General features: G+C 46.4%; 1 protein-coding gene across 1 annotated transcript; it reads right to left on the reverse strand.

Annotated features, from left to right (window-relative positions):
• Positions 1 to 1626: 1626 nt before the first annotated feature.
• NAA25 (N-alpha-acetyltransferase 25, NatB auxiliary subunit) lies at positions 1627 to 73563 on the reverse strand. Its single transcript, XM_073676349.1, has 24 exons — positions 73452 to 73563; positions 55449 to 55534; positions 54778 to 54916; positions 42620 to 42738; positions 40705 to 40779; positions 39769 to 39876; positions 36596 to 36674; positions 36277 to 36388; positions 35483 to 35572; positions 34506 to 34675; positions 32941 to 33053; positions 32558 to 32765; positions 32312 to 32398; positions 31993 to 32173; positions 27117 to 27216; positions 26496 to 26647; positions 25757 to 25882; positions 24211 to 24454; positions 23987 to 24110; positions 13902 to 13967; positions 13723 to 13820; positions 13227 to 13334; positions 10141 to 10287; positions 1627 to 3315 (listed from the first exon to the last, which is right to left on the reverse strand). The coding sequence occupies exons 1-24, from the start codon at positions 73507 to 73509 to the stop codon at positions 3193 to 3195; spliced, it is 2913 nt and encodes a 970-aa protein (XP_073532450.1). The 5' UTR covers positions 73510 to 73563; the 3' UTR covers positions 1627 to 3192.
• Between the last annotated feature and the right edge of the window lie 70616 nt (positions 73564 to 144179).

The following is a 144179-nucleotide window of genomic DNA, read 5'->3' on the forward strand; positions in this document are numbered from 1 at the left end:
ACCTCAGTCAGTGGCTCCCGCTGCCGGGAGCGGACGTGTTCCCGGCAGCGTGAGCTTACAGCAGCCATGCACAGCTGTTACCATCTCCAGATGTGACAGCTGTGCATGGGAGATCAGCGCAGGAACGTGGACAGGTAACTATTTTTTTTTTTAGTAAACTAAGAATTAAATAAAATGGTGTGGTTTATTTCAAATAAATTATTTTTTTCTGGGTGTAGTGTGTGTTTTTTCTTTTTAACACTTTGTAGGTTAGTAATGGGGGTGTCTTATAGACGCCCATCATTACTAACCTGGGCTTCATGGCAGCTGGCGCTGACATGAACCCCAGCCCTATTACCCCCTGCCACCGCACCAGGGCAGCGTGGAAGAGCGAGGCTAAGTGCCAGAATTGGCGCATCCTATGGATGCGCCATTTCTGGGGCGGCTGACGGCTGGTGTTTCTAGCCTGGGAGGGGGCCAATATTCATGGCACCCTTCCTGGGCTATTAATATCAGCCCCCAGCTGTCTGCCTAGCCTTTGCTAGCTATTAAAATAGGGGGGACCCCACGTCATTTTTTTGGGGGGTCCCACATTTTAATAGCTAGTAAAGGCTAGGTATTCAGCTGGGGCTGATATTAGTAGTCTGGGAAGCTCCGTGGGTATTACCCCCTTCCCAGGCTTCAAACATCTGCCCCAGCCGTCTGCTTAACCTCCGCTAAAGACTAAAATTAAGGGGAACCCCACGCCAATTTTTTTTTAAATAAATCCTTTATTTTAACACTAAATGACAAGTACAGTAATCAACACTGTCACTGTACTTCATATATATGTGACTGACATGTTTCTATCTATCTAATCTATGTATGATTCTCTATTCCTTCTATTCTAAATTGTCGGGTACAGATGCTGAATTGCCGCCCGGCTTTTTTAAAGAGACGGTGCATGAAAACACTATTATTTTTTTAAATAAATCCTTTACACTAAATGACAAGTACAGTAAGCAACACTGTCACTGTACTTCATATATATGTGACCGACATGTTTCTATCTATCTAATCTATGTGTGAAGCTCTATTCTTTCTGTTGTAAATTGTCGGGTACCGGTGTATGCCGCTGATGAAAATGGATGATAGTAATGTTGTTGTTGTATGCCTTATGTTTATGAGTGACAGTTTTCCTGCTATATACCTGCATGTCATAAGAATTTAAATTAAAAAAGGACCATGTTAAATTCAAATCTGTTTTTTTTAAATTTTTACCGGTGTTTGGTATGCGTTGGAAAAGGGGTAGTCTTATACGGTGAATATATCCTAAACTCTATATTTTAACAGGAAAGTAGGGGGGTCGTCTTATACGCCGGAATATACGGTACATGGAAGGTTTTATCGTTGTACATTTTTTTTCTTCCTCGATCACAAGCTAAAGAGACATGCTGCAAACAATCAAATGCAAAGGAAGGACGAAAAATAACGCAAATTAATTTAACAAGTCGTAACTCCATTTCTCACATCACAAAAGCTTCCACTTTAATTTCTTACAATCTGTATTTTGAAGACTCCCCACCCCCTCCCCCATCGTTGGCGATTTTCAAACCCATAAAATTATACATTTTAAAAGTAAAAATTCAGCCAGTCATACACAGTGCGTATTACATAGGGATTTATTTAAAAAATACTCTTGTCAACCACCTAGCATCACTAACAAAATGTGTTTGTAATATAGGGCAAAATCCCGATGGCCAGGCTCCCTGAACCCTTACATACAGTTTGTGAAAACAGTCAGGTAAAAGATTAGCGAAAGTCTGTAACTCACCCGGCAACCCAAATCAAAACCTATTCCTTTCATGCTGGTTGTTTCATCTGCACGTAGGGCTGAGATTAGCATTTTATTACATACATGTTTGTCTGTATGCATATGTGTATGTACATAATTATATACTATACAAATATACATACCCACATATAGATTTATATAAATATACACCAGCACTCAGATAGTGACAGGGTTGCATAAATAAGCATACAAAATGTTGTAATATCTTTAGCAAAATGGAGCTAGCCACTTCAGATCCTGAAGAATGGTGAAAAGGTCTTCTGCCATAGAAAGCAAAGGAACACAGGTTTGACATTTCAAAGCACCTGAACGACTCAGAAAAATAGCTTGTTTTGTTGAGACGACTCAAACTAGACCAGGCTTAAAGCTTTTAATAATTTATGCCTTACTACTTAGATGTAGTATTGTAACAGGATAGAGGGCTCCTCTGGTCTTTAAAAGAATAACAAAATGTTTAAAGTTCCCCATACACATTAGATTGTTGTCGGATGAACAATCATTCTGATGACAGCCATCTCCTTAGAGTCCCCCATATACAGGGGAGCTTGGTAGAGCTCTACTGAGCGATCCTGTGCGCTTTATTGAGAAAGTCGCTGCCAGTCTCCTTTGGCAGTGACTTATCACCCAAAGAACAAAAGGATCAGCCAATGGGAATTCGGACGACCACACCAATAATTGTCAGGATCACCTGACTTTAGTCTAATGTTTATGGGGGTCTTTAGATTACCAAATATGTGGCTTATAGAGAAGTCACTTGTCTCATTCTCATACTTGGTAGCAGATTTTCAAGCCCATGTTCCAGATGCTGTGTATATCAGCTTTTCAATGGTCTGGGCATGGACTTAAAAAGAAAAAAATAATTTTTAAACTCTTGAAACACATTCCATATAATTTAAAAAACAGGAAGGGGAAAATAGGGCCATTTGCAAACCATAAAGTTCATGTTTAGGTGAAGAAATTGATGTCATAAAAGCTAAATAGAAAAAAGGAATTTCATAAAGCACCCCAAAAAAAAATATATAAATAAAATTTATCTAGTGATTGGGGGGGGGGGGGGGATAACGATTGGGATTCAGCCAATTACTATTGCTGCATGTACAGTTTCCATGATCGCATGAAGGGGAAAAAAAGGCATGAAAAATGCATTGCTGAAAGATCATGAGCATGTATAAAAAGTGGTCAGGTGCAGGCCACGGCTGCTGCTTTATGTACAATAATTTAAACCAAATTGTATAAATTTCATTCACTATTAAAAAAAAAAAAAAAAAAAAAAAAGAATCAGATTGTTCAAGTCCTTCATGCATGTTCTCGGGAAGTTCTGGATTAGGATGACCGCCAGAAGCTCAACAATGTATTGAAAGACAGTTCTTATTCACATTCTAGAGTTTTAGTTTTTTAATGGTTTCGAGTCTCTTCCGCAAGAGATCGCCCATCTCTTGCAATGAGTGCACATAGCTGTTCTGAACCTTGTCTGATGACAGCTTTGTAAACTTCTTTTCTTCCTGAAAAAAACATGAAAAATAAATAATTAAATGGTAATTTACACAAGCAGAGATTATATATACATATACACATATATATATATATATATATATATATATATATATATATATATATATATATATATATATAAAAGAAAGAGGTAAAAGAGGATTATAGATTTTCTCTTTTTCCTAAAATGCAAAGGAAATGTGTCATCTTTAATATACACTGCTCAAAAAAAATAAAGGGAACACTCAAATAACACATCCTAGATCTGAATGATGAAATATTCTAATTGAATACTTTGTTCTGTACAAAGCTGAATGTGCCGACAACAAAATCACAAAAATCATCAATGGAAGTCAAATTTATTAACCAATGGAGGCCTGGATTTGGAGTCACCCCCAAAATCAAAGTGGAAAAACACACTACAGGCTGATCCAACTTTGACGTAATGTCCTTAAAACAAGTCAAAATGAGGCTCAGTATTGTGTGTGGCCTCCACGTGCCTGTATGACCTCCCTACAACGCCTGGGCATGCTCCGGATGAGGTTGCGGATGGTCCCCTGTGGGATCTCCTCCCAGACCTGGACTAAAGCATCCACCAACTCCTGGACAGTCTGTGGTGCAACGTGACGTTGGTGGATGGAGCGAGACATGATGTCCCAGATGTGCTCAATCGGATTCAGGTCTGGGGAAAGGCCGGGCCAGTCCATAGCTTCAATGCCTTAATCTTGCAGGAACTGCTGACACACTCCAGCCACATGAGGTCGGGCATTGTCCTGCATTAGGACGAACCCAGGGCCAACCGCACCAGCATATGATCTCACAAGGGGTCTGAGGATCTCATCTCGGTACCTAATGGCAGTCAGACTACCCCTCTGGTGAGCACATGGAGGGATGTGCGGCCCTCCAAAGAAATGCCACCCCACACCATTACTGACCCACTGCCAAACCGGTCATGCTGAAAGATGTTGCAGGCAGCAGATCGCTCTCCACGGCATCTTCAGACTCTGTCACATCTGTCACATGTGCTCAGTGTGAACCTGCTTTCATCTGTGAAGAGCACAGGGCGCCCGTGGTGACTTTGCCAATCCTGGTGTTCTGTGGCAAATGCCAAGCGTCCTGCACGGTGTTGGGCTGTGAGCACAACCCCCATCTGTGGACGTCGGGCCCTCATACCACCCTCATGGAGTCTGTTTCTAAGGCTATGTGCCCACGATGCAGAATTGAAGCAGAAAATTTCCGCAGCGTTTCTGCATGTCCTTGGCAGTAAAAACGCTTGCAGATTTTACACGTGTTTTTACATGCGGATTTGACTTGCGTTTTTCAAATGCATTGAGTAGTCAAATAAGCATGCGGAAACGCACAAATAATGGACATGCTGTGGATTTTTCCGCACAGAAAATCCGCTGCAGAAAATTCCGTAGCATGTGCACAGAGCATGCGGCTTTTCATTGGGGACAATGGGGCACGGATTACCAAGCCTTTTTTAAAGCGTTTCCGCTGCGGAAATTCCACTTGAAAAACGCATAGTGGGCACACAGCCTAACAGTTTGTGCAGACACATGCACATTTGTGGCCTGCTGGAGGTCATTTTGCAGGGCACTGGTAGTACTCCTCCTGTTCCCCCTTGCACAAAGGCAGAGGTAGCAGTCCTGCTGCTGGGTTGTTGCCCTCCTACGGCCCCCTCCACGTCTCCTGGTGTACTGGCCTGTCTCCTGGTAGAACCTCCAGCCTCTGGACACTACACTGACAGACACAGCAAACCTTCTTGCCACAGCTCGCATTGATGTGCCATCCTGGATGAGCTGCACTACCTGAGCAACTTCTGTGGGTTGTAGAGTCCGTCTCATGCTACCATGAGTGTGAAAGCACAACCAACATTCAAAAGTGACCAAAACATCAGCCAGAAAGCATTGGTACTGAGATGTGGTCTGTGGTCCCCACCTGCAGAACCACTCCTTTATTGTGGGTGTCTTGATAATTGCCAATAATTTCCATCTATTGTCTATTCCATTTGCACAACAGCATGTGAAATTGATTGTTAATCAGTGTTGCTTCCTAAGTGGACAGTTTGATTACACAGAAGTTTGATTGACTTGGAGTTATATTCTGTTTAAGTGTTCCCTTTATATTTTTGAGCAGTGTATACATTAGATAGATAGATAGATAGATAGATAGTGGTCCCTACATAGTCCTCCATTCAGTATAATGGACCCCACATAGTCCTCCATACAGTATAATGGACCTCACAGTCCTCCATACATTATATATATGCCATTGTGCAGCTTAGGCTACAAATGTACAGTAGTTGAGTACTTACTAGTTTATAGCGGGAGACATTTGGGGGCATTTCACCTTGAACAACCCCAGTGTCTGATCTCTTGGTAGCTGAACAGTGCATCTTGTGGCTCTGTCACTGTACAGATAAAAGCAGTTGAAGGGTCCTGTGCTTAACGCCTATGAGACAACTACTGGCCAAGATCAACTGTGGCCATAGTCTAAATATGCCAAAATAACTGCAGAACCAGTGTACAGATGAAAAGGTGCTTTTTTTTAATTAGATAACTGATCATAAGTAACATCCAATGAAAACAGAAGACAAATGCTTCTAAAGCTATCAGATGCTTATAATTTATGCCAAACATAAAATTATACTAACAGGAGAGTTATACATCAACACACAAATCTATTACATATCCTTAAATTACACTTTCATAGATTACTTTTCAGATGATCACTAATCCTTCAAAGCTACAGTAAACCATATTAAAAAAATCACGCCTAAGCGCATATTCGCATGACAGCAATTCTTGTCTGTGTGATATTCATTTTAAAAATGGACAGGACCCTGACCCATATAATTTAAACTATTTTACATGTTATTTTTTTTAAAAACAGATCCGTGTGTCAGTAACAAAGGTAACTCATCTGACTTCTGGAATTAGAACAGTTATCAATTATTAGATCTATTCCTGGGAAAGAAAAGAAAAAAAGAGGAAAAAGAAAAAGAGTGAAAGAAGAATGGGGGCAGGATGTGTGTCCCCTAATGTATTCAACAAGATAGAGTTTTAAGGCAAGCGCAAAAATTTGGGGGGACATAGCACCATGGGATGATCTAAAGACCTTCCAGAAGAGAGAGTCCAACATGAGGAGTAGATGGCAGTCTTGCAAACTGGGAAAGAGGCACTTGATACCTGACTGCCCAAAAGGGAGCAAATACTCAAGTGGAACGAGCAGTTACCTGAAAGGGAGAGGTGTTCCCCTTGGATCTTGGCCACCATCATGAAAGGCTACAGATCCATCAACTTGAACAATGCAAGACCCTTGTGCAGCATGCCAAGGAGCATAAACAACAAATCAGAAAACCTAAAGGTTTTCATAACAGACAGACACAAACTGACCTAAACAGATCCAGTCAGTCAATGTAACCCTGGTATGGAAAGGGCAAAAGGTAAGCTGCACAACAGCTTCATGATATAGAAGGTCAACAGGACCTTCCGTAGGATGACGGCAGCCAACCCAAGATAACCTTATGCTGGTGAAGCTCTAGAAAGGAAGATGAGAAAGCAGCAAGCTCCGAAACCCTGCAAATTGGCATGATTGCCACCAAGCAGGTCAGCTTCCAGGAAAAAAAAAAAAAGTTTCAAAGAGGTAAGATTGGGTGCTGAGTCTTGCACTTTCTAAAGAAAGTCAGGATGTGTTAGAATATAACAAGGGGCCCCTTAAAGAAGCAAGACTGAATAATGACCTTTGGCGTACTGGACCTTGGGAAAAGAGGTTAGAATGAAGAAGAAGGGGGAGTAAATGGGTTCTCAGACCAGATTGACTAGGCCTTTTGTGGCTGGAATACCATCCACATTTAAGAATACATGATGGCAAAGGAAGAGCAAGAAAGGGGAGAATTCTTCCCAAGCAGTGAATCCTCCAGAAGTTTGTATTAAGATTGTGACTCCTAATTGGGACAGTGATAATGTTTCTAAGGCGCTGTGGAATATAACAGAGCTACCGTATTTTTGGGACTATAAGACACTTTTTTCCTCCAAAATTTTGGAGTAAAGTGTGGGGAGTGCGTCTTATAGTCCCAGATATACCTGCTGTGGTTGGGGAAGGGGGGGGCAGCAGCGGAGGAGCGAGTCACAGAGGCAGTAGCCGGCTGCTGCAGCTAACATTGTGCCTGTTAAAGAAAATGAATATTTACTGCTCCCCACGCCCATGGGAGTGGACAGTAGTTACTATTCCTTTTCCTTAATAGCGGGCACGGTGCTATCTGCAGCCACCGACTCCTGCAGCTGCTGTGTGAGCGCGTGTGCCTGCTATTAAAGAGAATGAATATTCACTACTCCCCATTCCCATGGGTGTGGGGAGCAGTGAATATCCATTATATTTAACAGCGGGCACACATGAACGCCGAGTAGCTGCAGGAGCCGGCAGCTGCGGCTAACACCATGCCCGCTATTAAAGAAAAGGAATAGTCATTGGTCTCCACGCCCATGTGGAGAGCAGTGAATATTCCAGCAGCTGATCTCGGTGTGTTGGGGTGCATAGCAGTAATGTCATGCGCTGCTCACACGGTGAGATCAGCTGCTGGCAGCAGAACGGGACAGCACTGGAGCAGAGGGAAGGAAGGTGAGTAGAATCATTTATTTTTAGGTGTATAGCGTGTTGGGGGCCATGCATACCATGAAGGAAATGAGGGGGCCCATGCATACCTGGATGGGGGGGGGGGGCATATTTGTATACATACCAGGATGGGGAATATTCGTATAGAATTGAGGGACCCCTTTAACAGTGTCAGCAGCAGACCTCCCACCCAAAACAGTGCATAATGACCACATTTTTTGCTTCAATTTTTTTTTCTTTTATTTTCCTCCTCTAAAACCTAAGTGCGTCTTATGGTCCGGAGCGTCTTATAGTCCGAAGAATACGGTATATATGTCAAGTAAATATATAAAATAATTCCGAGGCAACAGAGGTGTTGATGAAAAAAAGCAAAAACAAAAACAGAGCTTTTATCTGTTTAATCCAGCCATAAAAACAAACATTTCAGCTAAAATGTATTTTTATACCCATCTGGTGTTTGCGTAACAGAGTGGTACACAGGTGGTGTATGGGTGATCCTATACAGCAGGAGTGGGGAACCTTTTTTCTGCCGGGAGCCATTTGGACCATCATTCGCAGGTAATAAAAGATTATCTATTTAAAATTTATTCTGCTATATTTGGTCAAACATTTAATTTACTAACCTCTAATGTGATTGCTAGAGCAGCTTCTCTTTGGTGAGACATGTGAGGTTAAGTGGTATTGATGAGGTTACTACTCGTGACCACTTTTCCAGATTTGCATTGGCCTGGAGTCAACTCTTTGTGATAAATTTTGATAAGAAATCGCAGCAGTAAGTTCTAAACAGGAGACTCTGGGGGGCATATGCACATCACAGGACGGGTTGGTGGTGGGACTGGAGCGCGCTGACTTTCAAGATGCGTCTGTAGTAAACTATGCATGCGCGTGCTCATCATCTCAGGAGCAATTAAAGGGCCCACAGCCGGCAAAATGCGGTCGCTGGGCCTAGCACTGCGGTTCCAGGGAATCTGCCCAGGAGCTGCAGAAAAGGACATCTGCATACGTGCTGGAGGTTTCCCACCCCTTCTATACAGCTTCTTAAAGAGTGACCAGAGTATCCTACACTAATGCTGAAGAACTCTTGATTTAAACAGTATGTGAAAAGATCCACGTCAGGAATGCCATAGCAATGGCAGAACTGCCAGAACACCTATAGAAGGAGGGACCATTCTCCTGGGTCGAGAGTTTCTTGGCTGAGAAAGTCTGCGGCCAAGTTGTCTTTCCCCCGGATGTAAAATGCACATACAGTTTTGATTAGTTGAGCATTATGGATGTTTCCTGGTTAGCCAAAAGTGGTTCCTAGTGCTTCCTGGATGGTTCACGTAGGCCATGTCTGACAAGATGTCAGTCTGGACTAATGTCCTTGGAGAAGGGGAGACCAATGAAATAAAAAAAAAAAAAAATTCAGACTGTTCTGAGTTCCAGGAGGTTGAATGAAGACTCTTCTTGTGACCAGAGGCTTTGTGAGTTGTGTGGGAATAGAACACGACTCCCTAGATTAAGAAACTGTTGTACGTCGTCTCTACCAGCAAATGAAGGAATGCAGCTTGTTTCACTTACACTTTCCCGGTGAGGCGCCCCCTCACCTCGTCACTGCAGTCCTCAGGAGCGAGATCAGAGAGGCAGAGAAGGCGGTACCGGTAATAGCATACAAGGGCAGGCCAGAGGGATGGGCTACCGCTCTGATAGTCTTGGAGGGCTTATAAATTACCATAAAATATACGCCCTATAAGATGACACCCGGCGTATAAGACGACTCCTGACTTTTGAGAAGATTTTCAGGGGTTAAAAAGTAGTCTTATACGACGGAAAATACGGTAATCGTATAAATGTGCCCCTGCTGTGTGCGGTGTAATGGCTGTGTCTGACCATACAGGAACATGGTCTGATCATACCACATCTCCTGGACAAGGGAGGAAACAACAGATTATACAGCATGGGATCTGTTCTGTGTTCTCCCCTGCCCAGGAGCTGTGGTATGATCAGACCATGTCCTGTACGGTCAGACACAGCCATTACACAGTACACAGCAGGTGCACATGATAAGATTTTTTAAAAAACACATCTAATTGTGAAACTTCGTATTATTCAAAGATCTATCGATTAAAATTAACTTCGTTCGTGGGAAAACCCCTATAATAGGTGTACATGGTATGAATATTTAGTTTCTTTACTTTTTGTTTGATTCACTTTCTAAACAATGAAAATGTAGAACCCACCTCTGTAAAATTGACATTATTCAGGGAGAGATCTTCAACTTTCAGTGCTACCAAAGAGGTCTCCACCTCCCTTATATAGTCCGTCACATTTGTTAGCAAAGTTTGCAGTCCGGTAACATAATCCTGGAAGCTAATGAATACTGGAGGCTGTAAAGACAAAAATTCACAAAAAGCTTTCAGAAGTTGAAGTGTATTGATTCTTAAATAAACAGCTTATAGGATGCTGATATCAATGTACTGAAGACGCCAGTTTAGTAACTGCGGAATTGTTTTCTGAATGGGAATTTGGAGCAGCATTAAAAAGCGTGTAGTTCAGCACCACCTGAATTACTGTGGCCCCTGGGCACCACAAGATCTGCCCAGGATACACCCTAACAAGTATATGGTGGTAGCTTTCACTTGATCACGTTGCTTTGCACATTTTAAAGATACTCATTTAAAGGGGTTGTTAGGTCTAAAACTAAAAGTTTACAGTGACTGTATATGATTGCAGATTTGTGAATAATCACATTGCGCACTGTGGGGATTCTCCAGTGTCGGCGGTCATGTGACTGCAAGTATGCAAGTATGCAATATGCACATTCCAACTAGACTGTTTCCAGCCTTGCTCAATGCAAGGGTATTGAGTGAGGCCGGAAACAGTCTAGTTGTAATGTGGCCGGGAGTATGCATATTGTATACTTTCGGACACAACTGCTGTTACCAGAGCAGACACTGGAGAACCCTCACAGAGCGCAGCAGTGCGTGTGATGTGAGGGTTCACAAGTTAGGAGTGACTGCAGGCTTTTAGTTTTGAGACTGGACAATTCTAAGGCTATGAGCGCATGTTGAGTATTTGATTGCAGAAATTTCTGCAAGGTTTCTGCATCTCTTGGCAGCAAAAACACGCGTTTTTACTTTTTTTTTTTAAAGCGTTTTTGTACAGAAATTAATGCTTTTTGGAGCTAAATAACAATATTTGAAAAAAAGAAACGTGGGACATCACTTTAACCCTTGGATTACTGTCAGAACTGGGATGAATACATTGGTTAATTTAAATGATTAAAAAATGTGTTTTATTTCAAAGTGTTTTCTTCTCAGTGTTTGTTTATTTAACTCTTTACTTACAGGTTTAGTAAAGAGGGTGTCTGGCTGTTACACTGACACCTAATCCTGTTACCCCTAATGCCGTATTTGTTTTGTTAGTACATGCAGATCCACCACATGTAATGACATTTTAATCTGTCAAAATTTGCAGCTGAGAATAAAGTCTCCACTACAGAAATGGACATGCTGCAGGTGAATTTATGAAATAAAATGAAGAATTAAAAAAAATAAAATAAAATGGCGTAGGCTCTCGCATCATTTTCATAACCAGCAGAAGGAAAGTCAACCACTGGGGGAAGATATTACTAGTCGGGGAAGGGGTCATTAGCCATGTTCCCTGGCTATTAATAACAGCCCACAGCTGTTTGCTTTGCGTTTACTGGCTAGATTACAGGGCACCTCTGAAAAAAATTGACGTGGGGTCCCCCTATAAAATCTAACCAGCAAATGCTAAACAGACAGCTGTGAGCGGATATTAATAGCCGGGGAAGTGCCTATGGATACTGGCCCCCTTCAAGGCTAATAATATCAGCCCTCAGTGGCCCCAAAAATGTTGCATCCATAAGATGAATATGACACTTAGCCTTGCTCTTACCACTTGCCTTGGTACAGTGGCAGGTGGGGTAATAGGGTTGGGGTTCATGTCAGCCTTATATTGGCAGCTGACATGAAGCCCAGGTTAGTAATTGAGAGGCGTCTATAAGACTCCCCCATTAAGTACCCCATAGTAAAGGTTTTTAAATAAACACACGGCGTGAAAAAAATCCTTTATATGAAATAAAAGTCCACAGTTTTAATAATTTATTTAAAAATAAAAAAAATCAGTATACTCAACTAACGCCCAATCCGCTGAAGCCATTTTCCCATGTAAATTTTTTTTTTTTTTTAAAACAACCACATCCCTCACCTGTTCGCCGTGATGACATAATCCAGAGTGTCCCATGAAGATCTGGGTCAGTTCTAGAGCAGTCACATCACCGATGTGACTGTTCTAGAGGACAACAGGCTATACACTAACACAGAAGTGTAATCACTCCAGTGTCAGGGTATAGCGCTGAGCTGTCGGGAGAGAAGTCACCTGAGTTTATCAGCTGATGAGCTCCAGTGACCTCACTTACTGCATAACCGCTGCATGAGAAAATTCTCACGCAGCGGTTTGGTAAGTGAGGTCACTGGAGCTCATCAGCTGATAAACTCAGGTGACTTCTCTCCCAGCAGCTCAGCGCTATACACAGCCAGGAGCAATCATGCTCCTGTCAGTGTATAGAGTGCCGCCAGGTTATCCGATCGCCGTGGGACAATCGCGGTTATGGCGGATAGGTGGGTATAATGTGTTTATTTTAATATCAATTTTATTTTTTTACACTGTGAGCACAGGAGCCAGCTGATTAGACTACTTCTCCCATCACATCAGCGACGCCTGCTCTCGTTGTTATCAGCAGCCATAGGCTGATGAGAGGAGTAGACTCATCAGCCGACGCCTCTGACCCGCGGTCAATTTTTTGTGCATTTTTTGACCCATTGACTTCAATTGAATCAGTCAAATCTGCAGCAAATCTGCAAATATTTTTATACCTGCATTTTTACTGCGGATTTGACTGACTCAATTAAAGTCAATGGGTGAAAAATGGGGCAAAACGCACAAAGAATAGACCTGCTGCAGATTTAAACAGAATGCAAATCCTGACAGGAGTGTCATTGCATTAGCTGGCACAAGGATTCCCTAGCGTTTTTGGCCCATCTCCGGGCAGCGAAAACGCACCGTGTGCACATGGTCTAACAGATTTCCTTTAAGCAGAAAATATAGTCAAAATTTTTTACGACTGTTACTTAACGAAAAATAAAGAACCATGGCTGCAAAATGAAGATCCAAAAATCAAATCCTTTTTTAATTCAGAACATTACTATAGATAAAATAGTAAAGACACGTGTCTGATTCTATTACTATGTATTTGCACAGTAATCACTAGCAAGGTCACAGAGAAGTCATGCACACTTACGGTGGCACAGCTGTCCTTTTTCTTCTTTTTCTTTTTTTGAAGATTTGATTTAAATGGCCTGAGGACACCAGCAAAATATCCGGATACCCATAGAACAACTGAAATAGCCTAATAGAAGAAAAAAGAAAAAAAAAAAAAAGACCTTTAAGTGCAATAAGCCTATGTAGATCAAGAAGGTCAACGGCAATAGTAAACCAGGAATCTGTATTTACTTAGCCTCAAGCTAATCAAAAAGGACAATTTCAACCAAAACAATAAGCGAGTGAAATTTAAAGGATAACAATCATTTTATATAATTTTTAAATATTTGGGGGCTGAGGGTCCCGGGATCTCCAAAGAGCCATTAGTATAGAAGGGTCTAAGAGCCCAATAGTAAATGTATGGCCAATGTGTTTAATTATTGGATTAACTGATAAAATAAGTAAATACTAAGAAAATTTTCCATAACTTCACATAAATCATGAATAATGTTTAACCCAAACATTAAGCAACTAACCTCAACAAAGAAGACCAAGTTCTCGATGATATGGGGCGAGACCTTACAGTGACCCTCTTGCATGCTTAATAGGTCTCCTTTACATTGGTGAAAAACTTCTAAAAATGAAAGTACAATGTAGTATTTAAAAGTTACAAGCTTCTACTCCGAGCAACAATACTGAATGTACTTGTAAATACCTTGCAAATGGCCAAGAGCAAATTTTAATCTGTTCCCAATTTTTTCTTGGACTTCACAGCTATCATCTGTAAATGGAAAAAATAGCTTCAGAGGACCACACATAGAAACAACAACATTTTCCAGAGTAATAAAGGTCAGATGAGAAGGATCCGCCTGCAGCCTCAAAAAACATAAATGGGTTACTGGAGATGAATTCGGATGGGCCAGAATTTTGGTAAGTAAAGGGAATTTGTCATAAGGTTTCTGCTACCCCATCTGAAAGCATCAGGTGGAGCCAGAGACTCAGATTTCAGTGATGTATCACACACTGGGCTGCTTGCTGTACTTTTGATAAATTACTGTTTTTTCTGCTGCAAATCAACCAGTTCTCTGAATGTTGAGCTCTGTATAACCCTGACCACACCACTGATTAGAAACTTTGTGTGTACACTGTGCATAGGCAGAAAGCTGCCAGAGGTGGGGGAAGGGTTTTACAGAGCTCAGGGATATGGAGGACTACATGGCAGGTTTACTAGTCCTGCAGTGATAATCTCCTGCTGATAAACACCAAGGTTACTTACCGGTAGCCGGTTTTTCCTGAACCCATGACAGCACACCTTGAGAGAGGGCTCCGCCCCACCAAGGACAGGAAACAGTCTGAAATAAAAGGGCGGTACCTCTCCCTCGCTTCAGAGAGAGAGATATAGATATATATAGATATATATATATACATACATACACATACATACAGACATACACACATACATACACACATACATACACACATACATACATACACAGTGGTGGCCAAAAGTATTGGCACCCCTGCAATCCTGTCAGATAATACTCAGTTTCTTCCTGAAAATGACTGCAATCACAAATTCTTTGGTCTTATTATCTTCATTTAATTTGCTTGCAAGGAAAAAACACAAAAGAGAATGAAGCAAAAATCAAATCATTGATCATTTCACACAAAGCTACAAAAAAGGGCCGGACAAAAGTATTGGCACCCTCAGCCTAATACTTGGTTGCACAACCTTTAGCCAAAATAACTGCGAACAACCGCTTCCGGTAACCATCAATGAGTTTCTTGCAATGCTCCGCTGGAATTGTAGACCATTCTTCTTTGGCAAACTGCTCCAGGTCCCTGATATTTGAAGGGTGCCTTCTCCAAACTGCCATTTTGAGATCTCTCCACAGGTGTTCTATGGGATTCAGGTCTGGACTCATAGCTGGCCACCTTAGAAGTCTCCAGTGCTTTCTCTCAAACCGTCTTCAGACTTCATAATGCCATGCACACGGTCAAGCAGTCCAGTGCCAGAGGCAGCACAGCAACCCCAAAACATCAGGGAACCTCCGCCATGTTTGACTGTAGGGACCGTGTTCTTTTCCTTGAATGCCTCTCTTTTTTTTCCTGTACACTCTATGTTGATGCTTTTTCCCAAAAAGCTCTACTTTTGTCTCATCTGACCAGAGAACATTCTTCAAAAACGTTTTAGGCTTTCTCAGGTAAGTTTTGGCAAACTCCAGCCTGGCTTTTTTATGTCTCGGGGTAAGAAGTGGGGTCTTCCTGGGTATCCTACCATACAGTCCCTTTTCATTCACACGCCGACGGATAGTATGGGTTGACACTGTTGTACCCACGGACTGCAGGCAGCTTGAACTTGTTTGGATGTTAGTCGAGGTTCTTTATCCACCATCCGCACGATCTTGCGTTGAAATCTCTCGTCAATTTTTCTTTTCCGTCCACATCTAGGGAGGTTAGCCACAGTGCCATGGGCTTTAAACTTCTTGATGACACTAAGCACGGAAGACACAGGAACATTCAGGTCTTTGGAGATGGACTTGTAGCCTTGAGATTGCTCATGCTTCCTCACAATTTGGTTTCTCAAGTCCTCAGACAGTTCTTTAGTCTTCTTTCTTTTCTCCATGCTCAATGTGGTACACACAAGGACGCAGGACAGAGGTTGAGTCAACTTTAATCCATGTTAACTGGCTGCAAGTGTGATTTAGTTATTGCCAACACCTGTTAGGTGCCACAGGTAAGTTACAGGTGCTGTTAATTACACGAATTAGAGAAGCATCACATGATTTTTCAAAGGGTGCCAATACTTTTGTCCACCCCCCTTTTTTAGGTTTGGTGTGGAATTATATCCAATTTGGCTTTAGGACAATTCTTTTTGTGTTTTTTTTCATTGAAGACAAATTAAATGAAGAGAATAATACCAAAGAATTTGTGATTGCAATCATTTTCAGGAACAAACTGAGTATTATCTGACAGAATTGCAGGGGTGCCAATACTTTTGGCCAGCACTGTATATATCTATCTATATCACCCAAAATGTAAAGTGCTTCACCGGGGCCTGAGGAAGACAGGGGGGGGGGGGGGGGAACTACGGGTACTGTCATGGGTTCAGGAAAAAAACGGCTACCGGTAAGTAACCTTGGTGCTTTCCCGTCACCCATGACAGCACACCTTGAGAGAATTTTGGAGAATATGAGCACCCTAGGGAGGGAGCACCGCCTGAAGTACCCTTCTCCCAAAGGTAAGGTCAGAGGAGGATAGATCCAACCGATAGTGCTTGTAGAAGGTGGATGGTGCAGACCAAGTAGCAGCTTTACATATCTGGTCAATCGAGACGTCTGCTCTCTGCCCAGGAGGTTGCTACAGCTCTGGTGGAATGAGCTTTAATACCATCCGGTGCCGGAACCCCTGTAGATGTATAAGCTAGACAAATGGCCTCCCTAAGCCACCTAGAAATAGTTCCCTTTGATACCCCGTGACCTTTCCTACTCCCCTGAAAGGCCAGAAACAAGGACTTGTCCTTCCTCCACTGACTAGTCATGTCTATGTACTGTAGTAATGCCCTTCTAACATCTAGATTGTGGAACCTAACCTCCCCGGGGTTTTTAGGGTTACTGCAGAAAGAGGGAAGCACAATCTCCTGATTACAGTAGAATCTGGATACTACTTTTGGAAGGTATGCCAGATCTGTACGCAGGACGACCGGGTCCTCATGAATTTGGGTGTATGGGGGATCAACAGAAAGGGCCTGCAGGTCACTCACCCTACAGGCTGACGTTAGGGCCACTAAGAGGATGGTTTTGAGGGTGAGGAACTTTGGAGAGATAACCTGCAGGGGTTCAAATGGGTCGCCAGAGTGCGTTTAAAACCAAATTCAGGTCCCAGGGAGGAATTCTGAGAACCCGAACTGGCTTAGCTCTGGAACAGGATTTAATGAATCTAAAGACCCATCTGTTCCCCGCCAGGTTACAATTATAGAGCGCCCCTAGGGCGGACACCTGAACTTTAAGTGTTCACTTAACTAACCCCAGGTCACGTCCCTTTTGTAAAAAGGACATCTTTAATTGGAGGTTTATCCGACAATGGGGAGTCTATAAAATCCAGGAATTTTCCCCAGATTCTGGAATAAGTCTTAGTTGTTATGGGCTTCCTACTACCCAATAGGGTGGAAACTAGGCCTGGTGAAAACCCTCTATTGCTCAGTAACAACATCTCAAATTCCAAGCCGCCAGATTGAAACCTTTGGCTTGTGCATGGAATATCGGCCCCTGGATAAGAAGGTCTGGCCTGTCTGGCAGGACCCAGGGATCAGAGATCGACATTAGGCGAAGCAGGGAGAACCAGGGTCTCTTTGGCCAAAAGGGGGCTATCAGAATTATCCTCGCCCCCTCCTCCCGAATTTTCCTCACAACTGCCGGGATCATTACTATCGGTGGAAACGCGTAGGCCTTCCCGAACTTCCAGGGCATCTGGAGAGCATCCACAACATACGGATTCTCTGTTGGATTTAGTGAACAGAATCTTTCCACCTTCCTGTTCGCCCTGGTGGCGAACAAATCTATGTCCGGTGACCTCCATAGCTGGATAATCTGTTGGAAGACTATCGGGTTTAAAGCCCACTCTCCTTGTCTTAAAGTGTGGCGACTGAGGAAATCTGCCCTTGAATTTTCTACCCCCCGGATGTAAAGAGCACTGAGGGATGGGAGATGCTGTTCTGCTAGATGCAGTATTCTGTTTGCCACTACCATAAGGGAGCGAGATCTTGTTCCTCCCTGGTGATTTATATAAGCTACTGTCGTCCGATTGTCGGACCTGATCTGGACATGGCGACCCTGTATGTGGGGAAGGAAGCCTATCAGGGATTTCTCCACTGCCAAAAGCTCTTTTAGGTTCGATGATGCCTCTATTTTGTGACGTAGCCAGAGCTCCTGAACTGAGAGATCTGCTAGCTGACCCCCCCCAGCCAGAGCCACTTGCATCTGTTGTAATTGTATGGTCGACTGGTCTGGACCATTGTAAGCCTGAAGTCAGATTCTCGTTGTGTGTCCACCAGGAGATGGAGTTTACTGTCTCCAAAGAAAGAGATAGTCTTTTTTCTAAATGTCCGTTGAAGGATTTTTGTGCTGACAGGACTTCACACTGAAGAAGCCTCATATGACTCTGGGCCAATTTGACTGCCGGGAGACCGGAAGTCATGGAGCCTAGTAGGGACATTGCCCCTCTAAGGGACATCACGGGAGACTTTATGGCCCTTGAGACCAGGCTGATTATTTTGCAAACCTTGTCTTCCGGGAGGAAGCAGGATTGGAGTTGGGAATTTAGGGTCAAGCCCAGAAAGATCTGAGTCGTTGAGGGGGATAGTTTTGATTTTTGAAAATTTATCAACCACCCTAGCTGATGTAAAGCTGTCCTGACCTCTAAAAGTTGAGAGGAACAGTGGTCCTCCGATTTCCCCATTATCAGAAAGTCGTCCAAGTAGTGAACAATCACCATGTTTTTGATTCGGAGAAAAGCTGTCACCTCCGCTATAACCTTTGTAAACAAAAGGTAGGCCAGGAAATTGGAAATGTCTCAATTCCCCTTGGATGAACAGGGCTACACTTGGGTACTTCTGGTAGTCTGGATGGATTGGGACGTGATAGTAGGCATCTTTTAGGTTGATAACTGCCATGAAACAATTGTGGTGTAGGAGTTTTACTGCAGAGTTCACTGATTCCATCTTGAAAGTCTGGTTCTCTATCAGCTGATTTAGACTTTTGAGGTTGATAATGGTCCTTAAGGACCCATTTGTTTTTTTTTTATCACGAACAGGGGGGAATAAAATCCCCATCCCCATATTGAATCTGGAACTTCTTGAAGGACGTGCTTGTTGACTAAATCTAACACTTCCGATTCTAGGGCTATCTGCTCCTCCCTGGACTTCCTCCTGGAGGTGATCATGAAGGTTCGGTGAGGGACCTGACTGAAGAGTATCTTTAGGCCGTTCTTTATGATACTCAACACCCAGGGATTTGAAGTGATGGCTTCCCAAGCTGGGATAAAATGGGAAAGCCTTCCCCCGACCTCTAGCCTCGCGTCATTTGGGAAGATTTTTTGGTACTGAAGGATGGCCCCCCAAACATGTAACCAGAGTCCTTTTTAGATCTGGGCTCCCATCTTTTCCTTTCTCCCGGAGGGCACCCCCGGTTAAATCTCTTCCTCCGAAAATAGGACCTTTTTGTGTCCCCCATGAACCCTGGGAAACCTCTCTTCCTGTCGCCAGCCTTCTCCAAAAGCTCGTCCAGTTTTTGGCCAAACAAGAGTTTACCATCACAAGGAAGGGAACATAGTTTATGTTTAGATTGTAGGTCTCCTGGGCAACCCTTAAGCCACAGGGCTCGTCTGGCAGCATTAGACAAATTTGCAGACCTGGCAGCGAGTTTAACCGAATCCGCTGAGGAGTCGGCCAGAAAAGCGGATCCAGCTTGTAGCAAAGGCAGATTGGAGAGGATTTTATCTCTGGATATCTTTTTATCCTTTAGCTGGTCTCCTAATTGCTGAAGCCACACCATGAGTGACCTAGCGACACAAGTGCCTGCTACCGCTGGCTTCAGGCCCCCTGCCGCTGCTTCCCAGCTGTGACGCAGGAAGGAATCTGCCTTCTTATCAAGAGCATCCTTTAGACTGCCCGAATCTTCCAGGGGTAGGGACGATCTTTAGGATGATCGGGCGACAGACCCGTCAACTTTAGGAATTTTATCCCAGGACCGAGAGACACTATCCTCAAAGGGGCACCTCCTTTTAGAGGATGAGGGCAACACTCCTGATTTCTCCGGCTTCCTCCATTCCCGGTCTATAAGGGTCTGAATTTTAGGATTCACTGGAAAGGAGCGTCTCTTTTTTTCCTTCAGGCCTGCAAACATAATGTCTTCCAGGGACCTGGCTGCCTTTTCCAACCTCAACCCCATGGTAGATCTGACCACTCTGACCAACTTGTCAGTATCCTCAATAGGGAAACAGGGCCTACCACCGTCTGATGAAGAGGAGGATGCTGAATCACTGAGGCAAAGATCCTCTGACTGGGAGGATAAATCATAGTCGGAGGAGATATCCTTATGGCTTCTCTTTATCCCCTTTAGTAAGTCTTTCAGGGAATCCTGAACCTCTGAAAGGATTACGGACCTCAAATTAGAAGCAAAATCCAGGGTGCTCTCTGCTATGGTTTGGTTAATACAGCTAGCACAAAGCTGTTTCTGCCAATCTATGGAAAGGGGGGCCTGGCATAAGGCGCAAACCCTGTGCTTCTGTTTGGCGCTACTCTTCTTAGGTTCCTAAGGAATGAAGCACATAACTTTCCATTACTATTAAGTGACATTCACGAAGATCACTCACCCCTAAAGTCACAAAAGGGTACCGGATTCGGAGGATGTGGTGGGACATAAGATGAATCCCTTCTGGATGGCCCTGAAGCGTCCGACACCTTACTTCTCCTGCTGCCGCTGCGGTTGCTGGAGCGGCCGTCCGTGTGAGAGGCGTCCGACTGCTTCTTCTGCTGGCGTTGATGAGATGGAGGGGTCAGCTGCTGCTGCTCCTGGCTGTCCTGGTCTGCCATAGCTGCTACACCACAGGAGTATAGGCAGCACTTGACCAGGACAACCCCTCCACCTTAAATAGGGCACATACGGAACCTCCTCCGGTTCTTGTGTCCTCCCCCCCTCCTGGCACCCACCGGCCGATGTTTGAAAAAAGGCGGCCGGCAAGCGCTTACAGGGCGCCGCCATGTTGGATCCGGGTGCCGCCCTCCGACGTCATCGGGCACGCCTCTCCCAGCATGCACCGCGCCGTGATGTCAGGCGCGTCACACCCGAAAGACGCCGCTACCGGCGTGCGGCCAGCCAGAAGCATGCGGCAGGGAGAGGACAGCGCAGCGGTCTGCGGGGAGTCGGAGCCCTCCTCAACGCCTGCGCACGCTCGGACACGGCTCCAGGGAACCGCGGACGGCGCTTCTGGAACCTGGAACCCGGTGCACAGGCTGGTGCCCGCTCTTCCACACAGGAACAGGCCCAGGTAAGTATGGACACCTTTCTTCAGACAGGTCCCATCAAGGACAGGAAACCAACAGAAGCGAGGGAGAGGTACCGCCCTTTTATTTCAGACGGTTTCCTGTCCTTGGTGGGGCGGATCCCTCTCTCAAGGTGTGCTGTCATGGGTGAGGGGAAAACAGTGATTTTATTAAAACAACAGTAAGTAGCCCAGTAGTAAGTGACATCACTGGAATCAGGGTCTTTGCCTCTACATTATGCTGCTCGCAGATTAGGTGGCAAAAACCTGGATAGTTTTGTCTGATGCCGCAAATATGCTACAATCAACTGTATCCTGGTCCTTTTCAGATTCCAAGTGAAATTAGAAAACCATGCATCATTTCCTTTTCTCTTCACAAATACTTGCTACTTTGTGTTGGTATATCACATAAAATCCCAATAAAATACATTTAAAAAGAGGTTGTCCACTACTTTTACATTGATAGTCTATCCTTAGGATAGGTCATCAATGTCTGATCGGTTGAGGTCCGACACTCCTGCTATCAGCTGTTATCGGTGTCTGGAACTATTTACTTGCTGAGCTGCTCCGTCTACTTGTAGTGGCCAGGGCTTGGTACTGCACATCCACCCCCTATTCAGATCAATAGGACGCGGATGTGTAGTACTCTGTGGCAGCCACAACAAGTAGACTGAGCAGCTCCACAAGTAAGTACTTCCGGCCAGCGGCCGCCGACACTGATAGCAGATTGGCGTGGGTGCCAGACCCCGGCCTATCAGACGTTGACTACCTATCCTAAGACTAGGCCATCAATGTAAAAGTAGTGGGCAACCTCTAAGTTTGTGGGTGTAATGTGAAAAAGTTCACGGGGTATGAATACTTTTTAAAGGCACTTTAAAGTCAAATGAACACGTGGGTGAATTTCTCTTTCAGAAGATTTTATTACGTTACCTTCTCATCCTGCACTATAATGCCAAGTTTTTGATCATCATTTCATTGGAAGGGGGTTATCCCTGTCTTATACATTTATATAAAATCCACAGGAATGTGGAGGTGGCCATGCATGTGTACGGCAGCCTCTCCAGCGACAGTGGTGTGCGGTGGGCCTATTCTCAACAGTGGGCGTCTCATCTATCATAGATTTATGTGCTGTATAGCAGCTAATATAATTATATAATTATTAATTCATAAAATATAAAATCAAAGATTCTTAAAGTCTCCAGGAAGTGATGGAATACAGCACAAGAGTGCGGCAGTGGAAATGTATACGGAGCCTTATCTGTGTGTAGTGCATAGTGTAAAGGTAGCCATACACCGTACATAACTGACAGTCAAAATTTATGGAGATAAGTATTCCACCCTATACACATTACATACAGCTCAGTCAGTCAAAAGTGTAATTATTAAAGGAAGGTAGGAACAAGATGCTGCCAGACATCTCGGGGAATGTAGAAATCCAAAATGCTGGATCACCCTAGCAACTATTAGAAAAAAATATGTGACACTATAAATAAGAGAAAATTGGCAGATTTTGATAGCATTTCTCTAGTGTGTGTGGTTATCTTTACTATCCTTGCCCTTCCTAAGCCTCCAGCAGAACAGTCATTATCCTCTAATAATGAGATCACTCAGCTTGTCAGTTTAGACAGCAAAGTGGCCAGTGAGCTGCAGAAAACGGGAGGCATCATCCTATTGTGACTACTATAGTGGCCAGTTTGAAAACAGCAACATTTAAGTATTAAAAAAAAAAATTCTAGTAAAAATATTATATCATAACGTCATTTTCTGGTCCCTTTAAATTATGCACATAGTGCAAACATCACCTGATCTTTGAGGAATGAGTAACGTGAAATTTTTAAAGTGAAGTTTTTATCACAAGTAAAAAGAATGATCCTAAAGTATGTGAGTAATTCCAGAGTGAACCTGGAGGCCTGGGGATAATTAACCTTAAGTGGCTTTGAGAGGAAAAGGAGGGACGCATTATAAAGCAAACAGAAACTGGCCGTTAGAGGAACGCAGCTTGTTTACAATACTACAGACTGCCATGTGACTGTAAAACAGAACACACCCGAGGGTGAGACCTACACGAAAAGACAGGGAAATTAAAGGGGTTTCCAGACAATATCATTAACACTGAATAAGTGTAAAAGTATCAGTGGTGAGTGCCACAATTTCTCTCTCATATGGTATGTGAATATGGCAGGAAAAGATAGCGAAAAATAAGTAGCATATGTCACCCACAGATAACTAAGAGATCCGTTTAACCCTTCAAAGAAAATCAGCAGGATTTCACACCCCCTAAACTATATGCACATGTAGTTCTTTCAAAGACAAGTCCAGCAATACTTCTACATGGCCAGTAAATTCCTCCATTCCTGAGAAATCAGCATTCGAATTGATATGAAAATGAGCCATTTGTAGATCTGAAGCCTCTGTCACTCCAGCTCTATTCCCCGCCCAGTAAGCATCTTTTTTTCTGCATTATAACCAACTGGTGGTAGTCTCAGGCCCCATTCTCATGGCGTATTAGTTAAACCAATGCCATATAGTGGCATCCAACACCTATAGACTTCAAATTATTTTTTATATCTGTACCATGACGAAGGCAATGTTAAATTAATTTGTGGCTATTTAAAAGTCAGCTTGTGAAGTATATTTGTGCAATTATTTTGTCTGGCCCCATCTTTCATATGCATTTATCACAAAAAAAGCTTATAAAATGGGGCGGTTCCACTTTAAGTAAAATAAATACAAGCATAAAGGCATCCGAAGAATTCTTACCTATCCCACATGTGTCCAGCTCATAAATATCATTCACTAGCTGAAATGCCCCTCTCTGACACTGACAGCTGCCACTGCCCAAGAACCCTGCAAGCCGAGATGATGGAGGTCCAAGAAAAGGATACTATATAAAAATATACATATATATATATGTGTTAGTCTTTCACCATGACAGAAGGAATTTGATGTTTTGTATTCTAATTTCAGATCAACAAAATCTATACCTTAATCATCTTCTCATTAAATTGTTTTGCGGAGTCCAATGCCTCTTCATACTGTCTTAACAAAGCTCGGACAGTGTCAATCTTGGATGAGACTCCATTTTCCGTAGCCTTCTCCGAATTCTTTGGTTCATTTGTATGGTTTAGAGTAGTCAGTCCACTAACCAATCTTAATGTTAGTGATCGGATGAGTAGCCAAATCCGCTCTTCTTCCAGTGACAGCTGCCTATGTTCTTCCGACACATCTCTATAAAAAAAGAAGGTGTGTAAAAGGGATTAAAGGAGGAGTTGTCCAAGTTATGTAACTTACTCTGCAGATGACACAGCCTGAATACTCCAAGTGACCTCTGCAGGCAATCACTAGCCTTAGCGACATATGACCCCTAGATCATTGAGGTCAGTGACTGGATGCAGGCATCTCGTGGCATATGAGCTGTGATGTAAACAGTCCAATCATGGGGAGCAGCGGAGGCAGAAAGGACTATACATATGTATATGTTTTAGCAGTGCAGCTGCCTAGCTGCAGGGTTTCACATAACCTGGAAATCCACTCATTTTGATGACAAAAAAAAAAACTAACACGGCAAATAACATATTACCAACATTTCTTTAAGTTTAAGGGAATGTTCACAGGCAGTTTCTTTGCAGAAATTTCTACAATTCCAAGATCATTTTAGACTACAAATGGATTATATAGAATATGTCTGGATAAATGAAACAATTGTAGAAATTTCTGCGATGAGTCCATCATGTGTGAATATACCCAAAATATTTTAACTAGGGTGCCAAAGTGTAGTGCCAATATCAAACATTATAGCACCACTCCGCATTTCTCTGTATTGCAGCGCTGGAGTTGTGCCACTTATTGCAGGGCCCCGGCTTCCAATCTTATACTTCCTTGTCGCCGTCTGTCTGGTCAGAACTCAGTGTAAGCCTATGAAATCCAGAAGACGACTCTTAGACTTCTATGGAGAGCTTGTGACTGTTACCTCTGACTTCTGGTCAGTCAGAAGTTGCAGTCACAAGATGTCGGCTGGTAAGTAAATTACTAGAGGGACCGCACCACTCCAACCCTGAAAAAAAACAAAAAGCTGGAGTGGTGCCTTAAATTTACTTTATGTGCACCTTATATTTTTTATAGTTACATTTTTTGGTCATTGGATATTCTAATATTCTTCAAGTATGCACACTTGATATATTCACATATTTGGAGACCACTACAATGGATAGGGAAAAAGGTTATGAATAGTGTTGAGCGAGTATGTTCTGTCCGAGTATGCTCAGGCCGAGCTCCGAGTATTTACAGCTGCTCGGTGATATGGTTGAATCCCGTGTGCATGATTTGCAACTGTTTGACAGTTTTATTACATGCGAGGAATGTGTAATAAATAGACATTCCTCACATGTATTAAAACTGTCAAACATATCACCGAGCAGCTATAAATACTCGGCGCTCGGCCCGAGCATACTCGGCAAAAGGGTTAATAGAACATACTCGCTCAACACTAGTTATGAACTTTGTATGCATAATCAGTGGAATCTTATGTACCTGTCCTTTGAATCCCAGTTGAAAAGAACAGTCAGGTCCCTGTTGTCTCGGAGTTCTTTCCATGGAATGTCATCTTCCTCTGGGTTCAGACACATGGACTTTATATTTTCTTCTAGGCTAGTGGATCTGAAGAATGTACAGTAAGTAAAGCTTTTTTTGCAGATACGCTAATGCAAAGCACACCATAACTAAGGGATGCAGAGAAACAGAATTGTAGATCAAAATTGTTCATTTTAATGTGGTTGTTTCTGCAGCATGTGCAGAAAAAAAAAATCTGACTCGAGCTAAAATTTCGGCCCGTGTGAATGTACCAGCTACGCAACAGTTCAAAATCAACAAAGACACCTACATTTCACATATCTAACACGTGTAGAAAGACTTCTCTAAACCAGCAACTTGGAGATGGACATAAAATATGTAGGCAAAGGTTGTCGCTGTGGGCCAGAGTGGGGACACTGCTCTTCTCTAGCATGGCACATACTTTGCATTGGCAGCCCTGATCAGAACGGTGATTATTGCATACAGCAGGTTGATGCTGCTACCAGTGGCTTACACAAAAAACCAAAAGCTTATATTTAAAGAGTTTTGTCATTGAAGGAAAACCTCTGGTTAACAGCACATGACATAGCTAAAGGGATGTCCAGGGTCTTGTCGTAAATCTTTTTTTTTTTTTTTTTTTTTTTATCTTTTAGTTTGTGGCCATAAAACTTTCTAGGAGCACAAAGAAAACAACCCTTACATATTAGCATCAAGTAAGAGATCCAGTAACATTCGTTCCGTGCGAACTTGTGCAAAATGAAGAGAGTTGTTCAACCGGTTTCTGAACGCAATGAATTCTGGGATTTTTTCAAAAGCTCCATATTTGTAGGCTTGTATTATATATTCTGAGGTCTGAAGTAAAAGCAAAAGAAATACATCAGACATGCAAGGCTGAAAAATGTATCCATGTACATTTCAGAAAGGACTACAGACAAAAGGTATGGTCTATCAGATGCATGTGTCAAGTATGTGCCCATGACAACACTTCCCATCATGTGCTCTAAGCATGTAAACAGCAACATTAACTGGAAGCACCAAATCACTGTCCCCATCCTAACTACAAGTGAATGTTGACCAATATGAGAATTGTGATTTGGATCTCAGGATCACATTCACTTGTGGTTAGGATCCCTAACATCCCTACCAAAAAGCAGAACGGACAGATCCTAGGACAGAAAGTGTTGTCATGAGGTTAAAAGCAGAGTTAATTCATGCTCCAGGCCTCTTACTACAGTCCATATCTTAGAGGAGGATAATGAAGACATTTATCGGATCTTTTCTAACATCACATTAGAAGATACGGCAGACAAAACATACTTACATCTTTCTGGTTAGAATGGAAAAATCTAAGAGCGGCATTGCAAGATTGTGATGCAGCAGTGTAGTGACCCAAGGGTGCTGCAAAACGAGTCAGCAAATAGCTGGAAAGCAAGAGCACCTGTTAACTTTCCATTAATGAGGGCACACCATAACTTTCAATCACAGTAGAACATTGCTAAACTAATTGTAACTACTGCATAAAACACAAGGTTGATAGCAAAAGGAGTCACAGAGTATGTCTGGGCCCAAAAGAAAGTTTCACTTGAAGAAGTCTCCATGGAAAGAGCCATGATGGCATTACCAGTCCACTTTCCAGACAACTATTGCATTAAAGTACCACTCTAGCAATTTTTGTTTATTTCAGTGCTGGAGTGGTGCCATTACTGGAAGTTCCTTGTCCCTACTTACTAGCTGCTTTCTTCAGCTATTTAGTGACCGCAACTTAGGACTGACCGAAAGTCAAACTCGTAAACCGCACCTGTCAGCAGCATTGTACTCAGTAAACTACATACACTGTCAGGTGGGCGACATTACACTGATTAATATGATACCTTGGTTGATGAAATCGGTCCAGTGGTTCTTGTGTAATCTTTACTTTCAGTTTGGAGATAATGATATGCTCGTGCTTCAAGGCGGCCTGTGGGGGGCGCTCTATCTGGTGCTCTGCTTACATATTCAACTGTATGCTCTTATGACAGCTCACTGTGCCTTCACTGACCTGCCTCCTATTTTACCTAGCCCCGCACTACTAGGTACATTATGTATACAGTACAGACCAAAAGTTTGGACACACCTCATTTAAAGATTTTTCTGTATTTTCATGACTTTGAAAATTGTACATTCACACTGAAGGCATCAAAACTATGAATTAACACATGTGGAATTATATACTTAACAAAAAAAAGTGTGAAACAACTGAAAATGTCTTATATTCTAGGTTCTTCAAAGTAGCCACCTTTTGCTTTAATGACTGCTTTGCACACTCTTGGCATTTTCTTGATGAGCTTCAAGAGGTAGTCACCGGAAATGGTCTTCCAACAATCTTGAAGGAGTTCCCAGAGATGCTTAGCACTTGTTGGCCCTTTTGCCTTCACTCTGCGGTCCAGCTCACCCCAAACCATCTCGATTGGGTTCAGGTCTGGTGACTGCGGAGGCCAGGTCATCTGGCGTAGCACCCCATCACTCCCCCTCTTGGTCAAATAGCCCTTACACAGCCTGGAGGTGTGTTTGGGGTCATTGTCCTATTGAAAAATAAATGAGGGTCCAACTAAACGCAAACCGGATGGAATAGCATGCCGCTGCAAGATGCTGTGGTAGCCATGCTGGTTCAGTATGCCTTCAATTTTGAATAAATCCCCAACAGTGTCACCAGCAAAGCCCCCCCACACCATCACACCTCCTCCTCCATGCTTCACGGTGGGAACCAGGCATGTAGAGTCCATCCGTTCACCTTTTCTGCGTCGCACAAAGACACGGTGGTTGGAACCAAAGATCTCAAATTTGGCCTCATCAGACCAAAGCACAGATTTCCACTGGTCTAATGTCCATTCCTTGTGTTCTTTAGCCCAAACAAGTCTCTTCTGCTTGTTGCCTGTCCTTAGCAGTGGTTTCCCAGCAGCTATTTTACAATGAAGGCCTGCTGCACAAAGTCTCCTCTTAACAGTTGTTGTAGAGATGTGTCTGCTGCTAGAACTCTGTGTGGCATTGACCTGGTCTCTAATCTGAGCTGCTGTTAACCTGCGATTTCTGAGGCTGGTGACTCGGATTAACTTATCCTCAGAAGCAGAGGTGACTCTTGGTCTTCTTTTCCTGGGGCGGTCCTCATGACAGCCAGTTTCTTTGTAGTGCTTGATGGTTTTTGCAACTGCACTTGGGGACACTTTCAAAGTTTGCCCAATTTTTCGGACTGACTAACCTTCATTTCTTAAAGTAATGATGGCCACTCGTTTTTCTTTACTTAGAATTTGTATTATGGCAAGAAAAAAGCAGCTAACAGTCTATTCAGTAGGACTATCAGCTGTGTATCCACCAGACTTCTGCACAACACAACTGATGGTCCCAACCCATTTATAAGGCAAGAAATCCCACTTATTAAACCTGACAGGGCACACCTGTGAAGAGAAAACCATTTCCGGTGACTACCTCTTGAAGCTCATCAAGAGAATGCCAAGAGTGTGCAAAGCAGTCATCAAAGCAAAAGGTGGCTATTTTGAAGAACCTAGAATATAAGACATATTTTCAGTTGTTTCACACTTTTTTGTTAAGTATGTAATTCCACATGTGTTAATTCATAGTTTTGATGCCTTCAGTGTGAATGTACAATTTTCAAAGTCATTAAAATACAGAAAAATCTTTAATTGAGAAGGTGTGTGCAAACTTTTGGTCTGTACTGTATATACACTACCGTTCAAAAGTTTGGGGTCATTTAGAAATTTCATTATTTTTGAAAGAAAAGCACATTTTTTTTCAATGAAGCCAACATTAAATGAATCAGAAATACACTCTATACATTGTTAATGTGGTAAATGACTATTCTAGCTGCAAACGTCTTTTTTTATTGCAATATCTACATAGGTGTATAGAGGCCCATTTCCAACAACCACCACTCCAGTGTTTTAATGGTACATTGTGTTTGCTAACTGTGTAAAGGCCCCATCTCACATAGCGAGATCGCTGCTGAGTCACGGTTTTGGTGACGCAACAGCGACCTCACCAGCGATGTCGATATGTGTGACACTTTGCAGCGATCAGGCCCCTGCTGTGAGGTCGCTGATCGCTGCAAAATGTCCTGGACCATTTTTTGGTCTTTGCCCTCCCGCTGGTCAGCACACATCGCTGTGTGTGACCAGCGATCAGGCTGGTAACCATGATAGACAGCGGGTTACTAGGGACACACGCGCACTTAGTAACCCGCTGTTTATCATGGTTACCACTCTGCTACAGTGAGAGGTAACCTCCCGCTCACCATAGCAGAGTGGTAACCATGATAAACAGCGGGTTACTAAGTGCGCGTGTGTCCCTAGTAACCCGCTGTTTATCATGGTTACCAGCCTGCTCCCGCTTCAGCAGGCTGGTAACCAGGACATCGTGGAAAGATTCTTTCCACGATGTCGCTGCTCCTCTGATCGCTGGTGAGCCTGCCTGTTTGACAGCTCACTAGCGATCACATAGCGACGCAGCAACGATCCCTGACAGGTCGCATCGTTGTCGGGATCGCTGTAGCGTCGCTAAGTGTGACGGGGCCTTAAGAAGGCTAATGGATGTTTACAAAACCCTAGAAAACCCTTGCACAAGTATGTTAGCCCAGCTGAAAACGGTTTGGCTGATTTGAGAAGCTATAAAATTGACCTTCCTTTGAGCTAGTTGAGAATCTGGAGCATTACATTTGTTTGTTCCATGAAACTCTCAAAATGTCCAGAGAAAGAGAACTTTCATGTGAAACTCGACAGTTTATTCTTGTTCTTAGAAATTAAGGCTATCCCAGGAGAAATTGCCAAGAAACTGGAGATTTCCTTTAACGGTGTGTACTACTCCCTTCAGAGGAGAGCACAAACAGGCTCAAACCAGAGTAGAAAGAGAAGTGGGAGGCCCCGCTGCACAACTGAGCAACAAGACAGGTACATTAGAGTCTCTAGTTTGAGAAATCGATGCATCACAGCTACTCAACTGGCAGCTTCATTAAACAGTACACGGAAAACGCCAGTGTCAACGTCTACAGTGAAGAGGCGACTCCGGGATGCTGGCCTTCAGGGCAAAGTGGCAAAGAAAAAGCCATATCTGAGACTGGCTGATAAAAGGACAAGATTAATATGGGCAAAAGAACAAAGACATTGGACAGAGGAAGAATGGAAAAATGTTTTATGGACAGACAAATCAAAGTTTGAGGTGTTTGGATAACACAGAAGAACATTTGTGAGACGCAGAACAACTGAAAAGATGCTGGAAGACTGCCTGATGCCATCTGTCAAGCATGGTGGAGGTAATGTGATGGTCTGGGGTTGCTTTGGTGCTGGTAAAGTGGGAGATTTGCACAAGGTAAATGGGATTTTGAATAAGGAAGGCTATCACTCCATTTTGCAACGCCATGCCATACCCTGTGGACAGCGTTTGATTGGAGCCAATTTCATCCTACAACAGGACAATGACCCAAAGCACACCTCCAAATTATGCATGAACTATTTAGGGAAGAAGCAGGCAGCTGGTATTCTATGTGTAATGGAGTGGCCAGCGCAGTCACCAGATCTCAACCCCATTGAGCTGTTGTGGGAGCAGCTTGACCGTATGGTACGCAAAAAGTGCCCATCAAGCCAATCCAACTTGTGGAGGGGCTTCAGGAAGCATGGGGGGGAAATTTCTGAAGATTACCTCAGCAAATTAACAGCTAGAATGCCAAAGATCTGCAATGCTGGAATTGCTGCAAAGGGAGCATTCTGTGCCGAAAGCAAAGTTTGAAGGAGAAAATTATTCTTTCTAATAAAAATCATTATTTCTAACCTTGTCAATGTCTGGACTATATTATCTATTCATTTTGCAACTCATTTGATAAATAAAAGTATGAGTGTTCATGGAAAACACAACTGTCTGGGTGACCCCAAACTTTCGAATGGTAGTGTATTATTGCTATAATCCATGTCCGGTAAAACCCTATATAAACACTGACCGATGATGTAATAAACAGAGTTCTGCTTAGATTAATAAGAGTGTCTGCGTGACTCTCTCCTGAACGTACTTGGATTTTATAGTTTAATTTGGAACAGGCACATCGTCTCAGAACGTCCCACATTACGTGGCAACAACATATATATCACAGAAAACAACGATGGAGTGGTACTGTAATATAAGAGAAGAAATGAGAACGGCCACATTGTAAAGCTCACCCAATGGTGTCGTGCTGTATGTGTTTAGCATCGAGGCTGCCGTACAGCTCTACTGATGGCTCGAATGCCCCCAGTGTGCAGTAAACTCGAAGCAGCAGCAGTTTAAACTGAGCATTTGAAGGGCTGTTACTCAAACCTTCTTCCAAGAGGGCAAGACATTGCCATACAGCCCAGTCCTCTCCTGGGGAAGAAACACAAAATGTCTTTACTGGTTCGGTTTAAGGAAACGTACACTTAGTATCTCATCTGATCACCAATCGGAAATAGTCAATCACCTTAGTGAAATAGAGATGTTACATGACATTAATAATATACTTGCCATCATTCCACAGGTCCAGCAGCATATGTGCACCGATCAAACAATAGTAGTCAGAAAACTGCAGCTCTGTCTTCAGGCACGAATCTCCTGTGGAGAAAATTGTACAGCAATAACATGTCAGCAGGGCTGGGAGACTAACCCTCCACAAGTTACAAGCTTTTATTTATGTCCTATGGGTTTAAGTAGCAAGTAGAGTACACAGAAGAAAATATAGTGTAAAAATTAACACCGATGACCAATACTTACCAAACTGTAGACCGTGTCTGTATCTTCCAATCACCTCTCTGATGGCAGCCTGCTTCTGTGTCTTTTCCATCTTGTAACTGAGGCCCAGCAGCCGGGAGAGCTGAACCACACACAGCTGTCTCTGCATAGCCTTGATGTCTGCCGGCAGAGCGACATCGCCTTCTGCTGGAGGAGTCAGAGGCAGTGATCCAAGCAACCTGTTTATAAACTACATTATATGGATGTTGTTAGCGAGGTTAGGTGCCTTATTTAGTGCGTGTACTTCCCCATTACCCTATGAAGTATTTGGGAGGCTACTAGGCCACAGACCATTACTTGGATGGAGTCTGGAGAATGTACTGTGTGAGATAATCCAAGGGAACCTGTCAGCAAGAACTACTTACAATTGAATGCTGACTGGCAGAAAGGAGATCCACAAACACCTTAATATCAGTGAAACAACAAGGCTTGTCCCCGAACTTCAGGAAAAACTGAAACATCAGATCCTCTGGCTCTCCTGAACAGAGACAAAAAACAAATGAACACGCCGCTCCTCTTGTTCCATAATATACAACTGGCCAATTGAGCAGTGCAGTAAATGTGACCAGTTCCTTTTAATAAACAGGAGCACTCTAAGGGTATGTGCACACGGTGCATATTTGCTGCGGTTTTGAAGCTGTGTTTTTTTATGCAGCGTCCAGTTGTTACAGCATAGTGGATGGGATTTCTAGAATTCCAATGCTTACTATGCGTTTTTGTGCACCTGCGGAAACTGACAAGAGGTGCGTTTTTTCAGATCCGCAGAAAGTCTATTTCTCTTGTGTAAAGGCATGCGTGTTTTGTGTGCGTTTCCGCAGCGGAAGAGCGCACAAAAACGCAACATGGTGATCAATAAAGTTTGTTTAAAAAAAATTTAAAAAAAACTTCACTAATTTCAACATGAAGACATGAAAAACGCATGCATAAAAACCGCATCAAAAAACGCATTCGGCAAAACCGCATGTAAAAACCACAAGTAACCTAATTTGCATATTAGGTGCGGAAATGGTGCAGTATCAAAACCGCAACAAATCCACAACGTGTGCACATACCCTAAGGGTCTATTCACAGGGCGTAATCAATAATAGCGTATTGTTGCCAATGGTGCAAAATCATTTTATTTCTTCTTTTCTTGCTTTATGTAATTGTGGCAAAACAGTTTTTTCAACTGCACCATGAGAACAGACCTAAAAATGGTTGTCCAGTACGTTATATTGATAGTCTTACTCTTTGGATAGGTCATCAGTAACAGAATGGCGGGGGGTGCAAAACCTGGCAGCCCCACCGATTAGCTGTGCTTGGCAGAAGTGATCAGTTGTAGAGCGGAACAGTATAGCCCCATCAACTGTATAGTGGCTGCAGCAGGGTACGGCAGATCCACTCCTATTCATTCTAATAGGAGCGGATGTGTATAGCCCGGCCAATATACATCTAACTGAGATGTGCTGTTCTGCTCCACAACTGATCAACTGTCGGCTGGCATCGAGTACACCTGATTGGTGCAACTGCTGGGTGTTGCACCCCCCAGTGATGTAATATTGATGACCTATCCTAAGGATAAGTCACCTATATTAAAAGTAATGGACAACCTTTGTAATGAGATCTGCAAGGAGCTGTGGGCAATTTAAATAGCTTAACAACAACCCGCAAATTCATCACCAAGGTGCACAGATATACAGGTAAGATTCAACAGGGTTGTTCAGGATTAGAAGAAAATGTCTACTTTCTATCAAAATCAGCACCACCAACCATTGGTTGTATATGGTATTGCAGGTCAGCTCCATTCACTTCAAATGGGTCAGAGTTGTAACATCAGGCACAAAAAATGGTCAGGGGTGGCGCTATTTCTGAAAGAAAGCAGCTATGTTTTTTAATAAGCAAGACCATAAACTATAAATGAAAATCAACAAAACTTGGTTTGGACACTTACCCAGTTTATATTCATCGTTACATCCCCTCAGTCTTAGTCGATGAATCAGCTCCAGTTTGGCTAAGTGTGGCCCCCGAAGTGGGCGAGGATTCTGTGAATCTGACTCTATTTGTTCTTCTATGAATCTAACTACTTGTTCAATAGTGTAATCAAGATTTCCTTCCAATGACCTGGAGGAAAGACAAATGTGGTCACTCACTAGTCATCTCTAATTAAACTTAAAGGGGTTGTCCGTTCAAAAGTGATAAGTCTGCAGTCTCTTATTATGTCGTTTACCGATTTGATTAATTTTATAATTTTGATAGATCGGATGTAGAGATAACAAATGTGTATTTTAAATGTGGGAAAAGGAGGGTGATTTGTTCATTCATAACTTTATTTTTATATTTTACTTTGAGAGTCCCCTTAGGGGACTTAAACCTGCGATCAACTGATTGCTTGTGCTATACACAGCAGTGCTATAGTACTGTTGTGTACAGCGAAAATCACGATCTCCTATGAATGTCTGGTACAGGCTGTCTTTCACAGGAGATCAGTCACGACAAGCATGAAGGTCTTCAGCAGACACCAGTCTTTTAAGGCAACCCATCGGCGCCTTGCGATCGCACCACTACCGACACGCATTAAATGCTGCTGTCAGAGATGGACAGCGGCATTTAACAGGTTAACAGCCGTGAGTGGAGCTCCTCTCCACCTGTGGCTGTTGGAGGCAGATGATGGCTGAATAATTCAGCCTTAATCTGCCGGAAAAAATCAGGGACCTGGCATATGACATAAATGTACATCATATGTCAGGAAGGGTTAATGTTAAAGATTATGGCGCATCAGTAACAGCTTATCAGTAGCAGCTCCCACTATGGTAACGGCAGCCTTTCCATACATTATGACCATGAGATGTGCTCATGTGGTTCAGCCTGCCCAGTCCTAATTTCTCATGTTTTAACTAAACATTTTGATAAGCACATGCAGAGACTTACATTGGGCCTTCTGCTGGCGGAGTCCAAGTCTCATCAATGAGGTGAAACACAGAATCAAAGTAGGACAGATAGAACTGCCAGTCATCTGAGCTGAAGGAAAGAAGAATAAAATAATTAAAGGTAGTGGGACAAACTATATTATGCTACAAATACACTACAAGACGCAATGTACAACATCATTGTTATATGTTGTCACCCCACAGGTTCCATTGCCAACGTTCTTGCAAACCAGTAATTTTGCATTTAGACAGAAGTTTCAATGAGACGACCTGTCACATTATGTTTTTAATGCTATGCCAAACTTACTAAAGTGGAGAAGACAGACGTTTATACCCCCACAACCAAACACACCCCCACCAACCAGGACTGTGGAGTCGGTAAGCCAAACCTCAGACTCCTCAATTTCCCTGACTGACTCCACAGCACTGCCTCACTACTGAGCATGTACATAAAGTGCAGCACAGATTCATCTCAACTAAAAGCCGAGATCCTTAGATCAGGAACAGAACAGACATTTATAGGACATTTCATAACTTTCCCAAATTCTTATGAAAACATTTATAGCACATCCTGCATTGTACTACTGTACCCAATTTATTATATATTTTAGGAGCCGGTCCATTTTATGCCGACTCCACCAAAAATGGACACCGACTTCACAGCCCTGCCCAACCCACTCCCCCTCCGATACTTCAAAAAAAAAAAAAAAAAGAAATTAATGATGATGCTTCAGTTCTTACTGCTGCAGACTTAACACCCAGTAATAAGGACAAGCAGGTAATCCACGGACTCACTTTAGTAACAGCAGTCTTTTGGAGAGTGCATTGCATTCAGGCCACCTGTTCAGCTTCTTGTACATCGCCATACACTTATTCTCTCGACTCTGCAGCTCGCTGGTCAGCTTTTCTACGTATTGATCATACAAGACATAACTTGTCAAAGACATTATTTTTCTTCCATTTTACAACCAAAAGATTGAAATATTTAGGCAGTAAATGGGAACATGGATATATTACTGTTCTTAGGCCACAATACAAAGACAAAACATTATATACAATATCTTCAGATAGATGTCACAATGAAAAGTAAAGAAGTCTAGAAACAGATACATACCACCAAGCTTTCCTCTTATAACCTCTAGGGCTTCCTCGTGTTTTCCCAGACGCTCTAAAATCATATAGTACAATTCAACCTATAAAGACACATTTTGGTTTTCATTAATATTCTAGTGAGGACAAAAAAAAAATATGGCATAAAAATTATATCAAAACTACTTTCATACACAATATTTGTCAAGAATTAATCAAGAGGCAGGACCTTTATATGACTGACAGATTTATTGTTGATTTCAACAGAAATAGGTGCAATTTTTTTGACTATAGAAAGGCCTAAAATGTGCCCCTTATTCAACTTTGCACATTTTATTTCAAACCACTTCATTTAAAGAGAACCTGTCAGCAGGATTTAGCCCTATAAGCTAAAAGGTATGGCCATAATGGCGCTGTGATGCTGATTCATCTGATACCTGACGTGAAGGGATCCGGTCAGTGGCTGTTGAATACTCACCTTATGAACTTTCCAGAAAATGACGTCTTCTGAGCTCCAGTGTGCTTCGGGATGTGATGTGGGGGCAGGGTCTTCTCGTTCTCCACCACCCCCACCCCCTCCACCTTACCCACCAGCCGCCTCTGCTTCTTGAACAGGTCATTGATTATTCAGTGACCTGCCTCCTTTGTAAAATTCCACGCCGCCATCATTATGTGGGCGGCGCGTGCGCAGTGTGAGTCGGAGTCCTGTGAGCAGGACTTCAATAAAATGGAGGCAGCGCATGAGCAGATCGAGATTTCGGCTCTGAACTGAGTCGAGATCTTGATCTGTGCATGCGCCGCCTCCGGTGCCATTTAACTGAAGTCCTGCACACAGGACGCAGACACACACTGCGCACGTGCCGCCCACCCAATGACGGCGCCGGGGGAAGGAGGGGGTTCTGAATTTTAAAAAAGAGGAAGGTCACTAAATAATCAGTGACCTGCACAAGAAACAGAGGAGGCTGGAGGGAGAGGGGCGGAGAACGAGAAGAAGACCCTGTCCCCACACATATGTATTTATACGTATATGTACTAGTCTGATGTATATACAAAGTGTAAATTGTGGGTTATAGGGGCTGAAATTTTACTGACTTATTGAGAGAAACTGCAGAGAACTGGACTTCTAGTTGATATGAAGAATTGATTTACACTCCCTTTATACAATGTTGGGTGGGTGTTGGGATTGGTTTTGTTTAATGTCATTTATCTGTTATGTGAATGTGGAAAATGCATAACCTTCTAAATAAAAAATGACTTGATGTAAATTAAGTGAAATGAGAGAAACCAGGTGAGACTAGTCTGAGAGTGACTAAGTATGCAAAAAGGTATACATTCTAGCCTCAAAAACCTCTTTCGCCAAGATATATTGCAAAATTGCTGGGTTTTTTTTTTTATTTTAGGACAAATTCAACCTGAGGGTATAGAACGTGATGTCAGGACCAACAGCCAGTTCTCTTGACCCGGACACAAAAGCCTGAATTCAAGTTTAGATGCACTGAAGTAGTCAAAAATGGTGTGTTAAGATGGACTTAAAGCCTTTAAAGAAAATCATGTTTTTGCTACCCGATCTGAGAGCAGCCTGATGTAGGTAAAGAGAAGCTGAATCCAACGATGTATCACTTAGATTACTGGGTGCAGCCGTTCTAAAAGCTCTGATTGAGTGAGATTTAGCATGAAGCAGAGCTGAGAAAGCTAATCCCGCCCACACCAGGCTCTGTATATACAATGTCCATAGAAAGGAGGTGCCTATCACAGGAGGGGGCATTGGCAACGTTAATCTCTTAGTGATAAATCCTTCAGTTAGGCCGGTTTCACATGTCCGGATATTTCGGGTACAGGAGATATCCGTGTGTTTTACGTGTTGCATTCGTGCGCCGCATCAGGATCACAAGGACGGGCGCTTGGGAATCAGCACTACAGTTAGCACTGTTTCCAAGCGCAGGTGCTGAACGTTGCCCTCATCCTGGTTGCCTGCCAGCGCTGTGATCAGCACCAGCAGGGACAATGATGAGGGTAGTGTTAGTCTGCTCCTGGTGTCCCCACCTGTAAAAATAAGAATAAAATAAAATCAATGTACTCACCTCTCCTAGGTGTCCCCTGCTGTAATCCATGTGACCGCTGAAGCCGGGGAGAATGAGCCGCTCCGGAGCTGCGGTCAGTGAGTGACAGGACAACGCTCCTGAGTTGCGGCTCCTTCTCCCTGGCTTCAACGGTCGCATGGATTACAGCGGGGGGACACCTAGGAGAGGTGAGTACGTTGATTTTATTTATTTTATTCTTATTTTTACAGGTGGGGACACCGGGAGACTACCACTACCCTCATCATTGTCCCTGCTGGTGCTGATCACAGAGCTGGCAGGGAACAATGATGAGGGCAGCGTTCAGCACCGGCACTTGGGAACAGCGCCATTCCCAGGAACCAGTACGTGTCACACGAATGACACACTGATTTCAACCGTGTGGTATGTTTTGCGGACCGTGTATCTACAAAAAAATTGACTTGTCTCCATGTGGAGCACACAGACACACGGTCCGTGAAAACACACTGAGATGTGCACAGACTCATTGATTTTAATGGGTCTAAGTGTGTCAGTGGCTCCTGCACGTGTGGAAACTGTCACCACTCCTACCTGAGACACTGAAGTGTGAAAGAGGCCATAGTAAACAACAGTACCTTTTGACAAGTGACATCCCTGAATTCTGTGATTCAGCCTCCATCTCCTGCTGTCTTCAGTTTAAATAGCAAATACTTGCTGACAGATTCCCACACTAACAATTCTTGCTTAGGGGTCTACAGATTTAATACTGTCAAAGAAAATTACATGGATCCAAATCTATATGCAAGAAGTACAACCATTCAGAATGATCTTAGATTGGCCATTTTGGGAACCGGGTAATGCTTCCTTTCCCCTATGGTGGAGCTGCAAGGAGTGATACACTTGCTCTGGGGGTCCCCACATATAACCATTAGCTGGGGTCCCTAGAAGCGGAACATTGTATGATCATCTTATAGTCACAGGATCCTTCCTATAAGTAAATGTCTACAGCAGACATCCCCTAGCCAAGACAAGTATTTGTCTAGACTGAACAACCATTTATAAAATCATAGCTTTTGCAGAATGCCAAAAATAACTGCGGGGCTACTGCTGAGGGAAATGTAATATTACTTCATAATCTCCATATGCAACGTGTTCTTACTTCAGCCTCTGCTTCAATCTTGTCCTCCTTCACCATTTTTTCAACCATTCTTTCGGCCAGAGGTAAAAACATTGTTTTAGAAAGTTTTTCATCTTGTGCTGAAATAGACTGGAAATACATATTGGGTTAAATGATGGTGTAAATATGTTCACTAATAAACTGGAAACAGAACTTGTCAATTTTTAACCATGACCGATCCATGCAGATTATTGCATGGAGATATAAGAGCCCCCTCAGTACTATTTAATGGTCTAGTGCAGTGTTTCCCAGCTCCAGTCCTCAAGCCCCACCAACAGGTCATGTTTTCAGGATTCCCTTAGTATTGCACAGGTGATGGGATTATTGCCTGTGGATGTGATTTAATTATTTCCTGTGCAATACTAAGGAAATCCTGAAAACATGATCTGTTGGTGGGCCTTGAGGACTGGAGTTGGGGAACCCTGGTCTAGATTCACACCACACTTGTGCATCTTACTTTAGGGTTAGGGGCATTTACTCGGAGCACTGAACTGTTCTGATTCATTCTACAAGGCAGACAGATTCCCCTTTATGTCAGTTTCCATCCATTGTTTCACTACCACTTTAGATCTGATTTGTAGCATAAATTTAAACAAAATAAAAGCCCATGAAATACAGAGCATAGATACAAACTGTGAGGCAATGACTGCTGAAATATATATTATACACACACATACACACACACACACAACGTGGACCAGACTTGTGAAACTGTCCTAACTCTTCACAAGTGAAAAGCAAGTTTGCTCCTTTTGAATAACTTTTTCAAATCTGTAAGGAAAATGACGTGAAGCAATCAGCACACAGATCAGGACACTGTAATGATGCAGTACAGGGAACCACTTTGTACTTATAAAATAGGATAAGCAACAATCGAAGCTGCAACCATTCACCATTTCATGTGTGTTCAGGGCCTACCTGCATAATTAAACTCATCACAGACCAAAAATAATATGGGTTTTTCGGAACAATTTTGTAAAGTGCCATCCCAGCCTGTAAAACAAGATATGACAGTACTTCAGTGATCTTTAAGTGCACCATGGCTGCAAAGCAACATCTCGCTCAAAAGAAGCATCCATTTCACTATTCCAAACTAGCATAACACTTACAGGGAACCTGTCACTTGATTCATGCTTCCCAAACCACAGGCACGATTGTAGCATCATGTTTGCAGCCAGACATAAATGAACCCGAAAAAAGGAGGATGCCAAGGAAAGGTCTGTAAATCACATAGGCCCTGATTCAAAGCTTTTCCACCAGAATTCTGGCGTAAAAAGCTTTGAGAAGTCTCAATTTTTGCACAACCTGAGACTGCACAAAAAAAATATTAAAAAATTGCAACTTTGTTTTTTTTTTTTTTCGGCATGAAAACACCAACAAAAAATTAACAAAGCTCTGACAAAGCAAGCGGAGCTGGGACGTGACAACCTTTGGTCATCAAATTCATGACAAACAGTGGTGTACATCACATCACAAATGTTACACCAGCCCTTGACTGGAGTAAGATGTGGGAAGGCAACTTCAAGCCTCACGTGAATTAAGTGGTGTGCGCCTCTTAATGAATCAGGCACCCCGCACTCATACATGCACCCTCATCAAGACCGGTGTGAAAAATGTCGGTCTTGATGAATAGGGGATCAAAAGACAGAAATAATAGGGTAACACCAAGAAGGGATAAAAAGACACCACTAGGGGGCAATAAAATATTCAGTAATAGACCAATAGGCTTCAAGGTTTCCAGGATTAATGCATAAAATGCTTGTTAAAAAGTGCTAACCTAAGATACAGCCAATAATAGGTTACAGAGAAAACCTCACCGTACAATCCCAGTAATAATTAAAGAGCACAATAAACCTACATAGTGTAAATGGATGCCTAGTGTTTGCAGGGTGCCGAGTGTTTCACCCAGCTTCATAAGGAGGCATGGTAGGTTCACCTCTGAAACGCTCCGGCAGGGACTATATGGAGAGAGCAGACTAGTCCAGCATAGCTCAGCTCTACTCCAGGTGATTGACAGGTCTCTCCCTTGTGTACATAAGGAGACTTGTCAATCAACCAGAGCAGTGAGGGGAGCAGCCGGCCAGGGGCCGAACCTGGCTTGTCCCTTTTATCCCTATACTCTGTGGACGCGTCTCCAAACTGTTGTCTCTGAAACGCTGAATCATTTTAATGAAAAATTCATGCTGCCCGTGGTATAGGCAGCATAAGCTCAAGTGATAGGTTCCCTTTGATTTTAACAGAGAATGGGGGTGGAGTGGGGTACATTAGGGTTAATTTTTTACTTTTATTTATTTTTTTTTTAAAGAAGGGTGGCCCCATTTTATCCATATTTTGACAAATGTGCTGGGGATATGATTTTGTGGTGCTTATGTTCTCCTTCTCTAGGAAGCATTGCCTGATTATTAGGTCTGCCTTCCTTCTAGTACATTACTGGAGGAGCGTGTGACCAGACCTGTATATCATCCTCCTCCGACTGGGATACAGTTTGCCCATGCACAATGCTTTTTTTATTTGGAGGCGGCTGATGGAACGGTCTTGTACACACGCGCCTCCATCCACTACCATAACGCAAGCAGGAGAGCTGTGCAGCGTGTGAGGAAGGCTGTACTAACAAGGGCAGGAGGAGAATCAGTAATACATATTATTAAGAGCTTCCAAATCATGCCCACAACACTCTCTAAAAGTCAGCCTAGCCTTATACAGTTCATTTCTATTTAGGCTACTGAAAATGATGCACTTTTTTACTAAGAATTGATTTAACAGCAATGAATTAGCTATTGACTAAAATTTAAAATGAAAAAGTCGTAATGGATTGATTACAGGAAACTCATACCTGCTGCATCTTCTTGTATTCCCCTACTCTGGCATAAGCCATAAAGAGGTGAGAGTGATATTCTTCACTGCTTGGGACTTTTCTTACAGCCGCCTCATACAATTTAGTAACCAGTTCCGCTAAAATACAAGTAGATATGGTCAATGAAGCATTTAATCTCATGTTGCAAGCATAGGAAAAAAAAAATATATATATAAACAAGTTCACAGTAATTAACAGGACGAAGCCCACGATGCAGAAATGCTGCTGATTTTTTCCGCTTCTCCCTGGCAAGAAAAATGCATGCGGATTTTACATGCGTTTTTCCTGCCAGGTAGAAGCGTTTGTCAAGCGTCTTTGCATGCATTTCTGCATGTGGGTTATCTAGCGCTTTTCCAAGCGATTTTAGCATCACTTGGAAAAGTGCTTAACAACTAAGTCACACTATATAATTCCATGCAACCGGCATGGACTTAGATAGAATGACCAAGTTAATAGTTTAAAAAAAAGAATAAAAATGGTAAAAAAAATAAAAATAAAAATCATACCTTCTGATGGCCCCCGGTCTTCTCTCCGGTGCATCCGGTCTCTTGTACGGCTCGTGATGGTGTAAAAGGACCTTCCATGACGTCATTTAGTCATGTGACAGGTCACGCGATCGCTGACGTCTGCGGTCGCGTGACCTGTCACATGACTAAATGACGTCATGGAAGGTCCTTTTACACCATTGCGAGCCAGGACGCACTGTACAGGAGACCGGGGGCCATCAGAAGGCGAGTATAATGTTTATTTTTTATTTTAAATTCTTTTTTTTTTTTTTTTTTAACAGGTACTATGGTGCCCGGGTCTGGAGGAGAGTCTCCTCTTCTCCAGACCTGAGTACCATCTGCACATTGAATCGCTTAATATCCGCATGTGCACATGTAGTCATGCGAATATTAAGCAATTCAATGCAAGTCAATGGTGGCAATTACGCCGCTTTTCCGCAAAAATAATGGACATGCTGCAGATTTTTCCGCAATGATAATCCGCAACGGAAATTTCCGCAACATGTGCACAGCACATGCGGATTATCATTGGGTACCATGGGGCATGTATTACCAAGCGTTTTCGCTGCGGAAATTCCGTGGCAAAAACGCTTGAAAAATGCATAGTGGGCACGCAGCCTAAGAGACCAGGCGTGATGAGCAGACAACACCAAAGGCAGAGACTGCGCAGAGGTTTATTGTGGCCACTGCACTGCAGCACGCGGCTCAGGACGAGGTGTCCCAGGAGTAAGAGAAGCAGAACACTGTCCAAGAGAAAGAAAGTTACAGCGTAAAAGAGCACAATCTGAGCTCCTTGCAGGTCTGTGTACACTGCCGCAGTCTGAGCACTGCCTCACATGGGTGACATTCTACCCTAGAAGCAATAGTTCAAAACGGTGAAAACCTCCTTAACTCCTTGGCAGCAAAGCCGGTTTTGATCTTTATGGGAAATCGTTTTTTTTTTTGTTATGCTCCAGAAGCCAGAACTTGTGTTTATCTTACTCCAATGTGGCATTGGTTTTTTTTTCAGGATGTATTTGTCAGTGGAATCACTTTGGGGGTACATAGAACTTAAACTTTCATTGAGTTGAATATACAGTAAATTAAAAAACATAATTCTGCCACTGTTTTTTTTACATTTTTCACTATTTGCTGTGCTGCAGAAAAGGCAGCGCACACCCATGGTTTCCCGTGTCCCCCAATGAAGCGATAGAGAAAGAAGTGCTACTTTTACTCTGTAAGCGGGAGATACTAAATTTAAATAGTTTTAATATTTTGCACAATTAACACCCAGTTAACAAAAACCCACAAGCTTCTGTCAGCGGAGCTGTGCGAGGGTTTACTTTTGGAGTGACAAACTGGTTTCCATTGGTCCCATTTTTGTAGTATATCAAACTTTGATAACTTTTCATTACACTCTTTGGGATTAAAAAAAAAAAAAAAAAAAATTCTATATTTAATTTTAAAAGGAGAATCTGTCAGTAAGACCAACCCCCTCAATCAGCATGTAGTGCACACAGGTCTTTGTAACAGAAATCCATCGACCCCTTTAGATCTATCGCCCCAGCTCGTGAGCAGAGCAGGCTGGCAATATGCAGGGAGTGAGTACAGCGGTCACGGTGTAGGGCGCAGGGCTGTAACCGATCCTTCCATCACACAGCTGATCGGCTGCAGGGAGAATATTACTGCATTTTCTCCCTGTTGTCGCTGTCCCAGGAACACAGCCAGACATTATTTAAACACCATTTATTTGCAGATTACCACCATCTCTGCAGATAAATATTTTTTTGAGGAGACATGATAACATGTTAGTTGTACTTAAAGGTATCTTTATTTTGTCGGCCTATATGATCACAACAATACCAAATATATTATATTTTACACTGATAAAACTGGAAACAAATGGGTTAATCTGCACTTGTGTTGGAGAAAAATGAAGGATACAGATCCAAATGCAAGAGGTTTATTCATCAATGCGTTTTGAAGTATACAACTTCATCAGGACAAACCATGGTACTGAGAACAAGTTGTCAAATGTGTTGATTAATAAACCGCTTGCATTAGGATCTGTAGCCTTAATTTTTCTCTTCAACAGAAGCGCAGATTAACCCATTTGTTTCCAGTTTTATGCCTTTATCGCCCTCTGGGTCTGCATCAGCCTCAAGCCTTATCTGTGGTTGTGTGCACCATTGAGCATATCCTTTAACACTTTATACTCAGATAAGACCCTATTTGCGCTTTTTTCCCTCTCTTCATTGATATTTTACACACACATTGAAGTCTGGAGGCTTAAGGCCCCGTCACACATAAAGAGATCGCTAGCGAGATCGTTATTACGTCACGGTTTTGGGATCGGTGGAGAGTCGTTTCGTCATCGCTGGGGAGCTGTCAAACATGCAGAACTTCCCAACGATTTCGGCCGCCCCAGCGATCTAACTAACGATCTCGGCGGTCGTTGGGACGCTTTCACACAGCAGTTATTTCAACGATCCACACCTTGATAGGGACTGTACTGTGTCACAAAGGCGTGCGTAAAATTACTTTTCCGCGGCCCCTCATCTCCGATTGGCGGCTGTGACTCTGTATACATTCATCTGGGCTTTGTTCCTGACAAGCGTTCTGGTTTGTGGATTGTAGTAGTGTTCTTCGGCTGTGACTCCACATATCAACAGCCCGGAGAATTCTGCTAGGATCTGAAATCCAGCACGAGGTCAGAAACAAAGGATGGAATCGCTATTCCGTTGCCTTCTTTATGCACGGCGTAAAATGAGAACGCTGTAGCGACCACCAATCGGGGACGAGGAGCGCGGAAAAGTCCAATTTATGCACGCCTACGTGTCTCAGTTCTGAATCGCTAACGAGGTCATTGATAAGGTGTCAAATACAGCGATGCACACTGCCCAGCGGGAGCGCAACGACCCAGGAATGGTCCAGGAAGCTTTGTAACGATCAGCGATCTCACCGCAGGGGCCTGATCGTTGCTACTTGTCAGACGTAACGAGATCGCTAGCGAGATCGCTATTGCGTCACAAAAACCGTGACGTATCAACGATCTCGCTAGCGATCTCGTTATGTGTGACGGGGCCTTTATACTATAAACAGCAAAGCCGCAGTACATAGTAATAATCCGTCTCCTTTGAAACTCAACCATAGGCTGGGTTTCAAAGGAGCTCCATGATGACAGGCATGTATGTCTTCAACAGTCCCCCAGGTATCACAGCAACCCATCGACGCCCCGTGATAGCATCATGGGAGCACCAATGGACGCATAGAATGACGCTCCCCCATGCTGGCGTGCTGTTAATGCTGCTGTCAGATGACCGCAGCATTTAGCAGGTTAACATTTCTACATTTAAAGACATTCATTAAATGTATTATTTTTACAATCTTTACTAGTCCTACAAAGGAACTTCGCCCTCCGGTGGGCTCTCATACGATGAGGTTTATAGTAGACATAGTTAGGCCTCCTTCTTGCCATATCATACCGTTCCAACAATCTGTGAGAAGGAGTTGACTTCAGTCTCAGCCAGGAGGAGGTAAATGGAGAGTCAATGTATTTGCCCATATGCCCTGCTGCTCCTTTCAAGTCTATGACACTGACAAAGATAACAGGGCAGGACCGATTCTGCGGTCAGAATCTATAGCATGTGCATACGTTTTTTGCTTTGAACCCACTTGAAGACTTTTCCTATTCTATTTTTTGCAATACCACTATGCATGTACAGTGCAGAGTAAAAGTTTGGACACACCTTCTCATTTAAAGATTTTTCTGTATTTTCCTGACTATGAAGATTGTACATTCACACTGAAGGCATCAAAACTATGAATTAACACATGTAGAATTATATACTTAACAAAAAAGTGTGAAACAACTGAAAACACCAAGGTTACTTACCGGTAGCCGGTTTTTCCTGAGCCCATGACAGCACACCTTGAGAGAGGATCCGCCCCACCAAGGACAGGAAACCGTCTGAAATAAAAGGGCGGCACCTCTCCCTCGCTTCAGTTGTTTACAGAGCATTGAGAGGACCTCTCTAAACAGGTTAGGCACATAACCAACACCACAATATACATATACACACCACCCCAAACAGTGCACACCAGGGTGTGAGAAACATAGAAAAAATAAGGGGGGGAAACTACGGGTGCTGCCATGGGCTCAGGAAAAACCGGCTACCGGTAAGTAACCTTGGTGTTTTCCCCTCCCCCATGACAGCACACCTTGAGAGAATTTTGGAGAATTTATGAGCACCCTAGGGAGGGACCACCGCCTGAAGTACCCTTCTCCCAAAGGTGAGATCAGAAGAGGACAGATCCAACCGATAGTGCTTAAAGAAGGTGGATGGTGTAGACCAAGTAGCAGCCCTACATATCTGCTCGATCGAGACGTCTGCTCTCTCTGCCCAGGAGGTTGCAACGGCTCTGGTGGAATGAGCCCTCACATTGTCCGGGGCTGGAACCCCTGTGGACGTATAGGCTAAGCAAATGGCCTCCCTGAGCCACCTAGAGATGGTACCCTTGGACACCCCGTGACCTTTCCTACACCCTTGAAAGGCCAGGAACAGAGAACAGTCTTTCCTCCACAGACTAGTCATGTGAATGTACTGTAGCAGGGACCTCCTAACATCTAGGCTATGGAACCTGACTTCCCCTGGGTTCTTGGGATTGCTGCAGAACGAGGGTAACACAATCTCCTGACTACGGTGAAATCTAGATACCACCTTGGGAAGGTACGCTGGATCTGGCCGCAAGGTGACCCTATCCTCAAAGATTTGTGTGTAAGGAGGATTAACCGAGAGGGCCTGCAGATCACCCACCCTACGGGCTGACGTTAAGGCCACTAGGAGGATGGTCTTAAGGGTGAGAATTTTTGGAGAAACCTTGTGTAGGGGTTCGAATGGCTCACTAGCAAGAGCATTCAAGACTAAATTCAGGTCCCAAGGAGGAACACCCATGGACCTAACCGGTCCTGCTCTGGCACAGGACTTGATAAACCTCGAGATCCACCTATTCCCAGCCAGATTACAATTGTAGAGTGCTCCCAAAGCTGAAACTTGAACCTTAAGGGACCCTGTAGCTAGACCCAGGTCCCGCCCCTTTTGCAGAAATTCCAGGATCCCCCTGATCGGAGGTTTGCTCGATAGCGGGATATCTATAAACTCTAGGAATTTACCCCAAACTCTGCTATAAATCTTGGTTGTAATTGGTTTTCTACTCCCCAATAAAGTAGAAACTAAGCCTGGTGAAAACCCCTTGCTACTCAAGAGCGACCTCTCAAATTCCATGCCGAAAGATGGAACCCCCTGGCCTGGGCATGGAATACTGGTCCCTGCATGAGAAGGTCCAGCCTCTCTGGTAGAATCCAGGGATCTGACACCGACATTAGTCGAAGCAGAGAGAACCAAGGCCTCTTGGGCCAAAAAGGGGCTATCAAAATCACCCTGGCACCTTCCTCCCGGATCTTCCTCACCACTACTGGAATCATCACTAATGGCGGAAAGGCATAGGCCTTCCTGAAACCCCAAGGAATCTGGAGGGCATCTACGGCATGGGGATTTTCTGCCGGATTTAGGGAGCAAAATCTCTGCACCTTTCTGTTTGCCCTTGTGGCGAACAGGTCTATGTCTGGCTGCCCCCATAACTGGACAATCTGATGGAAGACCTCCGGGTTCAACCCCCACTCCCCCTGTCTTAGGGTATGGCGGCTTAGAAAATCTGCTTTCACGTTTTCTACCCCATTTATGTGAAGGGCGCTGAGGGATAGGAGGTTTCGCTCTGCTAGACCAAGGATCCTGTCTGCCACCACCATCAGAGGGCGTGACCTTGTCCCTCCCTGGTGATTCACATAGGCTACTGCTGTCCGGTTGTCGGACCTGACCTGGACATGGTGATTTTGGATGTGAGGGAGGAAGCCCCTGAGGGATCTTTCTACTGCCCAAGGCTCCTTTAAGTTTGAGGATGCTCCCCTCTCGTGGTAAGCCCAGTGACCTTTTATTGAGAGTTCTGCCAGATGACCCCCCATCCGGAACTGCTTGCGTCGGTCGTAATTACCCGATCTACTGGTCTGGACCATTGAATGCCTGCGGTCAGATTTCCCCTGACTGTCCACCACGAAAGGGAATCTACTACTTCTGGAGAGAGAGAGAGCCTGCCTTCTAAATGCCCGTTGCAGGACCTCTGTGCTGACAGGACCTCCCACTGAAGCCGCCTCATATGCCCCTGGGCCCACATAACTGCTGGGAGACAGGCCGTCATAGAACCCAGGAGGGACATTGCCTCTCTCAGAGACATTTCCGGAGCTTGAATGGCCCTCGAGACTAATGCAATCAACCTGCAGATTTTGTCCTCTGGGAGGAAGCAGGTTTGGCGATGAGAGTCTAGGATTAGACCCAGAAAGGTCTGAGTCCTGGAGGGGGTTAGTCTTGATTTTTGGAAATTTACTAACCACCCCAGCTGATGCAACACTTCCGTGACCACTAGGAGCTGACTGGAGCAGTGGGCTTCTGTTTTCCCTATTATCAAGAAGTCGTCTAAATATGGCACGATCACTACATTCTTGATCCGTAGGAAGGCTGTCACTTCTGCTATTAGTTTCGTAAATATTCTCGGGGCAATGGAGAGGCCAAAGGGTAGGGCAGCAAACTGAAAATGCCTCAGCTTCCCCTGAATAAACAGGGCTACTCTCAGATACTTCTGATACTCCGGATGGATTGGGACGTGATAATATGCGTCCTTCAAGTCTATTACAGCCATAAAGCAGTTGCGATGTAAGAGCTTCACTGCCGAGCTAACTGACTCCATCTTGAAAGTCTGGTTTTCTACTACTTGGTTCAGACTCCTGAGGTTGATGATGGTCCTTAAGGACCCGTTTGTTTTTTTTATCATGAATAGTGGGGAATAGAACCCCCTCCCTCTCTGTGTTGCTGGTACTTCGAGAAGGACCTGCTTTCCTACTAACTCTAACACTTCTGTTTCCAGGGCTAATTGTTCTTCCTGGACCTTTCGTAGGGGGGTAACCACAAAGGTCCGCCAGGGGGTCTGGCTGAACCGGATCTTCAGGCCCCCACTGATAATTTTCAGAATCCAGGGGTTTGTTGTTATCGCGTCCCAAGCTGGAAAAAAGTGGGAAAGCCTTCCACCCACTTCCAGCCTGGCGTCATTGGGAGGATCTCTTCGAACTCGAGGATGGTCCTCCAAACATGTAGCCCGATTCTTTTTTGGACTTGGCTTCCCATCTCTTTTTGTCTCCCGGAGGACGACCCCGGTTAAATTTTCTCCTCCAAAAACTAAATCTTCTTGGTTCCCCCGAAAATCCCGGGAACCCTTTGCTTTTATCGCCTGCTTTTTCGAACAGGTCTTCTAACTTTTGGCCAAACAGGAGTCTACCGTCACACGGGAGGGAGCACAGTTTCTGTTTCGAAGGTAGGTCGCCTGGGCAACCTTTGAGCCACAAGGCCCGCCTGGCTGCGTTGGATAGTCCCGCTGCCCTAGCTGACAGTCTGACCGAGTCAGCTGAAGAGTCGGCCAAGAAGGCCGATGCTGTTTGTATTAGAGGTAGCTCTGCAAGTATTGCCTGTCTGGAGACCTTTTTATCTTTAAGCTGGTCTTCCAGCTGTTGGAGCCACACCATCAAGGACCTCGCCACACAGGTGCTAGCCACCGCTGGTTTTAGGCCGCCTGCCGCCGCCTCCCACGTGTGGCGCAGGAAGGAGTCAGCTCTTTTATCCAGTGCATCCTTTAGGACGCCAGAGTCCTCCAAGGGCAGGGAAGATCTTTTCGATGACCTTGCCACAGTCCCGTCCACCTTGGGGATCTTATCCCAAGGTTCCGCATCCTTCTCTTCGAAGGGATACCTTCTTTTGGAGAAGGAGGGTAAAGCCCCTGATCTCTCAGGTCTCCTCCACTCCCGGTCAATGAGGCCCTGAATTTTACTGTTAACCGGAAATGAGCGTCTCTTCTTCTCTCCCAAGCCCGCAAACATGATGTCCTCCCGGGATTTAGATGCTCTCTCTTCCTCCAGACCCATGGTTGATCTTACTGCCCTAACCAGTCTGTCTGTATTCTCAATGGGGAAGCAGGGTCTACCGCCCCCCGATGAGGAAGAGGACGATGAATCCCACTGCTCCTCGGACTGGGAGGAATCAGAGACGGAGGAAACCTCTCTACGGGGTCTTTTCTTCCCTCTAAGGAACCCTTTCAGGGACCCCTGAACTTCTGCATGTACTATGGACTTTAAATTTGCAGCAAAATCCCGGGAATTCTCAGCTATGGTTTTGGTCACACAGCCCTGGCAAAGTGGTTTCTGCCACTCTACTGAGAGAGAAGCTTGGCAAAGGGCACATATTCTATGCTTTTGCTTGGCACTACTCTTCTTAGGCTCCTAAAAAAAAGGAAGCACATAAGAGACTTCCCGTTACTACCCAGTGACATTCACGAAGCTCACTCACCCCCGGAGGTCACAAACGGGTACCGGATTCGGAGGCTGCTGCGGAACCGATGATTCCATTCTGGATGGTCCCGAGGCACACGAAGCTTTACTCCTGCGGCTGCCACTACGATTACTCGAGCGGCTGTCTGTATACGATGCATCCCTCTGCTTTTTCTGTTGCTGAGGTGGGGGGGTAAGCTGCTGCTCCTGGCTATCTGGATCAGCCATGTCTCAGAAGCGCACCACGCTTCCAGGATAGCTCCCCCCCCTTAAATATAGGGCCATCCAGCCTCCTCCGGTCTGTGGGCCCTCCCCCTTCCTCAGGCCGGAGCTCCGTTGAAAAAAAACGGCCTGGGACGCTCCGATCTTGGATCGGCGCCGCCTCCTGACGTCACCCAGTGCGCCGCTCCCAGCGTGCCCTGCGCCGTGACGTCAGGCGCGTCACACCCGGAAGCGTTCCACACTGCAGGGGGAGGACGGCGCCGCGGTCTCTGGGAGGACAGAGCCTGCCTCACCGTGTGCGCCTCGCTCGGCGCAGAGACCCCAGGGGAAGCTGCGGACGGCGCTTCTGGGATACTGAAACCGGTGCAAAGGCCAGTGCCCGCTCTTCCACACCGGGACAGCCCCAGGTAAGTCTTCTTTCTTCCAGACAGGTTCCCCATCAAGGACAGGAAACCAACTGAAGCGAGGGAGAGGTGCCGCCCTTTTATTTCAGACGGTTTCCTGTCCTTGGTGGGGCGGATCCTCTCTCAAGGTGTGCTGTCATGGGGGAGGGGAAAATATGTCTTATATTCTAGGTTCTTCAAAGTAGCCACCTTTTGCTTTGATGACTGCTTTGCACACTCTTGGCATTCTCTTGATGAGCTTCAAGAGGTAGTCACCGGAAATGGTTTTCACTTCACAGGTGTGCCCTGTCAGGTTTAATAAGTGGGATTTCTTGCCTTATAAATGGGGTTGGGACCATCAGTTGTGTTGTGCAGAAGTCTGGTGGATACACAGCTGATAGTCCTATTGAATAGACTGTTAGAATTTGTATTATGGCAAGAAAAAAGCAGCTAAGTAAAGAAAAACGAGTGGCAATCATTACTTTAAGAAATGAAGGTCAGTCAGTCCGAAAAATTGGGCAACTTTGAAAGCTTATGGGAGCTTAATTCAATAGACCGACCATGAAAAACATGTCTAAAAGAGGCATGTTGCCTCTAAATGGAGATTACCTCCATTTAGACAGACATTTAAGGTAATCTCCATTTAGAGGCAACATGCCTCTTTTAGACATGTTTTTCATGGTTGATCTATTGAATTAAGCTCCCATAAGCGACATATTTAATCAATGCACCTGCATACTAATGTTATAATAGGTGACTATAGGTGACTATATATACTATGTTAATTATGGTCCTTATGGAGTGTTTTATTCCACTGTGCGCGCCATTTTAAGACACTGTATGTCTTTCATGTATGTTTTTTCACCCCTAATTGTATTTGTTCAATAAAATTTATACTATTTGCCCTCACATTTGTGATGGATCTTCTATTCAGAGCCTAGGCTCCTCCCCCTCTTCAAGAGTGTGCAAAGCAGTCATCAAAGCAAAAGGTGGCTACTTTGAAGAACCTAGAATATAAGACATATTTTCTGTTGTTTCACACTTTTTGTTAAGTATATAATTCCACATGTGTTAATTCATAGTTTTGATGCCTTCAGTGTGAATGTACAGTTTTCATAGTCATGAAAATACAGAAAAATCTTTAAATGAGAAGGTGTGTCCAAACTTTTGGTCTGTACTGTATTTTCTTTTTTATGATTTTGAAAAACGCCTGGTGGGAAAAAAAGAAAGTGCATGTCACTTCTTTGAAGTGGCTCCTAATGGAATCCGCTCAAAATTAGGAAATGTCCATTCCAGAGCCAGCAAAAAATAAAAATCAACACTTTAGGAGGGAAAAAAAAAAAACACTTCAAAATCTCTTCAGGAAATTAAAAACTCAAAAAAAACAAAACCAAACCCCCCCAAAGAAGTAGTGTTTCCTTTAGCGGTTTCCACTAGAAAACACATAGTCTCTGATCACCAAAGAAGAATAAACACCGTCTCCATAACCTAACAGCTATGATCCACCCAGTGGAACCTGGAATAACTTCATAGGAAACCCCAGTAAGTAATAGAACAAGTACAATCATTTCTCAAATACATAGAAGTGGAAAAATGAAAGGTTTATTCCCTTTAAATATATAGCCCTTGTACTATAATGGGGACAGCACATAAAGTTTTACTTCATGAAATGTATTAGTGTATGAAGCTCTGGAGTCTGACAATAATAATTTACAAGCCATGTAAGACTGAATTAAAGGGGTTCTCCACTACTAGGATAACCCCTTCTCACTCTGAATGTTTGTCCCCGTTAAAATAAAAACACCTATGCTCCCCTCCCATTCCGGCGCCTTTCTAGTAAAGTCAGCATTCGCGTTCCCGGGGCTCACATGAGGTTATGTCATGAAAGCCCTGTGCCCAATCAGGGCTGGCGTCACTATTGCCTCCTTCGGACGCCACATCGACACAGTGGAAGAGAAGGAGCCGCTCTGTCTACGGGAGGTCAAAGGAAGCAGGGGAATCCCTGCCTGAGCTGGGAGAGATGTCACAGGGCAGAACAGGCAGATAACTACCAACCGGTATGTTCTCAGCTCAATAGGGCAAAGAAAAAATAGCTCTATCCCTAGCCAGGTTCTGTCCACCTAATCTGAGACTAACATAATGAAGGGGCAGAGACACTGATATATCACTTATTGGGCCTTTGCTGTAGGTTTTAAAAATCACTGTTTTATCAGGATCTGATCAGAAGACCAGTAAACCTGCCGTCATATAGTCCTTCATATGCATGAGCTCTGTATAACCTGTGCATGGTCTGAAAGCTGATAATCAGTGGTGTGGACGGGGTAATACAGAGCTCAACATTAGAGAATTGGTAGATGTGCAGCAGATAACACTGATTTTTTTTCCAAAAACACATCAAGCAGCTTAGTAAGTGACACACCGCTGGAATTAGGATCTCTCACCTCATCTTGCTGCTCTCAGATAGGGTAGCAAAAAACCTGGGAACAGATTCTCTTTAACAGAACAACATTAACAAGAAATATTACAAGAAAAAAAACACGTAAAAGTCAGGAGAATGAGCTCTACCACCCTAACCCTCACTAAAGAAATATGAGAACCACCACACAATAATGTTCTTACGTCTGTGCATTTCCCTGTACAGGATTGTAAGTGCCTGCAAGGAGTTGTCATCAGTGGGCTCCAGAGCTGCTACCTCTTGTGCAAGTACAAACGCTTCATCCTGCTTCCCAGTTCGCTGTAATCCAATTGCTTTGAGGACCTAATAAAAAGAAAATTGGAGCTAAAACTTGATCTTCCAATAATCCCAAAACATATTACCATGAAAAGCAGATTTTTTGCCATTTAATCTAATAGCAACATAATATAGAGCACAAGAGCCCAGTTATAGGGATGTGTCACTTATTACACTGTGTTCTGTAGTTTCAATACAATCATTTTATCAGCAGGAGATTATCACTGCCTGACTACATATCACATACCAAGCAGTCCGGCTAATCTGTGTAACACCACCACTGATTAGCAGCTTGCTGACAATTCGTTATGTACACAAGAAGCTGCCAGTCAGCGGGGTTATACACAGACGTGTTAGCTCTGCTACATCTGCATCAAACTAGGACTCTATCAAAACTACAACAAGCAGTTCAGCAAGTGATTCATCCCTGGAATCAGGCTCTCTTGCAATATATTACGCTGCACTCAGATTATATAGCAAAACACAGCTGACAGATTCCCTTTAAATACAGTTCAGATCTGTCAGCAGTTACAGTGGAGATTAAATAAAGTGCTCCTACCTTGGCGCAGTGCAGGTCCTTATGTTTCTTAAGCAGCTTTTCAGCCTGCTGGATTGCCATCTTGTTGTTCCCATTGTCCAGGTAATCTATAATATAAAAGCAGCTTTATTCATTCACTGTAGAGTATTAAAGATTTATTTTACAGGAAGCCTTAGAAATTATTGTAGAGGAGGACAGCTGATGGCAGAAGGCACTACCGCTAGGACCCTCCTCAAGCTGCTGACAATCACAACGTCCAGCTTTATAAGTTCCTGGTGCTGAAGCGCTCTCCATCTGTACATCCGGCACGCCGTAGCTGAGGATCGCCCTAGTAGCACATTACTTATTCACAACACCAGGATCAATTCATAAAATAAGGAAGAAAAGATGCTCCAGAATTGCCATTTCATGGAAATTCTAAGTATTTACTATAAAACAGGACTGGTGAAGAACCACTGCCGGGAAAATGTAGCATGACATGCCAGCAATTCAAGTTAATGACAGACTGGAACCATTGACGCTCTCACTTTTCACCTCATTAACATGTTGCCCAAAAAGACACCTAATTTAAGGGATTGGCAACTTTTCGGGCCGAGAGATGCTACTGCGGGCGCCATTTTGCTTTTGGAAAAAGAATATGAGTGCAGCAATATGGCGCCGTGCATGCGCAGTAGCATCTCTTGGCAACTAAAAGATGCTACTGCGTATGCGCTGACGGCGGCCATTTTGGGGCATGTACATTTCACAGGCTGTATGTAAAATAGTAGGCAGATTACAAAGCACAGGGACCTGTCAGAGGCCAGAGATAGGCATACATAATGAGAGCACCAGCTACAGCCCCTCCCTTTAAGGTGACTGGAGAGCCATGTGCTGCTGGAGACATGTTTCGACCAACCCTTTGGCTGTGTGCACACGTTGCAGATTTGGTTCGTTTTTGCCATGCAGACTTGCTAGCAAAACCTGATGCCAGCAAACTAAATGAGAACCCTCAAGTCTCCATGCACACGTTGAGTATTTCTGACTTGCAAATTTGGTGCAGAAAATAATCTACATTATGTCAATTCTCTGTGCGTTTTTCCTGCGCTTTTCACCCATTGAATGCACTGAAAAAAACGCAGGAAAAGGAACATTTTTTTGAAGCCGAGTTATCCCGTCAAGAGATGCAGAAATGGTGCAGAGATTTCTGCACACAAAATACTCAATGTGTGCACATAGCCTTTAAGGCTGGGGTCCAAAACAGCAGATGACATGCTCCTGAGATACAGCGGCTTCATAAACATCAGAGTGGCTTTCCACTATCATTAGAAATAATTTCACATAGCCAGCTTATTGTTAACGGCTGCACATAGAAATAAAGGATTGCTTTAAGAATGCAATGGAAAGCCGCTACTTGACATTCGCACATCAGACACATACTAGGCACAGCTTTAGGACATCTCATTTTATTATCTCAACAAGATATATGGGTAATGTTAGTTGGCAGTAAAAAAAACAACAACTTTAACACTTCATTTCTCAGGATATACAGAATCTATATATTACATATCTCTCAAATTTATAGACTTTATACATAAGACAGAAAACATCTATCTTCTCGCAAATAAAATTTGTTAAAGGGAATCTGTCACCCTTGGCACTTACCTGACCTATCTAATATGGGCATACAGGTGACAAATTTAAATCTATACCTACCTGTCTGTATGCCTCATATTAGAGGTCTGGTTGCTGTGAAACGTCTTTTTTATTCATACAAGTTTCTGATGTGTTCCAGTCCCAGGCCTGGAAGAAATCCTTGCCCCCTGTGGTAATTGTAATGTTTCCCCCCTCCCCTGCACGTCACAGTGCCCTGTGATGAGCAGTTGCAGCAGCCAAATCCAGGCACTGTGACATGCAGGCAAGGGGAGGGGGGGGAAGCATTGTAATTCACACAGCAGGTGGGATTTCTTCCAGTCTCCAGGACTGGAACACAGAAACTTGTAGGCATAAAAAGACATTTCACAGCAACAAGACCTCTAATATGAGGCATACAGACAGGTAGGTATAGATCTACATTTCTATCACCTGTATGCCCATATTAGAGGTCAGATAAGTGCCAGAAGGTGACAGATTCCCTTTAAAAACTACAACTGACCACTCCTGCATAAGTCAATATGTAAGTCGTAAATGAGAACGAGTAGGCTCCCACAGGGTACTTTTTGCTGTGTAACTCCTGCAGCGAAAATGCAGCATCATTACCACTGGGAAAGTTGTGCTGTTAGACCACAGCCCCACTATCAGTATTTGGTCAGTATTTTTTCTCAGGAGTGGGAGTCAAAACCAGGAGTGGGTGATAAATGCAGAATTGGTGACTTGTTATTATTATACCCGGCTGAGTTCACACGATGCGTATTTCATGCGTTTCCGCGGCGTTTTTGCAGTTGCGTAAACGCCGCGGAAACGCATGAAAAACGCATGGTAGAAGGAAAGCAATGTTCCCCAATGGAAATCCGCATGTGCTGTGCCCATGATGCGGATTTTTCCGCAGCGTGAACGCTGCGGTCAAAAATCCGCAGCATGTCAATTAATTTTGCGGAAACGCGGCGATTTCGCCGCCATTGACTTGCATTAGAATGCGCCAATTCCGCAAGACAGCATTTGTACTTGCGTAATTGGTGCGTTCTAATGTGTGGATGGTACCCGAGTGTGGAGGAGAGGAGAGTCTCCTCCACACCCAGGTACCATTAAAAAATAAAATAAAAAATAAATGTATTCTTACCATCTGTCGGCCCGCGCAGCGCTCCCGCTTGGTTCCCGGCACTTGCAGTGAGTTGTAGGACCTGCGGTGACGTCAGAGTCATGTGACGGGTCACGTGACGCTGACGTCGGCAGGTCTTTCAATTCAAAGTTGCCGGCAGCTGGGAACTTTGTAAAGCAGGACAGCGCGGGCCATCGGAGGTAAGTATATACACTCTCTCGGGTCACACTATATAAATCCATGCCGGTTGCATGGATTTATATAGTGTGACCTAGTTGTCAAGCACTTTCCAGGTGATGCTAAAATCGCCTGGAAAGCGCTTGTCAATCTGCATGCGGAAACGCATGTGAATCTGCATGTAGATCCGCATGTATTCTGCAGGAAAAACGCATGTACAATCTGCATGCGTTTTTTCTGCCAGGGAGATGCAGAAATGATGCAGAAATTTTCTGCTTCATTTCTGCATCGTGTGCACATACCCTTTCTCTGATTGTTCCTCACCTGGTTTTGGCTCCCACTCCTGAGAAAAAAATACTGATCAAATACTGATAGTGGGGCCGTGGCTTTAAGCTGCACTTTTCATCTCTTACATTGCAAAGAGTGAAATTGATGGTAACATATGCACAGAAGTCAGCTCATGCTGCAGATATTCTCGGCACATAGAGGAGATTTCTACAACGCTGCTGTTGTAAAACACAGCAAAGATTTCATACAGAACCATAGGTACCAGATTTCTGTTAGCGAACACATCCCAGCTGGTATGTGGGGATGCAGATCAGCAGCATTGCTCTCTGCACTAAGGAAGTGAGCGGCGCCAAAGTACCCCTTTAATATTAAAGTACTGTAAACAGAGGTTATGTCAGCACACATATGGTTAATTATTTGGAACTCAATACTGTACTCTGCAGCATGGCCCCATATGGATACGATCTTAAAGTGAACCTGCAGTTTTGCACACATTACCACAGGAGGTCTAGAGTAGCAATAGGTAGTTCGCACACTTAGCGGACAGAATATGCTGGGAGTTTTTCCTTGTTGAATATATTTTGTTATCATAAACTCCCATTTACCAATCTAAGCTCAAAAGTGTGTCTTTTTTGCTTCTGTTTGGCGGGCATGCATCTACATACTATGTGTTCAAAAAGGAGTTTCTCAGTAGGAAGACCCGTGCACTAAGAGGAGCCATGCTTTGAGCTTAAAAGGAACCTGTCACGTGAAAAAACGCTATTAACCTGCAGATACATAGAATTGTGAATCTGCCCGGCACCCGCACTTGGAGCCGTTACCCCGGCAGCGTTCAGCTATAGGAGTGGGGCCAGCGCTGTCACTACTCTGTGTATAGAGGGGAGCAGCTGTAATCGTGCCCACTGCACTGACTAACAGCCAGCTCATCATCAGGGTCAGCTGTCAGTCAGTGCAGGGTGCGCGGTTACAGCTGCCGCCCTCTATACTCAGTGCAGGGTGCGCGGTTACAGCTGCCGCCCTCTATACTCAGTGCAGGGTGCGCGGTTACAGCTGCCGCCCTCTATACTCAGTGCAGGGTGCGCGGTTACAGCTGCCGCCCTCTATACTCAGTGCAGGGTGCGCGGTTACAGCTGCCGCCCTCTATACACAGCTGGCCCCACTCCTATAGCTGAACGCTGCCGGGGGAACAAAGTTAATTTCTTCCCAGTAGAGAGGCTTTAAGTGCAGGTTCACACCAATATTAACAGGTTGTGTTTTTTTCACGTGAAAGGTTCACTTTATGATGAACCTGTCAAGTCCCCAGACGCTATTAACCTGCAGATATGGGGTTGGTCTACAGGTTAATAGCATTACAACGATGTTTGGCCACTGCATTCAAAGTGTGGCTACAGGGAGAAAATGAACTTTACTTTTCCTGGGAAAAGCAGGCTTTGAAGGGACTGTCAGCACAGAATGACTGTTCAAACCAAGTAGAGGTGCTTGTTGATTCACAGAGGGGGCCAATCATTTATATACACCTTCCCATCCATCTCTGCTCTTCTCTGGCTCTATGAAGCCAGAGCTGTCAATTAAAAAAAAGAGGGAGGTGGAGATAGAGAGAAAAGAAGCAGGTGGGAAGGTGTACTTAAATGTTTGGTCACGCCATAAAGCGCACAGAGGCGGGACTTAGTTTGAACAGTCATTCCGTGCTGACAGAGTCCCTTTAAGTAATAGAAGGGCAGCGCCTGTAAGCACGCCCTGGCACTGACTGACAGCCAACGCTGCAGCCAATCTGTGCAGACTAAGCTGTAAACGTGCCAGGGCATACTTACAGCCGCCGCCACTCACAATCGGGCGGTTCCCAGTAGCAATAAAGTTAATTTTCTCCTGGTAGCCGCACTTTCAGTGCAGACGCCAGATAGCGCCGTAAAGTTATTAATTTGCAGAAATGAGGTTAATCTGCAAGTTAGAGAGGTTGGCCACTACTTTTATTATTGATAGCCCATCCTCAGGATAGGCCATCAACATTTGATCAGTGGGGGTGTGACACCCAGCACCTCCACTGATCAGCTGTTACAGAAGTTCTGGGATGCTGCCAGAACATATCACCTCCGTCAAAACTACAGTGGCGGCAGCCGGGTACTGTAGATCCACCCGTTATGCATTCATTTAAATATAGGGTGGACCTGTGGTAGCCAGCAGCAGCAACTCACAAAGGTAGGCCATCAATTAAAAGTTGTGGCTAGCCCCTTTAATAGTGTTACAATGCTATCTGGCTGCCTTATTTAAAGCGTGGCTACCAGGACAAAATGAGCAGTATTTAACCTGGGAGCTGTCGGCTTTCAGTCATCACTCTCGGCATTGCGAGTGGCGGCTGTAAACACGACCCGACACAGACAGCTCGCTCTGCACAGAACACCGTGGCTGGATGTCTAGGCATCCATTGATTGACAGGTCTCTCCCTATACCTACATAGCACGTCAGGAAGAAGCTGGGGAGAGCCACCACAAAGACACTTCTTCCTATGCCCAGCTCCAACTTAAAACAGCTTTCTCTGAAACGCTGCATTTTAGAGTTAAACTCTGCACATTTCTTGCTTTCCATAGTTTAACATCAGTTACAAAACTGAAGCAGCTTTTTAGGTCTTCATTCTTACACAATCTATCAGTGCGTCTAATGAGCCCAGCCCACTAATCTGCAGTAATACCCGTGGAGCAGTGAGCGTTATCCTAACCTACTTGACAGCTGACTAGTGTTGAAGATTTTATGTGCTTAAACATAATTATTCCAAAAGCTGTTAATTAGATAAATGGATTAAGACTTTGACACCTACTATTGCTTTCCTAGGCTTTTACATAACATGCACTAGGCTACAAAGAAAAAATGCACAATTATTCTTACCATACATAATATGGTAGCTGTTAGGCTAGGTACACTGCATGTGTGCCCACTGTCCGATGCATTGACTCCGGACATACGCGTCTGACAGTGGCTACAGGATTCGGTATGTTTCTCTGCAGTGTCCCTCTTTGTAGGAAAGCCGTCTGCTGCAATGCACCTTTCTGTACAGTAAAACAAATGGACTGCAGACGCATACCTGCCAGATGGAGGACGGAAGAACACACTTTTGGTCTCCAATAAGAACATTACAGTCTACGAAAAGCTCCCAACGTATACTCTAGGCCAAGTGCACAGACGTAGTTACAAAAGAATGACAGAGCGAACGAGCTCGGGTGTTATCATTGTATCTTGGGCATGCTCAGATAATATGTTAGAGTCTCTGCGGCTGCATGTTTCATAGCTGTCTAACAGAAGCAAAACATGTCGCTGCAGGGACTCGAACATATTACCAGAGTATGCCCAAAGATTCTCAGATGTTATCCAAGCACATTCGCTCATCAATATTACTGGTACATGACAAAAGCAAGTGGAGCAGCACAGTGGCTCAGTGGTTAGCACCAAGTGATGAGTGCAACTGCTCGCTACTAGACTTTGCCTAGGGTGCTCAGGTGTGCATGGAGTATCACGGGTGCTCAGGTGACATGTTCGAGTCCCCATGCCTACATGTTTCACGGATTTTAGACAGTCACAAAACATGCGGAGATTGCCTTGTATGTCAAGCAATCCACGCCTGCCATACACGTCTAACAGCTGCGAAACATGCGGGTGTGGGAACGCAAACATGTCACTCAAGCTGGGTTACTTATGAGTACTCTGGCTTCCTCCCACACTCCAAAGACATACTGATAAGGAATGTAGATTGTCAGCTCCAATGGGGACAGTGATTATTATGGCTATGTTCACATGTCCAATAGTAATCAGTGAGAACGGCTCCAGCAGCAATCCATTGTGCAGACACAACTTTTTAGTCCGTTTTTAAATAACTGATCTCTGACGGATCAGTTTTTTTTCAACATTGAAGTCAGTAGAAAAAGGATCCGTTAGTCAGCCATCTGTTTTTCTTTCATTAGTAAAGGTCCGTTTTTTGGCTTACTGGATCCAGTAAGTCTAACGCTTTGTGTAATGTGATGGCACTATATAAAGCAAGCATAATAAATAGGGGGGTAAAAAAATTTAATAAAAAAAAAAGCTAAAATTAATCATTGTACACACTACACTTGGGATATACATTTGATGTATGTGCCACTAGATGTAAGACTATTCACTATATATCTGACAATCTCATGGTAAAATGTCTCTTTTCAGAGCCGGCATTTATAAAACATTTAGGCTATATTCACACACGTTGTGTTTTGCTGCACATTTTCAGCTGCATCTGGCAGTACCAGCAAAGTGTATGAGAATCCAGAATTCTCTGTTCCCGGCTTATTTTCTGCCTTGCTTGTGTATTTGGAAAATAGAGCATGTCACTTCTTCAGCGTTTCTGCAGCAGAAAACGCACCTGCGTATTTGCTGCGTTTTTTTTACCCATAGTAAGTAAGGAGTGGTCAAAAATATGCAGCAAAAAACAAATACACAGCAAATAGGCATGTTTTTTACGCAGCTGTTTGCCTGCCAGAGAAAAGTTAGCAGAAAAAAAAAAAAACACGTGTGTGAACATAGCCTTAGGTCACATTTATAGTGAGTAATATTTTCACCTAGTAAGAATAGTGGACATAACCTGATCGCACAGCAATGGGAAACGGAGACTAAAATAGTATATATCAGTACCAGAATAGCTGAGACTGTAGTAACAAGGCAGGGAATGTAGGGGACAAAAAAGGACAGTCACCATACTAAGAATGAGGCCAGACCCAGCAGACTTTATCACCAGGGTAAAAACAAGCTATTTTATCTCCACTGTTCCCCTATGTATTGATTTTCCCCCTTTTTTAAATCCTCAATACAATTCCAGACGTATGGGCCTTTTTATATACTGCTAATTTTATGGTCTTTACCAGGAGAGTGTGGCTCAGAGTAATGATGCAGAACAGCAAAAAAAAAAAAAATTACACCTCCGCCCCCTGGAAAACACTGCTCTTTTTGAAAACTGCAGCATGTCAATTCTTTCACCCATAGAAAGCAATGAATAAGTGCAAAAATGCAGCAAAAAGATACCAATCTCATAGTGTAACTGCACTTTAGAAAAAAAAAAGTTACTAGATGGGGATCCAGAGTTTCTATTAAGACAGTCATCAATCTGCGGAAACAAGCGGATGAGCGACTGACACTTGTTTTACCAATTCTCATCACGCAGACCGCTGCCGATCACAAGCACTCACATGTCCCCGACACGTTTAAAGTCTTCTAAAACTAAAAAGGTTGTTAAAAAAAGATGTTCGTACAATGGAAACCGCTTGTTCCCAACTACTGATTTGAATAAAAGGTGGAAGCACAGCTGATAACATGGTATATAGGGACAGAACGATCATACTAACCCTACGTTATCATCAGTATTGTGTAAGCAGGCCAGTAAACCAGCGCAGAACGATTTGTACACATTTGATCGGTGCTTGTGAATCGAATAGGCCAGTCTTGGTGTGACGCTGCATCTACTGATTTCCTATGGTCTCACATTGCAATCTGCGACACAGAGTCGCAAATGTTTGGGATTTTCTGTTGCAACACACGTACCATAGGTAAGCCATGCGACTGTCACAACCTGGCCACTCCATTCATACAGTGTCTGTGTTCCCATTCGAGACGAATGGACTGATTTTTCTCTCTCAGGAGCCATCTTAGTTGCCTCCGTTTTTTGGGGTTTTTTTTACCTTCACTGAAGCATGTTGACTCTTAATGGATGAAACTAGAAAGGAACTCTGATGTACAAAGTCTTTCTTCCCAGTTCATCAGTTTTTTTGGATTCCCATAGACAGTTATGACAGAACCAGATCCGCAAAAGTGATAAGAATAGGACATGCTCTGATTCGCACGGACCAGAATCATAAATGTAAAACTAATGGGTGTACGACGCATTGAAACTATGGGTCACTGGGGTGTTCGAAAAAAAAAAAAAAAGGACAATACTAGGACGCATCATACGGATGTGTGAACGCAGCCTAGCACACATTAAAAAGCTGCTGCAAAGCATGTATATCAGTGTTTTGGTGCAACTGAAGCAGAGGTCAGGCACATTTTGGTTAGTAAATTTCTCAGTGGGCCAAAATCAAAGAATAGCAGACCTCAGGGGCAGAAATTCCTTCAGAGGAATCTCATGAGATATTCATCACTGCTTGATTCCCCCAGTTCATCCTTCATTAAAATGTACAAGCCAGTTACCATGAGTAATGTGAGCTATGAAGCTGGGAACATTGCTGGCTCCTAGCCATCGATCAGCCAAGAACTGCGCCTACTTCACACAACCACCCGTGGCACTGAGCCATGAGCAACTAACAGCAGAGAGAGAAGGGTGGGCACATATGGGGGCGCTACCACTTCATAGGAACACACTAACTGCAGCTTTATATCTAATGATGAAGTGACATCAACAGGGAAGTGTTTCCCCTCAAGATACATTTCTAAGATGATATAGTATAGTATTTACAGGTGTATCTCACTAAACTAGAATATCATCAAAAAGTTAATTTCAGTTCTTCAATACAAAAAGTGAAACTCATATATAATATAAACTCATTACAGACAGAGTGATCTATTTCAAGTGTTTATTTCTGTTAATGTTGATGATTAGGTCATACAGCCAATGAAAACACAAAAGTCATTATCTCAGTAAATTAGAGTAATAAACAAAAAACATCTGCAAAGAGCTTCCTACACGTTTAAAAAGGGCCCTAAGGCTATGTGCCCACGATGCAGAAATGCTCCGGATTTTTTCCTGAGCGTTTCTGCATCTTCCTGGCAGGAAAAAAAAACACATGCGGATTGTTCATGCGGATTGTACATGCGTTTTCCTGCCAGGGACATGCGGATGTGAAGTGTTCTTCACATGAATTTCCGCATGTGGGTTGACAAGCGCTTCCCAAGCGATTTTAGTATCACTGGGAAAGTGCTTGACAACTTGGTCACACTATATAAATCCATGCAAACAGCATGGATTTATATAGTGTGACCCGAGAGAATGTCAAAAAATAAAAAAATAAATCTATACTTACCCTCTGATGGCCCCCGCTGTCTTGCTTCACTGTCCCAGCTGCCGGCAGCGGTACACTGAAGGACCTGCCGACGTCAGCGTCGCATGACCCATCACATGACTATGACGTCAGCGCAGGACCTTCATTCCATCGCGAGCTGTCGGCATGAGAGGAGGAGTGCAGCGGGGGCGGCCAGAAGGTAAGTATATATTTATTTTTTATTTTATTCTTCAGTTTTCTATGGTACCCGGGTCCGGGGGAGAGTCTCCTCTTCTCTAGACCTGGGTACCATCCGCACATTAGAACGCATGGAATGCGCAACTACATATACAGTGATGCGTAATCCATGCGTTCCAATTCAAGTCAATGGCGGCGAAAACGCAGCACTTCCGCAAAATAATTGATAGTGCTGCGTTTTTTTCCCCCAATGATAATCCGCAGCGGAAATTTCCGCAGCATTTGCACAGCACATGCGGATTATCATTGGGGAACATGGCAGGCCTTCTACCATGCGTTTTTTAAGCGTTTCTGCAGCATTTTTGCCGCTGCGGAAACGCTTAAAAAACGCATCGTGAGAACACAGCCTAGTCTGTTTCAGTAGGGTCCACAATCATGGGGAAGACTGCTGACTTGACAGATGTCAAGAGGTGAGATGCACCTGTATCTACTTAAGGCTATGTTCCCACGATGAATTTTTGATGAGTTTTTTTACATTGTATTTTCAAAAAAAAAAAATGCAAGTAGCCCATCTTACTTAATGGTTGCAGAAAACCTGAAATATCAAAAACCACTCCAAAAGCTCAACATGGGAACATAGCCTCAGGCTGCATTTTTCATACCTCTAAATACAGGGTGGTCCAAAAGTAAGTGGACAGAAAGTGTAATAAGGTTATGAAGGGGGAGATTTATCAAACACTAAATTGCAGCCGCCTGTCTGGATCACCCTCCAATAAACCATGAATTAGACATGGACGATAAGCTTTCCACCCAATAGATTTCAGGATTCGCATGATAGAAGCTCGTGAAATTCCCAATTCCAAAGAGGCTCTTCTGGTGGACTTTTTTGGACTCTGAACAAATGTTTCAGCAACAAGTTGTTTATTATCTTCTGTACAGACTGTTTTGGGTCGACCAGTTTTTGGAGCATTAAGGATTGAGCCAGTGGCATTGAATTTGTCACGAATGAAGTAAATGGTTTGTCTCTGGAGCTTGAGTACCAAATGTTTCAACCCAATTTGCTCTAACGGTTTCAGCATTTTTTGATTTCCAAACTCTGTTAAAATCCATTTTCTTTGATCTGTATTTAAATGATTTGCCATTTTGTGTTATCTGAAAAGAAAACAGATTTGGGGGAGATCTATCTGTGAAAACTAGATCAGTCGCCCTTAGCAACCAATCAGATTCCACCTTTCATTTTCCAAAGAGTATGTGAGGAATGAGAAGTGGAATCTGATTGGTTGCTAAGGGCAACTGAGCCAGTTTCACTTTACACCATGATTGATAAATCTCCCCCTTCATAACCTTATTACACTTTCTGTCCACCTACTTTTGGGCCACCCTGTATATCTGTATAATCCAAATAAAAGTGACCACTGTCAGAGGAGGGGACCTGTCAGCTTGGACAATGCTCAGGAGAGGATGGTTTATGGGAAAAGATTCAGTATAACTTATATTCACTGCAGTCTCCGCTCATCCAGACCATAAGAGTCAACATAGTGGTCATAATCACTGCCTGACTGTCATCTCTGTATAGGCAGGCTTCACACATCTGTGTTTCACAGTCTGAGTACAGACCGGCCGCAGGACGACGACCTCGAATTCAACAGAATCAAATGGCTATGAGGCCGCTGTTGAATTCTGATCAGGAGGCCCAGGTCCAGTATGTACATCACGGTCTGTAACAAGACTGTGAAACACGTGTGAAGCCGGTGTAAAGCCCCCCCCCCCCCCCCCCATAATAGATCGCTGTCGGTCAATTGTTCATCTGACAGCTCTCTCCTGTCTCCTCCATACTCAGGGAGCACTAGCTCTGCCGAATGTTCCTGTGTTCTGGGAGAGCCACTGTCAGACTCCTCTAGTGGAGGCTTCTCACTGAGAACAAAACGACCATTAAAGGGAACCGATCATCAGCCACTTACACCTTTAACCCTCCGTCACATACAATAGGCCTGACAGGCACATCTCTTTTACTTTCATTTCTCCTTCCTCACCAGATTGTGAGGAAATCCCCTCCCTCCAGGTAGTCTCCTGTCTCTTGCAGCTCTGTGAAACCTCATACCACAGTTGGATTGCAGAGCTTCAGGAGGACAGATATAACTGCGCTAATCTCTCAGGCTCATTGTATGTGAACACGTCACACTCAATAAGGTTGGTATTTTATGTTTTTATTCATCACAATTGTTTATTTAGCTTGTTTTATGAATGTATAGCACAAAGTGTGAGGATATTTCATAGAAATAAGGCAGATTAAAAAATAAAGTGTGCTGCTCAGGCATATACAGTAGTTCCCTAACACATATTCCTTCTCTTGCTTCAGATTATCTGCTGAAATGGAGAGGAAAATGTACAATTTATCAAAAAACCTTGATGTTGAGGAAGTAACAAACATGCTGTTAGATGATGCAGACCCCACACTGAATGAGGATTTAGGAGAGGAAAGTGAGATTGATTCTCATGATGAGGTGGAAATATGTGAAGTGGATTCTGAAACAGAGCAAGATGGTGACAGTGATGAGGATGAAGATGTAGAATCTTATTATATGGGAAAAGATAAAAAAAAAACAATGGAACAAGAAGCCACTCCAGAAAAAAACGTAGGGAACCTCAAAACATTATTACTCACCTTCCTGCAGTTATAGGAACTGCAAGTAATGCAAAAACTGCAGTTGAATGCTGGAATAGTTTATTCACAGATGACATTCTGGACTCTATTGTCATATATACCAACCAATATATAGACATTATAAAGGACAAGTTCATCTGCAACAGAACCATCAAGGCCACAGATGAAATAGAACTGCGTGCTTTTTTTGGATTATTATACCTTGCAGGAGCTTATAGGGCAAATAGACAAAGTTTGGAGGAACTTTGGAGTAAAGATGGGGGGGTGGAGTTGAAAAATTTGGCCTTGTTATGTCCATAAACAGATTCAAGCTTCTAATTCGCTGCCTTCGGTTTGACGACAGAACTACCCGAACCGAACGTAAAACACATGACCGACTTGCTCCAATTCGTGATATATTCCAAAAATTTGTTGAAAACTGTAAAAAAAGCTATTGCCCTGGGGAGAATCTCACTATTGACGAAATGCTCCCTGGTTTTCGTGGTAGATGTGCCTTTCGTCAATATATTCCATCAAAGCCTAACAAATATGGAATAAAAATGTATGCCCTTGTTGATGCCAGTAAGACCTACACTTACAACCTGGAAGTTTATGCAGGAAAACAACCAGAAGGTCCTTACTGTGTCAGCAACAAACCCAGTGATGTTGTAAAAAGACTGGCTGAGCCCTTATTTGGATCGGGTCGCAATATAACAGCTGACAATTGGTTTTCAAACTGTGATCTGATTGATTATCTGAAAATGCAGAAGCTTTCATATGTCGGTACTGTAAGAAAAAATAAAAAAGAATTGCCTATACAGTTTGTAAGTGTGAAAGGGAGACAACAGTACAGCAGTATGTTTGCATTCCATAATGGAAAGGTTTTGGTTTCCTATGTACCACAAGCAAAAAAAAAATTGTACTTCTTCTATCAACACTTCATGATGATGATGCCATCAATCCTGGGACTGAGGCACAAAAAAAAACGGAGATAATTACATTTTATAATGCAACCAAAGGGGGGTGTTGATACAGCTGATCAGATGTGCTCAACTTTCAACGTCAGCAGAAACACCAAACGCTGGCCAATGGTCATATTTTTTGCTATGTTGAATTTGGGTGGTATAAATTACCAAGTCATTTACCTTGAAAACAAGCTTGAACCACTCCGTAGACGATTCTATCTGAAAAAATTGGCCCATGAACTAGTGCTTGGAGAGCTACGCAGGAGAAGTATGAAAACAATCGGTATCCCCTCTCGCCTTCAAGTTCAGCTCAAAAGATTCCGCCCAGAAGATGATAGTGAAAATTCACCACCTGCACCACCTCCCAAAAGAAGGAGATGCACCACCTGCACCACGGAAAGCGGAATCAGAAGGCTTTCTAATTATGAATGTCACAAATGTCATAATGCAATCTGCCTGACACATGCAAAAATGATGTGTAATTCTTGCTCTTTGCTCTGCAAGTGTAATTTTTCTGGGGAAACTTCAGGATCTAATTCTGATTGAATATGTGTTTAATAGTACTTAAGGTACCTTAAAATTAAGTTTGTTTCCATAAATTTTCTTTGTAGAGTTTTTTGACAGAGTCGAACTGGGGACTATTTGGCGGGAGTTTTGAAATGTTTGCATTTCAGAGTTATTAGTTTTATGTCAAGTAAATGTTTTTTTTTTTTGCACCTGATTATGTGTAGTCTCTTTTATTACATCCCTATGAAGGTCACTGATCACTTTTAGAGCACTGAAATTGCAAACATTAGATATTATAGGTATTTTTCTAGCCTGCGCCTGACAGTCACATTGTATGTGAACTCGTTAGAACCGATATTGTATGTGACGGAGGGTTAATGCCATGTGTATGAAGGCCCTTTAATGCTTATTAAATGTTTACCTTGTTTGTAGAATTTCATTTGGAAGTTTTAGAGAAATCCAGCATTTAACTTGTATGATAATGGGAATTAGGCCACATGCAGAGGGTCAATATTTTGTCAGTATTTTACATCAGTATCTGTAAGCCAAAACCAGGAGTGGGTGATAAATACAGAATTGGTGACGTGTTTCTATTAGACTTTTCCTCTGACTGTTCCATTCCTGGTTTTGAGTTACAAATACTGAACAGGTGAACGTGACTTAATTCCCATTATCATACTTGCCTACATAGATCTTCACTTCTGGGGCAACAGGACCACAGCGTGTCCAAAGTATCTCCCATTTGCTGCTCAACCCCCACACCCTGTCATTCCACTCACGTGTCCTTACAGTCAAAGGCGCGTAGGGCGAGCACTGCTCTTAGAGCCCTCCTGCCTTGCTGCTATTCCCTGCCTGCCTGTAGACAGGTCACTCTTGTCTCAGTCATCTGCCTCCTCTGTTCGAGATTTTGACCATCCACAGTCATTGTTTGGCGTTATCTCCTCAATGGGGATGGCGCATGTGTATATCCATAGTCTGGCTTTTGCAACGTCATCAGAATCTTACTGCGCATGTTCCATAACCTGCGAGGAGACTCCCGGTGGGCAATGAATCTCAGGCAGGGGAGGCAGATAACTGAGTGACCTGTCAGTAAAAGACTGGAGACCATCGGCGAGAAGGGAATAGAAGAGAGGTAGAAGAGCGGTTGGAAGAGTTATCTCACAAGGCTGAACGATGGAGGAAGAGCCAGAACACAGGTCAGCATCTGATGATCACCTGTTCTAGTCCCTTGATCGCTGCAACCAATCACAGAACTATGGTGGTCAGATGACTGAAGAACATGTTACCTGAGACAATAGGAGCAGCAAAAGATAGAGTGATAACACTTAGGTTTGCCAGTAAGACTTTTCATTATTTTAAAATGTATATTTTTTTTGCAAGAAAGAAAATCTTTTCAAGGCCCATGTACACAAGCAGATAATTGATCAAATTCAACTGCAAACTAGAGAGTACGTATGACAATCATGTGATGCAAATAGTCGAGAGAAGACTGAACGACTGGCAAGAAAATGCTCACTGATCACATGAACTATCGTTACTGGGAACCTAAAAGTAGTCAGTGGCCGTTACTCCATTAGGGGATGTAAACAAGACAAGGGACATCCCTAATAGGTGACCAAACATTGAATTTTACACAATCTGCTTGTGGAAATGGACAATGATCATTGTAACGTGCAGCATTAGTGTTAGATAAACAAGTGGAAGAGGAGCAATGTGGCCGCCTGTCTGCTCAGCAGACACTATGTATGGAGAGCTGAACACTTGCCATATGTGACTGTACAGCAACACCTGTTCTGTGACAGAGGATGAGCCTTGTTGTTCTCAATATAGAACATGCTAGTAACAAATGTTGACTTCAGTTGGCAAATCCCCCAACGCAATGACACCAGCTTTAAATAACGCAGCCGCACAGGCCGACAGTAAATTATATCAAACGGTGTCAAATAGGGAAACAGAAAAATGCTACATGAGTAAGAAGGCAATCGAGAACAAGGAATTATCTACATTTTGTAGCACCTTTTATAAACTCCTTTTCATCTTTAATTTGTGATGTTAGTAAGAGTTATATAAAGAGGTTGTCCACTACTCTTACATTGATGACCTATCCTTAGGACGGTCATCAAACTCTGATACGCAGGGGTGTCGGACCCCGCCGACCAGCTTTTATAGGTGATGGCCGCTGGCCGGTAATACACACTTGCTGAGCTGCTCCGTCTACTTGTAGTGGCCGGGCTTGGTACTGCACATCCGCCTCCTATTCAAATCAATAGGACACGGATGTGCAGTACCCTGCGACGGCCACTACAAGTAGATGGAGCAGCTCCGTAAGTACTTCCAGCCAGCGGCCCCCAACACCAATAACAGCTGGTTGGCGGGGTCCGACACCCAGCACCCCAGCCTATCAGACGTAGTGACCAACCACTTAGAAGCCTCAATAAGATGGCTAATGTTTTTTCCTCATATACAAAAAACAGGCTGATTTTCAACAGTATTCTGGATCAGATTTTCAGCAGTATTTGGTCAGAGTATCAGTTTTTACCATCAGAGTTATCATTTTTTTACTTCCGTAAATAAAAAATAAAGAAATAAGGACTGATGAGGGTTTCTCAAGCTTCTTCCAGCAGCCAGTAAAAAACAGACCGCACAACGATGCCATCCGAGAGCCGTCCAAGATGTTCACAGACCCTTATTCTTGTGCTTGTAAGTGTGATCCGGATCCAAATTGGACAGTTTTTTGCAAAAGCTGTGTTTACATACACATTTAGGAGGGAATGACAGTTTGAACATTTATTTTTATGATTTCTGGATACAATTATTAAACCAAAAAAATAATGTGTGGAAATTATGTAGTGACTTTTCTACCAGCACTCTGCATTTTTCAAACGGGGAAAAAAAAAAAAAAAAGTAAGATCCCCTTAAACTACAGACCCCACTGACACGGGTTGTGGACAGGCGTTTAGAGGCCGCAGCGCTGAGGGGTCTCATCATACTGCCGGGGTCTGTGCAATCCTACTAAAAGCACCAACATGTACCTGTAGTCTACCAGTGTGAGACCAGTGATATAATGGGCTCTGAGGCGGGCAGTGTATCACCCAGTCCTAGGCATATGTGGCACCTGGCACCACACTGGGCATCACTGTGGCCCCCTACAGCTGGTGTACGAGAGCCAGGGCTTGTGCCCCCCAAATACACATACCTGGGCCTCTAAACCAGCTTTACCACACCCTGCACCTTCCTGTGTAGGGGCCACAGCACAGAGCGAAGCCAGGGAATATTACACAGTATATACACACGGTATATACACAGTGCACAGCTGGGGGCTACACGGCAGTGACGTCACTACACCGCCCGGCCCCGGTTACCGGAGCGCTCTCCGCCGTCCTAGCAGCCATTCATCCCCGTGCCAGGCCCAGCTCCCACAAGGGCTCAGGGTTCTCCTCCGCTTCTGTCACCAGCCAGACGTGTATTTTTGCCTCACATTATGTTACCGTCCGGCACCCCGCCTCACCAACCCCGGACACTCACCGTAAATCGGTCTCAGCCGCCTGTCGTTAGGGTCCTGCACATGGCCCCGCGCCGCCATGATGACAAGCGCAGAACCTAAGGGCGCATGCGCGGCAGGAAGCGTACGGCGGCGTTAAAGGGCCAGTGCAGCGATGTGATGGCTGCTGGTCATCTCCGCTCGGGTCACTGCCTCCTGAGGTCGTGATTGCTCTCAGTGCGCAGCATCTCGTCCATATAGAGATACCGGGCTCGGGAAAATAATGGGAATGGGCCGTGTACCACATTTATTACGTGCTGTCTTTATAGTGGATGTTTTTCTGCATCAGATTAGGGAATGTATGTGTTATATCATTATACCGATATCATACACTATGTACCCAGATAACGAGGGCCATGGGTCAGCCTAACTACCAAGGCTATACAATGCTGCTGCCAGCAAACACTACCCTATGTACATACCGCCATACACTGCAACATAACATACTGCCCCATGTGTACATAGCATTACCCTATGTACTTACCGCCATACACTGCAACATAATATACTGCCCCATGTGTACATAGCATTACAGCATGTAAATACCGCCATGCACTGCAACATAATATACTGCCCCATGTGTACATAGCATTACCCTATGTACTTACTGCCATACACTGCAACATAACATACTGCCCCATGTGTACATAGCATTACCCTATGTACTTACCGCCATACACTGCAACATAACATACTGCCCCATGTGTACATAGCATTACCCTATGTACTTACCGCCATACACTGCAACATAATATACTGCCCCATGTGTACATAGCATTACAGCATGTAAATACCGCCATACACTGCAACATAACATACTGCCCCATGTGTAGATAGCATTACAGCATGTAAATACCGCCATACACTGCAACATAACATACTGCCCCATGTGTAGATAGCATTACAGCATGTAAATACCGCCATACACTGCAACATAATATACTGCCCCATGTGTACATAGCATTACAGCATGTAAATACCGCCATACACTGCAACATAACATACTGCCCCATGTGTACATAGCATTACCCTATGTACTTACCGCCATACACTGCAACATAATATACTGCCCCATGTGTACATAGCATTACAGCATGTAAATACCGCCATACACTGCAACATAACATACTGCCCCATGTGTAGATAGCATTACAGCATGTAAATACCGCCATACACTGCAACATAATATACTGCCCCATGTGTACATAGCATTACAGCATGTAAATACCGCCATACACTGCAACATAACATACTGCCCCATGTGTAGATAGCATTACAGCATGTAAATACCGCCATACACTGCAACATAACATACTGCCCCATGTGTAGATAGCATTACAGCATGTAAATACCGCCATACACTGCAACATAATATACTGCCCCATGTGTACATAGCATTACAGCATGTAAATACCGCCATACACTGCAACATAACATACTGCCCCATGTGTACATAGCATTACCCTATGTACATACCGCCATACACTGCAACATAACATACTGCCCCATGTGTACATAGCATTACCCTATGTACTTACCGCCATACACTGCAACATAATATACTGCCCCATGTGTACATAGCATTACCCCATGTAAATACCGCCATACACTGCAACATAACATACTGCCCCATGTGTAGATAGCATTACAGCATGTAAATACCGCCATACACTGCAACATAACATACTGCCCCATGTGTAGATAGCATTACAGCATGTAAATACCGCCATGCACTGCAACATAATATACTGCCCCATGTGTACATAGCATTACAGCATGTAAATACCGCCATACACTGCAACATAACATACTGCCCCATGTGTAGATAGCATTACAGCATGTAAATACCGCCATACACTGCAACATAACATACTGCCCCATGTGTAGATAGCATTACAGCATGTAAATACCGCCATACACTGCAACATAACATACTGCCCCATGTGTAGATAGCATTACAGCATGTAAATACCGCCATACACTGCAACATAACATACTGCCCCATGTATACATAGCATTACCCCATGTAAATACCGCCATACACTGCAACATAATATACTGCCCCTTGTGTAGATAGCATTACAGCATGTAAATACCGCCATACACTGCAACATAACATACTGCCCTATGTGTACATAGCATTACAGCATGTAAATACCGCCATACACTGCAACATAACATACTGCCCCATGTATACATAGCATTACCCCATGTAAATACCGCCATACACTGCAACATAACATACTGCCCCATGTGTACATAGCATTACCCCATGTAAATACCGCCATACACTGCAACGTAGTATACTGCCCCATGTGTGCACAGAATTACCCCATGTAAATATCGCCATACACTGCAACATAACATACTGCCCCATGTGTAGATAGCATTACAGCATGTAAATACAGCCATACACTGCAACATAACATACTGCCCCATGTATACATAGCATTACAGCATGTAAATACCGCCATACACTGCAACATAATATACTGCCCCATGTGTAGATAGCATTACAGCATGTAAATACCGCCATACACTGCAACATAACATACTGCCCCATGTGTACATAGCATTACAGCATGTAAATACCGCCATACACTGCAACATAACATACTGCCCCATGTATACATAGCATTACCCCATGTAAATACCGCCATACACTGCAACATAACATACTGCCCCATGTGTACATAGCATTACCCCGTGTACATACCGCCATACACTGCAACATAATATACTGCCCCATGTGTACATAGCATTACAGCATGTAAATACCGCCATACACTGCAACATAACATACTGCCCCATGTATACATAGCATTACCCCATGTAAATACCGCCATACACTGCAACATAATATACTGCCCCTTGTGTAGATAGCATTACAGCATGTAAATACCGCCATACACTGCAACATAACATACTGCCCTATGTGTACATAGCATTACAGCATGTAAATCCCGCCATACACTGCAACATAACATACCCATGTATACATAGCATTACCCCATGTAAATACCGCCATACACTGCAACATAATATACTGCAACATGTGTACATAGCATTACCCCATGTAAATACCGCCATACACTGCAACATAACATACTGCCCCATGTATACATAGCATTACCCCATGTAAATACCGCCATACACTGCAACATAATATACTGCCCCATGTGTACATAGCATTACCCCATGTAAATACCGCCATACACTGAAAAGATACTGCCCCATGTGTACATAGAATTACCCCATGTAAATACTGCCATACTCTGCAACATAACATACTGCCCCATGTGGGGTCCTGGGTTCAAATCCCACCAAGGACAACATCTGCAAGGAGTTTGTATGTTCTCCCCGTGTTTGTGTGGGTTTTCTCCCACACTCCAAAGACATACTGATAGGGAATGTAGATTGTGAGCCCCAATGGGGACAGTGATGATGTCTGTAAAGTGCTGTGGAATTAATGGTGCTCTATAAGTGAGTAAAATAAATCAGTGTACATAATATTACCCCATGTGAATACTGCCATAATTAATTGCCCCATCTGTACATAGTATTACCACCATACTGTATATTGCATAACACTGGTGTAGATGTAATCTTGGTAAAGTAATTGTATGATATGCATGATGTTCGCAAGCAATGGGTGCTTTTCCCATGGCTGTATTTTTTCTGTATATGAGCCAAGAATGAGATCATATCCAATCTTAAAGAAGCTCTCCTCTTCCTCCCATCAAAGTTTTTATCCTCTTAATACGAGTGCAATCATCATATTATATAGCACTGTGCACTTACAATTGCTCATTTTGCCTTTCTACTCAGTTAATTATTCTGTTTTCCATTAGGTCTATGACATCACGTGATTAAAACTGACTAGCTGAATCCTTCTAAGCTCTGTGTAGAAACAGGAAGTCAATTTTCCCTTTATGAGTCATGAGTCACTGCAAAAGTCCCTGGCAGATGGAAGGAGGGAGCAGCTGGGTCAGGAGTACATGAGGGGAATGATAAATGCAGGGAAAAGAGACTTCCTGTTCCTACATAGAGCAAAGAAAAGAAAAGAATTATCTGGGTAGAAAGGTAAAATGAGCAATTGTATGTACACAGTGGTATATAATAGGATGACTGCATTATATTAAGAGGACAAAAACGTTGATGGGAGGAGTGCTTCTTTAACCCATTCACCCAAGGCCATTTTCCGTTTTTGCTCCTCTTCTTCCCAGAGCCATAACTTTTTTATATTTCGGTTAATATGGCCATGTGAGGGCTTGTTTTTTGCGGGACGAGTTGTACTTTTGAACGACATGATTGGTTTTACCATATTGTGTACTGGAAAACGGGGAAAAAATTCCAAGTGCGGTGAAATTGCAAACAAGTGCAATTCCACAGTTGTTTTTTGTTTTTGTTTTTTTTCCACGTTCACTAAATGCTAAAACTGATCTGCCATTCTTATTCTCCAGGTTATTCTGAGCTCGTAGATACCAAACATGTATAGGTTCCTTTTTATTTAAGTGGTGAAAAAAAATCCAAAGTTTGTTAAAAAAAAAGTCACCATTTTCCGAGACCGGTAGCGTCTCCATTTTTTGGGATCTGGGGCTGTGTGAGGGCTTATTTTTTGTGCACCGAGCTGACGTTTTTATTGATACCATTTTGGGGTAGATACAATGTTTTGATCACCCGCTATTGCATTTTATTGCAATGTTGCGGTGACTAAAAAAAATATAATTCTGGCGTTTTGATTTTTTTTTTCATTATGCTGTTTACTGATCGGATTAATTCTTTTTATATATTGATAGATCGGGCGATTCTGAACATGGCGATACCAAATATGTGTATATTTGATTTTTTTTATTGTTTTATTTTGAATGGGGCGAAAGGGGAGTGATTTTTAAACTTTTAGATTTTTTTATTTTTTTAATATTTTGAAAAACATTTTTTTTTTTTACTTTTCACTTGCTTCAATAGTCTGGCAGACTAGAAGCTGCAATTTTCTGATCATCTCTGCTACAGCAGAATTGCTTACTTGCTATGAGCGCCGACCACTGGGTGGCGCTCATAGCCTCCCAGCAATGACAATCGCAGGGGTCTCCTGCAGACCCCAGGTTGTCATGCCAACCCATCGGCGACCTGAAGTTAAGTGACTCGGGCGCCGATGGGTGGGACTGATGACGTCCTTCCACCACGGCCATGTTAAATGCCGCTGTCCGAGATTGACAGCGGCATTTAACATGTTAACAGCTGCGGGTGGATGCAATTCCATCCGCGGCTGTTAGGAGCACATGACAGCTGATCAGATCAACAATTTCAACAATTGCAAACATGAAATGTATTAATGTTTTAAATAGAAAAATAATAATTTTACTGTTTTTCATGGTATCAAATATGAAAAATGATTTTAAAAGTTTTAATATTTTCTGCATTCAAACACTAGTGGGAGCAGCGGCAGACATTTGTCATGAAAACCTCTTCTACTTCTAGTTTGCCTTATGACTGCAGTAAATGTGGGCAGGATCTGCCTCCTGTCTCCTCTCCTCCTGGGTCTTTGCAAAAGGATAAGTGAGAATGAAGTTTAGGATCTCAATACGGCCCCATATTGTTGGTGACTGCAATCTGATACCGAGATGTGAACAGTGTCACCGAGGTTGGCTGAAAGCGCAGACTCTGTTAGGCCTCATTCAGATGTCCTTGTTACATGTACATGTTATATCAGGTTTTTTTTCCACATCTACAACAAGTGCCCATTATAATCTATTGTGCTGTTCACATGTCCGTGTTTTTCACAGACCGTACAAAACACACGGAGACAAGGCCATTTTTTTTCCGGCAGCACAGATGAAAGGTGCCAATACAAATCTATGTGTCAGTGAAAAACGTGTACAGCACTCAGATGGCATCCGTGAGCTGTCCGTTTACATTGCAAAGTATAGGAGAATCTTTTTCATATACACTGATGATATATTGAAAGTAAAAACGGACACACTAATGTTAAAAATAGACACACTGATACACAGCACTGATGACACCGCTACCAATTTTTCACGTATGTGTTTAAACACGGATGTGTGAATGAAGCCTTAGTTAGACCTGTGCGGCTCATGATCTTTACAGAGATCTGAGAGGAGCAGTCATATCATTGCGGCTGCAGCACTCTGATCATAGTAATTACACAGTTAAGCAGTCTGTATCACACATGATAGGATTAGATACAAGGCTTAGCGAACTGTATCACACATGATAGGGTTAGATACATGTGTGGCGCCCCTGAGGGTTCGACCGCCACAGGGATGCTGCACTTCTCTAATGGAGGGTAGTGTTCCTCCTCTGAGGTAAGAACAGTGTGATGGTCGGGACCCAACCTTAACATCCAACACCACATTTCTCCACCAGAGGGGGCTAGAACGCACTAGGTGCTGCCTTCCTAGTTACAGAGAGACTGGGGAACCAAGAGTTAGGGGAACCAGATAGTGGGTGAGGGTGGAGGACTTACAAGTTAGTTACACTTAAAATTTCATATTTAGTTCACTGCCATCTTTGGTCCAGGGTCTTTGACTGTCTCCAATCGCTCTCTGACTGTCTTCATGCTGTCAATTGCTGAGTGTACTGTGATCTCCCACCCTAACGCGGATCCTGTGTGGGCCTGCACCGGATGGAGACACAGCCCTCGTGCCCCGGCCTTGGGACGAGGGGTAGGTTGTAGACAAGGAATGTCTCGACCTGGTCAAAAACCAGAACCAAGAAGGCCTGGAGCTTAAGAGTGTGGCTCCATAGCAAATGGATCCCGGGGAGGATGCAGACGGAGTGGCGTATGCCACCTGTCCTCACCACCTGATATATTCAGAGGGAGTCCGGCTGCAAGAGGGGTACCGGCCCTCGACACCCGACCTTGCTACTCCATGTCCTGGTCGGGAAAGCCCGGTAGTCCCTGAGGATCCCACCGGGTATCAGACGGAGCGGAGCTGCTACCCATGCCCTTGTTCTGAGAGGAGCTCAGAGGGAGACCCGGCCTATTCGCACACGCACGGACAGGAAAGGATTCGGTCTGTAGGTCAGGAACACTCTGGTGTAGGGTCCCGATTGAACGCTGGACTTACTCGGAGGTTGTCGGACCCCCGTCCCTGGTGAGAGCAGGACTCCGCGGGGAGCAGGGAGTCGTCTTCCTTCTGCCAACTCTAAAGTGAGCAAAGCCTTGGAAGTTCACCCCTATGGCCTCCGGATTGTTTATTCTGCGCCACACCGCGCGACGCGGCATCCGTTCTCCTCTACTACTACCCCCTCCATCCTGTCCCTCTGCCCTGAGGCCTTGCTCCGCCTGTGGGGAGTAGTAATAACTCTGGCCGCCGTAACACCATGCCTCAGCGGACTGCAGCGGCGCTGGTGGCCTTCACCAGGTACCACAGGTGGCGTAGTCGTAAATCAGCCACTCAACCCGGATAAGCCCACACCATCCTTTTTAATGTGACGGCCCTGAGCACGGGTCGGGTCCGGGCCACGGCTGCACCCCATCTCTCCATCACAGGACCCGACTCCGAGTCCCCCATCTCCCAGGGTAAACAAAAGGGCTTTTCGAGAAGAGGCGTCACAACCTGGCGTAGTCGGCAGGATCGCGTGCCCGCAGCAAAGGAAGTAAGTACCCATTGCTACCAGGTACTGTGTGCCTTACACCTTGAACTGTCGTTTTTACACTTAAAATGGCGCCCGCCCAAGAAGAACAGGCGCCATAATGTTGTGAAAAGACTGTCTTTGAACACCTCCCATCGTGGGCTGGGCTCCCGCTTGGCGCCAAAAATGTGGACTGCCCCTTCCATCAGAGACTGTCCGCGGGGTAATGCCCGTCAAACCGGATGGGCTGGGCGAAGGCGGGCCTGTCAACATGCCGCCCAGGAACCGCCCCGAAAGAGGAGGAAGAAGAAAAGAAACAGGGTGCGGCCATTGCAGTCGGAGGTTGGCATTTGTCAGAGGCAGACATGGACGCTTCTGGAGAGCAAACCAACGCACCTTCTGAACCGGGTTCAGGCCCTTCACCCGGAAGGGAGCGAGGCGGCAGCGTGTTAACCTCGGGAGATTTTGAATTTCTCCGGCAGGAAGCCCCGGGTCTCTTGCGGAGTCAGAGAGAGGCCCAGGAGGCGGCGACGGCTGCGTGGCGGGAAGAGATGTTGCTACGTGTTCGGGCCCGCCGCCAAGGAGTTGAAGTCCCAGGACAAGGAGTCGCGGTGACAGAGGTCGTGAGCGGCCCAGCGGCGGGTGAGTGTGCTACCCCTGCCCCGGCTGCAGAGCCTACCGTAACGATCCTGGACTTCATGGCCGAATACCTCATACCCCACGCTGCCACCTGGGAGCAGGTCTTGGCTCCAGAGCTGCAAGCGGCTGCTGTAGGTGGGGACCTGCGATGCTGCCTACTTCTGAACCCAAAGCGCCTGAAGCTGCAGAGGTTTCCACCGGCTCAAACCCGGATTGGTCCGCGCTTCCAGAGGACCCGCAGCAACCCGTGATGACACCGCTACCCGCACTGGCAGTAACCTGGCCGGAGGCTGAGGAGTGGGCCTGGGACAACCAGGGGGGGGACCTGATGGGCTTCCCCCGGGAGACCCGGGCTGAAGCGCACAGAAGGAGCCAGTGGTGCAGCGACCAAATATTCCAGCTCGCTCGGGAGCAACGTCAACGGGAGCTGGCTGCGAGCGCCTCAAGGTACGGGCCAAAGCTGCGAAATCCCGGGCTCGTCAGGAAGAGGCCACCCGTCCCAGTCCCCGAGTGGAAGGGCAAGTCGTCCGCTTCCACCATGAGGCGGGGTGGGGGTTCATTAGAAGTCCCCAGTACCAGGACGACGTCTTAGTCAGCCAGCGGGACGTCGAGCCGCGTTTGAAGAAGGGACACCCTGGCCGGAACCTCTTCCCGGGCGATACAGTGACCTTTTCTCGCCACCAGGGGGTGTGGGGGTGGTACGCCCTGGATGTACACAAAGTGTCCGGGAGCGAAGCCCCCCGCGCTCGGCCTCAGGGGAGCGGTTAGCCTCCGTCGGGAAGAACGAGCCTTTTCCCACAAGGGAACCCGAGGTTTAAGCAGCCCCGGCTGTTGCAACTTGTTCATAGTTCATGTGTTGACATTTAGATTTTGATTTTCTACCCGTTACCAGAGACATTGGTCCCTGTGGACTATGGCAGGCGGCAGACGTTCCTTGTATATAGTTTGCATCTTTTTAGGTGCTCCAAATTGGTTTTATACAAAACCGTGGACATTTCTACCTCAAGACCTCAGAAGGAAAACCTGTCAGGGTGGCTCTCTGGGAGGTCCAACTCGGGATCTTCATGCCCTGCAGCCACCCCAGGGCCCACGTTGAGGGTTTGGGACAGGTCCCTCGCACTTCTGAACTGACTCTGCATCTTTGCACTTTAACCCGTCTGTCTGCACAAAATGTCTCTGGAAAACGCTAGCACTTTTATAATTTTATACTTTTGTATTTTTGTACTGTGGCACCCCAGGGGTCTGGTTACCACAGTAATAGAAATATTACGTCTGAGAGCAAGTGGGAGGTTTCTCTGGTCAGGAGCCCTTAAGCATGCAACACTTCCTGCCCAGACCTGGGAGGGGAGGAATCTGCCCTTATAAACTGGGTCTGGGGCGGGATTAGTCAGACAGAGCCTGGAGTGAAGTTCCAGACAGAGGGCGAGAAACAGCTAGGTGCTCTGTAGGAGCAGGAGCTGAGTGCCAGGGACTGGAAGCAGATATTGCTTGTCCTGGCTGAAGAGACTACGACCGGACAACGGAGTCCGAGGCTGTGGGGACGTATATTCACCCAGCAGCAGAAACCAGCCAGCAGGGGATTCCAGGTCCTCTGGCCATAGAAGCCCGGAGGCTCAGTCACAAGGAAGGGACCAGCACCGCCATCGAGGAGCGGAGGCTATCAGAAGGTCCCAAGTCACCAGCCATACGGGTGAGCACCACACGGTATATTCAGGGACGTGGGCTACTTCCACTCGCTTACAGCAAGGTAGCCAGGAAGAGTGCAGATAGACGGGGAGGCCTACAACTCCACCTGGTCAAGGGAACTCCTGCTTGCTCACAGACTGACCAGGCCCCTTATGCTAGCCAGTACTCCCGGGAGGGTCTGCCTTAATATCATCAGTAAAGACCCTGAACTGCACTGCAAAGACTCTGAGTCGTTCCTGCTTTCTCACCGCATACAGCACTACTAGTACTGGGACGCCCACGCACCATCACTCCCATCATCCACATTCCCTGCCCTGAGGCCATACTCTTCCCGTGGGGAATTATCCCATCTTTAGCTGCGCACACCACACCGGCCTCAGCGGACTGCCTCGCAGCGGCGGTACACCCTGACCGCAATCCACGGGTGGCGTAGTCGGACATTAAACCACAAAAAACCCTATAAAGACTGCCACTGGTTTGACCACCCTGAGCCACGGGACCGGGTCGCCGCCACGGAGACTACAACCCCCAGAGACCCGGCTCCGGGTATCCCACGCACGTGCACACACGGCTCAGGCGTCAACTTTGGCGTAGTCGGCAGGATTTCGTGCCCGCAACCACCGGGTACTGCATGCCTTCAAAAGACTGTCATACCTGCCGTGGTGAAGGTTCCCGCCATCTGGAGCCGTTTCCCGCCATCCGGAGCCGTTTCCCGCCATCTTCAGTCGGTTCCCGCCATCCACAGCTGTTTTCCCGCCATCCGCAGTCGTTTTCCCACCATCGGACGCCATCTTCGGGACGCCGCGCGGGAAGAAGAGGGGCGTGGACGCTGAAAGCGCGCGAGACCTGAAGCTCCGCCCTACGCACCGACGCTGCGCAAGGTCCTGGAAGGGAGAGAGAGCGACGCTGACGTCACTAGGACGCGACGCAAGGTCCTCGTCCGGAGCAGCACCAGCGGAGCTGCGGCCTACAGAAGAGGATCGTTGGAAGGTAGGCCACACTTAACTAGGGGGGAGGAAGATGACGGACACGGAGGGACCCTCTACCACCAGCGCGGCCGCTGCCGCAGTAATGCCGTTCACCATGCCTTATATCCCCAGAGCGGCCTGGCTGCCCCAATACTCAGGGGAGTCGCAAACCCTAAGCGACTTTAAAGAGAGACTGTACAGCCTATTTAAGGTATACCCCCTGACGGAGGGCCAGAAAGTGAGCATATTGATAGGCCAGCTAACCGGCGCAGCCCAACGTGAAGTAAAGTCCTGGTCAGTCAGGGACAAGGAGACCGTGAATGAGATCTTAGCCCGTCTGAGGGACGCCTTTGATACCCGCACCTCAGCAGAGATCAAAATTAAATTCTATGGGTGCAAGCAGCGGGCCCAAGACAGTATAAGAGACTATGCTTTGAATTTGCAAGAGGCCCTGGGAGCCATTAAACAGGCAGACCCTGACAGTGTACGGATTTTGATGAACTGTTAACTGAGCAATTCATTGAGGGTCTGCTGTCCAGCGCCCACCGAACCCAGTTACGTGCAATGGCCTTGCAGAACCCTGGTTTAGACTTTGCAAAGTTCAAAGACAGGGCCATCCGGGTGCTCAGAGAACCGGCACCGGGTAGCGCTGTAACCCACCGGCGCCCTGCTATTACCTATCACCAGGAGGCGGCACCCTTGTCTGCAGAGCCTATAGGAGCTGGTGCGCAGGCTTTGGACAACAACCTGGCTACCGACCTGCACCATCAGGTCCAAGAGCTGACTAAAAGCGTAGCCACGCTAACCCGAACTTTGCAGTCTTTACAGGTCTCTCCTCCAGGAAGGATCAAGCTGGCCACCAGTCCGGAGGACGTCCCGTGGCACCGACAGAGGAGGATCCCATCGTCCAGAGGAAGACCCAGCAACAGATACAACGAGGACTGACAACCCATCTGCCGCCGCTGCAATCAACCCGGACATATGGCAAGGTACTGTCATTTAAACGGGCACAACCTGGGGCAGAGGGCCAACCCCCAGGCATAAGATCATCAGGCCCATCGAACTGGCATGATAAATACGTAGGGGGACGTCCGGTCTTGCCTGTGGTACTGGATGGCATTCCCATGAATGCCCTACTAGACACTGGGTCACAGGTGACTACCATCCCGTACGTGCTCTTTAAGCGGTACTGGAATGACTCGGACATAACCCGCTACCCAGATGACGACCTGAGTATCATCGCCAGCAATGGTCAGCCCGTGCCGCAAGTGGGGTTCAAAGAGGTGACCATTAAGGTCGGTAAGGTCGAACTGGCGGCACAAGGACTGATTATTGTGGACATTGACCGTCATGAGAGTCACCCTAGAATAACCTTGGGAACTAACGTGATTGAAAATTGTCTTGCAGAGGTGATTCTCATTTTACAGCAGGTTGCCAAGAACGCCAGTTCCAGCCAGCAGCGTGTTCTCCAAAAAGAGATCCGGGCGCTGATGAAACGGCAACAAGTGGAACCATCTGGTGGTGAGATAGGTAGCGTGAGAATGTGTGACCCGTTCCCTATTACCATGCCCCCGAAAAGTGAGATGATGATCTGGTGCCGGGCAGCTATTGGTCTAAGAGGTAGAGACTACCAAGCAATGGTAGAACCCGTCTACTCAGACAGTAGGCCCACCATTTTGACAGCACGGGGGTGGTCGATGTACGCCATGGGAGGGTGCCCGTCCGCATCATAAATATCGGGTAGAGAGAAGTATACCTGCCCCGGTATGCCACGCTAGCCAAATTGTTCACCATAAACCAAAATTCTGTAAAGGCCGTAGAACCCTTGCCTCCATCTCAACAAGAGGAAGGTAACGGCTCTAAGAAACAAATGGAGGACTGGTGTCAGCAACTGCATTTGGGTACTGACTCCACTCCCTCACACCAAAAACAGGGAGTCTACCGGGTGGTTCAGGAGTACGAAAGAGTCTTTAGTAAACACCCGCTAGACTTCGGGCGAGTAAAGGGGGTAGACCATCACATCCCCACAGGAGACCATCCACCCATAACGGAAAGATACCGACCTGTACCCCCTGCACACTATCAGCATGCAAAGGGGATGTTGCGGGACATGAAGGAGGCTGGGGTAATCAGGGACAGCTGTAGCCCCTGGGCAGCTCCACTAGTTCTGGTGAAAAAGAAGGACAACACAATGAGAATGTGTGTAGACTACAGAAAGGTCAACCGTATCACACACAAAGATGCGTACCCGTTACCTAGAATAGAAGAATCTTTAGCTGCATTAAAATCTGCTAACTTCTTCTCCACTTTGGATCTTACTAGCGGGTACTGGCAGATTCCTGTAGCAGAGGCAGACAAGGTGAAGACTGCATTCACCACCCCGATGGGTCTCAGCGAATTCAACTGTATGCCGTTCGGGCTCTGCAACGCACCAGGAACCTTCCAGCGGTTGATGGAATGCTGTCTGGGACACCGAAATTTCGAGACGGTCCTGTTATACCTGGACGATGTCATCGTTTATTCCAAAACCTACGAGGACCATCTGAAACACCTGGCAGAAGTGTTTGACGCCCTGGCAAGCTACGGCCTAAAGGTAAAACCCTCCAAGTGTCACCTGCTGAAACCAAAGGTGCAGTACCTGGGACACGTGGTGAGTGCTGACAGAGTGGCTTCCGACCCCGATAAAATCACCGTGATTAAAGACTGGCCAAGACCCTCCAGCATAAAGGAAGTGCGGCAGTTCCTTGGGTTGGTAGGCTACTACCGAAGATTCATTCCCGGTTTCACCAAAATGGCAGCTCCTATGCAGGACCTCCTGATAGGTCAATCCAGGAAGGCCAAAAACCAGAAGCCGCCCTTCAGGTGGGAAAAGCTGGAAGAGGAGTCCTTCCGCCAGCTGAAGATGGCCCTCACGGGGGATGAAATCCTGGCATACCCTGACTACAGCCAGCCCTTTATCCTCCACACGGACGCGAGCAACATCGGGCTAGGAGCCGTATTGTCCCAGATCCAGCAGGGGAAAGAACGGGTAATCGCTTACGCCAGCCGAAATCTACGGCCCACGGAGAGGAACCCTGAGAATTAAAGCTCATTCAAGCTAGAGTTCCTGGCAGTGGTGTGGGCAGTGACTGAACGTTTCAAGCATTACCTTGCCTCTTCCAAGTTCACCGTGTACACGGATAACAAACCGTTGACACACCTGGACACTGCAAGACTTGGTGCCCTGGAGCAGAGATGGATGGCCCGCCTGTCCAACTATGAATTCACCATCAAATACCGGGCGGGACGCTCAAATGCCAACGTGGATGCCCTGTCCAGAATGCCAAACTTACCGGACGTAGGGGAAGATCCAGAAGAACTGGATGAAGTCGAACTCCCTGCGTTCCACCGTCATGGGATTACCCTGTATTCCCACCGTGTAAGGGACAGGCGCTCTGCCACGTTCAATCCCTCACCCCACTACAGCTGGGCGGAGACACAAGACAGTGATCCCGCAGTCAGTCTGGTGAAGGAAATGCTGACACAGGCTGATGCCCGTCTTGACCCAGACGCTCCGGAGGAGACCAAGCAACTGTGGAAGGAGAAAAGTAGACTGTTTCTTTACAAGGAGAAGCTGTGCCGGAGAATGGTCAACTCTAGAACACATGAGCTGACCTGGCAGGTAGTGGTCCCAAGACGAGACGCGGCTATAGTTCTGGAGGCATACCACAATGGAGCAGGACACTTCGGATGGAAGAAGCTGGAGTTCCTGTTGCGTGGACGGTTCTACTGGGTAGGCATGAGAGGAGCCATCGAGAGATGGTGCAGAGACTGTGGCCCGTGCAACCTAAGAAGGAAGGACCGTGCCAGCCAGAAGACTCCCCTGCAGCCCATCATCACCAGACAGCCACTGGAACTGGTAGCCCTGGACCATGTGAAACTGGCTCCAAGCAAATCTGGGTACGTCTACGCCCTCACCATCATAGATCACTACTCCCGGTTCCTGGTGGTGGTCCCTGTCAAGGACTTAACGGCTCAAACAGCAGCTAGAGCCTTCCAGCTGCACTTCTGCCGTCCACACGGGTATCCGGAGCAAGTGTTGACTGAGCAAGGGCCAGCCTTCGAAGCGGAGGTCTTCCAAGAGTTCTGCAATCTGTATGGCTGCAGGAAGATAAGAACAACGCCCTATCACCCTCAGACCAACGGACTATGTGAGAAAATGAACCAGGTGGTGATAGACTTGCTAAAAACGTTGCCCCTGGAAGAACGCAGTCTCTGGCCTGAAAAACTGCCTGATCTGGTGGACTTATATAATCACATCCCCGTAGGTTCCACCAACTGTACCCCGGCTTACCTAATGAGAGCAAGACCTGGTAAGCTGCCTATTGACACCTGAGGACACCTCGCCAGAGGCAGACTGGGATACAGAATGGCAGCAGCAGTATCGGAAAGTACAGGAGAGTGTTGAGCGGAGTCTGTCTCAAGCAAGAGAAAGGCAAGAGAAGACTTATAACCAGCATGCTCCCGCTGTTCCCCTGGTACCTGGAGAGCAGGTCTTGAAGAGAAAAAGGCGGCTCCACAAGTTGGACGACCAGTGGGAGAAGGACCCGTACACCGTACTGCCTTCAAGTTATGATAATCCAAAAGTCTGTATAATCAGTAAGGATGGATGAGAGACCACAGCCATTGTCTCCAGAAACCACCTGAAAAAGTGTCCCGAGCAGCTGCAAAGCCCTGACGAAGATCAAGAGAACCCTCAACCCGCAGAGGAAATGGAAGAAATGATCAGTACCGTCCTTGGAGACTTTCCCCGGTCCTGGACTCAAATCAACAACGCAGTCGTGGTACCCGTCCTCACCTTTCTCCAGCCAGCCCCTCAAGGGCCTACTGAAGAACAGGGAGTGTCAGAAGAGCAGCCGGCCCAGGAGGCAGAAGAATCCATACCAGCAGCCCAGGAGAATCAACCCTCTGCTAGTAATGAGCCTGCCGTGCCCCTAGTAAGCCAAAGAGTACGCAGAAAGCTGCCAGACCTACCCGCAACACCTTCTACACCCTGTAGTGCAGAACCAGATAGTGGGTTACATAGGTCCACCCGGAGCACTAGAGGACAAATGCCCGCTCCCTGGAGAATCTAAAATATAATGTGAATTTGCTTGTAAATTGCCAATGTTGAAAAAGGTTTATGTTTTTGTTACCTGGTTACTAATTATGTTTCTCTAGTTACCCTGCAGGTTTATTTGGACTGACAGGTTATGGACGCTGAGTAACCGGAACTACATTGTAGATAGTTGCACCTTGGTGCCTCTTGCGAAGATGGCCGCGGAAGAGAAAACCTGTCTGGCGTGGCCTCTTTGTGGCCCAAAGTAGCTAGCCTCAGCCTTGCAGCTACTCCCAGGGCCAACGCTTGGGGTTTGCTTTGGACAGGTCCCCTACTCTGTGCCAAGACTTCACCTTGTTGGGTGATATGGACACCCGGTTACGGACACGCCGTGACCTCTAGAGACTAAAGCTTCTTGTATATATGTTGTTGTATTATTGTTTATACCCTGTATTTGTGTTTTCTTAAAAATGTGTTTAGTCCCGGAGTACTAAAATTTACTAGGGGGGAATGTGGCACCCCAGGGGTCTGGTTACCACAGTAATAGAAATATTACGTCTGAGAGCAAGTGGGAGGTTTCTCTGGTCAGGAGCCCTTAAGCATGCAACACTTCCTGCCCAGACCTGGGAGGGGAGGAATCTGCCCTTATAAACTGGGTCTGGGGCGGGATTAGTCAGACAGAGCCTGGAGTGAAGTTCCAGACAGAGGGCGAGAAACAGCTAGGAGCTCTGTAGGAGCAGGAGCTGAGTGCCAGGGACTGGAAGCAGATATTGCTCGTCCTGGCTGAAGAGACTACGACCGGACAACGGAGTCCGAGGCTGTGGGGACGTATATTCACCCAGCAGCAGAAACCAGCCAGCAGGGGATTCCAGGTCCTCTGGCCATAGAAGCCCGGAGGCTCAGTCACAAGGAAGGGACCAGCACCGCCATCGAGGAGCGGAGGCTATCAGAAGGCCCCAAGTCACCAGCCATACGGGTGAGCACCACACGGTATACTCAGGGACGTGGGCTACTTCCACTCGCTTACAGCAAGGTAGCCAGGAAGAGTGCAGATAGACGGGGAGGCCTACAACTCCACCTGGCCAAGGGAACTCCTGCTTGCTCACAGACTGACCAGGCCCTTTATGCTAGCCAGTACTCCCGGGAGGGTCTGCCTTAATATCATCAGTAAAGACCCTGAACTGCACTGCAAAGACTCTGAGTCGTTCCTGCTTTCTCACCGCATACAGCACTACTAGTACTGGGACGCCCGCGCACCATCACTCCCATCATCCACATTCCCTGCCCTGAGGCCATACTCTTCCCGTGGGGAGTTATCCCATCTTTAGCTGCGCACACCACGCCGACCTCAGCGGACTGCCTCGCAGCGGCGGTACACCCTGACCGCAATCCACGGGTGGCGTAGTCGGACATTAAACCACAAAAACCCTATAAAGACTGCCACTGGTTTGACCACCCTGAGCCACGGGACCGGGTCGCCGCCACGGAGACTACAACCCCCAGATACCCGGCTCCGGGTATCCCACGCACGTGCACACACGGCCCAGTGGGCGTGTCAGTACTGTATAACCTGTTATGCAACGTTTAAGAAGATGTGCCTCCCATAAAGGGAAGATAGTTATGTTTATATTAAAAAGAAAATTTCCTGGGTGTTACTCTTTTGCAGCCCGCGGACGTGCTGTGTTTCACCAGGGGGGAATGTGGCGCCCCTGAGGGTTCGACCACCACATGGAGTGTACAGTCATGGCCAAAAGTATTGAGAATGAGACAAATAGTAATTTTTCCAAAGTTTACTGCTTCATTTTTTGGAATGCCAATTTGCATATACTCCTGAATGTCAAAGAGTGATCAGCTTAACAGCAATTACTGTACTTGCAAAGTCAATATTTGCCCAGAAAATGAACTTTAACCCCCAAAACACATTTCAACATCATTGTAGTCCTGCCTTAAAAGGAGCAGCTAACATCGTTTTAGTGATTGATCCATTAACACAGGTGTGGGTGTTGATGAGGACAGGGCTGGCGATCAATCAGTCATGATTAAGTAAGAATGACATCACTGGACACTTTAAAAGGAGGCTGGTTCTTGGTATCATTGTTTCTCTTCAGTTAACCATGGTTATCTCTAAAGAAACACGTGCAGCCATCATTGCACTGCACAAAAATGGCCTAACAGGGAAGAGTATCGCAGCTACATAGATTGCACCTCAGTCAACAATCTATCGCATCATCAAGAACTTCAAGGAGAGAGCTTCCATTGTTGTCAAAAAGGCTCCAGGGCGCCCAAGAAAGACCAGCAAGCGCCAGGACCGTATCTTAAAACTGTTTCAGCTGCGGGATCGGACTACCAGCAGTGCCGAGCTTGCTCAGGAATGGCAGCAGGCTGGTGTGAGTGCTTCTGCACGCACTGTGAGACGGAGACTCTTTGAGCAAGGGCTGGTTTCAAGGAGGGCAGCAAAGAAGCCACTTCTCTCCAGAAAAAACATCAGGGACCGACTGATATTCTGCAAAAGGTACAGGGAGTGGACTGCTGAGGACTGGGGCAAAGTCATTTTCTCTGATGAATCCCCTTTTGGATTGTTTGGGACATCTGGAAAACAGCTTATTCGGAGAAGAAGAGGTGAGCACTACCACCAGTCTTGTCTCATGCCAACTGTAAAGCATCCTGAAACCATTCATGTGTGGGGTTGCTTCTCAGCCAAGGGAATCGGCTCACTCACAGTCTTGCCTAAAAACACAGCCATGAATAAAGAATGGTACCAGAATGTCCTCCAAGAGCAACTTCTCCCAACCGTCCAAGAGCAGTTTGGCACCCAACAATGCCTTTTCCAGCATGATGGAGCACCTTGCCATAAAGCAAAGGTGATAACTAAATTGCTCATGGAACAAAACATAGAGATTTTGGGTCCATGGCCTGGAAACTCCCCAGATCTTAATCCCATTGAGAACTTGTGGTCAATCATCGGGTGGACAAACAAAAACCAACAAATTCTGGCAAAATGTAAGCATTGATTATGCAAGAATGGACTGCTATCAGTCAGGATTTGGTCCAAAAGTTGATTGAGAGCATGCCAGGGAGAATTACAGAGGTCTTGAAGAAGAAGGGGCAACACTGCAAATATTGACTTGCTGCATTAACTCATTCTAACTGTCAATAAAATCTATTGGTACTCATAATATGATTGCAATTATATTTCTGTATGTGATATAAACATCAGACAAACACTAATAAAAAACAGAGGCCAGCAGATCATGTGAAAATATAATTTTGGTGTCATTCTCAAAACTTTTGGCCATGACTGTAGTGTTCTTCCTCTGAGGTAAGAACAGTGTGATGGTCGGGACCCAACCTTAACATCCAACACCACATTTCTCCACCAGAGGGGGCTAGAATGCACTAGGTGCTGCCTTCCTGGTTACAGGGAGACTGGGGAACCAAGAGTTAGGGGAACCAGATAGTGGTTGAGGGTGGAGGACTTACAAGTTAGTTACACTTAAAATTTCATATTAAGTTCACTGCCATCTTTGGTCCAGGGTCTTTGACTGTCTCCAATCGCTCTTTGACTGTCTTCATGCTGTCAATTGCTGAGTGTACTGTGATCTCCCACCCTAACGCGGATCCTGTGTGGGCCCGCACCGAATGGAGACACAGCCCTCGTGCCCCGGCCTTGGGACGAGCGGTAGGTTGTAGACAAGGAATGTCTCGACAGGGTCAAGGACCAGAACCAAGAAGGCCCGGAGCTTAAGAGTGTGGCTCCATAGCAAATGGATCCCGGGGATGATGCAGACGGAGCGGCGTACGCCACCTGTCCTCTCCACCTGATATATTCAGAGGGAGTCCGGCTGCAAGATGGGTACCGGCCCTCGACACCCGACCTTGCTACTCCATGCCCTGGTCGGGAAAGCCCGGTAGGCCCTGAGGATCCCACTGGGTATCGGACGGAGCGGAGCTGCTACCCGTGCCCTTGTTCTGAGAGGAGCTCAGAGGGAGACCCGACCAACTCGCACACGCACGGACAGGAAAGGATTCGGTCTGTAGTTCAGGAACACTCTGGTGTAGGGTCCCGATTGAACGCTGGACTTACTCGGAGGTTGTTGGACCCCCGTCCCTGGTGACCACAGGACTCCGCGGGGAGCAGGGAGTCGCCTTCCTTCTGCCAACTCTAAAGTGAGTAAAGACTTGGAAGTTCACCCCTATGGCCTCCGGATTGTTTATTCTGCGCCACACCGCGCGACGCGGCATCCGTTTTCCTCTACTACTACCCCCTCCATCCTGTCCCTCTGCCCTGAGGCCTTGCTCCGCCTGTGGGGAGTAGTAATAACTCTGGCCGCCGTAACACCATGCCTCAGCGGACTGCAGCGGCGCTGGTGGCCTTCACCAGGTACCACAGGTGGCGTAGTCGTAAATCAGCCACTCAACCCGGATAAGCCCACACCATCCTTTTTAATGTGACGGCCCTGAGCACGGGTCGGGTCTGGGCCACGGCTGCACCCCATCTCTCCATCACAGGACCCGACTCCGAGTCCCCCATCTCCCAGGGTAAACAAAAGGGCTTTTCGAGAAGAGGCGTCACACATGGCTATGTGTATTGTGTAAAACATGACAGGATTAGATACAGGAAAAATATATATTTGTACCATGTTAGCCAGTAGTTAGAAAAATATTAAAAAATAACATTTTTATAATTAGATACATGGCTCAGTGGACTGTATAAATGCGGAAAATCCACAGGTAGAAAATGCATTTAATCTTTACATGACTATGATTAAAGAGGTGGTTCGGCACCTAAAATGTCCATTTTAAATATCTATCTTTACACCCTAACCACTTTTGTAATTTTCTTTATTATACTATACCCTACAATTCTCCCTATATAGCTAATCCCTAAATGTGTTTTTTTTACTTCTTCACTTCCTGTGACTTTTCGTTTGAGAGGAGTCATCACAGGAGGCTGGGGCTGCACTCACCCCTCCTGAAAAAGGACGTCTATTCTTTTGCAGAAACACACTAAAAAGGTATGTAATCCACACATGACTGTATCAGTAAAGTTTTGTCAAAGCCAAATACCAGGAAGTATGAAAAACAAAGCAGCTTTATTTAAAACTTGGCACAACAAAAAGAGTAAAAAAAACTGCAGCGTAAAAAGTGCATTAACTTTTTATTAAGCTCATAATTTGATAGATCGGACTTTTCTGGACGCAGTGATTCCAAATATGTAGACTTTTTTAGTGTTTGACAGTGGAATTTTAGAGTTTAACAGCAGCTATTGACGATTCAAGAAAATACAGCCGGCAAGAACTCCGCTTATAAGCCTGCTCCTAAGTCCCTGACATATCCCAATGCGTAATAGTATGTGATGGAGCATAATGGGGTTAAACCTTTTTTTCTGCATGTAAAATGCCATTCATTATTTTTTATTGGTTTTTTTTTTTTGCTTTTTAATATATTTATATTGGTGTTTTAACCAAGACATTCTATATTCATAACTCAAGCTGAAAAAAATAATTCTTTACATACCGAATGAGATAATACAGTCTATTCTGACATTCCCCTGATGAACGTGTAGACGTTTTGTCCTGTCTTACTCAAACATAGGCTTTACATATATTTGCATGTGGTGCCAGCACCCAAAGCTGTGGAGTTACTAAGCCAAACTTCCGACTCCTCCGTGTCCCACACTCTGACTCTAGCTTTGTCCCCAACACCTCAATAAATTGATCATTAGCCGTAACGCACGTACTATAGTACTGTCCTAAATTCCTATGAATGAAAATATTCAACAAGCTATGCACTTAATAAATGAATTCTTTAATAATATTCTAGATTTTGATGTCTAATCCAGAGTTGAAGTCCTTACATTTCCACCGATTCTGACACAATCCAAAACTGACTACATGACTTCAACTCCACAGTGCTGCCAGCACCAACCTGTCAGTCTCGTGTATGACAGGAGCATCGCTTGTATGGCATGTGCAACAATGTAGGCTGGGTTTCTCTCCATCATTAATAACGTTTCCTAAAGCATGAATACACTTTCCTACCTTTAGTTCCCCTAACTCTTCTACTAATATTTTAAGAAAGTCTAAGTATGTATGGTATACAGAGGTTTCCTATGATCCTCATAATTTACACCAGTGCCTCCCAAACTCCGTCCTCACGGCCCCAACTCATCATGTTTTCAGGATCTCCTTAGCAGGGCCGGCTCCAGGTTTTTCTGGGCCCCGGGCGTAAGAGTCTCAGTGGGCCCCTTTAACACATACCACGATTCATGATGCACAGATACCACAGAGAAATAAATAAATATATATATATATATATATATATATATATATATATATATATATAGTACAATGCCGACGATTTCACTTCTTACATTACATGAGTGATATCTATTGTAAATTCTACAATAGCTCAGAAACCGGCGAATCGCTCCATACAGGATGCTGGCCCCCATAAAATGCTCCATACAGAATACTGGCTCCCATATAATGCTCCATACAGAATACTGGCCCCCATATAATGCTCCATACAGAATACTGGCCCCCATATTATTATTATTATTATTTATTTATATAGCGCCATTGATTCCATGGTGCTGTACATAAGAAGGGGTTACATACCAAGTAAAAATATCACTTACAGTAAACAAACTAACAATGATAGACTGGTACGGAGGGAAGAGGACCCTACCCTTGCGGGCTTACATTCTACAGGAATGGGGAGGAGACAGTAGGTTGGGGGTTGCAGTAGCTTCGGTGTTGTTGAGGAGGCAGCAGGGTCATTACAGGCTGTAGGCTTTCTTGAAGAGATGGGTTTTCAAGTTCTGTCTGAAGGATCCGGATGTGGTGGATAATCGGACGTGTTGAGGCACAGAATTCCAGAGGATGGGGGATATTCGAGAGAAATCTTGGAGGCGATTGGGTGAGGAACGGATAAGTGTGGAGGAGAGAAGGAGGTCTTGGGAGGACCGGAGGTTACGTGAGGGAATATATCAGGAGATTAGTTCAGAGATGTACGGAGGAGAGAGGTTATGGATGGCTTTGTAGGTCAGTGTTAGTAGTTTGAACTGGATACGCTGGGGGAATGGGAGCCAGTGAAGCGATTTGCAAAGGGGCTTAGCAGAGGAGTAGCGAGGCGAGAGATGAACAAGTCGTGCAGCAGAGTTGAGGATGGACTGGAGGGGTGCGAGAGTGTTAGCAGGGAGGCCACATAGGAGGATGTTGCAATAGTCGAGGCGGGAGATGATGAGGGCATGCACAAGCAGTTTAGTAGAGTTAGTGTTGAGGAAAGGATGGATTCTGGAAATATTTTTGAGCTGGAGGTGACAGGAGGTGGCGAGAGCTTGGATGTGGGGTTTGAAGGACAGGGCAGAGTCAAGGGTTACTCCGAGGCAGCGGATTGTCGGTACAGCGGAAAGAGTGATGTCATTTATTGTGATAGATAGATCAGGTGGGAGGGATATGCGAGATGGGGGAAGGATAATGAGTTCAGTTTTGTCCACATTGAGCTTGAGGTAGCGGGAGGAGAAGAAGGAGGATATGGCTGATAGACATGCTGGGATTCTGGACAGCAGAGAGGTGACGTCTGGGCCAGAGAGGTAGATCTGGGTGTCATCAGCGTACAGATGGTACTGGAAGCCATAGGATTTTATGAGCTGTCCCAGGCCAAGGGTATAGATTGAGATGAGTAGGGGTCCTAGGACAGAGCCTTGAGGGACTCCAACAGAGAGGGGGTGGGGTGAGGAGGTAGCGTGGGAATGGGAGACGCTAAATGTGCGGTTAGAAAGGTATGAGGAGATCCAGCATAGGGCAAGGTCTTTGACGCCAAAGGAAGAGAGGATCTGTAGTAGGAGGCAGTGGTCGACTGTATCGAAAGTAGAGGACAGTTCAAGAAGAAGGAGTACAGAGAACTGTCTGTTAGCTTTGGCTGTGAGTAGGTCATTGGTGATTTTGGTAAGGGCAGTTTCGGTGGAATGGTGGGGGCGGAAGCCGGATTGTCGGTTGTCGAAGAGAGAGTTAGATGAAAAGTGGGAGGAAAGTTCGGCGTGAACGTGTTGCTCCTGGAGTTTGGAGGCAAATGGGAGCAGCGATATGGGGCGATAGCTTGACAGGGCGGATGGGTCGAGGGATGGCTTTTTGAGGATGGGCGTGATTGTGGCATGTTTGAAGGCTGCAGGGAAGGTACCAGAGGATAGTGATAGGTTGAAGAGATGGGTTAGGGATGGGACAAGTGTGGGGGTGAGGTTGGGGAGGAGGTGGGATGGGATGGGGTCGAGTGCACATGTGGTGAGGTGTGATTTGGAGAGGAGACGAGTAAGGTCTCTTTCTGTGATGTTGGGAAGGGAGGTTATAGGGGTAGGGAAATGGTGTGGAAAACAAAGGGGTTGTGGTGGTCGGACAGTAAGGACTTGCCGTGTTTGGTCAATCTTGTTTTTGAAGTGTGTGGCAAACTCCTCAGCAGAGATGAGGGAGGTCGGAGGGGGCAGTGGAGGGCGGAGGAGAGAGTTAAAAGTGTTGAATAGCTGTTTGGGGTTGTAGGATAGGGAGGATATGAGGGTTGTGAAGTAGGCCTGTTTAGCAGAGGTGAGTGCTGATTTGAATGCGAGCGTTGCTTGTTTGAATGCAGTGAAGTCTTCTTGAGTATGTGTTTTCTTCCAACGCCGCTCCGCAACCCTGGACGCTTGCATATAATGCTCCCTACAGAATACTGGCCTCCCTATAATGCTCCATACAGAATACTGACCCCCATATAATGCTCCATACAGAATACTGGCCCCCATATAATGCTCAATACAGAATACTGGCCCCCATATAATGCTCAATACAGAATACTGGCCCCCATATAATGCTCCATACAGAATACTGGCCCCCATATAATGCTCCATACAGAATACTGGCCCCCATATAATGCTCAATACAGAATACTGGCTCCCATATAATGTTCCATACAGAATACTGGCTCCCATATAATGCTCCATACAGAATACTGGCCCCCATATAATGCTCCATACAGAATACTGGCCCCCATATAATGCTCAATACAGAATACTGGCTCCCATATAATGCTCCATACAGAATTATGGCCCCCATATAATGCTCCATACATAATACTGGCCCCCCTATAATGCTCCATACAAAATACTGACCCCCATATAATGCCCCATGCCTCCTGGGCCCCATATAATGCCCCATGTCTCCTGGGCCCCATATAATGCCCCATGCCTCCCGGGCCTCATATAATGCCCCATGCCTCCTGGGCCCCATATAATGCCCCATGCTTCCTGGACCCCATATAATGCCCCATGCCTCTTGGGCCCCATATAATGCCCCATGCTTCCTGGACCCCATGCCCCCATACATAAAAAAAACCTCAAATACCTCTCCTCACCTGCTGCCGCTGCTCTCATCGCTGCTGCTGCTCTGCTCCGGACTCCTCAGCATCGCTGTCTCCCCGTTCTTTGCTGCGCTGTGACTGCTCAGCAGAGGACGCGGTGGAATGACGTCATCCTGCCCTCTGACCTGAGACATCACAGTCAGGAGATGTGGAATACAGCGGAGCTGCGGAGGTACGGGGAGAGGTAAGTATTGTGCCAGCCGGGTCCCTGAGCAAGCGGTGGGGGGGCCCACTCACGGGCACTGGCATCAGACGCTTCCACTCACAGGCCCGATGGCGAGTGGGTCCCTTCGCCTGCTCAGGGCCCCGGCACTTGCCCAGGTGCACCGGGTGCTGACGCCGGGCCTGCTCCTTAGCATTGCACAGGGGATGGAATTATTATCAAGGCATTGGACATTGCCACAGGTTCTCACCTGTGCAATACTAAGGAACGCCTGACACCATGATCTTTTGGGTGCCACGAGGACTGGAGTTTGGGAAACACTGATTTACACTAGGACTACGTTCCCACAATGCGTCTTTGGTAGGTTTTTGATATTTCAGATCTTCTGTAGCATTTTTGCTCCTATTAGGTTACTTGTCGGTTTTTTAGCGTTTTTTTACATACATTTTTGTTGCATTTTTTGATGCTACGGTTTTTGTCTCTTTTTAGTATGTCATGTTTTATTCAAAGCTGCTTTATATTTGATTCTTCCTGGTATTTGGCTAAGGCAAGATTTTATTGATATAGTTATGTGTAGGTTACATACGTTTTCGTAACTGAAAGGTACTAAGAACGCACAGGTGTTATTTAGCTGTGGATTTTCTGCAGCTAATGCAAATCTTTTGGGAAAATCTGCACATAAAACTTAAAATGGTGTTTTTTTTTTGCAATTTTGGTCCCACAGTTATACCAACCAACAGGTATCATGTCGTTAAGGCTAGGTACACACTTCGGCTTCAGCTTTTACAAAGGTATAAATAATGTAACATTGCCACAGGTCATTCATCATTCATCAGATAAGGATCAAAAAGGTGTTATTTTAGCATTCATCTTGTTGCAGAATTAGTTACTCTTATTGGTGTAATCATCATGGGGGAGGTCGAAAACATAACCAGACCTAGAGGGGAGAGTCCTCCAAATCCCCGGGCAGACACTGCTTTTAATGGTATCTACGCTCTCAGGACACCGATAGGCTGTGTGCCCATGATGTGTTTTTTAAGCGTTTCCGCTGCGGGTTATCATTGCGGAAAAAAACGCAGCACTACCAATTATTTTGCGGAAGCGCTGCGTTTTCGCCGCCATTGACTTTCATTGGAACGTTTGGATTCCGCATCACTGGATCTGTACATGTGGATTCCATGCGTTTCAATGTGCGGATGGTACCCGGGTGTGGAGGAGAGGAGACTCTCCTCCGGACCCGGGTACCATAGAACCTGTAAAAAAAAAAAAGAATAAAATAGAAAATACATATTCTACTTACCTTCTGATGGCCCCCGGTCTTCTTGTCTTCACTTGCCGGCAGCTCACGGTGGACTGAAGGACCTGCGCTGACGTCATTTAGTCATGTGACAGCAGGTCCTTCAGTGTAGTGTAAGCCAGGACGGAGTGAAGCAAGACTCCGGGGGCCATCGGAAGGTAAGTATAGATTTATTTTTTGACATTCTTTGGGGTCACACTATATAAATCCATGCCGTTTGCATGGATTTATATAGTGTGACCAAGTTGCCAAGCACTTTCCAAGTGATGCTAAAATCGCTTGGAAAGCGCTTGTCAACCCGCATGCGGAAATGTATGTGAAGAACGCTTTACATTCGCATGTCCCTGGCAGGAAAAAACGTATGTACAATCCGCATGTACAATCCGCATGCGTTTTTTCTGCCAGGGAGATGCAGAAACGCTCAGGAAAAATCCGGAGCATTTCTGCATCGTGGGCACATAGCCATACAGTTGAAACCTGGGGCTGAGAAGATCTCGATGACTCCCTGCTCCGTGACTTAATCCAGAAAGCCAAGGGCTACTTCAAGCCTGTGGCCTGCCGGGAATAGGGAGTATGCGGAGAACATCAGGCAGCACATTGGCATCACTTGCACCATATGGAAGGAAGGAGGATACATCGATTCCTGGTGTGATAGCAAAGTGAGGTCAATGTCACTTTATTTTTTTTTCCATCGATGCAAAGTTGCAAAAACTAAAAGAAGGACATTATTAAGGGGCTATCCGAGCTTAGGACAAAAGTCTGTAGTCACTCTGTAAGGGTGTGACAGGAGCTGTCATACGCCTCTCCCCCTAAAAACGTCTGCAAGCACTGTATTTGAATATGTGTTATGACAGGGTTTCATTGTATTGCATGAGTAATGTGACATGTGAATCTGCATAGAATTCTATAGGCACTAAGTGATGCAGTTAATGTAATGTATTGTGGGGAAAGTCTAGGATTAAGTTTAGAGTATAAGGTACACATAGGACACAGGGATTAAGTTAGAAACGGGAAAGATTCAGTTGTGGGCATATTAGTTTAGGAAATTCAGTGCATACTGTTAGAAGATAGTGACTGAAGTTAAGGTGAAAGGTGAAGTTTCCCCAGCAACAAACTGCTGGGGCAGACAGATTATGATAGTTGATTGTTTGGGGCCAGCACAGTTTCCTGGTTAGTGCAGTGAGCATACATGTCAATCTATGGCCTGTGGGCCAAATCTGGCCCACAAGGTGGTTTTATTTGATGCGTGACACCAGAACCACCACCTCTATGTGGAGCCATTATTCTGTATGGAGGACTATGTGGGACCCATTATTCTATATGGAGGACTATGTGGGCTCATTATTCTGTATGGAGGACTATATGGGGCCCATTATTCTGTATGGAGGACTATGTGGGGCCCATTATTCTGTATGGAGGACTATATGGGGCCCATTATTCTATATGAAGGACTATGTGGGGCCATTATTCTGTATAGAGGACTATGTGGGGCACATTATTCTGTATAGAGGACTATGTGGGGCCCATTATTCTGTATGGAGGACTATTGGGGCTTATTATTCTATATGGAGGACTATGTGGGGCCCATTATTCTGTATGGAGGACTATGTGGGGCCCATTATTCTGTATGGAGGACTATGTGGGGCCCATTATTCTATATGGAGGACTTTGTGGGGCCCATTATTCTGTATGGAGGACTATATGGGGCCCATTATTCTGTATGGAGGACTATGTGGGGCCCATTATTCTGTATGGAGGACTTTGTGGGGTCCATTATTCTGTATGGAGGACTATGTGGGGCCATTATACTGTATGTATACCTTTATACATTATACTGTATGGAGGACTATGTGGGGCCCAGTATACTGTATACTGGTTGGTCCACGACTGTCCAAATTTTTAATTTTGGCCCTCTGTGTGTTTGAGAGTGACATCCCTGATCTAGAGTGAGAGATTAGATTGCAAAATAAAGAAGGTGATAGCAGTATTGAAGGCCAGAGGGCTGGAGAGCACGAGAAGTATGAACTGTTCTGGCAGCATGAGAACATCAGCTACTGTCTTCTGCGGACATCCATGCAGTGTTCGGAGCCTACGGCCAGTACTAGACACTGGAAAGTGTTGCTTATTCCCTTCCCACAAGGACGGGGAGACGTGTGGAGAGGACGGGACGGGACTCATGAGAGCTGCGGGCCGGATGGTGTCCACGGGAGCCATTAAGCGAACGAATAGAAAACATGGAAACGTACTGTGCTGTATCTTCAATTGAACATGGACTGCTAAGTAAAGTTGAACTGTTGGTTATAAAGCAAATGTCCCAATTCATGTATGGCTGTTCCTGGATCCGGGATCATGGAGACAGCAGAGGCCTCCGGCGATAAAGTGAGCATAGCTCCCAACCGTCCCGTATTCAGCGGGACTGTCCCAATTTGAAGGCTCAGTCCCGTGTCCCATCACGACACAGCTGTTCTCCCGGCTTGAGAAGCACCGTTCTATACCTAGTAACAAGCCGCTTCCACAGACACCTTCCGGTTAAACACTCAGCGCCGCACAGTGAGAGAAGGCTATGAGTGGACACTTCCCATTACGTGGGCCAGCATCCTATCGCTGCTCACGTTAACCAGTGAGGTAACTCACACATACTCCCGCCCCCATACCCATTATTACCGAGGGGTCTCAGACTATGCGCGTCATGTGACGCTCTACCTGGGCCACGCCCCCTCCTTCCGACCAGTTGCCAATCGTGTTTGTCACTCACATCCGGGCCACGCTGCTCCTCCTGCTCCGTTGCTCAGCGGCTGGAGGTTACCGGGACCAGGGTGTGGCAGGACCGGGACTGACTCTGCTTGGGGGGGACCCCACAGGATAGGGACAGCCATTAAAATCTGGGGCTTGGAGGAAGTTTTGCCTCTGTGAATGGAGTGTAGTTGCATGGAGGCTAGTATGAGGCTCGCTGGTGATTCACAGAGTGTCAAGATGACGTCGGAGCCGTAAATGTGGGAAGTGCCAGCTTGTCAGTTCTAATCCTTCACGTGTCTGTGATCTGCAATGAATAAAAGGATTTTGATGCCCGTCAGGGTACTGCCTGTGTGCCCGCCCCCATGTATGAGTAAACTAAGGGTGGCATCACAGCTGAAGCGTCCATTGTACATGGTGTGTGCCAGCAGGGCCGGCGTCAGCACCCGTGCAAGTGCCGGGGCCCTGAGGAAGCAGGGGGGGTCCACTCGCCGTCGGGAACCCCAACACGCTATGGGCCCGGTCAGTAGGGAGAGCCCGGTGTCAGTGAGTGCGAGTGGGCCCTCCTGCTTCCTCTGGGCCCCAGCACTTGCCATACTTACCTCTCCTCGATCCTCCGCAGCTCTGGCATCTTCCGCGTCTCCTGAGGAGAGGTGAGTATTTGATTTTTTTTTATATGTGGACCATACTTTATGGAGCTATATATGGTGCCATTATACCATATGTGGCTATATATGGGGCCCATACTGAATGGAGCAATATATGGGGCCCGTACTGAATGGAGCAATATATGGGGCCCGTACTGTATGGATGCACAGATGACGTCGCTCTGCCCTGGGTGATCAAAAGCCGCGCCGGGGACACCGGATGGTTAGAGATTCATGGCCTCCTATCCAGCCGCCAGGTAGCAGTGAGCTGGATGCTGGATCGGAGTCCCGTGAATCGATTAACTCATCTTTAGTTCTAACCGTCCTGGATACAGTGGACAGTTCTGGATTTTTGTCTGCACCCTACAGTGTTCGGCGTCTGCTAAATGTCCCTCATTACCAGGGCCTCTCTGACAACTCCACCTGCCAGGGGAGAAAGAAATGGTAATGTTAGGCACCATTCAAATGTCCATGTTGTGAGTACGTGTAACCATGTTTTTTTCTCGGATACAACACGTACCCATTATAATCTAATGTGCTGTTCACATGTCCTTTATTTCATGGACCGTTATCACTAGATGTCTAGTAAACCTCCTTCCATGTCGTCCTCCAAATTCATGAGCACTATAAAACATTCCATAGCATTGATTGGCAGCTTTCTGCCTATGCACAGTGTAGATAGAAAGCTGCCAATCAGTGGTGTGGGCGGCGTTATACAGAGCTCAGCATTCAGAGAACTGGTAGATCTACAGCAGATAAGACAGTGATTTTATCAAAACTGCAGCAAGTAGCCCAGTTATTGATGCATTACTAAAATCAGGGTCACTGTCCCTATATCGTGCTGCTCTTAGATGGGGAGCAAAAATCTGGAGACAGATTCCCTTTGAATTGCACAATAACTCTTCTAGAATGCACTGGGTTTAGAATTTACTTACAGCACTGCAAGATTCACACTGTTAAGGGGAGTTAAAGGGATCCTGCCCCCTCCTGAAATGCTATTTACCTGCAGATAAAGTGCAGGAAAATATCTTCTAAATCATGTCTGGCTGTCTCACTGGAGCAGTAGCTACTGGGAGAAAATGAAATTCCCATTCACTTCCAGTCATCTGAGCGGTGCAGGGAGCTGTACAATTTCTGCACCTTTTACATTTGGTTACTTGCGGTTTTCATTGCGTTTTTTTTACGTATTTTCATCTTTTTTTGTCTCTTTTTGGTGTGTCATGCTTTAAATAAAGCTGTTTTGTTTTTGATACTTTCTGGTATTTGGCTTTGACAAAACTTTATTTATATACTTAGGTGCGGATTATATTATTATTATTATTTATTATTATAGCACCATTTATTCCATGGCAATTTACATGTGAAAAACAATAAAAGCAATTACAATAATCTTGCACAAAAAAGCAACGGCAAACTGGTACAGAAGGAGAGAGGACCCTGCCCGCGAGGGCACACAGTCTACAAGGGATGGGTGAGGATACAGTAGGTGAGGGCAGAGCTGGCCGTGCAGCGGTATGGTGGAGCGGTGGTTACTGTAGGTTGTAGGCTTGTCGGAAGAGGTAGGTCTTCAGGTTCCTTTTGAAGGTTTCCACGGTAGGCGAGAGTCAGATATGCTGGGGTAGAGCGTTCCAGAGTAGGGGGGATGCACAGGAGAAATCTTGTATGCCAGTGTGGGAAGAAGAGATAAGAGGGGAGTAGAGGAGGAGATCTTGTGAGGATCGGAGGTTGCCTGCAGGTAAATACCGGGAGACTAGGTCACAGATGTATGGAGGAGACAGGTGGTGGATGGCTTTGTATGCCATGGTTAGGGTTATATGCATTATACGCGTTTTGATACATTTCTGCGGCACAAACGCACTAAATACGCATGTGCATTTTTTATCTGTTGATTTTCCCATCTGATGCAAGTCTATGGGGAAAATTCGCTCAGAAAACTTAAAAAATTGACATGCTGCAAATTTGTAACACGCTCTCCAGTTCAAATCACCCCCCTTTTGCCCCATTAAAAATAAAGCAATTATAACACAAAAAAAAACACAGTTGTTATCGCTGCGTTTTTAAAAGTCTGATCTATCAAAATATAAAATAAATTAATCCGCTCGGTAAACAGCGCTACAGGAAAAAATAAATCAAAATGTCAAAATTATGTTTCGCAATAAAAATATCATATCTACTCCAAAATGGTATCAAAACATCAGCTCTTGGCACAAAAAAAATAATCCCTCACACAGCACTATATCCAACACAATGCGAACATTACCGGTCTCGGAAGATGGCGACAAAAGCAACATTTAACTTTTTTTTTTTTACAAATTTCTGATTTTTTTTTTCACCACTTAAACAAAAAGAATACAACTATACATGTTTGGTATCGGCGTACGCATACTGACATGGAGAATCATAATAGCATGGTTAGTTTTACCATATAGTGAACATGATAAATAAAAAAAAACAAACAATTGTGAAATTGCACTTTTTTTTGCAATTTCAACGCATTTGGAGTTATTTTCCCATGTCCAGTACACTATATGGTAAAATTACGCGTGGAATTCCAAATTACAACTCGTCCAGCAAAAAACAAGCCCTCATAAGGCCATATTGACAGATAAATAAAAAAGCTATGGTTCTTGGAAGAAGGGGAGGAAAAAAAGAAAGACAAAAAAACTGAAAATTGCCATGTCATGAAGAGGTTAAATTGTTTTTGCAGATTTTTTTTTCCTGAATAGTTACCTTTTTTTTACAGCCTTTTAATTGGACAGTGCCTAGTTCAAGTTCCCTAACAGGACTAAAAAATAAAGAGTAAAAATAAAAAAATAAGTAAAAGCTTGAATCATCTAAATTTCCCCCCATTAAAAATAGAGAAACTAAAAAAAAAATTGGTATCATTATATCCGTAACAGTCAGATCTATTAAAATATAAAATTAATTGATCCAATCAATGAATGCCATAATGAGAAAAAAATAAAAAACACCAGAATTGCAGTTTTTCGATCACCACACCTACATTAGAGAGCAATCAAAATATTTTAATGGACCCCAAAATGGCCTCAATGAAAACATCAGCTCACTAGGCAAAAAAAAAACAAGTCGCCACACAGCTCAATTTAAGGAAAAGTAAAAACCTTACAGGTCTTGAAAATAGCAAAAAAAATAATAATTTAAATTTGGTATCGCCATAATGACCTGAAGAATCAGGTTTTCAGACCATTTTTACCATACAATTTACGTTATAAAAATTAAAGTTGGAATTGCATATTTTTCACTATTTCATCCCACTTTTTCCCCCATTTTGTTCACATTATTTTGTAAATTGTATGGTAAAATTAATGGCATCACTCAAAACTATAATTTGTCTCACAAAAAAAAACAAGACCTCATACAGCCATGTTGACACAAAATAAAAAGTTATGGCTTTTGGAAGACAAGGGGGAAAACCGAAAGGGTATAAAAAAATGAAAAATTGGCTGGGAGCGAAGGGGTTAAAGAGTCTATGTATGGGGTCTTGGGGGGTATGAACACAGTTTTCATTTTTGAGTGGGGTCAAAATCGACAAGTTGTCTAGCGTAAACCACTTAAGGAAATGCTCCTCATTTAGGGATTACTTTGAGGAGTTTTAAGTTTCCTGATAACGTTTTGAAAAATTTTTAAAGCGTTTTTGCTCAGCTTTTTACCCGTGTAGTTTTTATTTTGAAGTCTTTTGATTGGACCGTGCCTAGTTTGGAGCGTTTTTCATCTGGAGATGTAACACCTAGCAATCTTTGACACACACTCTCCCATCAGGCGTTTTTCACAACCTGATGTGGAACAAAAACGCTTAAAAAGACTGAAAATATGATGAACAAAAAAAAAGATAAAAAATAAATAAAGATACAAAAAAAAAAATGATTTAATCAAGATTCTGTTTTCAATGACACATTTCCCTGAGTAATAGGTGAGTTTTTGATGTTAGAGATTTTCTATAAAACATTTCTGCACCTATTATATAAATTAGGTTACGTGAAATTTTTCTAATTGCGTTCTTGAATTTGTTATTTTACATGTGTTTTTATCGTGTTTTTGATGCTGCAGTTTTTGTCTCTTTTTGGCATGTCAAACTGCTTTGGTTTTGATTCTTCCTGATATGGATTTAACGCGTTACACATGTCTGCTAGTTGTATTACAAGCAGGTTGGCAAATTGCAGCCACTTGGATAAGGCTGAATATGACACAGATAACAGAGGGCAAAGGTTAGTTGAAGTTTCAGTGGCAAACAACAAGTTACTGGCTTGTTTTTCTCAGAATACCTTTAATTCATGGCAGTGTAAGACTAGGGCTGCCTGGTGATTTTGGCCACGACATGTCAACATTGCTAGGTGTTGCTGCTACGTCACAGCACAATACAAGTGAACGAGGTCGCATTGCAACCATGAGGGTACTGCGACCACGACAAACAAGAAACAAAAATCATACCCATGCTTTCCCCCTCGCTACCAATAATGTGTCTGCACTCACCCCCCACATATTAAATCTCCACCTTCACACAGAATAAATATGCCCCCTGCACACTGAATAAATATGCCCCTTGCACACTGAATAAATATGCCCCCTGCACACTGAATAAATATGCCTGCAGCGTCGGCGTCCCTGCTTCCTGCTAGGCAGGGACGCCGTTCCCCTCACCTCTCTGCTCCGTGCCCGGCGTCTTCCTCCCGCTCTGCTGGCAGCGCGCGCTGCTTCCCGGCCTCTGTGCTTAGGGTGCGCGCGCTCCCCCTCTCTTAAAGGGGCCGCGCGCGCCGTCCTAAGGAGTCCCCGGCCAAAGGCCGGAGGACCCCACCATATATAAGGCACCTCCTCCAAAATGGAGGTGCCCGAGCAATGTTGTTGCAAAGCCTTTCAACTCTGCTTCAGCCCTCAGGTCCTGTTACCAGTTACCTGCCAGAGTCCTGCTTGATACCTGCCTAATATCTGCTTACCTGCTTGCTATCCTGTGGTCCGACAGTCTGCCTACCAGCACCTGCCAGTCTGTCTATGGATCAGTCAGCCTGCGGACCAGGAAGTACCTGCCAGATACCTGCCTGCCTGTCCAGAGACTCTTACTCGCTCACCTGGGAGCGCTCACCTGCTACCTGCCTGCTAGCCTACCTGGAGGCTCTGCCGTCACTTGCCGTGACCACCTGCCTGTCCAGAGACTCTTGCCCGCTCACCTGGGAGCGCTCACCTGCTACCTGCCTGCTAGCCTACCTGGAGGCTCTGCCGTCACTTGCCGTGACCACCTGTCTGTCCAGAGACTCTTGCCCGCTCACCTGGGAGCGCTCACCTGCTACCTGCCTGCTAGCCTACCTGGAGGCTCTGAAGTCACTTGCCGTGACCACCTGCCTGTCCAGAGACTCTTACCCGCTCACCTGGGAGCGCTCACCTGCTACCTGCCTGCTAGCCTACCTGGAGGCTCTGCCGTCACTGGCCGTGACCACCTGCCTGTCCAGAGACTCTTGCCCTCTCACCTTGGAGCGCGCACCTGCTACCTGCCTGCTAGCCTATCTAGAGACTCTTTCCCTGCTGTCACTTGCCATGACCACCTGCCCGTCTAGAGACTCTTTCCCTGCTGTCACTTGCCGTGACCACCTGCCTGTCTAGAGACTCTTACCCTGCTGTCACTTGCCGTGACCATCCGCCTGTCAAGAGACTGTCCCCGTCACTTGCCGTGACCTCCTGCCCTTCTACCCAGAGACTGTCCCTGTCACTTGCCGTGACTACCTGCCCGCCTTCCCTGGGAGCCACCCGCTTCCTTACAAGGACTGCCCCTTTGTATAGTTGCTCAGAGGTTCCACCTCCCAGACCCGTTACAGTTTGCTCGGGCCATGGAACCCGGTGGCACCCAAGCTCCCTTGCTCTGGGACCTATGTCATGAACTTTCCCGTCAGAGGTCCCAACAGGAGTCCATCCTGAGCCACCTGCGTAGTGTTAACTCCCGGCTGGACACACTGACTACCTCTTCGGGACCTGCTTCCAGTCGCACGACTCCTACCCCGGCAGCATCGCTGCCCATCAATTCCATGGCATCTCTTCCCGGTCCCCGCCTCACCGCCCCGCCTCGTTTTGGAGGAGATCCCGGTCAGGCACGGGGCTTCATTAACCTGTGCACTCTGCACTTCGAACTGTTGGCACACCAGTTTTCCACCGACCGAGCCAAAGTAGCCTTCATCATGTCCCATCTCACGGGGGAGGCACTGGCTTGGCTAAATCCTCTATGGGAGAGAGGAGACCCCCTGGTGTCCAATCTGCCAGCCTTTCTCTCGGCTTTTCGAAAGGTCTTCGACAAACCAGGACGGAGGACCTCATCCGCCTCATCTCTGCTACGCCTCCGCCAAGGAAGTCTCACCGTGGGCCAATATGCCATACGGTTCCGTACCCTTGCTTCAGAGCTTGCCTGGGATAACGACGCCCTGGTGTCCGTCTTCTGGGAGGGTCTGTCCGGCCGTATTAAAGATGAACTCGCCGGTCGGGACATTCCTACCACTCTCGACGACTTAATTACACTTGCCACCCGGATTGACATCCGGTTCCAGGAGCGCACCAAAGAGGTCACCTGTGAGAGGAGGTTTCCACGCCTTGTCCCTACCTTCCAGAGACCTGTCACTTCCTCCGTTACTCCCCCGGCGCACTCACCCGAGCCTATGCAGGTCGACCAGACCAAGATGGTCAAGACCCGTCAAGAATTACGCCGTGCCGAGGGGAGCTGCTTCTACTGTGGCAGTAAGGAGCACCGGATCCGCTCCTGTCCGGAGAGGTCGGGAAACGCCTGTGTCTAGGATCGTTCAGAGAGGTCGCCCTAGACAGAAATAAACCCTCTCCATCTCTAATGCTGTCGGTCTCTATCATCTGCGGGGAGAACCGTTATTTTGAACTGGCTCAACTTGACTCTGGAGCTGCCGGAAATCTCATTTCTCAGTCCCTGGTAGAGAAATACCGCATTCCCACCAAACCTCTGGCTGTACCCTTATCTGTCGCCGCCGTGGATGGGGGCCTCTTACCACATCCCATCCAACTCATCACCGAATCCATAACTCTGCAGGTGGGAATGCTGCACTCTGAGAGCATCTGCTTCCATGTTCTGCCTGGACTCTCTCACGCCCTCTTGCTAGGCCTACCTTGGCTCCAGAAACACGCACCCGTGCTTGATTGGCAGACCGGAGAAGTTCTTCGCTGGGGACAGGACTGCCATAAGACTTGTTTAGTTCCCGTTCATCCTGCTCGTCCTTCTCCTACCCCAGCCAATCTACCCGGCCTACCGGCTCCCTATTGGTCTTTTGCGGACGTCTTTAATAAAAGAGAAGCAGAGACATTACCCCCTCATAGACCATACGACTGCCCAATTGACCTGATGCCCGGCGCTACTCCTCCCCGTGGGCGTATTTACCCTTTGTCCGCTGCTAAGACCCGGTCCATGTCTGAATATATTGAGGAGAATCTGGCCCGGGGATTTATCTGGAAATCTACCTCCCCGGCGGGAGCAGGCTTCTTCTTCGTCAAAAAGAAGGATGGCTCACTCCGTCCCTGTATAGACTATAGAGGCCTTAACCAGATCACAGTGAAGAATAAATACCCCCTTCCGCTCATTCCTGAATTATTTGACCGTCTGAGGGGGGCTAGAATCTTCACCAAGCTGGACCTCCGTGGGGCGTATAATCTGGTCCGTATCCGCCAGGGGGATGAATGGAAAACGGCATTCAACACCCAGGACGGCCACTATGAATATCTTGTAATGCCCTTCGGTCTCTGTAACGCTCCCGCCGTCTTTCAAGAGTTGGTCAATGACATCTTCCGTGACCTTCTCTACTCCTGCGTGGTGGTGTACCTAGACGACATCTTGGTCTTCTCTCCGGATCTTCTCACTCACCGGAGGGACGTTTGTTAGGTCCTGCTCAGGCTCAGGCAGAACCACCTCTACGCTAAATATGAGAAGTGCCTCTTTGAGCAGACCTCGCTTCCGTTTCTGGGCTACATAATCTCTCAGACCGGCCTACAAATGGACCCTGAGAAACTGTCTGCCATCCAGAAGTGGCCCCGACCAGAGGGGTTGAAGGCTATTCAGCGGTTCCTGGGCTTCGCCAACTACTACCGCCTCTTCATTCCGCACTTCTCTTCCCGGACTGCCCCTATCTCGGCGCTCACCCGTAAGGGCGCTAATCCCAGAGAATGGCCGCCCGAAGCAGATGAGGCCTTCCTTTCCTTAAAACGAGCTTTTTCCTCCGCCCCTGTGCTGCATCGTCCGGACGGCAACAAACAATTCTTTCTAGAAGTTGACGCTTCCTCCTCCGGAGCCGGAGCAGTACTTACCCAAAAGTCGTCTTCCGGAAGAATGGTAACTTGCGGCTTCTTCTCCAAACTCTTCTCCTCTTCTGAGCGTAATTATTCTATAGGAGACCGAGAATTGTTGGCCATTAAGCTGGCACTAGAGGAGTGGCGTTACGTGCTCGAGGGGGCTCTTCACCCGGTAATAATTTACACGGACCACAAGAACTTGGCTTACCTCCAGAGTGCCCAGAGACTTAACCTGCGCCAAGCCCGGTGGTCCTTGTTCTTCACCCGCTTTAATTTCATTCTTCATTTTCGCCCGGCTGACAAAAACATCAAAGCTAATGCCTTATCCCGATCCTTTTTGGTTTCTGATCTTGAAGAGGAGCCTAAACACATCATCGACCCCGCCAAAGTAATGCAGGTGGCCCCCGTGAATCTAAATCGTCTTCCACCCGGTAAGACGTTCGTAACTGTTCCTGATCGTGAGAAGGTTCTACACTGGGGACACTCGTCCAAGCTAGCTGGCCACGCTGGTCAGAAAAAGACCTTCCAGCTTAATATCCGGCATTACTGGTGGCCTACCCTGCACAAGGACGTAATAGACTTTGTTTCAGCCTGTGTGTCCTTCGCCCGCAACAAGGTTCCGAGACATCTGCCAGCCGGCCGTCTCCTTCCACTTCCTGTACCTGCTGCCCCGTGGCAGCATATAGCTATGGACTTTATAACGGACCTCCCTGTCTCTGCCGGTTGTACGGTCATATGGATGGTCGCTGACCGCTTTTCCAAAATGGCTCACTTTATTCCCCTGCCGGGTCTCCCGTCTGCATCAGAGTTAGCCAAAGACTTTATCCATCATGTCTTCCGTCTTCATGGTCTTCCTCTCCACATCGTATCCGACCGAGGGGTTCAGTTCACCTCTCGTTTTTGGCGAGCCATGTGTAAACTGCTGGGAGTCACCTTGGACTTTTCTTCCGCTTATCACCCACAGTCCAATGGCCAAGTAGAACGGATCAACCAAATTTTAACCAGTTACCTCCGGCACTTTGTTAATGCTCGCCATTCTGACTGGGTGGATCTTTTACCGTGGGCCGAATTTTCTTACAATAATCACGAGAGCGAATCTTCCTCCAAATCCCCGGTTTTTGTAGTCTTCGGTCAGCATCCTCGGATCCCGTTTCCCGTCTCCACCTCGGTGGACAATCCGGCTGCGGAATCTCTCGTTAACGAATTTTCCTCCATTTGGGAAAGTACCAGATCCGCACTTCTTCAGTCATCCGAGCGGATGAAAAAACAGGCTGACAAGAGACGTCTGGATCCACCACAATTCCGTCCTGGAGATAAAGTCTGGCTCTCGTCCAAATATGTCCGGCTCAAGATTCCTTCCTACAAGTTAGGGCCTCGGTTCATCGGCCCACTGGAAGTTATCAAACAAATCAACCCGGTGGCCTATAAATTGAAACTCCCGGCCAACTTGAGGATCCCTAACTCCTTCCATGTATCTCTACTCAAACCCGTGATACTTAACTCTTTTTCCAAGTCTACAGGTACGCCTCCTGCTCCGGTTTCCGCTGAAAACGAGTTTGAGGTAGAGAACATTCTGGCCACCAAAAGGGTAAGAGGAAGGACCTTTTTACTAGTGGATTGGAAGGGGTTTGGTCCTGAGGAGAGAACATGGGAGCCCCGGGAGAACATCCATGCCCCGCTCATCCTAGATAAATTTCTGTCTGGCCTAAAAAAGGGGGGGCCTAAAGGGGATGGTACTGTAGCGTCGGCGTCCCTGCCTCCTGCTAGACAGGGATGCCGTTCCCCTCACCTCTCCGCTCCGTGCCCGGCGTCTTCCTCCCGCTCTGCTGGCAGCGCGCGCTGCTTCCCGGCCTCTGTGCTTAGGGCGCGCGCGCGCTCGCTCCCCCCTCTCTTAAAGGGGCCGCGCGCGCCGTCCTAAGGAGTCCCCGGCCAATGGCCGGAGGACCTCACCATATATAAGGCACCTCCTCCAAAATGGAGGTGCCCGAGCAATGTTGTTGCAAAGCCTTCCAACTCTGCTTCAGCCCTCAGGTCCCGTTACCAGTTACCTGCCAGTCACCTGCCAGAGTCCTGCTTGATACCTGCCTGATATCTGCTTACCTGCTTGCTATCCTGTGGTCCGACAGTCGGCCTACCAGCACCTGCCAGTCTGTCTATGGATCAGTCCGCCTGCGGACCAGGAAGTGCCTGCCAGATACCTGCCTGATACCTGCCTGCCTGTCCAGAGACTCTTACTCGCTCACCTGGGAGCGCTCACCTGCTACCTGCCTGCTAGCCTACCTGGAGGCTCTGCCGTCACTTGCCGTGACCACCTGCCTGTCCAGAAACTCTTGCCCGCTCACCAGGGAGCGCTCACCTGCTATCTGCCCGCTAGCCTACCTGGAGGCTCTGCTGTCACTTGCCGTGACCACCTGCCTGTCCAGAGACTCTTACCCGCTCACCTGGGAGCGCTCACCAGCTACCTGCCTGCTAGCCTACCTGGAGGCTCTGCCGTCACTGGCCGTGACCACCTGCCTGTCCAGAGTCTCTTGCCCGCTCACCTGGGAGCGCGCACCTGCTACCTGCCTGCTAGCCTATCTAGAGACTCTTTCCCTGCTGTCACTTGCCGTGACCACCTGCCCGTCTAGAGACTCTTACCCTGATGTCACTTGTAGTGACCATCCGCCTGTCAAGAGACTGTCCCCGGCACTTGCCATGACCTCCTGCCCTTCTACCCAGACACTGTCCCTGTCACTTGCCGTGACTACCTGCCCGCCTTCCCTGGGAGCCACCCGCTTCCTTACAAGGACTGCCCCTTTGTATAGTTGCTCAGAGGTTCCACCTCCCAGACCCGTTACAATGCCCCATGCACACTGAATAAATAGCTCCCCTGCACAATGAATAAATATGCCCCCTGCACAATTAATAAATATTCCCCCTGCACACTGAATAAATATGCCCCCTGCACAATGAATAAATATGCCCCATGCACACTGAATAAATATGCCCCCTGCACAATGAATAAATATGCCCCCTGCACAATGAATACATATGCCCCCTGCACAATGAATACATATGCCCCTGCATAATTAATAAATAGCACCCCTGGACAATGAATAAATAGCCCCCCTGCACAATGAATAAATATGCCCCCTGGACAATGAAAAAATATGTCCCCTGCACAATTAGTAAATAGCCCCCTGCACAATTAATAAATAGCCCCCTGCACAATTAATAAATACAAGGCTGAATCTTCAGTGACTTCAGCTCCATAGCCACAATAGCCACAGGAGCACTTACCACCGATGGTCTTCTCTCCTGTAGGCGCCGGTGAGAGACGTCAGCAGCGCAATCATATGACCTGATCATGCTGCTGATGTTGCTCTAAGCCAACGGTCAGAGCTTCAATTGTACTTGCGTCTTAAAGACACAAGTACAATTGAACTTTGGGAGCCGGCAGCTGCAGCTTCTCTGAGCGGGCTCTCAGCTTGACACCCAGCTCAGAGAACTGCCGAATCCTGGTCCGGGGGGGGGGAAACACCTCAGCCCGCCGCATTAGGCAACCCGACAGCACCCCCCCCTGCCGGCTGCAACCGGGACACATGCCCCGCCTGCCCATCCCCCCCAGATACGCCTCTGGCACTTGAACCAGTTCAGATGAGCATTTGCAGTGGTCAGACATAGTACATATTATGCTTATGTATGACCATTTTTAAAGCGGATATACCTTTTTAGAGGTACAGGAAAAAAGGTACGTTGTGCTAGACTCCTAAAAAAACATATCACCAGAGTAAACGTGGTCACACAGAAGCATATGTCTGCTAGATAGATACCTATGAATTATTATTTTGTGTATTTTTTTCAAACAAACTTGATCAAGCAAATCATCATTGTAAACTTCCACTCCACATGATAGTATATGATGTACCAGTCACTAATTATCCTGTGTGCACCATCTGATGTCCGTGCACACAGTGTACATATTATCGTATACCACGTACAATATACATAGGAGAATAAATGACTGGAAAGTCAAGCAATTTGCAGGACCGTGGTCCAGTGGTCAGATGAATATTCAGTGGCTGCTGGATAAGAGCCATGCAAACCTCCTACCTGACACCATTCTCTTTCTCTTCCTTTGATTTGAAGCCCGGCATAATGTCATGTATGTGTCACCCCACAAAGATGAGATCATGCAAAGACTACAACTCAAAAGATGAGCCAGAGGTCACGGCAGGTAAGAAGAGGCTCGCAGGGCTCTGGTCTGGTGGCCAGGGACTACTGACGGGACTGTTTGACCAGTGTCCTGCGAATCAATTCGCTCATCTGTCCTGGAATATGATATATTATTACTACAGACATCAGATATTATATACAGGATAGTATGTGACAGTTATATACCACACTGACTACAGAACATCAGATATTACACCAGTCACATATTATCCTGTATATAACAGTGGATGTCTGTATCACAGTACATCACATCCAGTATACAGCATAATATGTGATGGTATATGATATACAGACATCAGACATTATACCAGCCTCCTATTATCCTGTATATAATATGGGATGTCTGTGCATATAGCATACTAGATGGGGACCCGATGCTATCGCATCGGGAGGGCGGTAATGTCACGTCATGCCGCTGCGCTCTGCCTGCTCGTGCCGCGCTCTGACTGCTCACGCCGCGTTTTGCCGTGCTCTGCCTGCTCATGCCGCGTTTTGCCGAGCTCTGCCTGCTCATATCGCTCTGCTCATACCATTGTGCTCTGCCTGCTCATGCCGCTCTGCTCTGCCTGCTCATACCGCTCTGCCTACTCATACCACTCTGCCATGCAAACCCGCCTGCTGACGCCGCTTGACTCCGCTCTGCCCTGCTCCTTTTCCCTGTTCCTGTATCACGTCTTCTCAGACCAATCATTCAGTATAATGAGGCTATGTTGTATCAGGATCTAGTGTGGTAGTAAGCTCTGAATTGTACAGGTGCAGAGCTGAGCTTGTCATTTGGTTCTGTGACGTCACTGCATAAGACTACAGGGAATCCTACTGTCTCATAGATCATAAAGTACAAAGGTTATCTGCTGCAATTCTGCCTGAGGAATCCCTGACATTAGATATGGCGGTCAGTGAATCATTAGGCTGTTCCCGGCGGCGGCGTGTTCGCAACGGTGTTCAGCTGGTGGTACCGCGCAAGAGGCTGGTACCACCAGCGGTTTACATATTGAGACACCCATCACTTGGGTGTCCCAATATGGCGGTCGACGAACTTCCGCCGCTTGGAATTCTGGGATCCGGACAAATCTGGATGGAACAGGATGTGAAGACATTACAAGGTAAGTATATATTAAGATATTGTATACCACATAGAGGATAATATGTAACTAGTGCATATTACACTATGGCTATGTGCCCACGATGCAGAAATGCTCCGGATTTTTTCCTGAGCGTTTCTGCATCTCCCTGGCAGAAAAAACGCATGCGGATTGTACATGCGGATTGTACATACGTTTTTTCCTGCCAGGGGACATGCGGATGTGAAGTGTTCTTCACATGAATTTCCGCATGTGGGTTGACAAGCGCTTTCCATGCGATTTTAGCATCACTTGGAAAGTGCTTGACAACTTGGTCACACTATATAAATCCATGCAAACGACATGGATTTATATAGTGTGACCGTAAAAGAATGGTAAAAAATAAAAAAATAAATCTATACTTACCTTCTGATGGCCCCCGCAGTCTTGCTTCGCTCCGTCCTGGCTGCCGGCAGCTCGCGGTACACTCCACTGAAGGACCTGCCGTCACATGACTATGACGTCAGCGCAGGTCCTTCAGTCCACCGGGATCTCCCGGCAAGGGAGGAAGAGCGCAGCGGAGGCCGTCAGAAGGTAAATATAATATTTATTTTTTATTTTATCCTTTTTTCACAGGTTCTATGGTACCCGGGTCCGGAGGAGAATCTCCTGTCCTCCATACCCGGGTACCATCGGCACATTGAAAAGCTTGGATTCCGCATGTACAGATCCAGTGATGCGGAATCCAAGCGATTCAATGCAAGTCAATGGCGAAAACGCAGCGCTTCCGCAAAATAATTGGTAGTGCTGCGTTTTTTTCCGCAATGATAACCCGCAGAGGAAATTTCTGCAGCATGTACACAGCACATGCAGATTATCATTGGGGAACATGGCAGACCTTCTATCATGCGTTTTTTAAGCGTTTCTGCAGCGTTTTTGCCGCTGAGGAAACGCTTAAAAAACAAATCGTGGGCACACAGCCTAAGACTACAGACATCAGATATTACACCAGTCACATATTATCCTGGATACACTATCTGATGTCTGTGCACACAGTATATTACATCCAGTCTGGCATTGTCCTGCATTAGGAGTAACCCAGGGCCAACCGCACCAGCATATCGTCTCACAAGGGGTCTGAGGATCTCATCTCAGTACCTAATGGCAGTCAGGCTACCTCTGGCGAGCACATGGAGGGCGTGTGCGGCCCTCCAAAGAAATGCCACCCCACACCATTACTGACCCACTGCCAAACAGTTCATGCTGAAGGATGTTGCAGGCAGCAGATCGCTCTCCACGGCGTCTCCAGACTCTGTCACGTCTGTCACATGTGCTCTCATACTACCCTCATGGAGTCGGTTTCTAACCGTTTGTGCAGACACATGCACATTTGTGGCCTGCTGGAGATCATTTTGCAGGGCTCTGGCAGTGCTCCTCCTGTTCCTCCTTGCACAAAGGCGAAGGTAGCGGTCCTGCTGCTGGGTTGTTGCCCTCCTACGGCCCCCTCCACGTCTCCTGATGTACTGGCCTGTCTCCTAGTAGCGCCTCCAGCCTCTGGACACTATGCTGACAGACACAGCAAACCTTCTTGCCACAGCTCGCATTGATATGCCATCCTGGATGAGCTGCACTACCTGAGCAACTTCTGTGGGTTGTAGAGTCCATCTCATGCTACCACGAGTGTGAAAGCACAACCAACATTCAAAAGTGACCAAAAAATCAGCCAGAAAGCATTGGTACTGACATGTGGTCTCCACATGCAGAACCACTCCTTTATTGAGGGTGTCTTGATAATTGCCAATAATTTCCATCTATTGTCTATTCCATTTGCACAACAGCATGTGAAATTGATTGTCAATCAGTGTTGCTTCCTAAGTGGACAGTTTGATTTTACAGAAGTTTGATTTACTTGGAGTTATATTCTGTAGTTTAAGTGTTCCCTTTATTTTTTTGAGCAGTGTATGTATAGGGTGGGCAATTCAATTTCCCGAAGGGCCACATGAGATAGCGTGAAGGTTTTGGAGGGACAAACCAATAGGCTGAAATGAATACTGCTCAGTATTAATATTAACTACAATTAATATTTATTTACTGTAAAATAATATAATTTAATATTGAGAAAAATTAAGTATGCTGACATCCCCCTATATACCATATGAGCCCGGACACAACCCCCCTATATACCGGATGAGCACACATACAGCCTCCTGTATACAGTATGAGCCCCCATGTAGCTTCCTATAAACAGTATGAGCCCCCACATAGCCTCCTATATACAGTATGAGTCCCCATGTAGCCTCCTGTATACAGTGTGAGGACAAACATAGACTGCTGTAGCATCGGCGCCTTTACCTCCTGCCGGGCAGAGACGCCGTTCTCCTCACCGCCACGGCCCTGGTCCGGCGTCTTCCGGCACCCATCCAGCAGCTACTGTGGCGCACACTGCGCGCAGCTTCCTGGGCACTGTGCTTACGGCACGCGCACTCCCTCCCTCTTAAAGGGGCCGCGCGCACCGTCCTAAAAAGTCCCCGGCCAATGGCCGGAGGACTTCCCCTATTCAAAGCACCTCCTCCAATATGGAGGTGCCTGTGCAAGGTTGTTGTTCTGTGTGCTAACACTTGCTTCAGCCCTCAGGTCCCGCTGCCTGTCAGTCCTGCCCGCCAGTCTGCCTGTCAGTCCTGTCCGCCAGTCTGCCTGCCAGTTACCTGACGTGCCCGCCAGTCTGCTTATCTGGAAGCACCTACCAGCCTACCTGGAGCACCTACCTGTTACCTGTCGTGCCCGCCAGCTTGCCTACCCAGAGCACCCGTCTGGCTATCCACCGAACCAGCCTGCTTATCTATCCGGACCACCCATCAGCCTTCCTGCCGTGCTCATCCACTGTACCGGTCAGTTCCTGCCATCTGACCCGTGGGAGTCACCTGCTCTCACACAAGGTCGGTCCCAGAGTGGCACCTGGTCCCCCTGCTCGGTCCCTCTCTAGTTCACGGAGTCGACTGAGCCGCCGTGCGACCTTGGTCAGGCCGAGTAGGCACTTAGACACGCCCCTCTGGTCCCTCCTTGCACCGAAGCACAGAGGTTCCACCACCCGGACCCGTAACAGTTTGCACAGGCCATGGAACCCGGTGGCCCCCAGGCTCCTTCGCTCTCTGACCTGTACCAGGAGCTCTCACGTCAGAGATCCCAACCTACTGGCGCTATGGCACCCGGCTCTGGACCCCGGCTCTCTGCGCCTCCACGTTTTGGTGGTGACCCCGTCTTATGTCGAGGCTTCCTAAATCAGTGCACGCTGCACTTTGAACTCCTGGCACATCAGATTCCTCTCCTCATCGGGGAGGCATTGGCCTGGCTAAACCCTCTGTGGGAGAGAGGGGATCCCCTGGTGTCCGATCTTTCAGCTTTCCTCACTGCCTTCAGGAAGGTGTTCAATGAGCCCGGACGAAAATCTTCTACTGCCTCCTCACTTCTCCGTCTCCGTGAAGGGAGTCTCACCGTGGGCCAGTATGCCATACATTTTCAAACCCTCACATCTGAGCTTGCCTGGAACAACGAGGCCCTGGTGTCCACCTTCTGGGAGGCTCTTTCCGGACGGATCAAGGATAAGCTAGCAGGTCGTGACATCCCTTCCACCCTGGATGACCTGGTGTCATTAGCCACCCGGATTGACATCTGCTTTTTGGAACCAGCTAAGGAGACTACCCGGGAGAGAAGACTTCCGCGTCTCGCTCCTGTGTTCCAAAGCCCAGCCTCGCAACCAGCTATTCCTCGGACATGTTCCCCAGAGCCTATGCAAATTGACCAAACCAAGATGGTCAAGTCTCGCCTGGAGACGCGCCAAGCTGAGGGGAGTTGCTTCTACTGTGGCAGTAAAGAGCATCTTATCCGTTCTTGCCCGGTGAAATCGGGAAAATCCAGTGTCTAGGACCACTTGGAGAGGTCGACCTAGGCAAGAGTAAATCCTCTCTGTCCTTGACTCTATCTGTTGCTATTTCCAGTGGTGAGACCCGCTTCTTTGAGACTGCCCACCGGGATTCCGATGCCGCTGGAAATCTCATTTCACAGGCTGTTGTGGAGCTGTATCAGATTCCTACCATACGCCTGGCTGAACTGTTGGTGGTCGCTTCCGTGGATGGGAGACTTCTTCCGGAGACCATCTGGCTCGTCACTGAGCCTGTAACCCTTCAGGTGGGAATGCTGCACTCGGAGAAGATCTCCTTTCATGTGCTGTCCGGTCTCTCTCACTCCCTCTTGCTTTGTCTACCCTGGTTACAGAGACATGAACCTGTCCTGAATTGGAGGTCTGGTGAAGTGCTCCATTGGGGGCAGGCATGCCACGAGTCCTGCATAGTTCCGGTTCGTCCAGCTCGACCTCCATCTACTCTGGCTAATCTACCTGGTCTGCCAGCACCCTACTGGTCCTATGCGGATGTCTTCGACAAAAAGGGGGCAGAGACACTTCCACCTCATGATTGTCCAATCGACCTGGTACCTGGTGCTTCTCCTCCCCGCGGGCGTATCTACCCCTTGTCGCTGGCTGAGACCTGGGCCATGTCTGAGTACATAGAAGAGAATCTTGCTAGGGGAGTCATCCAGAAATCTACCTCCCCGGCTGGAGCAGGATTCTTCTTCGTTAAGAAGAAAGATGGCTCACTATGTCCCTGTCTCTCATCTTGGAGCTGTTCAACCGCCTTAAAGGCGTGAAGATCTTCACCAAGCTCGATCTTCGTGGGGGGTACAATTTGGTCCAGATCCGCCAGGGAGACGAGTGGAAGACGGCATTCAACACCCGGGACGGTCACTATGAATATCGCGTGATGTCCTTTGGTCCCTGTAATGCCCCAGCAGTCTTCCAGGAGCTGGTTAACGACATTTTGCCTGATCTCCTGTATTCTTGCGTGGTGGTGTACCTGGACGATATCTTGGTCTTCTCTCTGGACCTGCCCACACACCGGAGGGATGTTCGTCAGGTTCTGCTAAGGCTCCGGCAGAATCGCCTATACGCAAAATTTGAGAAATGCCTCTTCGAGCAGACCTCCCTTCCGTTCCTGGGCTATATTATCTCCGAGACTGGTCTGCGGATGGAGCCCGAGAAGGTTTCAGCCATCTTAAAGTGGCCCCGACCAGAGGGGTTGAAGGCGATTCAGCGATTCCTGGGCTTCGCAAATTATTACCGCCTCTTCATCCCTCATTTCTCCTCCTGGACAGCTCCCATCTCCGTGCTCACCCGTAAGGGAGCAAATCCCAGGGAATGGACTTCCGAAGCGGATGATGCCTTCGTCTCCCTAAAGAAAGCTTTCTCCTCCGCCCCTGTGCTGCACCGTCCGGATTGCAACAAGCAGTTCTTCTTGGAGGTTGATGCTTCTTCCTCCGGAGCTGGTGCGCACCCAGAAATCCCCGTCCGGGAGAATGGTAACCTGCGGCTTCTTCTCTAAGCTCTTCTCCTCGTCCGAGCGCAACTACTCCATAGGAGATCGGGAGCTGCTAGCCATCAAATTGGTGCTGGAGGAGTGGCGTTACCTGCTGGAGGGGGCTCTGCACCCGGTGGTCATCTACACTGACCACAAAAACCTGGCCTATTTACAAAACGCCCAAAGACTTAATCCGCGTCAGGCCAGGTGGTCTCTATTCTTTGCCCGATTCGGCTTCACTCTGCATTATCGCCCGGCAGACAAGAAAATTAAGGCTAACGCTTTATCCCGCTTGTTCCTGTCCACTGACCAAGAGGAGGAGCCTCTACATATCATCGACCCCTCCAAAGTAATGACTGTGGCTCCGTTTGACCTGTCTCTTCTTCCACCCGGTAAGACTTTTGTGGCTGTTCCAGATTGTAAGAAGGTTCTACTCTGGGGCCATTCATCCAAACTAGCCGGTCATGCTGGTCAGAGGAAGACCTTTCTGGTCATCGCCCGACATTACTGGTGGCCTTCTCTGCGCAAAGATGTTGCAAACTTCATCGCGGCTTGTTCCTCCTGTGCCCGTAACAAGGTTCCCCGGCACCTTCCATCCGGCCGTCTCCTTCCTTTTCCCGTGCCTTCCGCTCCGTGGCAACACATAGCTATGGACTTCATTACGGATCTCCCTGTCTCTGCCGGTTGTATAGTCATTTGGGTGGTCGCTGACAGCTTCTCTAAAATGGCCCACTTCATCCCTCTGCCTGGTCTTCCGTCTGCATCTGTGCAGGCTAACGACTTCATCACATCTTCTGACTTCACGGCCCACCCCTGCACATTGTGTCTGATTGCGGGGTTCAGTTAACTTTGCGCTTCTGGAGAGCTACGTGCAAGCTGCTGGACGTCTGCTTGGATTTTTCCTCTGCTTATCACCCTCAATCCAATGGTCAAGTGGAACATACCAGGTCCTTACCTTTTTTCTCCGGCACATCGTCAATGCTCACCTTAACGATTGGGTTGAGCTCCTGCCCTGGGCCGAGTTCTCCTATGACAACCATGAGAGTGAGTCTTCTACTAAATCCTCGTTCTTTGTGGTCTACGGTCAACACCCCCGGATTCTGTTTCCCGTCTCCTCTTCTGTGGACAATCCTGCAGCGGAGTATCTTGTCAGCGAATTTATAAGAGACGTCTGGATCCACCTCAATTCCGTCCGGGAGACAAGGTCTGGCTTTCCTCCAACTACGTCCGTCTCAAGATACCTTCCTATAAGTTGGGTCCGCGGTTCATTGGTCCGTTTGAGGTTCTGAACCAAATCAATACCGTGGCCTACAAGCTGAAACTCCCGGTCACCTTACAGATTCCCAACTCCTTTCATGTATCTCTTGTTACGGGTCCGGGAGGTGGAACCTCTGTGCTGCAGTGCAAGGAGGGACCCAGAGGGGCGTAACTAAGTATCAACCCGGACCGACCCTGGTCGTACGGCGGCTAACGACTCCGTGACCAGGGAGGGACCGAGCCGAGGGATCAGGTGCTACTCTGGGGACGACCTTGTAAGGGAGCAGGTGACTCCCACGGTACAGATGGCAGGGACTGGCCGGTATAGCAGGTAGGCACAGCAGGCAGGCTGACGAGCGGAAGTCTCTAGGTGGGCTGCAGGTGGTCACGGCAAGTGACGGCAGGAGTCTCTAGGTGGTCATGGCAAGTGACGGCAGGTAACAGGCAGGTCACAGGCAAGTGCTCCCAGGTGAGCGGGCTGGCAGGCACGGCAGGTAACAGGCAGGCAACAGGCAAGTGCTCCCATGTGAGCGGGCTGGCAGGCACGGCAGGTAACAGGCAGGCAACAGGCAAGTGCTCCCAGGTGAGCGTACTGGCAGGCACGGCAGGTAACAGGCAGGCAACAGGCAAGTGCTCCCAGGTGAGCGTACTGGCAGGCACGGCAGGTAACAGGCAGGCAACAGGCAAGTGCTCCCAGGTGAGCGTACTGGCAGGCACGGCAGGTAACAGGCTGGCGGGCAAGACTGGAAGTCAGGCTAGCAGCAGGACCTGAGGGCTGAAGCAGAGGTCAGAAACACTGTGCAACAACATTGCTCGGGCACCTCCATTTTGGAGGAGGTGCCTTATATATGGGAGGACCCTCGGCTATTGGCCGGGACTCCTTAGGACAGCACGCGCGGCCCCTTTAAGAGAGAGGGAGCGCGCGCGCGCCCTAAGCACAGTGCCTGGGAAGCTGCGCGCGCCGGCCACAGCAGGAAGAGGAGCACTGGAGGAGGCTGAGGGGGGAGCAAGGAGGTGAGAGGGATGGCGTCTCTGCCTGCCGATGCTACCCCCCTTTACGTCCCCTCTTTTTTAGGCCAGAAAGAAAATTTTCAAGGAGAAGAGGGGCATGAATGTTCTCCCTGGGTTCCCAAGTTCTCTCTTCTGGGCCAAACCCCTTCCAATCTACCAGAAAAAAAGTTTTTCCCTTTTACCCTCTTAGTGGCCAGAATGTTCTCTACCTCAAAAACGTCCTCAGCGGAAACCGGAGCAGGGGGAGTACCTGGATTGTTGAAAAAAGAATTAAACACAACTGGTTTGAGGAAAGATACATGGAAGGAGTTGGGAATCCGTAAGGTGGCCGGGAGTTTCAACTTGTAGGCCACTGGGTTGATTTGTTTGAGAACTTGAAATGGACCGATGAACCGAGGACCCAACTTGTAGGAGGGTATTTTGAGTCGGACATGTTTGGAAGAGAGCCAGACTTTATCTCCCGGGCGGAATTGAGGTGGATCCAGAAGTCTCTTGTCGGCATGTCTCTTCATCCGCTCGGGGGACTGAAAGTGCGGACCTAGTATTTTCCCAAATGGTGGAGAATTCGCTGAAAAGGGCCTCCGCGGCAGGGTTGTCCACAGAAGCGGAGATGGGAAACGGAATCCGGGGAAGTTGACCATAGACCTCGAAGAACGGGGATTTAGAAGTAGATTCGCTCTCATGGTTGTTGTAGGAGAATTCGGCCCGTGGTAGGAGCTCCATCCAATCGGTATGGTGGGCGTTAACAAAGTGCCGGAGGTAGCTGGTAAGGATTTGGTTGATACGCTCCACTTGGCCATTGGACTGTGGATGGTAGGCGGAGGAAAAATCCAGGGTGACATCCAGTAGCTTACAGGTAGCTCTCCAGAAACGTGAGGTGAACTGAACCCCTCGATCCGACACAATGTGGAGGGGAAGGCCATGGAGACGGAAGATATGACGGAAGAAATCCTTGGCCAGCTCCGATGCAGACGGGAGACCAAGCAGAGGAATGAAGTGGGCCATTTTAGAGAAGCGGTCGACGACCACCCAAATGACTGTACAACCGACAGAAACAGGGAGATCAGTAATAAAGTCCATGGCAATGTGCTGCCATGGGGCAGCAGGTACGGGAAGAGGCAGGAGGCAACCGGCTGGAAGATGTCTGGGAACTCTGTTGCGGGCACAAGACGAACAGGCCGAGACGAAGTCTACCACATCTTTGCGCAGGGTAAGCCACCAGCAATGCCGGGTAATGAGTAGGAAGGTTTTCTTTTGGCCAGCATGGCCGGCTAGTTTAGATGAATGACCCCAGTGAAGAACCTTCTCACGATCGGGTACCGCTACAAATATCTTACTGGGTGGAAGACGAGTCAGATCCAAGGGGGCCACATTCATCACTTTGGAGGGGTCGATGATGTGCTTAGGCTCCTCCTCTTGATCGGAGGACAGGAAGGATCGGGACAAGGCGTCGGCTTTGACATTCTTGTCCGCCGGGTGGAAGGGTAGGACGAAGTCGAAGCGGGCGAAGAACAAAGACCACCGGGCCTGGCGGGGGTTGAGTCTTTGGGCATTCTGGAGATATGCCAGGTTTTTGTGATCCGTATAGATGATCACCGGGTATAGAGTCCCTTCAAGCAGGTAACGCCACTCCTCCAGCGCCAATTTAACGGCTAACAGTTCCCAGTCTAATATAGAGTAGTTGCGCTCAGACGAGGAGAAGAGTTTGAAGAAGAAGCCGCAGGGTACCATTCTCCCGGAAGAAGACTTTTGGGTGAGCACCGCTCCGGCTCCGGAGGAGGAAGCATCAACCTCCAGGTAGAACTGTTTGTTGCTATCCGGACGGTGCAGCACTGGGGCAGAGGAGAAGGCTTGCTTTAAGGAAAGGAAGGCCTCCTCAGCTTCGGGCGACCATTCCTTGGGATTTGCTCCCTTACGGGTGAGCGCAGATATGGGAGCAGTCGAGAAGAGAAGTGCGGGATGAAGAGACGATAGTAGTTGGCGAAGCCCAGGAATCGCTGAATCGCCTTCAACCCCTCCGGACGGGGCCACTTTAGGACAGCAGAGAGCTTCTCAGGATCCATTCGTAGGCCTGTCTGGGAGATAACATAGCCCAGGAAAGGGAGAGAGGTCTGCTCGAAGAGGCACTTCTCGAATTTAGCATAGAGGTGATTCTGCCAGAGCCTAAGCAGGACCTGACGAACATCCCTCCGGTGTGTGGGAACATCCGGAGAGAAGACCAAGATATCGTCCAGGTACACCACCACGCAAGAGTAAAGAAGATCACAGAAGATGTCGTTGACCAATTCTTGGAAGACGGCAGGAGCATTGCACAGACCGAAGTGCATCACACGGTATTCATAGTGACCGTCCCGGGTATTGAATGCCATCTTCCACTCGTCTCCTTGACGGATCCGGACCAGGTTATATGCCCCACGTAGGTTTAGCTTGGTAAAGATCCTAGCTCCCTTAAGACGGTCAAACAACTCAGAAACGAGCGGCAGGGGGTATTTGTTCTTTACCGTGATTTGGTTGAGTCCTCTATAGTCAATACAGGGGCGTAAAGAACCATCTTTCTTCTTAACGAAGAAGAAACCGGCTCCAGCCGGGGAGGTAGATTTCCGGATGAATCCCCTGGCCAGATTCTCCTCGATCTACTCTGACATGGACCGGGTTTCGGCCGACAACAACGGGTAAATACGCCCACGGGGTGGAGTGGCGCCGGGTACCAGGTCGATTGGGCAATCATATGGCCTATGAGGTGGCAGAGTCTCTGCTTCCTTTTTACCGAAGATATCTGCATTGGACCAGTAAGGTGCCGGTAGACCGGGTAAATTAGCCGGGGTAGGTGGAGGACGAGCCGGGCGAACCGGAACCAGGCAGGTCCTATGGCAATCCTGCCCCCACCGGAGTACTTCACCGGATTGCCAGTTCAGCACGGGTGTCTGGAGCCAGGGTAGACCTAGCAATAGGGAGTAAGAGAGTCCGGACAGCACATGGAAGGAGATCTTCTCAGAGTGCAGCATTCCCACCTGCAGGGTTATGGGTTCAGTGAAAAGCAAGATGGTCACCGGAAGGAGTCTTCCATCCACGGAGGCAACTGACAATGGTTCAGCCAGAGGTTTGGTGGGAATCCCGTATCTCTCTACCAGGGACTGGGAAATGATGTTTCCAGCAGCTCCAGAATCCAGGTGAGCAATTTCAAAGTGACGGTTCTCTCCCCAGGAGATAGAGACAGACAAAGTCAGGGACGGAGAGGGCTTATTTTTGCCTAGGACAACCTCTCCGAGCAGTCCTAGATACTGGAGTTTCCCGGCTTCTCCGGGCAGGAACGGATGAAGTGCTCCTTACTGCCACAATAGAAACAGCCCCCCTCGGCTCGGCGTGACTCTTTGACTCTTAGCGAGATTTGACCATCTTGGTCTGATCGATCTGCATAGGTTCGGGTGAGTGCGCCCGGGGAGTGACTGGCAGGTCTCTGGAAAGAAGGAGCAAGGCGAGGAAACTTTCTCTCCCAGGTAGTCTCTTTGGTACGTTCTTGGAACCGGATGTCAATCTGGGTAGCCAGTGACACCAGGTCATCCAGGGTGGTAGGAATGTCCCGACCGGCTAACTCATCCTTAATCCGACCGGAAAGGCCCTCCCAGAAGACGTACACCAGAGCCTCGTTATCCCAGGCAAGCTCAGGGGCGAGGGTACGGAACCATATGGCATATTGGCACACGGTGAGACTCTCTTGGCGGAGACGTAGCAGAGAGGAGGCTGAAGAGGATTTTCGTCCTGGCTCATCGAAGACTTTCCGGAAAGCCGCGAGGAAAGACGATAGGTCGGACACGAAGGGGTCCCCTCTCTCCCACAGGGGATTTAGCCATGCCAGTGCTTCCCAGTGAGATGGGACATGATGAATGCCACCTTAGCCCGGTCGGAGATGAACTGATGTGCCAAGAGTTCAAAGTGCAGGGTGCACTGGTTTATGAAACCCCGAGCTAGAGCGGGGTCGCCTCCAAAACGAGGAGGTGCAGAAAGCCGGGGGCCTGAGTTGGATGCCGTGGTATTGGTGGGCAGCGGCGCTGCCGGTGCGGGTGTTGCTCGACTAGGGGCGGACACAGGTGGTACGGATAGCGTGTCCAGGCGAGTGCTGACAGACCGCAAGTAGGTCAGGATGGTTTCCTGTTGGGATATCTGACGAGAAACCTCCTGGTACAGGTCAGCAAGCGAATGAGCCTGGGGGCCACCGGGTTCCATGGCCCGAGCAAACTGTTACGGGTCCAAGGGTGGAACCTCTGTGCTATGGTGCAAGGAGGGACCCAGAGGGGCGTAACTAAGTATCAACCCGGACCGACCCTGGTCGTACGGCGGCTAACGACTCCGTGACCAGGGAGGGACCGAGCCGAGGGACCAGGTGCTACTCTGGGGACGAATTTGTAAGGGAGCAGGTGACTCCCACGGTACAGATGGCAGGGACTGACCAGTATAGCCGGTAGGCACAGCAGGCAGGCTGACGAGCGGAAGCCTCCAGGTAGGCTATCAGGTAGACACGGCAAGTGATGGCAGGAGTCTCTAGGTGGTCACGGCAAGTGACGGCAGGAGTCTCTAGGTGGGCTGCAGGTGGTCACGGCAAGTGACGGCAGGAGTCTCTAGGTGGTCATGGCAAGTGACGGCAGGTAACAGGCAGGTCACAGGCAAGTGCTCCCAGGTGAGCGGGCTGGCAGGCACGGCAGGTAACAGGCAGACAACAGGCAAGTGCTCCCAGGTGAGCGGGCTGGCAGGCACGGCAGGTAACAGGCAGGCAACAGGCAAGTGCTCCCAGGTGAGCGGGCTGGCAGGCACGGCAGGTAACAGGCTGGCAACAGGCAAGTGCTCCCAGGTGAGCGGACTGGCACGCACGGCAGGTAACAGGCTGGCGGGCAAGACTGGAAGTCAGGCTAGCAGCAGGACCTGAGGGCTGAAGCAAAGGTCAGAAACACTGTGCAACAACATTGCTCAGGCACCTCCATTTTGGTGGAGGTGCCTTATATATGGGAGGACCCTCGGCTATTGGCCGGGGACTCCTTAGGACGGCACGCGCGGCCCCTTTAAGAGAGAGGGAGAGCGCGCGCGCGCCCTAAGCACAGTGCCCGTGAAGCTGCGCGCGCCGGCCGCAGCAGGAAGAGGAGCGCTGGAGGAGGCTGAGCGGGGAGTGAGGAGGTGAGAGGGACGGCGTCTCTGCCTGGCAGGGGGCAGAGACGCCGATGCTACATCCCTCCTCAAACCTGTTGTCCTTAACTCCTTCTCTGACGATCCAGCTACCTCTGCAGCTCCCGTCTCCGCTGAGGACATCTTTGAGGTAGAAAACATTTTGGCCACCAAGAGGGTAAGAGGAAAGACTTTCTTTCTTGTGGATTGGAAGGGGTTTGGCACGGAGGAGAGGTCTTGGGAACCCAGGGAGAACATTCATGCCCCTCATCCTCTTAAAAAAATTCTCTCGGGCTTAAAGAAGGGGGGCGTAATGGGGGGGTACTGTAGCATCGGCGTCTCTGCCTCCGGCTTGGCAGAGACGCCGTCCCCCTCACCACCACGGCCCCGGTCCGGTGTCTTCCGGCTCCCGTCCTGCAGCTACTGTGGCGCACACTGCGCGAAGCTTCCCGGGCACTGTACTTAGGGCGCGCGCTCTCTCCCTCTTAAAGGGGCCGCGTGCGCCGTCCTAAAAAGTCCCCGGCCAATGGCCGGAGGACTTCTCCTATTCAAAGCACCTCCTCCAATATGGAGGTGCCTGAGCAAGATTGTTGTTCTGTGTGCTAACACTTGCTTCAGCCCTCAGGTCCCGCTGCCTGTCAGTCCTGTCCGCCAGTCTGCCTGCCAGGTACCTGCCGTGCCTGCCAGCCTGCTTACCTGGAAGCACCTGCCTGTTACCTGTAGTGCATGCCAGCGTGCCTACCTGGAGCACATGCTTGTTACCTGTCGTGCCTGCCCGCCAGCCTACCTGGAGCACCTACCTGTTACCTGTCGTGCCCGCCAGCTTGCCTACCCGGAGCACCCATCTGGCTATCCACCGAACCAGCCTGCTTATCTATCCGGACCACCCGTCAGCCTTCCTGCCGTGCTCATCCACTGTGCTGGTCAGTTCCTGCCATCTGACCCATGGGAGTCACCTGCTCTCACACAAGGTCGGTCCCAGAGTGGCACCTGGTCCCCCTGCTCAGTCCCTCCCTGGTTCACAGAGTTGACTGAGCCGCCGTGTGACCTTGGTCAGGCCGAGTAGGCACTTAGTCCCGCCCCTATGGTCCCTCCTTGCACCGAAGCACAGAGGTTGCACCACCCGGACCCGTAACAACAGCTATATACAGTATAATTCCCCACACAGCCTCCTATGTACAGTGTGAGCACCCACATAGCCTCCTATATACAGTGTGGGGACCCACATAGCCTACTATATACAGTATGAGCCCCCACATAGCCTCCTATATACAGTGTGAGCCCCCACATAGCCTCCTGTATACAGTATAAACCCACACATACCCTACTATATACAGTGTGGGGACCCACATAGCCTTCGATATACAGTATGAGCCCCAACATAGCCTCCGAAATACAGTGTGAGCCTCCACATAGTCTCTCTGTATACAATATGAGCCCTCACATAGCTTCCTTTATACGGTATGAGCCCCCACATAGCCTCCTATATACAGTGTGAGGACCCACATAGCCTACTATATACAGTATGAGCCCCCACATAGCCCCCTATATACAGTGTGAGCCCCCACATAGCCTCTCTATATTCAGTATGAGCCCACACATAGCTCCCTGTATGCAGGCACACAACCCATACACATATGAAAGAAAAAAAAACACCACATAATCACCTCACTCTCGTTCCCCCGACACTCTGCTCCGGTCTCCAATGCACTAACTCTCTGCACAGCAGACGCAATGTAGTGACGTCATCATGTTTGCTGTGTCAGTCGCACACGCTGATTGGTGGAAGTAGGAGCCAGCGGCTCTGTCTTCCACCAATGTATTCACTGCTGTCTGCATCCTAAGGATGCAAATACCGGTGATATCGGGATAGCGGATGGTATGGTGCGGCCCGTGGGTTACAGTTTTCAGTCCTTCAGCTGTTTCAGTACGCAGGCTGGACTTTGTAGTTACAGTATAATATATACCAGCCATGGGCAGACATCAGACATACTATTCACACATTAACCTGTACAGAATATCTGATGTCTATTTATACAGTATACCACATACAGTATATAAGGGAATACATGACTGGTATATAATACACTGTGACTACAGACATCTGATGGTATATAGCAATGAGTATTTTTAAAACATCTGATGTGTGCATCACAGTAGATCATATACTAATCTCTATACTAGATGTGGTATATTATGTACAGGGATATACACTGTACTGATCACACCTGGACCTGCACACAGGACCTCACATATTATATATGGAGCCATATAGTAGACTCTGATGTGCTGTAGGTTCAGGTGTAATCAGTCAGTGCATGATCCTGTATAGTGAGGTCTGTGGCCTCTGCTTGGGCTCAGTGTGATTTATTGCACCAGACTGAACTTTCTGTACTAACAGGACGATCCTAATCTGCATCAAAGTTCAGACTCCTGCAATAACTCACACGGAGCCCCAGTAGCCGCCCCCGACCAGACAATATAGAATCCTGGGTGAGGAGATGAGCAGCGTGTCTGCATCTCTGCAATATGGCTGGCACAGCAACTGAAAAAGGTACACTGCGGTCCCCCGGTGGCCCTGAGCAGTTGTTTGGGGACCGGCACAGGGGGGTATTTGCCCCTCTGACCCCTGGCCCAGCCCGCCTCTGCTTATGACTACCTATATGGACACTGTACTATGTTACTTGCTGTTATTTATCAATGTGGCACACTCAGTGCCTTAAAGGGGTTTCCCACAAACAAAAGTTGATTTTAATCAATAGATCTTGGAATAATAAGGAGTTCCACAAGTGGATGTGTTTAAATAAAATGTCCCTGTGCTGAGATAATCTTATAAATGTGTCCCTGCTGTGTAATGGCTGTGTCTGACCGTACAGGACATGGTCTGATCATACCACATCTCCTGGGCAGGGGAGGAAGCAAAAGAGTATATAGATGTTACAGCAGGGGATCACAGGTGATTGTTTAGAAACAGGCAGTGAAATGTTTTACCTCACAAAAAGAATCAGCTGTAATCCTCTGATGTAATATCTGCATACTCTTTTGTGTCTTCTCCTGACCAGGAGACGTGGTATGATCAGACCTTGTTCCTGTATGGTCAGACACAGCCATTACACAGTACACAGCAGGGGCACATTTATAAGATTATCTCAGCACAGGAACATTTTATTTAAACACATCCAATTGTGGAACGTATTATAATTCCAAGATCTATTAATTAAAATGTACTTTTGTTCATGACAAAACCCCTTTAAGTTATTGTTGTTCACATGCAATTTAATAAATAAATAAATAAAGAGCTTTATGCTTCAGGTCAGTACAATTACAGCTATAGCACATTTATATAATTTTTTTATGCTTTGGCGCTTTTACACAATAAAACAAATTTTTAGAAAAAATAATTATTTTTCTATCGCTATATTCTGAGAGCTATAATAATTCTCCACTGGTAGAGCTGTATGGCGGCTTGTTTTTTTGCGGGTCAAGATGACGTTTCAGTGATACTATGTTTATTTACATTTGACTCTTTTATTGTGTTTTATTCTACTTTTTGTTGCAGTATGCCTAATTTTTTTTTTTTAATGGTGTTCACTGAAGAGGTTAACTAGTGTGACTGTATTATAGTTTGGGTCTTTAGGGACGCTGTGAAGACACAGGGTCTTCCGTGGGCGTAATAATACTCAGACAATGCCGGACAATGCCGGGTGAGGGTAAAACAGTGTGCCAATATTTTATTGAACAACCAAACACATAGAACAGTCCCAGCAAATACCGAAGATGGTGAAAAATTATACAGTCTCATCCTTCTGCTGGCCAAAAGGGAATAGAGCAGCTGCGCCTTTGGGACTTCCAGGGCCAACTTCCTCAGCCAGTGGCCCCCTGCTTTTGGTGGGCCCCAACAGAGAGGAGATAGCGGCAAGCCAGGAAGCTGACAGTCTATCGGGGTACAAGGCCAGGAGACCCGAGGGTCCCACCCTGGCTTCTCTGAGAGTTTCCATGAGGCCAGATGACCGGCTGGTCTAAATCTGGCTTCTCCGAATGTCTCCAGGGGTTCCAAGCGACCGGAGAGTCCCACCTGGCAACCCAAAACAACATATCCATGGGGCCAGGTGACCTCATTGTCCAAACCTGGTCTCCCCAAATGTATCCATGGGTTCTCTGATACCATATTTGTGTACTTTTTTGTTTACATATATACAGGTGCTTCTCACAAAAATTAGAATATCATCAAAAAGTTAATTTATTTCAGTTCTTCAATTCAAAAAGTGAAACTCATTATATAGAGTCATTACAAACAGAATGATCTATTTCAAGTGTTTATTTCTATTAATGTTGATGATTATGGCTTACAGCCAATGAAAACACAAAAGTCATCATTTTAGTAAATTAGAATAATTAACAAAAAACATCTTGGGGAGCCATGTCATCTGCTGGTATAGGTTCACTGTGTTTTATCAAGACCAAAGTCAGCATTGCCGTCTACCAGGAAATTTAAGAGCACTTCATGCTTCCCTCTGCCGACAAGCTTTTTGGAGATGGAAATTTCATTCTCCAGCAGGACTTGGCACCTGTCCACACTGCCAAAAGTACCAATACCTGGTTTACAAACAACAGTATCACTGTGCTTGATTGGCCAGGAAACTCGCCTGACCTTAACCCCATAGAGAATCTATGGGGTATTGTCAAGAAGAAGATGAGAGACACCAGACCCAACAATGCAGACGAGCTGAAGGCTGCTATCAAAGCAACCTGGTCTTCCATAACACCTCAGCAGTGCCACAGGCTGATCGCCTCCATGCCACGCCGCATTGATGCAAAAGGAGCCCCGACCAAGTATTGAGTGCATTTACTGAACATACATTTCAGTAGGCAAACATTTTGGATTTTAGAAAACATTTTTAAAGCTGTTGTTATAAAGTATTCTAATTTACTGAGATGCCTTTTGTGTTTTCATTGGCTGTATGCCATAATCATCAACATTAACAGAAATAAACAATAGAAATAGATCACTGTTTGTAATGACTCTATATAACATATGAGTTTCAATTTTTGTATTGAAGAACTGAAATAAATTAAATTTTTTATGATATTCTAATTTTGTGAGAAGCACCTGTATATGTACTGTATTGTTCGGACAGTAAGACGCACTTTTTTCCTCCAAAATTTTGGAGGAAAGTGGGGGGTGCATCTTATTGTCACTGTGCATATTTCCTCATTGGCTTTTCACATTCAATCTAACTGTCTCCCATGGTATGTGGCTTTCCCGTCTGCATGTTTATCACCTCAATTCTGTGATTCTAATACACACTTGTCTCTATTTCCTTAATGCAATTCTAGTCTCTGTCTCCTAATTATCCCCTCCTGAGTTTCTGCGACTCGTCTCCCTGCGGCTCCTTGCTACTGCTCACACCTGGCCCATTCCATGTGCTCTTAAAGCTTTATAAATTTAGAGACCCAGGTCCGTCTCATAAGTATGTAGCATAACTATGCCAGAAATGGGCCAGAAGTGACCAGAAGTTACGAGTAACTACTTATTAAATGTACTTAGCTTATATATTCTTCCCATACTTAATCTTTCATTATGCTTACATATGCCCTTACAGTTTTTGCTCCACTAATCCTCGCTCTCCTTCGCCATCCCCAAACTCCAGCACCCTCTACCAAATAATCATCTCTCCTTCCCTCCTACCTCCCCACCTGACCTCCTCTGCAGACCTGCTCCTCAACATCAGATCTATCCTACTCAAACATAAAACAGGCCAGCCACTCTCCTTCCACCTGCTCTCCCTCTCTCTGCTTCTTCTCACTGCTAGCGACATATCTCCCAATCTTGGACCCCCACAGCTTACACCTTCAAATAATTCCCCCTCCTATCGCTCCCAACCAACTATAAACTACCGCAATCTCTCCTACATTAAACCTGTGCCCATGACACCCACCCGTCAGCTCCCTCTCTCTGGAGCACTCTGGAGCCCGCTCTGTCTGCAATAAGCTCAATGTTATTCACAACCTCTTTACCTCTCTTAATCACTCCTTCCTGGCCATCACCGAAACATGGCTGACACCCTTCGACACTGCCTCCCCTGCTGCGCTGTGTTATGATGGCCTCCACGTCATCCACACTCCTCACCCTGGTAACAGACATGGTGGAGGAGTGGGTCTTCTCCTTTGTACCAACTGCACCTTTAACCCAATCCCACCTCTACCTTCCCACATCCTCCCTTCTTTTGAAGTCCACTCTGTTCGCATCTACTCTCCCTCCAACCGTCCGTCATATACCGACCTCCAGGCCCGGTCACTCTCTTTATTGACCAATTGTCCACCTGGCTTCTTCACTTTCTCTCTGCTGACATTCCCACCATCATCATGGGCGATTTCATCATCCCCACTGACACCCGCCAATCAGTAGCATCCAATCTCCTGACGCTTACTTCATCTTTTGGACTTACTCAGTGGTCCACCTCAGCCGCCCACACAGACGGACACAACCTCTCAACCTCCACCCTCCCCCTGTCTGACCAACATCTATTCACTTTCTCATCCCTCTCCTCCCAACCTGTTATCCATGTCCAACAACTAACACACCCACGCAGGAACCTTGCACATCTAGATACACACTGTCTGATTCTATTCTACCACTGACATTTTGCCAGTGGAAAAGCCAAACTTCACATGCCAGAAATGCAAGCTTGTGTCCCTGTTGGAGGAAAAGTTGCGAAATCTAGAAGAGAGGTTAACTACCTTGAAAATCATTAAGGAAGGTGAAGAGTTCTTAGACAGAGCAGAATTATCTCTTCATGATTCAGAAAGAGAAGAAATTCGAACTGCACCTGACGAAACAGAGGAATGGAAGCATGTGACCCACAGAAGCAGGAGGATCGAGAGGCAGTCAGCACCCATACTGCTCAGGAACCAGTACCAGGCTCTCACGCAGGAGAACCATGAAGAAATACAGCAAAATAAGACTTTGCCAGCAATGAATAACCTTGTAAGCCCTCAGAATCCTCCTGGATGGAGAAAGAAGAATGTTGTGAAGAAAAAACGGAGAGTGGTGGTCATGGGGGATTCCCTGTTAAGAGGAACAGAGGCCGCTATCTGCAGACCAGACATAACCTCAAGAGAAATGTGCTGTCTTCCAGGAGCAAAAATTAAAGATGTGTCTGACAGGATATCAAGACTCTTCAGACCTACAGATCACTACCCATTCCTGCTAATACATGTGGGGACAAATGACACCGCAAGAAAGGACCTGGAAACCATCTGCAGTGACTTTGAAGACTTAGGCAAGAAAGTGAAAGAATTGGGAGCGCAGGTGGTCTTCTCATCCATCCTCCCAGTGGATGGCCATGGAACAATGAGGTGGAATAAGATTCTACAGGTGAACAACTGGCTACGTCGATGGTGCCGTCAACAAGGATTTGGATTTCTGGATCACGGAATGAATTACCTATACGATGGACTACTTGCTAGAGAGGGGGTGCACCTTACGAAGACTGGAAAACATGTATTTGGAAGTCGCCTTGCTACACTCATCAGAAGAGCTTTAAACTAGAACAATGTGGGAAGGGAAGCAAAAGGCCAGAAAAAGCCATACAGCTGACAAATACTATTGAGATCTCTGCTACTGGAAGTGGAAAGGAAGAACAAAGACAAAACAATTTAAATAAAAAAAAGATGGGAGGAAGAGAAACCAATCACAAACTAAAATGTTTTTATACAAATGCACAAAGCATGGGCAACAAACAGGGAGAATTGGAACTACTAATGCAGGAAAAGGAATATGATGTCATTGGAATCACCGAAACTTGGTGGGACGATACACATGATTGGAATAAAAGGCTAAAAGGATACAACTTATTTGCAAGAAACAGACTTGATAAACGAGGAGGAGGTGTTGCATTGTATGTTAGAAAAGCGTATATCTGCACAGAGATTGAAGCTTCAGAGACTAGGAGTTCTGTGGAAACTGTTTGGGTAAGAATACAAGGAGAGAACAACGGAAAGGACACCATTGTAGGCATTTACTACAGGCCACCTGGGCAAGCTGAAGATATGGATGAACTCTTTATGTATCAAATGACCAAGTTCTCCAAAAAATATGACGTAGTGGTCATGGGAGATTTCAACTATCCAGACATTTGTTGGGAATCTCTCTCAAGTAAAACTAACAGGTCAAGCAAATTCTTATCCTCTCTTGCTGACAACTTTATCTTCCAAAAGGTAGGGGAGAAAACAAGGGGATCTGCTACTTTGGATCTAATCCTTATAAACAGGGAGGAAATGGTTGAGGAGGTAAAGGTGGCTGGGACCCTAGGAGGCAGCGATCATGCTATTATAGAATTTTGGATAACTAGAGGAGGAAGACATGTGAAGACTCAGACTTCAAGGTTAGATTTTAGAAAGGCAGATTTTAAGAGACTCAGAAAGAGAATAGGAGGGATCCAATGGCTGGATGTCCTTAAGGACAAAAATGTCCAGGAAGGATGGGAAATTTTTAAAAATGAGATTCTCAAAGCACAATCGTTAACAATCCCGAAAAGTAGGAAGAATGGGAAGCATTTAAGGAAACCAGGATGGATGAACACAGAACTTAAACACATGCTAAAAAGAAAGAAAGAAATGTTTATTAAATGGAAAGAGGGAGGCAAATCTAAAGAAGAATATAATGCAGTCTGCAGATCCTGCAGGGCACGTATCAGGTTAGCTAAAGCTGACAATGAATTAAGGCTTGCAAGAGATGTCAAAAGCAATAAAAAAGGATTTTGGGGGTATGTCAAAAGTAAAAGAAAAGTCAAAGATGCTATAGGATTTTTACAGGATGAAAATGGAGAAATGGTAAGAGAGGATGTTGAGAAGGCCGAACTTTTTAATTCCTATTTTGCATCTGTTTTCTCTCAGAAAGAAAATGTAACATCAACTGATCTTCACTGTCCTTTTAAAGGAATAGAGGAATCCAAGTTATCTGTAAACAGAAAGATTGTGAGGGAATATTTAGCTAACATAAATGAGTTCAAGTCTCCAGGTCCAGATAAATTACACCCCAGAGTACTGAAGGAGATCGTAGAAGAAATTTTAGAACCACTCTCCATAATCTTTGAAAATTCTTGGAGAACAGGAGAAGTCCCAGAAGACTGGAGAAGAGCAAATGTTGTTCCTATCTTCAAAAAGGGGAAGAAGGTGGACCCAGGGAACTATAGGCCGGTGAGTCTGACTTCTATACCAGGAAAGATCTTTGAACAAATTATTAAACAACATGTATGTAAGTACATGGATAAGAATGAAGTGATTAACCAGAGTCAGCATGGGTTTGTAACTAACAAGTCATGTCAGACTAACTTAATTTCCTTCTATGACAGAATCACTGACTGGGTGGATCAGGGAAATGCTGTAGATATAGTATATCTTGACTTCAGCAAAGCATTTGACAAAATATCTCACACCATCCTTATTGAAAAAATGACCAAGTATGCAATGGACCAGGCAACTGTTAGGTGGATTCATAACTGGCTTAGTGATCGGACTCAAAGGGTGGTTGTAAATGGCTTCACATCCAGCTGGATGAATGTCTCAAGTGGGGTACCACAGGGCTCCGTCCTGGGACCTGTATTGTTCAACATCTTTATCAATGATTTAGATGAAGGAATTGAGGGTAAACTGACTAAATTTGCTGATGACACAAAGCTAGGAGGGATAGCTAATACTAGAGAAGAGAGAGAGAGGATTCAAAAAGACCTAAATAAACTGGAGCAGTGGGCAGCAACCAACAGAATGGTTTTTAACAGGGAAAAATGCAAAGTACTACATCTGGGCAATAAAAATGAAAAAAGCATATACAGAATGGGAGGAACAGAGCTAAGCAACAGTACATGTGAAAAAGACTTAGGTATACTAATAGATCATAGACTGAACATGAGTCAACAGTGTGATGCAGCAGCAAAAAAGGCAAATACAATTCTGGGATGTATTAACAGAAGCATACAGTCTAGATCACGTGAAGTCATTATCGGTCTTTACTCTTCTTTGGTCAGACCTCATCTGGAATACTGTGTACAGTTTTGGGCACCACATTTTAAAAAAGACATAGACAAACTGGAGCAAGTTCAGAGAAGAGCGACCAGAATGGTGACTGGTCTGCAAACCATGTCCTATGAGGAACGGTTGCAGGATTTGGGAATGTTTAGCTTGCAAAAAAGAAGACTGAGAGGAGACTTAATAGCTGTCTACAAATATGTCAAGGGCTGTCACATTGTAGAAGGATCATCTTTATTCTCATTTGCACAAGGAAAGACTAGAAGCAATGGGATGAAACTAAATGGGAGGAGACACAGATTAGATATTAGAAAAAACTTTTTGACAGTTAGGGTGATTAATGAGTGGAACAGGCTGCCACGAGAGGTGGTGAGTTCCCCTTCAATGGACGTCTTCAAACAGAGGCTGGACAGACATCTGTCTGAGATGATCTAGTGAATCCTGCTTTGAGCAGGGGGTTGGACCAGATGACCCAGGAGGTCCCTTCCAACTCTACCATTCTATGATTCTATATCTTCACTCCACGACACTCACAGCGCCACTGCTTTCTACAATGCCACTCTCGCATCAGCTATTGACTCGTCTCGCCCCTCTTGTGCATGGCAGAGTGCGATGAATCAATAGACAACTTTGGCACAATAACCTCACAAAAAAGCTTTGGCAAGTGTCCAGGGTTACGGAGAGACTTTGAAAGAAATTACATTCACAAGATGACTTCACTGCACTGAAACAAGCAACACTCGCATTCAAATCAGCCCTCGCCTCTGTTAAACAAGCCTACTTCACAACCCTCATATCTTCCTTATCCTACAATCCCAAACAATTATTCAACACTTTTAACTCCCCCCTCCGACCTCCCTTATCGCTGCTGAGGACTTTGCCACACACTTCAAAAACAAGATTGACCAAACAAGGCAAGCCTTTATTGTCCGACCACCACAACCCTTTGTATACCAGACCAATGCCCTTAAGGCCCCGTCACACTTAGCGACGCTGCAACGATCCCGACAATGATACGACCTGTCAGGGATCATTGCTGCGTCGCTATGTGGTCGCTGGTGAGCTGTCAAACAGGCAGGCTCACCAACGATCAGGGGAGCAGCGACATCGTGGAAAGAATCTTTCCACGATGTCCTGCTCCTGATTACCAGCCTGCTGAAGCAGGAGCAGGCTGGTAACCATGATAAACATCGGGTTACTAGGGGCACACGCGCACCTAGTAACCCGTTGTTTATCATGGTTACCACTCTGCTACGGTGAGCGGGAGGTTAGAGCTCACTTTAGCAGGCTCGTAACCATGATAAACAACGGGTTACTAGGTGCGCGTGTGCCCCTAGTAACCCGATGTTTATCATGGTTACCAGCCTGATCGCTGCTCCCGCTGGTCACACACAGCGATGTGTGCTGACCAGCGGGAGGGCAACGACCAAAAAATGGTCCAGGACACTTTGCAGCGATCAGCGACCTCACAGCAGGGGCCTGATTGCTGCAAAGTGTCACACATAGCGACATTGCTGGTGAGGTCGCTGTTGCGTCACCAAAACCGTGACACAGCAGCGATCTCGCTAGCGATCTCGCTATGTGAGACGGGGGCTTTACTCGTCTCCTCTCCAAATCAAGCCTCACCTCTTGTGCACTTGACCCCATCCCACCTCCTCCCCAACCTCACCTCCACACTCATCCCATCCCTAACTCATCTCTTCAATCTATCACTAACTTCTGGTACCTTCCCCTCTGCTTTCAAACATGCCACAATCATGCCCATCCTCAAAAATCCATCCCTCGACCCAACCGCTTTGTCCAGCTATCAACCCATATTGCTGCTTCCATTTACCTCCGAACTCCTTGAGCAACATGTTCACGCTGAACTTTCCTCTCATCTAACTCTCTCTTCGACAACCAACAATCTGGCTTCTGTCCCTACCATTCCACCAAAACTAACCTGACCAAAATTATTAATGACTTACAGCCAAAGCTAACAGACAATTCTCCACACTCCTCCTTCTAGACCTGTCCTCTGCCTTCGACACAATTGGCCACTATCTCCTATTACAGATTCTCTCTTCCTTTGGTGTCATAGACCTTACCCTATCCTGGATCTCCTCATACCTTTCCAACCGCACATTTACCCTCTTTCACTCCCACACTACCTCCTCATCCCGCCCTCTATCTGTTGGAGTCCCTCAAGGCTCCATCCTAGGACCCCTACTCTTCTCCATCTATACCCTTGGCCTGGGACAGCTCATAAAGTCTCATGGTTTCCAGTACCACCTGTACGCTGATGACACTCAGATCTACCTCTCTGGCACAGACGTCCCCTCTCTGCTGTCCAGAATCCAAGCGTGTCAGCCATATCCTCCTTCTTCTCCTCTCGCTTCCTCAAACTCAATGTGGACAAAACTGACCTCATCATCTTTCCTCCATCTTACATATCTTCCCCATCTGATCTCTCTATCACATATTAATGACACCATGCTTTCCCCTGTACCGAAAATCCGCTGCCGCGGCGTCAGGGCCGGCGTCAGCACCCTGGCGCACCCGGGCAAGTGCCGGGGCCCTGAGCAGCCGGGGGGGGGGGGGCCCACTCGATCACATGTGCCCGCTATTAAAGGGAATGAATATTCATTGCTCAATGAGTGCTCTCCACTCCCATGGGAGTGGAGAGCAGTGAATAATCATTTTCTTTAACAGCGAGCACATGTGATCATCCAGCCACTGCAGGAAGCTGTCGGCTGTGGCTAGCAGTGTGCCTGCTATTAAAGAGAATGAATATTCATTACTCTCCACTCCCATGAGCATGGGGAGCAGTGAATATGCTGGCAGCTGATCTCGGCATGTGGGAGCGCATAGCAGTGATGTCATGCGCAGCTTGCAAGCTGAGGTCAGCTGCTGGCAGCAGAACAGGACGCAGTGCTGGAGCAGAGGGAAGGAAGGTGAGTAGAATCGTTTGTTTTTTTTTGTGTGCAGCGTGATGTGGGCCATATATACCAGGATGTGGATGAGGGGGTCATGTATACCAGGATGGGGATGAGGGGGTCATGTATACCAGGATGGGGATGAGGGGGCCATGCACACCAAGATGGGGATGAGGGGGCCATGCACACCAAGATGGGGATGAGGGGGTCATGCATACCAGGACGGGGATGAGGGGGCCATGCATACCAGGATGGGGATGAGGGGGCCATGCATACCAGGACGGAGAAGAGGGGGCCATATATAACAGGATGAGGATGAGATAAAGGCCATGTATATCAGGATGGGGAGGAGGGGGCCATGCATAGCAGGATGAGGATGGGAGCCAAGTATACCAGGATGGGGATGAGGGGGCCATGCATACCAGGATGGGAATGGGTGCCATGTAGCTGGATGGGGATGGGTGCCATGTATACCTGGATGGGGAGGCATGTACACCAGGAAGGGGTGCCATGTATACCTGTATTGGGGCCATGTATACCTGGATTGGGGGACATATATACCTGGATGAGGACATGTATATATCAGGATGGGGGGGCATATATATACGAGGATGAGGGATATTAGTTTAGAATTGGGGGACAGTACCCCTATAACAGTGTCAGCAGTAGACCACCCCACCCCTATAAAAGCCACCCCACCCCTATGACCACATTTTTTGCCTCCATTTGTTTTTCTATTTTCCTCCTCTAAAACCTAGGTGCATCTTATGGTCCGGTGCGTTTTCTAGTCTGAAAAGTACGGTATTTAATGGTATAATATTTTTTTTAAATTTTTTATTTTGTGATTTTTCTTAGAATATTTTTACAATTGTTAAAAACATTTTTTTAAACTTAGTCCCTCTAAGGGACTTTAACTTTCATTACTCTGATTGCTGTAATACATTATACCTGTCAGTGCTGCACTGACAGAAGCCTCTTAGACCATGCTCTCAGCATGGTCTAACAAGGCTACCGTAGCTGGCAGACCAGGAAGGCATCATGAATACCTCGGATTACCATCGGGCCCTCACAAGCAGGTCACGGGGGGGCCGAACGGAAGGGAGAGGGAGCCTCCTAAAAGTTGCGATCAATATTGATCACGCCATTTGGGGGTTAA

This window comes from Phyllobates terribilis, unplaced genomic scaffold (assembly GCF_046119375.1).
Source record: "Phyllobates terribilis strain yellow unplaced genomic scaffold, ASM4611937v1 Scaffold_1__5_contigs__length_1240528914, whole genome shotgun sequence".
NCBI classification, from domain to species: domain Eukaryota; kingdom Metazoa; phylum Chordata; class Amphibia; order Anura; family Dendrobatidae; genus Phyllobates; species Phyllobates terribilis.

Bases quoted from the DNA above. Each gene is read 5' to 3' on its own strand.
- NAA25 (XM_073676349.1), bottom strand. From the start codon at position 73,509: ATGGCGGCGCGGGGCCATGTGCAGGACCCTAACGACAGGCGGCTGAGA. The intron at 33,054-34,505 runs GTAAGTGTCCAA...GTCTCTGTTCAG, and splicing joins TAACGATGAATATAAACTGG to GAGAGCCAGAGGATCTGATG. The intron at 32,174-32,311 runs GCAAGTATATTA...TTTCTTCCCCAG, and splicing joins GCTGGACCTGTGGAATGATG to GAGAGGACTGGGCTGTATGG.